The 144,179-nt window shown below is 43.5% G+C and overlaps 3 protein-coding genes and 1 pseudogene across 3 annotated transcripts; 2 read left to right on the forward strand and 2 right to left on the reverse strand.

Annotated features, from left to right (window-relative positions):
- The first annotated feature begins 6,428 nt into the window (after positions 1 to 6,428).
- Positions 6,429 to 10,126, forward strand: LOC124509809 (microtubule-associated proteins 1A/1B light chain 3C-like). Its single transcript, XM_047076433.1, has 4 exons — positions 6,429 to 6,486; positions 6,597 to 6,662; positions 6,820 to 6,922; positions 9,919 to 10,126. Exons 1-4 carry the CDS (start codon positions 6,429 to 6,431, stop codon positions 10,124 to 10,126), a joined length of 435 nt encoding a protein of 144 aa, XP_046932389.1.
- A 2,005-nt stretch (positions 10,127 to 12,131) lies between these two features.
- On the reverse strand, positions 12,132 to 45,057 carry LOC124509879 (60S ribosomal protein L12-like; annotated as a pseudogene).
- Positions 45,058 to 49,741: 4,684 nt separating this feature from the next.
- On the forward strand, positions 49,742 to 51,043 carry BECN2 (beclin 2). The gene has a single exon (XM_047076489.1). It carries the CDS (start codon positions 49,742 to 49,744, stop codon positions 51,041 to 51,043), a length of 1,302 nt encoding a protein of 433 aa, XP_046932445.1.
- A 44,122-nt stretch (positions 51,044 to 95,165) lies between these two features.
- MAP1LC3C (microtubule associated protein 1 light chain 3 gamma) lies at positions 95,166 to 97,974 on the reverse strand. Its single transcript, XM_047076427.1, has 4 exons — positions 97,917 to 97,974; positions 97,760 to 97,815; positions 97,471 to 97,577; positions 95,166 to 95,370 (listed from the first exon to the last, which is right to left on the reverse strand). The coding sequence occupies exons 1-4, from the start codon at positions 97,972 to 97,974 to the stop codon at positions 95,166 to 95,168; spliced, it is 426 nt and encodes a 141-aa protein (XP_046932383.1).
- Between the last annotated feature and the right edge of the window lie 46,205 nt (positions 97,975 to 144,179).

Consider the following 144,179-nt stretch of genomic DNA (forward strand, 5'->3'; position numbering starts at 1 on the left):
AGATGAAGGAGGGAAGGAAAACTTTTTAGTGTTCCAATAATGAAAAAGAAGTGAGATCATAATCACCACTTTACAGCCCCTGGTGGATTAATGGATTTACACGTTGAGCGTCAGCTGCAGTTAAAACCCCAAAAGAGACAGCTGGACACATTATACCTCTTAGTGAAAGAACTCAGCATCCTCTTAACAGTCTTGCCAAGGGATGGGAGGGGAGTCTGGTCATGCCTCTAGGTGCAGCTGCCAAAATGTAGGAACAAGGAGCACAGAGGAACGTGTGGAACTGTATCTTAAATGTGCAGTTAGCACAGTCCAGAATGGGAAGCCACAGATTTAATACGCTGGGATTTTCAACAGGCAAGCTAAGGAAAGGGATAAGGAGGGGAAGTCCATATTTTTTTTGAAAGCTGGATAAAAACTGAAATAGATTGTTTAGGGATGCACACTGTTGATAAAGCAATAAAGATACAAGGCAGTGATAACTAAAATTCAGGCGAGTGTTTACTCCAGGGAGGAGGAGGGCATTGATGTTAGGAAAAAGCACATGGAGGGGATCCTGGGAGTGGCTGGCAGTTTTATAATAACTTAAGCTATTTAGCTCTTTTGTGTAGTTTTCTGTTTTATGATATTTTTAAATAGTAATTCATCATATTGAAGATGTAATTGATTGTAAGGGGCACCATTATTTTATTTTTACCACTGAAAGAAGAAAATCTGTTATACTGACACCACCAACTTTAAGACACACTATTTTCAAAAATGTTACAATGTGTACCTTAGAATAGATGAAATGCAGCACTTAGACATCACAGGTCTTGTCCCTCATACACAAAATCCAGCAGCTATCCTCACTTCCCAACGACTCGAAGTTTACTCTGGACAGTCAGCACCAGACAGCTGCTGAACTTTAAAGACCAAGAGCATAGTGGAGGGACAGGTGGGGTGTTGCTGTTGGCAAGAAGGAATGATGAGAGCTAAGCTGACAGTGTGATCCCCAGTCCCATCTCTGCTCAGCCTCCCATTCTCACTTTTGCTGCTGGGATCTCAGTTACACTGTGTCACACTTTCAAAATTGTCCCATACTCTTAATGCTGTTATGTCTACCTTCTACTCTGTTTTTCTGTTTTCAGTTTAGGTCATTTCTACAGATCCATTTTCAAGTTTACCAGTTCTTTACTTGGCTCTTTATCTCTATTGCTGTGTTTTTGGTTTTTATTTCTAGCGTTTCTATTTTACCGTTTGTTTTAAGTTTGTTTAATCTTTATTTTTAAGAGAGAGACAGAGTGTGAGCAGAGGAAGGGCAGAGAGAAGAGGGAAACACAGAATCTGAAGCAGGCTCTGAGCTGTCAGCACAGAGCCCGACGCAGGGCTCGAACCCATGAAAGAGAGCTCATGACCTGAGCTGAAGTCAGATGCTCAACTGACTGAGCCACCCAGGCGCCTCTCTATTTTACTCTTACAGTGTCCATCTCTAGTGATATCCCCCATCTGTTCATGCCTATTACCTACTTTTCCTGCTGGAACACATAGTCACCATAGTTATTATAAATTATTTGTCTGATATTTCCAACATCTGGCTCATCTCTGAGTCTGGTTCTGTATCTTGTGTGTTTGACAGTTTCTTTTGCCCTATTTATTTTTGTGTTTGTGTCATTGTTTTTGGTTGAATGCCATCTATGCCGATATAGAACTATAGAGACTGAAATAATGTCTATGCCCAGAAGTGGGCATGCCTCTTCTATTCATCAGAGCGGGGCATTGGGAAAGCTAGTCAGGAGTTTAATGGAGTTGGATTTGTTGTTACTACAATCATCGTAAGGGCACCACTGCCTTCATGTTCCTCTAGCGTTGCCTGTGGTTGGGTGGGGCTCTGGTGCCAGGGTTGTATTGTTTTCATCAGTGTTCCTGCAGTACCCTCAGTGTCAGCCTTCCTCATGCACCTGTGGCCCAGAAGGGGTCTCTCTCCACGCCCTTGCCCCTTCCCAGCAGTAGGCGGCTGTTCCTTATTTGGTGCTTGTTTATTGATGAGGTACAGCCTTGAGGTTACCCTATTATTAAATGCTATTATTAAATGTGTCAATTATATTAGATTTTGCAATCTGCTACATAATAAAAGCATTATCCTCCTTTGCTTCTCAACTCCCAGCAAGATCCTGGCAAAAGGGCCAGGGTTCCTCATTCCTCTTATTGACGTCTAGCTACCAAGTGCTGAACATTATACCGCACCTTGTGTCTTTCAAAACACATTTTGGTGTTTAACACTTGTTGACTTATGATTTAGGGGAGGCAGAAGAATCATTGAAGAATTCCAGATAGTAATCTATCTGCCTAAAATAAGTGACTTTGGGTTAACCACAGAAGCTGTGTTGTCTTCTTTTTTCTCGTGGGACAAACATGAGGGGTTGACATGGAACTCAGAAGTTTACGACTCCAAGATTCGGTGAATAAAACACAGTGAATGGATTTCTGAGTAACCATTTAAAGACTGTTCCACAAGATCCACAAGAGGGCAGCCCCTCCACATTGCTTGATATCTGAAGGGCAAGTACAAGCACCTGTAAGTCTATTTTAAAAATCCTCTTGTACGATGCTTTATTTTTATTTCTTTTAATTATACAAATAGAGCACAAATATAGTCTCACTTACAAAAATTCTAGCATTACACACCAGCTTCAAGTCTCTTTTGATTAGTACCCCAATCCTAACCCCCTCCCCCTATTATCAGGTTGATGGAAAATTATGAAGTTTTATTTTATGTGATTTTTTAAAACACGATTTCTGCAGCTAACTTTTTAAAATCTACATGCGACTTGAATATCTTTTCCTGTTAATATACATAGATTAACTTGTTTTTAATTCTTCTCCATAACACGTGTCATGGTTTACTTAATTGTCTCTCAATTAATGACTTTTAGATTTTTTTTTCAGTATTCAAACACTTCCTCAAATATTTCAGTACTGCATTTTGAAAAAAAATGAAGAGCCTCACAAGATTTCATAGTAAGTAAGATTTTAAAGCTAATTTATTAACCAAAGTAGGAATATTTTTAAAATTTTACTAGCCACAAATATATTAAGTCAATTTATAGAAAAGGGACTAAAAGGGAAAAGCACTTGGCAGCCTTCCTTGGAAGCATTAGATTCACTCCATTCCCTGATGTAAATCATCCTGGATGCCATGCCTGTTAGGGCATTTTACAAGTGTATTTTTGTCCTAGACTGGATTAGACCCAAGCAACAAATGGCCTTGTTGATGCAGAGGACAAAGACAAGAAAGGAGTGACCAAGTGTGGTCATCCCAGTGTGGGTCAGAGCTGTGTCTTAGTTATCTCTGTATCCTCTGCAATGTTAAGGAAATATTTGCTGGAAATGAGCCAGAGTTATTCGTATCTCATGTACACAAGAGAAGCTAAATATAAATATGTCTGACAATGTAAAATGAGTTGTACCTACAGCAAATATTTCTAGGGTAAAGGATAGGCCCCTCTTTGGGACTTTTTAGGATTTACAACCTGATGGAGCTTGAATGGGATGTATGTGATGGAGATAGATAAGAGGCAGTGGGGTGGGGAGTGCATTCTGCACAGTGACTTTGGGTGAGCAAAGCTTAGAGAAGGAGATGCACAGAGTGTTAGCACAGAAGAGACCAGCTGAGCCAGATCAGGGGGTTTGCACCAGGGGAGCAAGACGGGGGTTGGAAGTTCAGGAAGGGGCTCAGACTGCTAAGGTCTTAACTGGAGTTTGGACTTGAACTCTGGGCAGTTCCAGTGAGCAGTTATTGGGTGTGAGTGGGTAGGAAAGGGAAGGGACGGGTAGGCCAAGAATTAGTCACTGAAATATAGTTCCACTCAGAATGCCCACTGGCAACCCCCAGGTAATTGTCCTCACTTGAGATCCTACTTTTATTTGTGTATTTGTTGTTATTGTCTACTCCGCAGTAAGCTGTAAGCTCAATGAAGATGGAAAGATAGTAACTATGTAACTGTAATGACTGCTCTCCTTAGCACTTACCACAGTGCCTGTGACAGGGTAGGTATCTAAGGACTTTTTTTTTTTTTTTCTGAGTAGGTAAATGGATGAATAAAAGTATGTTGCTGTGGAGTTAAAATAATTATTTCCATTATTATAGAAGAGGAAACAGGAGCTCATAGAAAATATCTCCTATGGTAGCCAGTCTCATGATGGCCCCTGATGAACCCTGCCTCCTAGTATTCACATTCTTAGGTGACCCACAAGTTCCAAATCAGTTAGGAACAAGCTATCGTATAAATCAATCAAGAAATCAATTTAACCAACAAGAAAGAAAGAAAGAAGAAAGAAAGAAAGAAAGAAAGAAAGAAAGAAAGAAAGAAGAAAGAGAGAGAGAGAAAGAGAAAGAAAGAAAGAAAGAAAGAGAAAGAAAGAGAGAAAGAGAAAGAGAAAAGAAAGAAGAGAGAAAGAGAAAGAAAGAAAGAAAGAAAGAAAGAGAAAGAGAGAAAGAGAAAGAGAAAGAAAGAAAGAAGAGAGAAAGAGAGAAAAAGAAAGAAAGAAAGAAGAGAGAAAGAGAAAGAAAAGAAAGAAAGAAAGAAAGAAAGAAAGAGAAAAAAGAGAAAAGAAGAGGAGAGGGAAAAAAGAATTTGCTTAGAAAAAGCAAATTAGTTTTCTCCTCTGAACATGTGTAAGCAAAGGATTTTGAGAAGACACAATTGCAAGTGTAAAGTCACACGGGCACCTGAATTTCTTCTGGAAGAGAGCCAAACAGGAAAGCCTCCCACGTGAGGTGCGCTGTGATGTGGGAAGAATCAAGCTTTTGTTATGTTTCACTAATGGATGTGGCGTGTATTTTTTATTGCACAGCCTGTTCTAACTACAAAGTCATTAAATGTCAGTAATGATCCTTTTTTCCAAGTAAAATATAGATAACCGTGGAAAGAAATCTTGTGAAGTTGATATGGAATATATAGAATTCTTTCTTCTTGAACATTAAGAAACAATTTGAAAGCCCACAGCTCAAGGGATTGGTTGAATGATATGCATGGAGACAGGGAAGAAAGAGACATGAGGCTAAGGCAAGAATGAGAAAGAGGTCCCAAGGCAGTTGTGTCTCTATGGAAGATATGTCAGAGCCAGGAACTGGACTCTGGCACCTCCAGTCTCTGCCCTGACTTCCCCCACTGGGCCGAGACAGGCAGGGAATGATGTTGTCCATGGAGAAGGAGCCCTTGTATTGAAACCACTGAGAAACGCTCTACCTACTAAGTCCACATTCCCTTTCCTCTCTGTGGACTCAAAGACTCAGAGTGAGCTCAGCAATCATTGTCCCAGCCTTCTAGGCAGGAGGAAAGGCAAAATTAAAATAAATAAAATAAAATAAAAGAGATTTTAAAAAATTATATAAAATACTACCTTTCCTTCTGCCCCTCAACAACCTGGAGAATGTTTGGTCACTTTCCTCTACATCATTATCATTTGACAGAAGACTCTTCAAATGTCAGGTATCTCTGCATGGAATGGTGCCGGGGACACCCTCTGAAGATCACGGTGTCTCCATTCGCTATAGAGGAGATGCAAAGGGTCCTGTTTATTCTCAGGACAGGGATAGGTCTGAATAAGACAGAGGGATGTGAGGTGAGGAGGCAGCTGACCTCAGTAGCAATGCTGTGTTCCTGAAGGGGAAGCAGTCACTAAAGCCACACTGGTGCATAAGACAAGCACAGTGGGTGGAACATCGTGGCCCAGAAAGGAGAACGGATCTGCCTGTCTACTGGGTCTTAGTCCACTGAGTTCGTTTCTGTGGATCCCAGTTCTATCACTTTCTAAATACAAGACCTTGCGCATGAGCATAACTGTCCGACCCACATTCCTAGAACTGCAAAAATATGACAAAACGTGTTGGAAAACTGCAGAGTAAAATGCTACTTTCATACATACCCGGGTTTTATCCCGTTTCACCTCTTTTTATCTGGGCAAATCACTCAACCTTTCTGGAGTATCTATTTCTTACGTGAACAATAGCAGTGTGTTTCGGGGTAAGGTGAAATCGATCTTCAACCTGCTCCATAACTATATTCAGTGTCCTCACGAAGCTGTTTCTACCCAGGGGTCCTAAGCTTAGGCCCATCGGTAAGCATTAGTGTGAGGACCAATGCACTACATTGTAAATCTTAATTTCTTCAACAAAAACAAATTCCTTACCGGTTGTGAGCAAAGCGGCCTTCTCAGACCAGCAAGCAGGTGGCTGTTCCAGGTCCTTCCTCAGGACTGACCTCCTCCTGCCCAGGGAGGGGCAGGGGAAGGCGGGTTGGAGACGCCTGATGTCACACAGCCCTACCTAAGGGCCTCCTTTAGGCTCCTGCAGGTGTTTTGGAAGCAGCTGGAGGAATGAATTAGGTCCTGGTTGTGGGATTTTTTTTTTTTTTTTAAGTCAGACACAGACACAGCTGTTGAGCAAAATGCAGCCTCCACAGAAAACCCAAAGCCTCAGACCCTTCAAGGAGAGGAAGAGTTTAGGTAAAGTTCTCAGAGTAGCTGTCTGGGTTCTGGCCCTTGAGACAGGGAGGAAAGGAGATACAGACTTCTATTACATGCCGATGTATTAATTTGAACTTACATGTTCACAGCAACCAGAAGAGAGGAAGTCGCTAGAATCCAGGCGAAGTTCCCCAGCAAGATCCTGGTAAGACTCCGTTGTGCTTCCTGAGTGGTGCCTGCAATATCCTGTTCTTTGAAAAACCAAAACTCACCCAATGACCTTCTCTCTGTTCCAAGTTCCTAAGACACAGAACTGAGCACATTCTTGGACACTTGCTTCCAAAGAGATTCACGCAGAGACTCTTAACAGAGCAGTAGTGGAACACTACCCCAGGGAGAGGTTCCTGCCCCCGCTGGACAAGACTCGGTTCCTGGTCCTGCAGGCACTGACTATGACCCTCTTCCTCAGTGTCATCTGGGAGGTGACAGAGCGCACATTGGCACGTGTGCTGTGTATGCCCAGGATTCTTAGAACAATAGGATCTAGCAGAGGGAGGCAGGGAAGTAGTCCTGCTTGGCCCTTTTCCCTTCAATTGTGCCTTTGAAAAGGATGGTCTTGGGGTGCCTGAGTGGCTCAGTCAGTTGAGTGTCCAACTTTGGCTTAGCTCATGATCTCTCAGTTCACGAGTTCAAGCCCTGCGTCAGGCTCTGTGCTGACAGCTCAGAGCCCGGAGCCTGCATCAGATTCTGTGTCTCCCTGTCTCTCTGCCTCTCCCCCACTCACACACGCTCTCTCTCTCTCTCTCTCTGTCTCTCATAAACATTTCAAAAAATTTTTTTAAGAAAAAAATAAAAAATAAAAAGGATGGTCTCATGAATAACCAGTCATTAAAAGGTTGCAAGGACCTTACAACTCTAAAGAAAGTGGGGGCTCTCAATTTGACAGAAGAGCTGTTTTCTCTTTTATTTTTCAAAATTTTGCTGGTACTGTGTTCTAATTTCTGGCTTCAAATTTCTCTGAGAATCTTCCAAAGGAACTTTGGAAACGAGTCCAAAGAACCGTCCAGTGTCAGGTGTTTTAAATGTCCAATGACGGCATTTTGCCTCTAAGGAATTTTTGGTAGAGCAATGGTCTGCCCACCTGCTGGAGTCACTGAGCAGAGGAGCCAGACCTTCCCCATATCCAGCTTCCTCCCACTCAGAACAAGGAAGAGCGAAGTCAGACAAGTGTTGCTGGCTTTAAAAATAAAGCTTAAGCGATGGAAGTTGTCACCTGCCAGCTGGCCTCAATAAAAAAATGACATGAAACTAAAAGTAGCTGACTGGGGCTCAGTAAATATGGCTGGTGTGAGTCTCCCTGTGCTGGAAACCACCTCCCAAAGGTTTTGGCTGATGCTGACAGTTTCTTCACAGTGTTTATTATGATTTTTTTTATGAGCCCTTTTAGAACACTCCTCATTCTCCTCTGACCTGCTAAGGGTTAGGTTGATCCAGTGGAAAGTGGGGGCAACTGAAAGAAAACCAAAGTCAGCCTTAGATCCCAACTCCGGTCAGACTCCAGATGCTGGGGGACAATGGGTGGCTTTACTGGACAGTGAGTTTTGACCCCATTTCCCCCTTTTTTCCATATAGATCTGCCTCCAATTTTCAGGCACTCCCCATTCTCCATCCCAATAACTTTGAATCTCCACATTAGTGCATTTAAACATATTGATATTAAGCACCCATTGTGTATCGAGCTCTGCAGGAAGAACACCGAACAAAACAGATGAAAATCCCTGCCCTGAACATCTTCCGAACCACAGCGTTCACTCTTGGAGACCCCTCAACCTTAACAAAAGGACCGCCTGGTGGAAAAATGAAGGTGAAGGTGCAATTTTGAGGTGCGAGGTTGCAACAGCCCCTCCCCCCAGCCTTACCCTTTCCCAGAAGGCAGAGTGGCCATTTGCTCCCTGAGGGAGAGCAGTGCAGTGGTCAGGGTTTGGTCTTCAGGTTATCCACCTTTTGGTAACCAGGATCCGAAACTATTTCCCCTCCCACCCACCACATAAATGTAGCCCTCATCACTGTATCCCAGGAGCGCCCTGGCTGTGCCCCGAATGTTTGGGCGAGGGGGAGTAGACAGGGCTAACCATCACCAACAGACCCATCCAGCCGTGCACTCCAACCAAATGGAGCTGTTTCTCTACAGCATTAACCCGAGGGGAGGAATTTCAGACCTTAGGGCAGTAATTCCTTTCCAAATGTTACCCCAGAGCTGCTTAAATGATGTCAGAATCCCCAGCTTGCCATATTCTCTTGTCACCACACAGGAAATTCTTTGCTTTAAACTCATAGCAAACAGAGACCTATTTGCTTAGCATTTTGGTGCTGTGAATAGTTTTTCTAGCTAGTGATGGGGTGGCCTTGCATGTTGAGCCCGTCAGAGGGTCCCAGGGCATTTTTAATCCCCAGGGAAGGGAACAGTCTTTCTGCAGGATTCCAACAACTCCCTTGTCACCCCAGAGATACTGCAGAGAGCTGTTCTTCCCTTTCTTTTATTTTTAATCATGATAAAAATGCATCTTAACTATTTCTAAGTGAACAGTTCGGTGGCATTAAGTACATTCCCACAGTTGTACAACCATCACCACTGTTGAGCTCCAGAACTTCTTCATCTTTCCAGATGGAAACTTTGTATTCATGAAAGCTAACTCCCCACTGTGTCCCCCGCCCCCCCCCCCCAAGCCCCTGGCCACCACCAGTCTACACTGTTTCTCCGATTTTGCTACCCTGGGAACAGCATGCAAGAGGAATCATACAGTGTCTTTTCCTGGCTAGTTTATTTCACTTAGCATAAGTTCTTAAAGTTCATCTATGCTGTAACAATTTCTTGTCAGAATTTCCTTCTTTATAAGGCTAATGCTCCATTGTGTGTACAAACCACTTTGGTTTATCCATTGGCCTGTTGATGGACAGTTGGTTCCCTCCATCCAACCCTTTAACTTCTGTGCTTTGGTTTCTTTATCTGTTATTAGGAAATCAAATGGGACAAGAGATGAAGTTTTGTATAAAAAGTTGAGTAATGACACATATAAATTATTGTTTCAGCAGTGACCGGTAGAGGCAGGGAAATGTATCTGACGCTTTGAAAGCCTCCAGGCAGCAGCAAGGGAAGCAGGTGGAAGGACTGTGCTTCTCGAACAATCTTTCTCAAAGTCAGGTGTGCCTCCCTTACAATCCTGCAGATTCCCAGGCTGCTTCCTGGATCTACTAAACCCAAATCTGGAGTGGGGCCCAGGAATCCGCATTTTCAACAGGCACTCCTGGGTCATTGTCAAGTTTGAGGACCTCGCACCAAACTGGGGAGGTGGGCTCCTTGGGTAGACATGTTTGCAGTGAACAAACAGAGGTAAGTCAGGCCTTGGGTCAGGAGCCCATGCCCTGCCCAGTTTAAGTTTCCCTTTCCTGTCTCCCCCACCCTACCCTGCCCAGGAGCCGCCTGGTCCTGGGGGCCTCTGAAGCCTTTTACTTGCTGGTGAACAATAAGAGCCTGGTCAGCATGAGTGTGACCATGGCAGAGGTCTACAGGGACTACCAGGATGAGGACGGCCTCGTGTACGTGACCCACTCCTCCCAGGAGATGTTCGACTGCCTGGGCTCCAGGAAGACCCTGCCGTCCTCTGCAGAGCATGTCTAGAGCCTGGTGTCACCCCATGTGGGTGGACTCCATGTAGGCTCGGTCACTGGGAACCTCAGCCTGGGGACAGGTCTCTGGGGAATCCCCGTGTGGGGCCTTATGAACCCACTCATTGGGGGGCAGGGGTCCTTATCTGTGCCATTCCCGAGATGACTGTTGTATTTCCAGTCTTCACTCCCACTTGGCTTATTTCCTCTCGGATTCTGTTTCATCTGTTTATGCCACACGGATTTATGCCAAAGATGCAACTACTCAGTTCCAAATAATTTGGATGAGCAGTTTTCCTTAGAATAGAATTTTTTTTAAATAATGGCTTTCATTTAAATCTTCATTATGGACTAGACTTTGTTCAAAGTAGTCTATAGGTATTAACTCCTCATAATCGTCCTACATGTTAAGTACTTTTATTCCCATTTTAAAGATAAGGAAATTGGGTCAGAGAAAGGTCAAGAAACTCCCCAAAGTTCCCACAGCTGCCAAGCAGCAAAACCAGGTTTTGAAATCAGTCTGGTGTAGAACCCAGGCTCATAACACAGAAACTTCCTCACTTGGTGACAACCTGCTCGTCTTGAATTGAAGCTGAATTCCACTTGTTCACCTGTCCACACAGGAGACAAAGAGGCAGACACATGCCCGCAGAGGACCTTGGTCAGGTAAGAACAGTTAAATACTAGTTACAGGGCAGCCCAAAGGCAGGACGCTTGGTCACAGAGGGCGTCCCAGGTTGTGAACTTTGACCTAGGTTTGGAGACTGAAAAGCCTTTTTTTAGGAAGGAATTTTTTTTTCTTGTGTTTAATTCACTTATGGCGAATAAACATCAAATAGGCATGTCTTGTGTGCCAAACGCTTCTAACAGTGGGAGCGGCAACGGTGAGTGAGACAGGTAAGCGACCAGCCTTGTGTTGCTCTGTCTAGTGAGGGAAGAAAGAAAATACAGAGAAGCATTCTAAGTGGTAGGAAGACCGATGAAATGGGGTCAGGGATAGGGCTGGTGTGGGGACACCTTACCTCAGTGGTCGGGGAGGTGACATGTGCACTCAGTCCGTCCAGTACAAAGGAGCCAGTCCCACGTGGATCTGGGAGCAGAGCCTGTACGTTTTGCAGGATGGCGGTGGGCAGAGCCTGTGCAGGGTGGTGGTGAGCAGAGGTGGTATTTTGGTTTCTGGTTCGCGTTGTTTTGTTTTGTCTCATTGTTGCTACTGCTTCCCTACATGCTTTGGCTTCTCTGTCGGTTGGATCGGGTTATTTTCGGTGGCTTTATCTACAACGGGCACACAGGGCAAGTTCAGCAAATATTTACTGGCATCTTCCTTCATTTGGTCATTTTTCCAGACGCTGGGTCTCCAATGAGCCCTCCTTTCTCTGTCCTCATTCTTCGTTTTACTCCATTTGACCGTTTCTTTGCCACCCCTGCAAAAACAATAGTGATGTGGGCCAGTTTTTGTTAACAACGAACACTTACATTGAACCAAATTAAACTAAGCCATTATTCTAAGCGATGGCATTACATTCAGTTAAGCTATTACACATGAAACAACAACAGTGAAGAGTATCCCCCCCCCCCCCCCGCCCCGGGGCGCAGAGGCGGGGTCGGGATTTGGAACAGAAGGGGCAGGCCGGGCAGATGCGGGAAGATACAAAAGAGCATCCCCCCAGGACCTGTTTTGTCTCCTCTGCTCTAAGCCCCATTTGACGTTCCAGTTGGGTTCTGACTCTTCCTTTTTCCTTCAAGCCTTTCACCCTGGGCGGGGGGGGGATGGGCCGGGGGGTGGGGGGTGGGGGTGGGAATTAGGAAACAAAACAAACCACACCCCAGGTTTTGTTAACTGCTGTTGCATAACAAATCACCTTAAACTTTAGTGACGTAAAAGGAGGATTCAGTCTTCCCCTTGGAAACCGTGGGAATTCCATGATGCTGTGGGAAGGGGGGAAGTTCCTCCCAAACCGGCGCGGGCAGGTGGGCCTAGCTGTGGGCTGGCGGGCTTGGACCACCCGCATTGCCTCTCAGCCTCCAGTGGGCGGGGCCGGCTCCCGAGAGCACGCTTTCGGGGCTGCATTCCAAGGACGCAAAAGGGCAAGCTGCAAGTGTTCTTGTGGCCCGGCCCTGGTACCTGCCCGGTGTTCGTTCTGCCACATCCTCTGGTCAAACCTGTGTTTAAGGTGTGGGGAAATCAACACCTCTTTTTTTAATATTTATTTGAGAGAGAGAGAGAGAGAGAGAGAGAGCGCACATCCAAACGCACACACACAAGTGGGGGAGGGGCAAAGACAGAGGCGGAGATCCCAAACAGGGTCAGCGCTGTCAGCGAAGAGCCTGGCGAGGGGCTCGGTCTCACGAAGCATGAGATGGTGACCTGAACCGAAATCAAGAGACTTAACCGACTGAACCACCCAGGCGCCCCCAACAGCACCTCTTAATGGAAATATCCAAGAATTGGTGACCTTATTTCATTTACCATACACTTCCAACAAGCACACACAACCTATTCCTCCACCAGCCACACCCTATACTTCCTGTAATTTATAGCCACAAAGAGTGGCGCCTGGGTGGCTCAGTCAGTTAAGCATCTGACTTGGGCACAGGTCAGGATCTCACAGTTGGGCTCTGTGCTGACAGCTCAGAGCCTGGAGCCTGCTTTGGATTGTGTCTCCCTCTCTCTCTGCTCCTTCCCGCTGGTGCTCTATCTCTCAAAAGCAAATAAACGTTAAAAAATTTTTTTTTAATTTATATCCATGAATAAATGCATATTCCCTCACTATTCACCTTTCATGTACTGTCTTCCTCCAGTCCTCTGCATTCCTGAGCCACCTAACACATGTATTAGTTACTTTTAAAAGTGCTATCATGCTGTTGTTAGTTAGAAAGTAGCATACCATAGGTTCATAGTGAAATACATATTTTCAAACTGTATTTCCTTCACTAAACAGATCCCTACTGTATGCTCACAATGGTTAGCACTTTACAGTGCAGTGTGGTAAGGGGTGCAGTGTTCTAGATAAGCACTTACAGAGTCTAGCTCAAATCTGGAGTCTGGCAATAACCCCTGGAGGAAGTGACGTCAGAGCAGATAGATGATGAGAAAGAATTAGGCAGACCAAGAAGACGAGGAAAAATATTGTGGTCACAGAAAATGGGATGGACTGTCTGAAGAGCACAGATCATTTCAATGAGGCTGGACCTTTGAGAAGTGAGTGGAGTGAACAGGAGCAGGGCGCTAGGGGGCAGTAGAGGGGTAAGGACCTTAATAAAGGATAGATAAAAAGAGTGAACTTTCTCCTGAGAAGACCGGAAGGGATGGTTAGTGCTTTTAAAGACTGCAGTGCCGTGGTCCAGGTCTCCTGTTAGAAAGATCACTCTGCCTAAGAAAGAAAGCCATTGGAAGCTTTCAGTTTTCTTTTTAGATAGGCCACTGTCCGGAAGTTACGAAGGCTATTATTTTAAAATATGCTAATAGGCCATTGAAAGATTTTTAAGGAAAAGAATGACGGAATTTGATGACTATTTTAGGGGTATGATGTTCTGGAGGAAGTTTCAGGGCATAAAAAGACGAGGCACTGAGGAGGTGGAGAAGGTTCGGGAGGGAGGGACGCGTGGGCGTCAGGAGCGCCGTGTGCGTCACTGGGAGGCAGGATGAAAACCAGTCCCCAAAACTGGACAGGCTCCCGGAGACGCTGGCCTCAGGCTCACCCAGGACGCCGCAGTTCCCGTTGTCCACCACAGCTCAGATTGAGGCCCCAGAGGGAGGCAGGTGCTCTCTGGCCACAGGACAGAGTCCCTTCCAGACCCTTCCCCAACAGTTGGAACAACACTCACAAAATGTCCCCCAAGTTCTATCCCGATTGAGATTTGTTTCAGGAAAAACTCAAGATCACTGGGGAGTTTTCCCCTCAATCCAAAGAGACCTGACTCTCCCACTGTGTGAGGAGACCAGCAGGGCCCCTCCGTGGGCTGGACTCTTCTCTCCCGGACAGAAGAGGGGCAGGGGTGGAGCAGAACTGCAAACCCAGTCTGGGGACGCAGGAGCTGAGGGGTGACAATGAAAGGAAGTGCCAGGTGGAGCTGGGGGCTAAGGCAGGGAGAGGGTCATGAAGCAGCACCAAAACAGAGCTGCTCTGGGTATTACAAGCAGAGATGTTTAATGGAAGAAACTTGCCATGAGATGTTTAAAAGCAGGAAGAGAAAAATGGAGAAGAAGAAAAAAATGGAGAGACCTCAGGCGGGCACCTGCTGCTGCTCTTAGGCTCTGGGCCTCCCTGGGGCCCAAAGCAGGAAGGGAGTGAGTCCCCCCTGCGGCCCCCCCCCCCCCGGGGGCCTCAGTGGCTGGAGGGACATGGAAGAGAGAGATGCCAGGGGCAGAGGGTTGCAGAGATGGAGATGTGGTTCCCCAGCTCCCCCAGGGCTTCAGGCGCAGAGAAAACAACGGGTAAATGACCTGTACCTGCCCACTTCCTCGGACTTGTATTTTTGTTGTCCAACAAAATATTTTTTTAAATTTATTTTATGTTTTATTTTTTAAAGTTTACATCCAAATTAGCATATAGTGAAACAATGATTTCAGGAGTAGATTCCTTAATGCCCCTGACCCATTTAGCCCATCCCCCCCTCCCTCAACCCCTCCAGGAACCCTCAGTTTGTTCTCCATATTTATGAGTTTCATCTGTTTTGCCCCCTCCCTGTTTTTATATTATTTTTGTCTCCCTTCCCTTGTGTTCATCTGTTCTGTGTCTGAAAGTCCTCATATGAGTGAAGGCATGTGATTTTTGTCTTTCTCTGACTAATTTCACTTAGCATAATACCCTCCAGTTCCATCCACGTAGTTGTAAATGGCAAGATTTCATTCTTTTTGATTGCCGAGTAATACTCCATTGTGTGTGTGTGTATATATATATATATATATATATATATATATATATACCACATCTTTATCCATTAATCCATCTATGGACATTCAGACTCTTTCCATACTTTGGCTATTGTTGATAGTGCTGCTCTAAACATGGGGGTGCATGTGTCCCTTCAAAGCACACCTGTATGGATAAATGCCTAGTAGTGCAATTGCTGGGTTGTAGGGTAGTTCTATTTTTAGTTTTTTGAGGAACCTCCGTACTGTTTTCCAGAGTTGTCCAACACTATTTATGGCCATTTAGATGTACCAATTTTAAGTTTAGTGGCTTTCAGTGCATTCACATTTCCTATGCAACCATCACCCCGTGTCCTGGGTGAGCCATCTTCGCAAGCTGAAGCTCTGTACCCTCCACTCTCCCCTCCCCAGCCCTTGAAAATCACCATTACACTTTCTTTAAGGATTTTTTTAAGCCCCATCAGGCATTAATTGTGCCATAAGTTTGCCACTTCCTTTATCATTTCATTTATTGAGGTTTGCTGGTGATAAGCCCTCTTCTTTTTTAAAAAATTTATTTTTAACTTTTGTTATAAAAATTTTCAACCACATATAAAAGTAGAATTGTAGGGGTGCCTGGGTGGCTCAGTCGGTTGAGCGTCCGACTTCGGCTCAGGTCATGATCTCACAGTTTGTGGGTTCGAGCCCTGCATTAGGCTCTGTGCTGACGGCTCAGATCCTGGAGCCTGCTTCAGATTCTGTGTCTCCCTCTCTCTCTGCCCCCGGCCCCCACTCACACTCTGTCTCTCTCTTCTTCAAAAATAAATAAACATTAACAAAATTTTTTTAAAAAGTAGAATTGTATGATGAAATGAATCTGAATGGCTCATTATTCAGTTTCAACAATTATCCAATATTCTGCAAATTATTTTTATTATTTTAATCCAAGTTAACATATAGTATAATAATGATTTCAGGAATAGAATTTAGCAATTCATCACTTATGTATAACACTCAGTGCCCATCCCAACAAATGCCCTCCTTAATGCCCATCCCCCCAAACCCTCTTTTTGTTGACCTAAAAATTAAAAATGTTTTTGTTTTATCTTCATCCTTATACATGTTTTCATTCAGTATAGAATTTTGGGTTTTCAATTCTTTTGTTTGAATGCATTAATGAAGTCCTTGTATATTCTTTTGGTTTCTCTCTTTGCTAATGAGAAGTTAGCTATCAAATTAACTATGGCTGCTTTGACGGTAATTCATTCTCTCTGTCTCTGTCGGTCTCTCTCTCCCTTCCTTCCTCCCTCCATGTTTTTAAAATATTTTCATTGATTTTGATTATCTGCAGTTTTACTGTGGTGTGTTTAGGTATGACTTTCTTTTTATTTGTCTTTCTCGGAGTTCATTAGGCTTCTTGAATTTGTATTTTGGTATGGTTAACATTTCTGGAGAATTTGCAGGCATAACCAATAGAGCCTCTGCCAGTGCTCTCTCTCTTTCTGGAAGCTTCTTACTCTTCCCTGAAGTTCTCTCACCCTCTCCTCCTAGTTTCTATCTTTCTCTCTCTTATTCCGTATAATACCTTCTGCCCTATCTTTCGGGTATGTCATTTTCTGTGTTCAACCTGCTTTAAATACCATTTTACTGAAACATTAATTTGGTTTTTTTTTTCATGTAAAAAGGTTTATTTGTTTTTGTTGTTGTTGTTGCCGTTGTTTTTACAAATTTGTTATTTCACTTGTTATAGTTTCCTATTTCCTGAGGATATTTTTCAGTCTCATATTTTTGAAACATAATTATCATTAAAAATAATCTGTTGCTGGACACCTGGCTGGCTCAGTCAGTAGAGCATGTGACTCTTGATCTCAGGGTCATGCGCTCAACTCCCATGTTGGGCGTGGAGCCTACTTAATAAAAAAAAATATATCTGTTGCTAATAATTCTAGCATTTGAAATCTTTGGAGGCTAGTTTATGCCAGTTTTTCTGTTAGTTCCTGTTTATTGCACCTTATTTCCTTGTTGTACTCATTTCTTTAATTTTGTCCTACTTTCTTCCCTTGAAAATTTATCTGTGAGATTTTCCAGAGACCCAGGATGAACATTTCTTCAACCAGAGAGAGGTTTTGCATTTGCAACTCCAAGCACCTGGGTACTAGGAACTGTAACCATTTAAAAGTAAACATGTCTCATAGCCAAAATATGGAAAGAGCCCAAATGTCCATTGATGGGTGGATGAATGGATGAATGGTATATATACACAATGGAGTATTACTTGGCAATCAAAAAGAATGAAATATTGCCATTTACAACAACGTGGATGGAACTAGAGGGTATTATGTTAAGTGAAATTAGTCAGTGAGTCAAAGATAAATATCATATGAATTCACTCATATGAGGAATTCAAGATACAAAGCAGATGAACATAAGGGAAGGGAAGCAAAAATAATATAAAAACAGGGAGGGGGACAAAACATAAGAGACTCTTAAATACAGAGAAAAAACAGGGTTGCTGGAGGGGTTGTAGGAGGGGGGATGGGCTAAATGGGTAAGGAACATTAAGGAAGACACTTGTTGGGATGAGCACTGGGTGTTATACATGGGGGATGAATCACTGGATTCTACTCCTGAAATCATCATTGCACTATATGTTAACTAACTTGAATGTAAATTTAAAAATAAATTTAAAAAAATTAATATGTCTTCATGCCTGATATTGTTAATTTTGGCTGCAAGTGTTCATAGAGTCAACATTGGCCTTTTAAACTCAGGGGCAGGTCTTTTTCTCCACCTGATCCCACTTGAGAGGCAGTAGGAAAGGGATCCAGCCGCACTCTGGTCAGTCTGTCTTTTTAAGGCAGCTCTATTTCAGCTCACTTTCTCAGCTGTTTCCAGCCAAATCTGCAAATACCTCCAGAGCCAGAGTGAACCATAGCTCACCAGCAATCTCTTGTTTCTTGACTTCCAAATTTTGAACTATCTTCTCTAGAACTTTTAAGAAGCTATCTTTTCAATAACTTCTAAGAAGTTTTTTCTGATTCTATCATTTTAAGTCATTTTCAGTAGGAATGTGGTCCAAATAACAAAGCCTGCTGTTATAGAAAATGGAAGCCCCCTAATTATCATTCTACCTATTTTCTCATTTCTATCAAGTTTCTGCACAGTCCAATGTTAGCCATAGGGCTTCCTCAACTCTAATATGGGGTTAATCATTTTTTCCCAGCCCACAGAGTCAGTGTGAAGGTCAAATAAGGTACTGTAAGTGGAAGTTCCTATAAACCTATGTGTCATCCAGAGGGAACAATTAGGAGGGACGTGAGCACAGTGATTTGATCACTTGTGTGTTCTTCTCAGCTCTAAAATTCCAAGAGTCTATATTTCGGATGAATATGTCTCATCTCCACTTACATATATAAATCTTTAGACCTTTCTCTGCCCATTTGTAATACCAAGTACCATTTTTTTTTTCCCTCTGTGACTCTACCTTTCCTTAAAAATTCATGCACGTATACCTTCTACAGAAGGGGTCCTCATGATGCCTACAAGAATCCAGATGTGTGGTTGCCAGTTAGACCAACTTAATCAGAATCTCTGGTTGGGGTGTGGTCCAAATGAAGCTATTGTATGGCCAAGGTTAATAATCATGTTTTATATAAAACCTTTCATGCCTTCTGAATCTGATCTTTTATTGACTTTATCATTAATTGGGACAGAGCCCCCAGTGCCTCATGAGTTAGTTATCTTGTTGAATTTGTAAATGTCTAATCTTTCAAAATAGAATACAGATTCGTTTATGGATAATCTAGCTTTACCTCCCATATTGCATTTGCTTCCCATATCCCTTGTGAATAATAAAGCACCTAAATGTGTTTCCGTAAATGATTGTTATCAGGTGTAGGAAAATGACCTGTTTGTCCTAGGTAATATACTGATGCCAGTTTCTAAAATAAAAAAAAAACAAAAAAAAAAAACTTCAATCAGTTACATTTCTATACACCAATAATGAAGCAACAGAAAGAGACATCAAGGGATCAATACCATTTACAATTCCACAAAACCCATAAAATATCTAGGAATAAACCTAAGCAAAGAGGTGAAAAATCTATACACTGAAAAGTATAGAAAGCTTATGAAAGAAATTGAAGAAGACATAAAAAATGGAAAACATTCCATGCTCATGGATTGGAAGAACAGATATTGTTAAAATGTTGATACTACCCAAAGCAATTTACATATTCAATGCAATCCCTATAAAAATAACACTGGCATTCTTCACAGAGCCAGAATAGACAATCCTAAAACTGGTATGGAACCAGAAAAGACCCCAAATAGCCAAAGCAATCCTGAAAAAGAAAACCAAGCTGGAGGTATCACAATTCCAGACTTCAAGATGTACTACAAAGCTGTAATCATCAAGACAGTATGGCACTGGCACAAAAATGGACACATAGATCAGTGGAACAGAATAAAGAACCTAGAAATGGACCCTCAAACGTATGGCTAACTAATCTTTGACAAAACAGGAAAGAGTATCCGATGGAATAAAGACAGTCTCTTCAACAAATGGTGTTGGGAAACTGGACAGCAACATGCAGAAGAATGAACCTGGACCACTGTCCTACACCACATACAAAAATAAACTCAAAATGGATTAAAGACCTAAATGTAAGACAAGAAGCCATCAAAATTCTAGAGGAGAAAACAGGCAACAACCTCTTTGACCTTGGTCATAGCAACTTCTTACTTGACATGTCTCCAGAGGCAAGGGAAACAAAAGCAAAAATGAACTATTGGGACCTCATCAAGATAAAAACCTTCTACACAATGAAGGAAATTATCAGCAAAACTAAAAGACAAACGATGGAATGGGACAAGATATTTGCAAATGACATATCAGATAAAGATTAGTATCCAGAATCTGTAAAGAACTTGTCAAACTCAACACCCAAAAAAACAAATGACCCAGTGAAGAAATGGGCAAAAGAAATGAATAGACATTTTTTCAAAGAAGACATCCAGATGGCTAACAGACACATGAAAAGATGCCCAACATCACTCATCATCAGGGAAATAGAAATCAAAACCACAATGAGATACCACCTCACACCTGTCAGAATGACTAACATTAACAACCCAAGCAACAGTAGATGTTGGCGAGAATGCAGAGAAAGAGGGTCTCTTTTGCACTGCTGGGAATGCAAACTGGTGTAGCCACTCTGGAAAACAGTGTGGAGGTTCCTCAAAAAATTAAAAATAGAACTACCCTATGACCTAGGAATTTAACTACTAGGTATTGATCCAAAGTATACAACAGTGCTGATTCGAAGGGACACATGCACCCCAATGTGTATAGCAGCACTATCAACAATAGCTAAAGTATGGAAAGAGCCCAAATGTCCATTGACAGGTGAATGGATAAAGAAGATGTGAGATATATCTATCTATCTCTCTATCTCTATCTCTATCTCTATCTCTATCTCTATCTCTATATAATGGAATATGACTTGGTGATCAAAAAGAATGAACTCTTGCCATTTGCAACAACATGGATAGAACTACAGTGTATTATGCTAAGTGAAATAAGTTAGACAAAGACAAATATCATATGACTTCACTCATATGTGGAATTTAAGAACAAAAAAAGATGAGCATAAGGAAAGGGAAGCAAAAATAATCTAAAAACAGACAGGGAGACAAACCATAAGAGACTCTTGCGTACAGAGAGCAAACAGGTTTGCTGGTGGGATATTGGGTTGGGGGATGGGCTAAATGGGTGATGGGCATTAAGGAGGGCAGTTGTTGGGATGGGCACTGGGTGTTATATGTAAGTGATGAATCACTAAATTCTATTACTGAAATCATTATAACACTGTATGTTAATTAACTTGAATTTAAATTAAAATAATCAATTAAAATTAAAATTAAAAAAATAAAAATAAAAAAACAACTTCAAAACATTAGAGAATTGGTTGAATAAATTATGTGTTAACCCTATGGTGGAATACATTATATCTATCACAAAATATGTTGGAGAAGACTATTGAATGGTAAAATGACTTTGGTACATTACACAACAAGCCATAAATTACAAACAGTATGCAATTTTCAAAATTTAGGGAAGAATTTATGGACAAGTGGTATTCTTGAACTTTTTTTAATTCTTTTTTTTTTTATTTTTTAGAGAGAGAAGTTTGGGAAGAGAGGCAGAGAAAGAGAGAGAGAAGCTAAAACAGTCTCCTCTCTCAGCATGGAGCCCAACACAGTTTTTGATCTCGTGACCCTGGGATCATAACCTGAAGCACCATCAAGAATCAGAGCTCAGTCGACTGAGCCACCCAGGTTCTCCTTGAACATTTTATATTCAAAAAGCAAAATAAAAACAAAAGCAGCATTGTTTTCCTAAGATGCCTTGCGCAAGTGGGGGAAGGGCAGAGAGAGAGAGAAACAGAATCCCAGGCAGGTTCCAAAGCTGTCAGCACAGAGTCCAATGTGGGGCTCAAACTCAGGAACAGTCAGATCATGACCTGAGCTAAAGTCAGATGCTTAACCAACTGAGCCACCCAGGCGCCCCTCACCACTGCCTTTTAAACAGTACCTCTCTTTTCTAGATTTCCATCCAAGATCATTGTCATCCTGGGAAATGATTTATCTGGCACAAACAGAGGCACCACCTCTCACGGTTTTGCTGTCACCCTGTTGCCAACATCTGCTGTTTCCCTCCATCTAATACAAGATATATGGGCTGTGGACATAGCCTACAGGTTTGAGTGTAAGTATGATTGGTCACCTGGCTAAATCCTGGTTATTAAGTATTTGGATTCACTAAAGTTCTAAAAGCATGAAACTAGAATATAAAAGGAAGCTATAACAAGGTTCAGCTTTTTATAACATTGGGTGGGGTCAGCGATGTGAGTGATGTGGAAAAGAGTGTGATGAAAACAGTAGATCACTTTTTTACTTGGAGAATAAAATAGTTTTACAAAGAAACTAAAGTAAAACTGTGTGCCAAAAGAGCCCAAGATATTAAAAAAAAAAAAGAAGAAGGAGGAGAGGGAGGGGAAGGAGGGGGAGATGTGGGGAAGGAGGAGGAGGAGGAGAAGAGGAAGAAGTAGGAGGAGACGGAGAAGGAGGAGAAGAAGAAGGAGGAGAAGGAGGAGAAGAAGAAGGAGGAGAAGGAGGAGAAGGAGGAGGAGGGGGGAGGGGGAGGGAAGGGGAAGGGGAAGGGAAAAGAAAAATCCTACAAGAGAATATATCAAAATGTCACCTGCCATCAGAACTCATCCATTTCTGGCTGGAATGTTATTTGGTACAAACACCATTGAAAACAGTTTGGCAATAGCTATCAAAATTACAAATTCACATATCTTTTGAAGCAGCAATTCCACTTGTAAAGGTAATTTATGATATGCTCACACATTTGCAAGATAATATATGTGCGCCCTTAACTAATGCAGCATAGTGTGGAAAAGCTTGAAAATAAAACATCCATCAGAAGGAACTTGTTAAATAATTATATATGACTGAAGTTTACGCAACTGTAAGATTAAAAGATAAAAACACTTTATGAACTCATACAGAATAATCTCCATACACAATTTAAATAAGAGAGGGGAGAAGTAATATGCATACTTTTCAATGTAGTATGTATATAAAATTTGGTTGCCTTTAGGGAGAGAAAATGTGTGGAGACAAGGAATTTTTTTTTTTTAAAGACTTAATTTTTCAGAGCAGGTTTAGGTTTACAACAAGATTGAGAGGAAGGTACCAAGATTTCTTGTATAGTTTTTGCCCCCACATGCATTGCCTCCTCCGTTAACAACATCAGTCGCCCAGAGGTACATTTTTTCTGAGGATGAACTAACATTGACACATCGTAATCTCTAAACGTTCACAGTTTACCTTAGGGTTCACTCTTGGTGTTGTACATTGTATGGATTTGGAAAAATCTATAATGACATATATCCATCATCATAATATCATACAAAATATTTTCATTACCCTAAAAAGGAATGTTTTCATTGTGCACTCTTTTGTAGCTCTTGAATTTGAGCCATGTAAATGAATTGTCTAGTTAAAAAAAAAAAATTAATTAATTATTTAAAGTAGTTTTAAAAATAATGTAAAATATTGCCAACCTGCTGGAGTGTAAGCTTCCTGGAGGGGGAAGGACTATGTCTACCTTGTATGTAGTCCTGTGCCAGCACAGTGCCAGCATAGAGTAGCTGAATAGTAGCTGATCAATAAATGAATGATTAATATTTAGTATTGGGTTTTAAGAGGTTTTTTTTGTAATTTGTAAATATTCTAGAACATAGAGATATTGATTTTTTTAGTGATCAGAAATAGAATTTTTAAGTGGAAAGGAAAACTCAGATACATTATAACTTTTAGACCCAAGCAAATGGCTCCCCTGCTCTGGGTCAGCCTTGTGCCTCACGTAGCCCTGTTCACTGGAGCATCTTCCTCAAAGTTTTCTTGTTGGACGGGACCAGCTGAGCCTGTAGTGCCATTGAACAGGATGCTACAGGTGTGGACCAGATCCCAAGGTGCTCTCCAATCCTCGCCCACTGTCCCCCTGCCAGGGGTGACCAGATGCCCCAAGCAACTCCAGGATTTGTGTCCATGCATTATCCCTGCCTGGCCCTGTGGCTGGGTCCTGCTTCCAGGAGGGTGACCAGAGAACAGATAGCTTTCATTGGCTGGTGTGATATTTCTTCTGTGGAATTGTGTGGCATGGGCCACCAGCTGGTTCTGATACCCTAATTTTGAGTGACTGTCACTCAAGTCAGACGCAGTGTAGTGGGTAAGTTCGGGGCTTGACCACTGAGGGTTTACCCCTAAGCCTTGGGCTTGCATCCTCATAAATCACGTTCACTGGTCAGTTCTCACTTATCCATGTTCTGACATGTCACCAAGTTGTTTACAGAAGCCAGGACACCAAAAAAAAAAAAAAAAAAAAATTTGCTGGGACTCACACACCCCAAGGGTGGCCCTGTTTCTAATACAATCATTTGTATTATTTGAAAGATTTCAGTGGCAGCAAATGGAAGTGTTAACATTCTGACAAATCAAAGCAGACATTTTGTTCTAGAATAGAATAAAGGAAATAAAATGGAATAGAATAATGTTGGTAGGTGAGGGAAGAGACCTAAACCACTGGAGTCAGAGTCCCTACCCACGAAATCCGGAATCAGAAGAGCCCAGTGAGTTATACAGTGGGCTGTTTTCACAGCTGAAGTCAGTAGTTATACAGTGACTTAAAAAATTATATGTATGAATACATAAGCTTCAACCCCCTTGCCCATTCTTGGCAAGTTCAGAAGAGGTCAAGCCCTATGACTCCAGCACAGCAGCTCTGGACCCCCTGCCGCATGAGGCTATGGCCCACAAGGTCCACCTCATCTTGCATGGTCATCTCCCTGCACACCCCAATACACTCTTCCAAAGAAATTGAACTTTAGAGAGAGCGGAGGGTCAGAGAGAGATCAGCTCGAGAAGAGGCCACGTTAGGGAGACAGTCAACTTCTTTCTCCTAAAATCAGAGACTGAAACCCTCTTAGTTTTCTGCTCTTCACCTGTAGCATGTATCTCTGAGCTGAATCAGGCAACTCTGTACGATCCAAAAAAAGCTCCTTGTCGCTGACTAAAAACCCCTCGGTCCTTCCCTACTCTAGACCAGTCCTTTCTGCTCCCTCCAGGAAGCTCCAGACTCTAAGTCAGACCAGAAGCTGTGGAGAGACCCTCGCTGAGGCCCACCAGCTCCTTCCCTGATGTCCTAGGAGGCCACAAAGGCAGCAAAGCTGTGACCCATGACTTACATTAGGCCAACATGCTGTTGCGCTAAGAAATCCAGCAGGGTCTCTTTTTCATTTTCATGGATGTACCTGTATGTTGCATGTGAGGAGACGTGTATGCTGGTGCAGGCAGAGAAGGAAGGGGTGACACGGATAGAGCACTTGTCACTGAAGGCTGGATCCCGCTGGGTACCGTGGACACACACACCACTTACGGGGCTGTGTGTCATGGGCCTGAGGATTTGTTTGGCTCCTGTCTCCCCAGCATTGCTCACCACGCCATCAACATCTTGATTCTGCCTAATCCACAGAATCTGAGAACCTTGTGCAGCTCCTTGTCCCTCACCCTCTGCCCCAAATTGAGGGAGAGCCCATGCAACCAGACAGGGAGGCCTGATTTATTCTGGAAAAGAGTCACAAGTACCCTGGGTCAGAATGTGAATATCTAGTAGTTTATGAGTGGAAGTCAGGGAAGTAGATATGTTCAAGCAGCCAGTTTTCGACTGTCTGCTGATGCTTGGGACTGAACATGTAGGTGTCAGCAATAGACAAAGCCGGGTGGAAGGCAGGCTAGTAAACATGGGAGGAAGCACCCAAAAAGTACTGTTAGTGGATCGCTTGCTGCTGATGCCCATTCATGCATTTATTAAAAAATACATTTTAAGCACCTACTATGGGTCACTGCAGCAGAAGACTCAGCTCAAGTATCTGTGCCTGCATCAGGGGCAGTGGGGGACAACATACATCTAAACAGATAAATGCAATAGAGTATTCCTGATCTGATGATGGAGAGGTTCTGACATGGAGCAGTGGGGGCCCGAAGCACAGAGCAGCCCCTTGTACCTTGCAGGTAGGGTGAAGGGACAGATGCATTTTCATGCACAACATGGAACTTCAAAGGTGAGGAGGTAACTGTAGGCAGTGATGAGTCTAGACATGAACTCTCGGTAGAGGGAGGAAATGGCACAAAGGGGGCACATAAAGGAAGAGAAAGGGATGCCGGGAGTGGTTTCACTAGTGGACTTGGCCTGTGTTTTGGGATGGAAATGGGAGAACAGAGAGCTGGGGTGGGGAAGTGGTCAAGGGCTGTAGGTTTAGACTTATCTCATGGGTGATGCTTGGGAGGGACCACAAATCATGGCTTTGCATTTTATTGTATTTCAATTTTTTGATATTAAGAAATCCATATTCTAGTTAGGTTGAAATACATGATACAAAATCATTCTGTTGTATCAAAAACAATAGCAAATGTTTTGTATTATCCCTAGATAAGCATCTGCAAATATTCCCATTTATGGAAGCAAGTTCATTACTATAAATCAAAACAAGGCAATAGATATAGCCGTGGAGAAACCTGTGCCTTGGACTTTTAAAAAGTCACAGTGGGACACCTGGGTGGCTCAAGTGATTAAGCACCTGACTCTTGGTTTCAGCTCAGACCATGATCTCAAGGTTCGTGAGTTCCATTCTCGGTTTTGGCTCGGGTTGTAATCTCATGGTTCATGGGTTTGAGCCCTGCATCAGGTTACAGCGTGGAGCCTGCTTGGGATTCTCTCTCTCCCTCTCTCTGCCTCTCCCCTGCTGACCCTGTCTTTCTCTCTCTCAAAATAAATAAATAAACATTTTAAAAAAATAAAAACACAAGAATTTAAAAACCACAGCCAAAGCAATTGAGGGGATGGGTTGTTGAGCACCAATGCTTTCAGAATAGGCCAAGTAGAAGGGCCGCAGGGAGGGAAATGAGTGGTCTTGGTCAGCGAGTTGGCCAAAGACCCTAGGGGAGCTGGAGGGGACAATAGGAAGCTGCAGAGTTGGGGAGGAGAGTGTTCAGAGGGTAGATGTCAAGGGAATGCAATCAGAACAATTTGGCAAGTAGGAGATCATGGGCTATTTCGTCCAAGAATGTTCACTGGAGTGCTGGGGTAGGAGCCCAAAGACAGCAGCAAGCAGAAGAAGGAGATGGAATGAGGAGGGGAGCCAGTGAGGGTGCAGGCTAGTCTTCAGGATCCTGGCTCTTGCTGGATGGAAGGAGGTAGCTTCCCAGTAAGTGAAGCAGTGAAGGACCTGAGTGCTATTGAAGCTGAGAGAAGGGAAAGGTTAGTAGGAGAAGGAGAAGGCTAAATAATAGTAGGGGTAGGGGGAAGCCAAGCCAGGGGATATGACCTGGCAGCACCAGAGAGAGAACCAGAGAGATCTCTGGAAATGTAGGGGTCATTCCAGAGCAGGAGGAAAGACTAGGGCCTAGAGGAAGGCCCTAGTTTGGAGCAGGGGACAGGAGGCAGGGTGACTTAGTATCATTCTCACCACCATCCTGAAAGTTTAAAATGATTTCCGAATAAACAGTTTTGAAGATTGTGAGGCATTTGTAAGTTATATTTATATTTATTTTTTTTAATGTTTATTTTTGAGAGAGACAGAGACAGAGTTTGAGTGGGGGAGGGACAGAGAGAGGGGGAGACACAGAATCTGAAGCAGGCTCCAGTCTCTGAGCTGACAGCCCAGAGCCAGACGCGGGGCTTGAACTCACAAACCATGAGATCGTGACCTGAGCCAAAGTTGGACGCTTAACTGACTGAGCCACCCAGGAGCCCCAAATTTGTGATTTATATTTTTAAACAAAAATGGAATCATAACAACTATTTTGAGATCTTGCTTTTTTTTTTTTTTCAATGTATCTTGTTGATAAGATAATAAGACATAGCATAGACAAATCTCCATCATTCTGCTCTGTGGCTGGGCACGATTGCTTTGTCTGGATGAAGCATAATTTATCCCATCTACCTCTTGGTAATGAACTTGGATCTGTCCACAGTTTTTGCCTTTGCAAATGACATGTGACCATATTTTTGAGCAAACACTGAACAAGATTTGCTTCTCACAAATACCATGAGTTTAAGCATATATTTCTGTTCTCAGCCTCAGTTCTATCATTTGTAGAATGAACGCTAAAAATACTACGTTGATTTAGTGGTTGCAAGAATTTAATAATAAAGTACTGTGCATAGAACCTGACATACAGGAGGCCCGACTCTTATAACAACAGCACCTATTATGAACGCCTTCTCTGGACATCTCTCTGCACGTGCACGCACGTGCATGTGTGTGTGTGTGTGTGTGTGTGTGTGTGTGTGTTGTTCTCCCTATATAATGTTTCTGGCAGTGGAATTCCTGGCTCAAGTCTATGGATATTTCACACCGTGGTAATTATCACTGACTTTCTCTCTACAAAGTTGTCCCACTGCTATCAAAAGTGACTGCCCCCCACTTGATCATTATACTGGAAATAGAAATCTTTAAAAAATATTTACCAGTCTGAGGTGGAAAATTGCCCAGAGCTGCTTTATTTTATGTCTGTTTTTCAACACCTGTCAAATGTTTATGGCAGTTGGTACTTTCTCTTTAACAAATTCTGCGTATTTGGGGGTGGGAGGGAGCTCACCAATTTTCTACTCTTTTGTAAGCCTCTTTGCACATTAGAGAAATGTGTCTGCCACGTGTGCTGCAAAACGGTGTCTTTTCATTTTGTTTATGGTCGGCTTTTCTTTTCTTATAGAACTTCTAACTTTTTTATGAGATCCAGTTTTTGGCTCTTCTCCTTTGTGGCTTAATTGTTCCACGATTATAAAACATGGCACAAATGCTTTGCGTTGTTTCTAATACTGTTAAGATTTTGTTTACTTTACATGTAAATTCTGATCCATCTGGGATTTATATTAGTGTAATAAAGGAAGGAAGGATTCAACTCCCCCTCTTCCCAGATGCTTAACGACTGTTCCAACCCATCTATTGAAGAATTTGTCTTCTGGCCCCGACACCAGCTTGGCTCTGCTGTGATTGCTGTGTGTGACCTCGCTGAGCTCTTCAAGGGCCAGGGACACAGGGTTTTCTCCTCTCTGACCCCCAGGGCCCCTAGCAGAGCGCTGAGCACATAAGGGCAGCTCCCGGGCTGAGAAGGCAAACTGGGGAGCCCATCTGGAGTCTCAGCAAGGGACCATGGCTGTGCTAGAATGAAGTCTGGTCCCTCTTTGCCCTTGGCGGTGACCTGTGACCTCCCTACAGATGGAGCCAGCATTTCCTTCCTTCAGGACCTTACCCAGCTCAGTGGCTCTTTCGGAGGCCCCTCAGCAGGAAGGGCAGGTAACAAGTAACGGTTACCTGAAACTGGGCTTGCCTCTTGGTGCGTGTTGAGCCCAGACACAACGAAGCCAAGGAATAGGAGAAGGAAAGGTTTTATTTGCAAGAAGTAAATGAGAACATCATCGGGGATCTTTTCCAAAGCACTGTCTCCCTGGGCAAGTTTGAAGCTAAGGATACATTCATCTTCACGGAGGGTTTGCACAATGAGGAATTCATCACAGAGTTGGGGTAGAAGTGGGGCATCTGGGTGGCCCAGTTGGCTGAGCATCCGACTTCAGCCAAGGGCAAGATCATGAGTTCCAGCCCCACATCGGACTCTGCTGTCAGCACGGAGCCTGCTTCGGATCCCCTGGCTCGCCCTCTCTCTGTCCCCCCCCCCCCGCCCCCGTCCCTCCCTGCTCATGCTCTCTCTCTCAAAAATGAATAAACATTAAAAAAAAAAACATTAAAAAAATTGGGGAGAAGTCATCTTAAGGTGATAGAGTCCAGGTCTTAGTAGATGGAAGTCATGAGGCCTGCAAGGGTCGGCACCATGGATGTTCTGGCTCAAGTCGGTCAGGTACCCAGCGCTCACAGGGGCTCAGATCCTACAAAGATAACTCGAATACTCTCCAGGTCAGTCTCTACTTTTGAATCAGCACTGGGAGTTTCACCACTGATTTATCATCCCTGAAATAATTAGGCTACCTCCTGGCCTGACAGCTCTTACTTTTTTCGTTCCCTTAAAATTATTAAGGACTGAGGTCTATTTTTTCTGCAATTTCAACATCCCAGGAAGTCCTGCAAGAAACGTGTTTGGGGCCGGTAGGGCTGGTCAGACAGAGATCACAGGATGGCTGGGGGCCGACAATAACTTTTCTTGTGTCTATGTCTCATCTTTCTTTTTCCAGGGACTCCTGACTCCTTCTGCTTACACAACCATTAACAAAGGGGAGAAAGGGTCCTCTGTTGTCATCTGTTCACCAGAATATTACAGAGCTGCAAAAAAGTGACAGGAACAACAAGTACCTGAATACCTGGGAATGTGTTTATAGTATATTAAATGGAAATAAAATTATATAAGGGAATATATAGATAGTCCTGTTTCTGTAATAAACAATTCATGTAAACATTGGAAAGATCTGGAAACACACAACCAAGTATTCTGCATGGTTGTAGCAAGAGGGTCAGAGAGCTGAGTAGTGGTCCAGAAACGGAAGAGATGCCACAGGCCCCTGGGCCTCCAATGGCCAAGTGAACTCAGGGTTCACTTCGGTATTCACATTCTCTCCAGACTAGAACGGGAGGTGCTAATCACATAATTTTCAAGAACCTTCTGGTTATAAAGAGGTTTCCCATGCAAATAGGCCTTTAGGGAGAGAATGTCCAGACTACATTGATGATATAATCACCTTTAGTCAGTACATTGTGTTGTGTTTTGGTTTTTACCTTTACCTGTATGAGCCCAGAAAACACAAGTCCACTAACGAGTGCTGGATCAGTGTGCCCTGATCAGCGATCAGGGTGCACTGACTCTTAGTTCACAGGACACTTGCCAAGGACAGACCCAGGAGTAGCCTGCCACCCACCCCTCCCAAGCTCCCTGGCAGCCTGCAGGGCATCCTGAGACCCTTTCAATGCAGCACCCACCCCGTTAGGCTAATGTCGAGCTTAGATAAAGTGTCCCATGTGAGCCAGGGTGCCTGGAAAACAGTGCTCAGCGAAGCTATTGCTGTCTCTCCCTCCTCTCCTGTTCATCAAAGGATTCTGCTTTTATGGAGGGGATTTGTTTGCTGGCTGTCCTGTTTCCCCTCCCCTGGGATTCGTTGATCTTTTAGAATTCCAATTTAAATTGCATAATTGACTCTTAGCTATACTTCCTTGGCATTATTATTATTATTTAGTGGCTCCTAAGTTATTGAACTATACATTGTTAGCCTTTCAGAGAGTTAACAGTGCGCCGCTTCACATAAAATATAAGATCCCTGCACCCATGCAAGGCCATTCCCTGCACAATGCAAAGCTACAAATCTTTGCTTAAACATTCCTATGCATTTTAAAGGAATCAAGAGAAAAAAGTAGTCTTTAATGCTTACCCACATCCTTATTATTTCCAGTGCTTCTGCAAGGGACTTATGCACTTTGAGGGCAAGGACAGAGGTATGGTGTGAGCAAGAAGAGTTAGGGGCTCCCGCAGTTTTCAAGACACCAGAGAAGTCTTTCAGGCCCTCCGCTTTTTTCCATGATCCCTACTTGCCCAAGCACACTTCTTGCAGAACTTCCTAGGAGGTGTCAGAATTTCAAAGAAATGGGAAAACCTCAGCAGTTAAGGATTTTAAGGAACAAAGAAAATGCAAGAACAGTCTCTACCAGGCCAGGAAATAGTCCAACCATATCAGAGACAATGAATCAATGGTAACCCACACCCCTCCCTGCTCAGTGCTGACCCAAAAGAAAGCAAGGCCCTGCATTCCTTATGTCAGACAAGGAGCCCAGGACCCCATCCAGTTTATATGAACTCTCAGAGCAGGTCCAAAATCCCTTCTCCTTATCCAACAGTTACCTCTGCTTCATTACAATATTCATGTCTCCGAAGGAGGAGCAAAAGCTTCATTAACATAAGATGCATGTACAGTCTTGTTTTCTAAGTACACCTGCACAGTCTTATGCCCACATTTACATGTGATGACAAAGCTCCCCTTTCTCCCCTTCCTTAAACACTGAATAAAAAGAGCCCTCCCATCCCTGCTCCGGGAGTCATGGCCTTGGAAATTATTCCCCATCATCTCCTTATTTGCTACGAATAAAGTTTCCTTTGAGTGACAACTGCCTGTGGTGTAGTCTCCATCTGTACCTCATCGAGGAGCAAACTCCCATTAGTTTGGTTACAATGGAAGCCAGAGAATAATCCAAGACAACATACAAATATTGTAGAATTTATAGGTCATGGAAAGAGTCCCAAAGAGTTGATGGAATTACCTGGGTGATTCAGGTACTGACCTTTGTCAGGGACGAAGAATTTCCTCTGCCTTTCAAGGTCCTTCTAGCTGGACTTAGAAAGAAACTGACATGAGACAGATCAACAGGAGAAAGTCAAATTTAATAGCGTACATATGGGGAATCCACACAAACACGGACATTCCAAAGACAGACATGATGCTTATATGAGCAAGGAGAGGGACAGGATCTGAGGACACAAAAGGGAGAAAGACCATTAGCAGGAAGGTCAAAGGACTTGATATTTGGAAAGCAAAGTTTGCCCTGTTACATAGAAAAATTTCTTAGGTAAAGAGGAATCTCTGGTAATAGCTCTCTTCCTGGTAAAGTGGGCAGTTGAATGGGTGGTAAAGAGTTTTTCCTGAATCTGCTGGGTTTTGATTGCTTTTAACTGAAAATAACGCTCATGCCAAAGTAACCCGTCTTGGGGTGCCCTTCCTTCGGTCCCTACACCTTCACTTTTCAGGGATTGGATTTATTTCTCTGATCAAATATCTCAAGACATGTGGAATTTTCTTTTTCCTTTTCTGCTTTTATGAGTTCAGATCTAATAAATTCACTTGTACTCTCTGTCCTCAAACATTTTGGTTCTGCTTGATGATTGCATTTTAGAGGAAGAGTAGGGTCTTTGTTCCATCAGTGGAAACACTGCAATTGCTTCTCTTAAACCTTCCTGGAGGGTCCGTGTGGCTCAGATAAATGCATCCTTTTGCTCTCCTTTAGGGAGACCATTTGCAGGAGGGACACAGCAGATTGGCCCTCCCAGCCCTCAACCCCTTCAGCCTTTCCTGCTGATCCCCGTAGGCCCAGGAGCACACAGCCTTTTTTCTGAAGACTGTCAGAAAGGAGTTTGGATCAGGAAGTATGGAGAGAAGCAAGTAGAGAGGTAGGCAGGGGAGAGATCAGGCAGCACCTTTATGATGTCAAGAATTTATTCTAAATGCAGTGAGAAGTTATTACAGAGTTACAAGCTCAGGGGTGAACATGGGATATATAAATAAAGACATTTCATTTCATGGGAATTGGCCCTAGTGCTAAATATTTGCAAACTCATTTGAGCCCCCAAAAGTAAACCTCCTGCTTTATCAAACTTATCTCTAACCTCATAAGTAAAAATGTACGGTTAAAGGAAAATTACTTACTTCTCAACAACCACAGTGATTGTGCAAAATAAAAAAAAAATTAAATTAAAACTGAGGAATTATAATGAGGAAATTGTGCAGACCTGCTTTTAACCAAGGGGGAGGGATGAAGGCAGGTCACTAGCAGGGATGAGCATGTCATTCTATTCCAGAGACAAAATCACAACGTTTCTTGGAAAGCTTACAAATAACTGAAATTACCCTCCTGACAATTCCCCTTTGCTCCTTTACTCAGTTCTTAGCCTGAGACAGAGGACTAGTCCCTGAGCCAGGAGCCTGCCTGGCCCATGGGGTCAGCCCATGGGGTCTCCAGTGGGCATAAACAGTTTCACAGAATGAAAACACCTCGTGACAGAGATAGATCAGACAAACCAAAGCCAATCCCTAATCATGTGTGAACACAGACAAAAGCAGGAACTGTCATCCAAACCACAAAACTGACCAGACATCTTATCCTGGCTAATGAGTGATGGCTGATTCTTTTTTTTTCCTTTCATTTTTTTTTTAAGTTTATTTATTTTGAGAGAGAGAGAGAAAGCCCAAGCAGAGGAAGGGTAGAAGAAGGAGACAGAATCCCAAGCAGGCTCTGCACCATCAATAGAGAGCTGGATGCAAAGCTTGAACTCACAAACTGCAAGATCATGACCTGAGCCGAGATCAAGAATCAGATGCTTAACCAACTGTGCCACCCAGGTGCCCCATGATGGCTGATTCTTGATCAGATATAGCATTAGCCACCATCTGTTCTCTCCACCTTCTAGGTATGAATTATCTAAATATCATAGAATTAGCCCTACTGCTAATCTGTAGCAAAGCCTTGTGTCCTAAACATTCACCAAATCCTTCACATAACCCCAAATCCTGTGAGTTTTTCTACCCCTTTTACTGGGACACACCATGGTGTGAATTGTGAAGAGTTAATAAACTCAACTTTGTTCAACTACAGCTGTGTTCCTGGAAAGTACTGACAGGCCAATTAATTTACATAAGGAGGGTGAGGGTCACATTCCATAGACAACAAATTTGCTTTTATAAACCCTGCCTTGCTTTTGTTTATAGACTAATCTGGTGATCTAAACATTTTATCATAATGATACATCTCCCTTTATCCCATAGAATGCTTTTTACCTTAAGGTCAATTTAGTCTGATATTAATATAGCTACTTAGATTTGGGGGGAATTAGTATTTGCATGGTATTTTTTACTCTCAGTCTATATGTAGGTTTAAATGTATCTCTTTTTATTGGATAATAAATTATAATAAAATTTCCTTGAACTATTGGCCATTTACATTTAGTGTAAAAATGTGATACATTTGGGTTCTGTTGTACCATAAAACCTATGATTTTTGTTTTCCTGTTTTTTTTTTTTCCTGGTCTCTATTCTTTATTTAACATCTATTATTTTTTATTAATCTACTTTTCCCCACTTTACTAATTTAGAAGTGTTAAAAAAAAAAAAAAAGAAAGAAAGAAAAGAAAACCTCAGGCCCAAAATAATATCACTTAGACCAGGTTCCCAAATCAGGGATTAATATCCAATCTAATTGCAGTTTCAATGTCCCCCAGAAATATGGCTTTAACTGATCAGTCAGGAATTTTCTTGTCAGCACCAATAAGTTAATTTGTCATTGGGCCCTCTCCATTCCCCAAATGAAGATAAATCATCTGAATGGTAAGATTCCATTTCCCTTTCCCCTAAAAGAAAGTGACCTTGCCTGGGACAATCTTTTCTTTTCTTTTGCTAATAACTTCCTTGCCCCACCCTCTTTCCTGTAAAACCTTTGATTTTGTAGAACTTAGAGTCCCTCTCCACTTGCCAGGTGAGGTGCTGCCTGATTCTTGAATGATTTAATAAAGCCAATTTCTTCAAATTTACTTGCTTGAACTTTTAAAAACAGATTTTATGTATTTCTGTTCTTGCGGTGGTCAAGAAGTTACAATGTGCTTTATTAATTTATTAACGTCTAAATTCAACTTATGTCATCCTTGATAATAAAAGCAATTTAAAACACTTTACCTCCATTAACCACTCCAACTTATTTCTTTGTTTCATGTCTTTCAATTTTATCTTGTTTTTTAATTTACTTTCTTAATTTTTTTATGTTTATTTATTGAGAGAGAGGAGAGAGAGAGACAGAGCACAAGTGGGGGAGGGGGAGAGAGAGAGACGGAGACACAGAATCTTAAGCAGGCTCCAGGCTCTGAGCTGTCAGCACAGAGCCTGATGCAGGGCTCAAACCCACAAACCTCGAGATCATGACCTGAGCTGAAGTCAGCCGCTCAACCGACTGAGCTACCCAGGCGCCCCTATCCTGGTTTTTTTTTTTTTTTTTAAACTGTATATGTTATTATTTTTCTGTTTGATGAAATCAAAATCTGTGTAGATATTTCCCATATTTACCACTTCCTTTAGAACTTTCTTCAGATGAGAGTCTACAGGTGAAGAACTCTCCTAATGTTTACTTGTTCTGAAAATACCTTTATTTTACTCATGTGCTTAATAGATAATTCATTCAACATAGATTCCAGGCTGACAGTTTTTCTCCAGCCAAGGGATGGCCTTATTTCACTGTATCTTAATGCAGCTAGAAGTCAGCATCCAGTTTCATCTCTGCTCCTTTGAAAAGAATCTATTATTTTTTTCATTGACTGCTTTTAAGATATTTCCATTATCTTCTACTTTCTTCAGTCTTACTATGATATACTAGGTATGTCTTTTGAAATATTTATTCCACTGGGGCACCTAGGTGGCTCAGTTAATTGTCTGACTCTTGATTGAGGCTCAGATCATGATCTCAAAGTTTGTGGGTTCCAGCCCTGTGTTGGGCTCTGTGCTGACAGCACGGAGTCTGCTTGGGATTCTCTGTCTCCCTTTCCCTTAACCCCTCCCCTGCTTGTGTTCTCTCTGTCTTAAATAAATAAATAAATAAATAAACATTAAAAAAATATATCCATAGGCCTTAACCTAACTGACCAATGGGCCACTTACAACCAAGCATAGTTACCAAAAAAGGGAAATTTCTATACATCCCTATGCCTCCTCACCTTCCTGCTTTAATTTTTTTTTTAATTTTTTTTAACCTTTATTTTTGAGACACAGAGAGACAGAGCATGAACGGGGGAGGGTCAGAGAGAGGGAGACACAGAATCTGAAATAGGCTCCAGTCTCTGAGCTGTCAGCACAGAGCCTGACGCGGGGCTCGAACTCACAGACCGCGAGATCATGACCTGAGCCGAAGTCGGCCACTTAACCCACTGAGCCACCCTGGCGCCCCATGCTTTAATTTTTTTAAATATTTATGTATTTATTTGAGAGAGGGAGACCAGGGTGTGAGCAGGGGAATGGCAGAGAGCGATGGAGGCACAGAACCTGAAGCAGGCTTGAGGCTCTGAGCTGGCAGCACAGACCTGATGCAGGGCTCAAACCCATGAACCCTGAGATTATGACCTGAGTCAAAGTCAGAAACTTAACTGAACCACCCAGACACCCCCTCGCCTTCCTGCTTTAAATAATCCCTCCCCCACTGCCTGGTTGCAGAGAGTCTCTCCTCTGCCGTCCTGCCCACCCTTCCCTTGCAGTGTTTTCAATAAAGTTATATTTCCTTTGTTCTGCTTTGGATGAATTCTTTTACTGCCTGAGTCACTGACTTCCATCAATTGTTGCCCCACATTTGGGGATTCCCATCTGATGGAGACAGACACCACAGCGGGTACACTTGTAATGCCCCCCATTTCGAATCCGAGAGACCACCAAGGATACCGATGCAAACGCACGAGGAATTATTTGCAAGCTCGAGCTTGCGCCCAAGTATACCCGACACAGCGGAGCAGGGACTTGGACCCCTAGGTTAAGAGGGGTAGCAGTTTTATAGGGGCCAGTGGCCAATGAGATTGTAACACACACAGAAAGTTGCATAGTCATGTCAGTCCACACGCAGGTGGCCAATTGAATTACAATTTACCCTATAGTAACTGTTCGAACTAGCCTATCACTCTGGTCAGAATTGGCGCGCAAGTTTGGCAGGCAAAAGGCGGGGTTTACATTCTTTGGCGGTTAGGGGTTCCTCATTCCTATAGGAGCCGATTTCCAGTAAGGGTGTGCTCAGCGGCTTGACTAGGGTGGGGGAGTGTCTTAAGCAATAAGCAGGTCATGTGGGGGTTCTACATGAGACGGTGGGTGTAGCACAAAATGGAGTTAGTCTTGCTCTGCTTGTCCAGGGGTAGGGGATTTTGGTTAAATTCCTTGGGTCCCACACACTCTAGTCATTGTTAAAAATAAAAACTCATTTACATGAAAGTAAACCTCTATGTACACAGATACGTAAATTATATAAATTTTTTTTTTCAACGTTTATTTATTTTTGGGACAGAGAGAGACAGAGCATGAAGGGGGGAGGGGCAGAGAGAGCCTGAGACACAGAATCGGAAACAGGCTCCAGGCTCTGAGCCATCAGCCCAGAGCCCGACGCGGGGCTCGAACTCACGGACCGCGAGATCGTGACCTGGCTGAAGTCGGACGCTTAACCGATTGAGCCACCCAGGCGCCCCTCATTCATTTTTGAGACAGAGAGAGACAGAGCATGAACGGGGGAGGGGCAGAGAGAGAGGGAGACACAGAATCGGAAACAGGCTCCAGGCTCTGAGCCATCAGCCCAGAGCCTGACGCGGGGCTCGAACTCACGGATCGCGAGATCGTGACCTGGCTGAAGTCGGACGCTTAACCGACTGCGCCACCCAGGCGCCCCCAGATACGTAAATTATAGAAAGGACAAGTTAGTGAAGTTTCTGCAGCCAATTCCAATGTTTGTGTCAGAGGGGAGGGACATTTTCCACACCGACAAGCAATTCTCCAACACCAGCTGTGTGTCCTACATTCAACTCAATTCTGACACGATCTACCTGCATGTAACCTCAGATCCTACAGGTTAAAAGCTCAGTCCTCCAAGTCTGTCCCTACCCCCGAGTTCAGACACCAATCATAATCTAGATTATCACCTGGGCTTCTGACTGACTGGCTGTAGACTGGAGGTTCTTACACCCCCATTTGGGTTTGGTTAATTTACTAGCGTGGTTCACAGAACTTAGAGCAACATTTTGCTTCCTAGATCACTGGGTTATTATAAAAGGGTAATACAAGTCAGGAACAGCCAGATGGAAAAGTTGCATGGAGCAAGGTATGGGGAAGGAGTATAGAGTTTCCATGATCTCTATGGGCACACCACTCCCCCTAAATATCATGCGTTTACCAACCTGGAAGCTTTTCCAACCCTGTCCTTTTGAAATGTTATGGAGGCCTCATTACGTGTGCATGGTTGATGATGCATCGTGCATTAGTGATTGATGAACCCCTCTACGCAGCTTAGAGGTCTGGGGTGTCTGGACTGAAAGTTCCATTGCTCTAATCACATAGTTGGCTCAGCTGGCACCCAGCTCCCATCCTTTGGCAGAGTCCAAAGGTTGCCTCATTAACATAGCAAAAGACACTTTGATCACTCTCCTCACTTAGGAATTCCAAGGGTTTTAGGAGGTCTGTGCCAGGAAGGGGGTCAAAGACCAGATATATATTCATTATAAATCACAATATCAGTTAGACAAAAGGGAATAAAAACTTGCAAAGTTTACTTGGCAGAAGGGGAGAGTTCAGAGGTAGAGAAGAGAGAAAGGGGGACTTATTCTTTCTACCATTGCCTTAGAAGTACAGTAAAACCTTGGTTTGTGAGCACAATTCATTCCTGAAGCATGCTTGTAATCCAAAGCACTTGTTTAATTTCCCCATAAGAAATAATGGAAACTCAGACGATTCATTCCACAACCCAAAAATATTCGTATAAAAATGATTACAATACTGTAATATAATACAAAATAATAAAGAAAATACAAAATGTAAAGAAAAATAAACAAATTAATCTGCACTTCCTTTGAAAACCTTCGTGGCTGGTATGAGAGAGATAAGATAGAGGAGGGTTATTATTATTTTTTTTAATTTTTTTTTAATGTTTATTTTTGAGAGAGAGAGAGACAGAGTGTGAACAGGGGAGTGGCAGAGACAGAGAGAGACACAGAATCCGAAGCAGGCTCCAGGCTCTGAGCTGTCAGCACAGAGCCCAATGCGGGGCTCAAACTCACAGACTGTGAGATCACGACCTGAGCCGAAGTCGGACGCTTAACCGACTGAGCCATCCAGGCGCCCCGAGAGAGATGGGTTATTATGTAAGATGACTTTCACTATCACTAACAGAATCACTGCTATCTATTGGCTCAATGGAATCTTTTTCTTTTCATGCAAATTTAACAAGGAATCTATCTAATGATCCAAAATGAAGCAAAACTTACTCTAAATGGAAAAGCAAAGGACTGTCCATACATGCTTCGAAGTGACAAAAATTATACTAGTGCCAGTTGTGGGCATGTTTTCACATTCTGAAAAATCACTGATTCTGCCAAACATGGCAGCCTGAGGCCAAACATCCAAGCATGGGAGAAAATCACCCACAGTCCCACAGAGAGAGAAAGAGAGGGAAGAACCATTGGCTCTGTTGTGATCATGTGACATTCGATGTCACGTACTCCTTGCATTGCAAGACACTGCTTGTTTATCAAGTTAAAATTTATTAGAAATGTTTGCTCCTCTCGGGAAAGACTCACAGAACAAATTACTCACAATCCAAGGTTTTACAGTATTTGAAATCTCTATAGCAGTAAGTCTTCATATATTACTTAGGTGATACAATTAAGCAACATTTTTTTTTTTTTTTAAATCGGGACAGGGGCACATAGGTGGCTCAGTTGGTTAAGTGGTCAACTTTGGCTCAGGTCATGATCTTGCAGTTCATGGGTTCGAGCCCAGCATCAGGCTCTGTGCTGACAGCTCAGAGCCTGGAGCCTGTTTCAGATTCTGTGTCTCCCTCTATCTCTGCCCCTCCCCTGCTCATGTTCTGTCCCTCTCTCTCTCTCAAAGAGAAATAAACAGTAAAAAATTTTTAAAAAGAAAAATTGGGGCAGAATTCAACAGTTAATAGCAAAATGATAGTTACCTTCCAGAGTTGATATGACAGTGCAATCAGTCACTCATGCATTTAGTCACGTCACTGAGTGAGCTCCTGAGGGGCCGGGAACTAGCAAGCCAGGCGGTCCCTAACACGACAAAGCTCTCATCATGTTGGGAAAGACATGATAAACAGCTAAACCACAAGTCACTAGTTGTGGATGGAATTAAGTTTGGTAAAGGTGCTCTAAGGGAGGGTGTCTGGGGAGCCCCACTGTACAGAATGGCCTCCTTGGGAGGTGAAGCCTAAACTGAGGCCCCAAGAGTGATGAGCTGCCCCCTTCCTGGGAAAAGGAAGGAGCAGACTCAGGGGGAGGGCTCAGCATGTTCCAGAGAGAAGAAGAAACTTTCCAGTACTGCATAACTGGGAACAAACGGTCTTCCAGAGCTGGTGAGGTTTTCAGGCTGAATAAATTCCCAGACACCAGAGAAACAGGATGGGCGGGGTTGAATACTGTCAGAGGAGTTTCTTGATAGGCCACACCACCATGTTCAGCTGCCTTCAGGGCCAGTCTGACCCTAAATGCAGTAACTTTGGAAAACATTTCTGGCTAACTGCGTGAAGGCCTGCCGTCCTTTCCTAGCCGGTTTCCAAACTGCCTTTCTATCCCATGTTCCATGTTTTCCACTTTCCTACTTTCCAGTGGTAAGGGATTAATTAGTAAGCCCCGCCATGCGTCTTTATGCTAGAGCATCATTTTTCATCCCAAGGGTTGCAAACACCTGCAAGGATGACTCAGGAGAGGAGAGGAGCCAGGGTTTTCTGGCAGAGGAATGTGGGAGCTGAGAAACAGGGCCACATTGTTTCCACTCTTCCTGACGGTACTGGGGCCGTCTGATTGTATTTCCTCTTGATTCTGATCTGTGTCTCTTCCTGACTGTACTGTGTACTTACACAGGGGTGAAGGAGAGAGAGAAGGGGCTCTCAGCAGTGGCCATTTGCATCCTTAAGGCATCTGAGGCTGCTTTACTGATGCAGAACCCCCATCAGGACATCCATTCCTGGGAGGATCTGGGGCTCTTGTACCCAGGGCTCTGAAGGAATACTCAGTTGGCATTTTCTCGAAGTCCACTTTTCTATTCTAAGTCAATTATTGCTCTATTCATCGAAGACCAGAGTCATCATGTTTTAATGGAAAGCATGGTTTTTGATCAGGTGTCAAATACGCCTGGGCCCAAAGCCCAGCACCTGAGGGATTCTGACCCTCACCTGAGATCCTGTTGCTTGTTTCAGAAACATTAACATGCGGAAATAGATGTAAGGTAATTAACACTCTCTCGATTACTCAGCTTGTGCTGTGATAATAACTGCAAGTTTCAGGGGTTTACAACCCAAGCATACATTGCTCACTCCAAGTCTTGCAGGTTGGCTGGCCTGGGTTCCAGATGCCTTCTCACTTGGGAATGGAGGGGAAAGGAGTAGCTCCTCCATGGGATATGCTGTTCTCACGGTGGAAGACAGGAGCACAGGGGCGGTGGGGGAAACTTGGGCTTGGAACTAGCACACTGTCACTTCAGCCCACAGTCCACAGTCCAAAATAATTCCCATGTGGAGGGAGAGAAAGATGAATATTTGCTTAACAATAATACAATTGCCACACTAAACCAGGAACATGTCAGGTCCTCCAAAGTTGTCAGCCTCCACCCCTCCTCCCATGCCTACAGTAGGATTCAATGAATGCATGGCCGGAATGATAAGCCAGCCCTGTTGCCAGCCCAACTTTGAATGTCAAGCCAGCTGGCCAGTGTCCATTCTGGCCCCACAACCTTGACCTTCATCCTAGTCTTAGTGCCCTGAGCATCCCACCTGCCTCAGCTTCCTCATCCTTTCCAGACCCTCACCTCACTCTACTGTGTCGCATACCACGTAATCCTGTGTCCTGACAGCTGGTGGTGGCCCCCACTTTCTACCTTCTCCATGATCCCAACAGGCCACGGTCCATGTAGTTTCCTGCCATTCCAGGCCATTGTGGGCTCTGATTGCTAGGCCCATTGTGAGTGCGTAGACAAGAATATGACATCAATCACCAACTTTGTCATTGAAAAAGACCGCTGAGCCTAAGGTAGCAAAATAGGTGAAAACATAGTCTGTGGTCATATGGTTATATCACATGGCTATCTTTAAGAATAAGCCTATGTCTTTTAACAAATTCTGGTCCTCAAATTACTTCTCAGTGATATTATTGTGGGGGTTAGGAGAGAGTGTGGGGTAAGCACAAGAATTAGTTGGCAACCTGGCCTAATAAGAGGTGGAAAATGTATAATAAGTGAGGTTGTGAGGACTTTGAATATCACTTTTTCCAAGTCCCTTATTTTATAAATAAGAAAACTGAGAGAGGTACAGAGAAGAACTTTCTATAGTAAATTATGAAAAGAAACCAAGCCCCTTGAGTCCTGGGCCAAATCTCTTCCCACTGCATCAGAACAAAATGGAAAAAATCTTTAGGCCATCAAATGTCCTGAACCCCAGAATAGGCTATAAGAGGGAGGCTATGTTAATTTAGTCTTCGATTGAGAAGATGTTAAATGGGGCCAATGGCATGGACAAAGGCATCAGAAGCAGTAGGCGTTGTCCAGGGGTGGGGAGACTTTGGGCTTCAGCCGGTTTGGCCTTAGGTATAAAATACAATCCTGCCTGGGAGCATTCAGGATCTTGAAGGGACTGTTTCAAGACATCAAGACTTTGGCTGCTTTCTGAGGACTTTCCTTTCCTTGCTAGTGCTTATGAGGACGATAAAAACAAAGGTCTGAGCCTAGATATTGATGGTGGTGCTTTCCTTGTTCATATAGCAAAAGTCTTGGGGAATGAGTGATCTTCACAGTCTTCTGAGGGAATGACATGTCATCATCAGGAATTTCTAAAGGCATTCCTTGTGACAACGGAGAGTAATTCAGTACATGTGATAAATTGCTACTCCTAGATTTTCAGTCTAATTATCAAATCATTATGATTAGCAGGAAGTTCTCTGAAAAGAAAATTACCTGTATATTTTAGTAGAATGAGCTGTCCCCTGGAGGGAATTATTTCAGTCAGAGTCATGGTGTCTAGAAGCCCTTCCATAGGAATGAAAACAAAAAGAAAGAAGAAAACAAGGAGCAAAATGGATGAATGGGTGCTAAGGATACAAGATAGATTTCAACAATATTGTCAAGAGACATTTAGTGCATTGGAAGGGCAGATATGGCACACGTCAACCACCAAGACCAATGGATGCATGTGCCAGTGCATAGGTGAGAAGTTTCAGTACCCACAGGCGGATTGACTTGGAACGTTCTGCCCTTCAACTGGCATTGACTGCCAACATTTTAATATCGATTATAAAGAGTTAATGTTCTGTAATGCCCAGTAGCCAGAAGTCTATTTGTAGAAATTCTGTGAATCTTTTTGCAAAGAATATTTGTTTTATGCAAACACGTTAGCTCTGCATAAATCTATATTTTATTTTTCTGGCATGGCGTTAGATGGGGATTAGTGGGGAGTGGCAGGAGGGGGGAGCTCCAGTCTCTCAGGCGGAGCACTTCCATGCATTAGTAATGCATGCAGAATCTAGCAACAGTTTACTGAACATTTACGTGACACTACATGCTGTGAAGAGCACAGAAGGAGTATGGTGTAGATGCCTTTGCCCACAACAGCTATTGTGAGCAATGGCTCATTGCTAGCGTTGCATCCGTTTCACAGAATTTAACTAAGCAGACTGTGAAGTTAAGTGGCTTCCTAAATCAGCATCTGACCTGGGACAGAAAGCCAGAGCCTTGGCTCTTTTGATGGTTTGAATCTTAAAAACTATCCCCACTGCAGCTTATTGTGATTAACTTCTGTGGAGTCTCACCAGCAAGGAGGATGTTGGCTAGTCTGACGCAAAGCAAAATGAATTAAAGCTTAAAATTTCTTTTAGAAATTTCTTATGTGAACCAAAAATCTGGGCTCCCCTGTAACGATGAGCATTGCCTTCCCATCCTGTGTGAGTCACTTCTGGGCCCGCAGGTGTCTGGCCTCTGCAGCCACAAGAGTCCTTCCTCAGACGCTTACATCGCCACACTGGTGTTTGTGAGGCCACAAAGTATGTGGAGGTTTACAAAGGAGACAGGGGACATCTGAGGCCCATAAGCCAGTGCAACCTTGAGGTTTTTAAACCATGGTAAGACACATCACACAAAATTTTTTCGCTTTAATCATAGCAAACAGAGGCATATTTGCTTAGCATTTTTGAGCTGTGGCTATTTTTTTCTAGTTAATATGGGTCTTGCTCTTTGAGCCCATCTGAGAGTCCTGGGGCATTTTAAATCTCCAGGAAAGTTTCTAATAGCTATCTTATCACCCCAGGGACACTGCAGAGAGATAGAGAGAGGCTTTAGAGAGGTCCTTTGATTTCTTTTTCATTTTTATTTATTTAGTTAGTCCTTATTTAGTTAGTTAGTTAGTCCTTTGTATTTCTCACCTGGCTGAGCATTCCACTGCATCACTATTGATGTTATGAGGGTGGCAGCCATCAACATTGCAGCCCACAGACTGGGCGGTTCCGAAAATCTCTTTAATGGTTCCAGAGAGTTCTCTGGATCAGTGCCACATCTGTTGGGCAATGTTGATGATCTCATCAAAAGTGATATTTCTACTGTGCTTAATGTTTTTCCGCTTCTTTCTGTCTCTTGGAGGTTCCTTGAGGGCTTCGATAATCAGGGCAGAGACAGAAGGTGCCATTTCTATCTGGGCCTGTCTGTTCTGAATGGTCAGTTTCACTGTAATCCTCACACCCTTTCAATCGCCTGTTACCTTGGCGATGTCATCACCAACATTTTTTGGAGACAGAGCCTGCAGGCTGATTTTTGGGGCCAGGGCAGACGTGACACCGACTTCACCACCGGTGCACCTCAGGTATATGACTTTGCCCTCATTGGGGTCGAACTTAGGCAGCATGGTGGAGGTAGTTGGTGTTGGATGAACCTGGATTAGGGACAACCAAAGACAGTTGCAGCATGGCCTCCTCTGAGCCGAAAGTCAAAAGCTGTTTTTTTAAGCTTATTTATTAATTTTGAGACAGAGAGAGAGAGAGCATGAGCAGGGGAGGGGCAGAGAGAGAGAGAATCCCAAGCAGGGCTCTTAACCTCCTGAGCCACCCAGGTACCCCATCTAAGAGAATTTAGAGGACCTGTTCCAGGAAGGGAGCTATCACCATAGATAACTATAGTATAATATGAACGAGAAGAAGCAGATAGGGACAAATTTTCTTTTTACATTTTTTAAAATGTTAATTTATTTTTTGAGAGAGAAAGACAGAGCATGAGTGGGAGAGGGGCAGAGAGAGGGAAACACAGAATCTGAAGCAGGACCAGGCTCTGAGATGTCAGCACAGAGCCCCCACACGGGGCTCAAAATCACGAACTGTGAGATTATAACCTGAGCTGAAGCTGGTCGCTTAACAGACTGAGCCATCCAAGCACCCTACACAGGGAAGAATTTTTAACAAGGTCTATTTGTTAAAATTCCTCTCTGTGTTCCATTGTTTCTGAATAGTCTAGCAAACACTTGTTTACCAAACATTTACCCTTTTTCATCTTCCTGTGCATTGTTTTCCTTCCCTTAAAAATCCCAGATCCCAAACCCCTTTTCCTTAGTTCAGGATGACTTATACACCTCATTTTTGCCTATCTTTGGAATTTAATGTTTCTGTGGATTCCCCATATGTACGAAATTAAATGTTACTGTCTCATGTCAATTTTTTAATTCATTTTTTAAAATCTTTATTTATTTTTAAGAGAGAGATAGAATGCAAGCAGGGGAGGAACAGAGAAAAAGGGAGGCACAGAATCTGAAGCAGACTCCAGGCTCTGAACTGTCAGCACAGAGCCCAATGCAGGGCCTGAACCCACAAACCATGAGAGCATGACCTGAGTTGAGGTCGAATGCTTAGCCAACTAAGCCACCTGGGTGCCCCTGTCTTATCTCAATTTAATTCTTAGGCATACTAGAAGAACCTTGAAGGGCAGATAAAGTTTTTCCTCCCCACATGTGCAACCATCACCACCATTCATCTCCAGAACTTCCCAGATTAAAACTCTGTACCCATTAAACACTAACACTAGAATATTCTGACACTAACTAGCATTCTGCTCCCAATTCCAGTGTGTGGGTATTTTCCTCACATCAAACAATTCTGACATCAAATGATTCCCTTGACCCCTCCTCAGATTTTATTAATTTCCTAGAAGAGCTCACAGAACTCAGGAAAACATTTACCTACTAGATTACCAGTTTATTATAAAAGAATATAACTCAGGAACAGCCAGATGAAAGAGATGCATATAGCCATGTATGTGGGAAGCATGTGAGCCTTTCATGCCCTCTCCAGGCTCACCACTCTCCCCAAATTGCCACGTGTTCACCAACCCAGAACTTCCCTGAACCCACTCCTTTTTGTGTTTTCATGGAGGCTTCATTACATAAGCACAGGTGATTAAATCAATGGCCATTGGTGATCCATTTAACCTCCAGCCTCACACCCCTCTGGAGGTCAGGGGAATGGAACTAAATGTTCCAACCCTCCAATCACATGGTTGGTTCTCCTAACAACAGGCCCCATCCTTAGGTGCTTTCTGATAGTCACTTCATTAACATAACAAACGGCACCTTGATTGTTTTCATTGCTTAAGACACTCCAAGGGTTTAGGAGCTCTGTGGCATGAACAGAGAAGATCATGTATATATTTCTTATGTAAAGTATAACATCACAGTGATTTATAGAGAGAACCCTTCTTCCCTCAGCCCCTGGCAACCACCGTTCTGCTTTCTGTCTCTATGAATTGTATTTGATTACTCTAGGTACTTCATTTAAATGGAATCATATAATATTTGTCCTTTTGTGATTGGCTTATTTCATTTAGCATAATGTCTTCAAGTTTGATCCAGGTTGTTGCATGAGTCAAAATTTCCTCCCTTTTTAAGGCCATACTTCATTGTATGTATATATCACATTTTGTTTAGCCATTTATTCACCAATGGGCATGTGGGTTGCTTCTACCTTTTGACTATGGTGAATGAGGCTTCTATGACCATGGGTGTACAAAGCCTTGAATTTTTAAAGGAGATTTTTATTCACACTTTGCAAGCTTCAGAAAAATTTAGTTGTCTATCTCAAAGACAGATTTTTATTTTTTAAAATTCAGATCTCTTGAGTGGCTCAGTGGGTTAAGCATCTATCTCTTGATTTTGGTTCAGGTCACGATCTCACAGTTCATGGTTCATGAGTTTGAGCTCCCTCCTATTGGGCTCTGTGCTAACAGCATGGAGACTGCTTGGGATCTCTCTCTGCCCCTCTACTACTTTATTTCTCTCTCTCAAAATAAATAAATAAAAAAATTCAGAATCTCTTGGTGGGACAAGGCTCAGCAGGGTGGAAAAGGAAGATCAGAGATCCAGGAGAATCAGAGACAACAATCCTCTGGAATCCAAATAAGTACTTTGTTTTCCTCTTTCCACAAGGAAAGGATAGCAATCACTTCGAATGTTAAACAATGAGTCCCAATTTGGAAGAGAACAGAAAAGATGTTTTGAGATGTGCTATTTAAGAATACACTGCTAATCTTAGCAAGAACGATTTTATTCCGTTAATTATGGAGACAGATGCCAGATTGCAAAGGTTGAAAGAGGTCTGATGAGCATATGGAAACAGTGAGGGGTAGTTAACTTCTCTTTTGAGAAGTTCAAGCTTCACAAGGAGAAGGAGAAAGCCAGACTATGGCCACATAGGAGACTGGTGATGAGAGGAAACTAATGTCAGTTTGAGGTTCTAAACATCATCTTGTTTAATCATCAAAGCAATTCTCTTAGGATGGCTTCTGTTTAATTCATTTTCAGATGAAAACTCTGAGCACAAAGACGTTTAAGCAACTTGTTAAGTTAAGCAAAATTAGAACCCAAGACCGACTCCAGAATACTGCGTCACATGCCAGGAGGTTGTTTGTTTCAGGATGTATAGTGGAAAGATGACTATAGATCATGGGGAGCAAGTCCTCTGTTGTGTCTATTTCATGCACACCCTTCGACTACCTCTTGTGTTTACTCCTCTGGTCTGATATCCTGACTGCTATCCTCCTTCAACCTCTGAGAACAGAAACACATCAGCTCTCCCACCTTTTTGCTGTGTCTCCCTCCCACGCCCACCCTTCCTTACCAGTATGCGTTGAAGTCAACCTTCCTAACCACTTCCCTGCTGGCACCTTCTCTCCTGCCTCCCTGGTTTAGTCTTGCTTGCTTGACAACACCCATTCAGGTGAGGGACTGACATGTATACCTGATATGTACACATGACAGCCAGTCTCATGTGGACCTTTACAGATGAAGAGCAATCACACCACTTCTCTCCTCTATTCAATCTCCTACTCACTGAGGTAACTCTCACACACATCTCTTCCCCATCTTCACTTTTTGCTGAAGAACTTGCTTCTTATTCCACTGAGATTAAATTTAGCAACACAGATAACATTTGTGACCTTGTTATGAGGACTTTCTATAGAGCGCTGAAATTAAAGTTGAATTATGGTGGCTTTAAGAGAGAACAGAAGAAGAACTGGAGACAATAGGTACAGACAAGTCTTTCCTAGAGGTTTATGACAAAGCCCAAGAAAAGGAACAAAGTTTGGACAGGGAAGAGGGGACAAGGCAATTTATCTCAGTGCTGATGATACAGTAGTACATAAAACCCCTGTTCCCAATCCTTAGAATCCTCTTCACTCTTGGGCTTCTCAAGCCCTCCCAAAGGAGACCCCAGAATGAGGACATAAGAATTGGAGGGAAGGTCTCCAGAAATCAGGGATTTCCTTCCTAGCTGAAAATGACACTCCAGTTCCATTCATTCCTTCACTAAAGGAAAGCTCCAACAGACTGATTCTGGATTATCCAGGAGGCATCATTCAGTTGTTAGATAAACCACAGTCTGAAACAATCTCTATTCCCCTTCAGCTATGTTTCCTTAGCTTGTCTCTCTGGGCTGAATCGAACCCAAAGCCAGGTATGGCTTGAATTTGGTTTTGTTGGGTGGGTAATTAAAATGAAGTTCAGCCATGAGCAATGAATATGCTTTGCCATTCTACTCCCAAGGATGAATCAGGACTCAGAATTGACCATGACATTGGAAGCAATTCCAAACTTATTCTGCTGTTCCCCAACTCTTTGGGGAGAGGTATCAGGGTGAGGAAAGGCATAATTTGTGTAGTAGATCCTTTGCAATCATTACTCCAGGCATCATGGAGAAGCCATGGGTAAAGGTAGCAGGAAATTGGGAGAGAAGCTGGGAAAATGGGCAGAGGCCCTGGTGTCAGGTTAAGGTGATGGGATTTTATTTTAAGGTAAGACAAGAACATTAAACCATTTTAAGGAGGGAAGGGCCACGATCAGGACTTAGTTTAGAAGTACTCTTAAGATATGCCTTGGAAATGTTAAAAGACAAAGTGAGATGATCAGATTTGCCTTCTAGAAAGAATTACTTGTCTAAAAGGAGCTAAAGGAACCCTAGAGTATCTAAGGAGGGCACCAAAATAAGGTGTTAAGAAGAGCAACAAGATGAGATATGCATTTTGAAGGAATTACTCCTCTAAAGAAGTTTAAAAAGGTATAAATGGACAAGTAAGTGGGGAGCCAGAGGAAACTTAGAATCCAAGTAAGAGCCAAGGCCTCCACCATGTTCCCCATCCGCTTCATTTGCCAGTGCTGCAAGCAGCCACTAAAGCTGAATCAGTCCATGGAGACCTCAGGTCTTGAGACCACCCAAGAACCTCCAGCTTCCACACTCTCAGCTCAGTGGGAGCCAGGAGAAACCCTGGAAAGAGGCCCTGCCTCCAAGGCAGAGACAGATACTGAGAAGCTGCAGGATAGTACCTCCTGCTCCACCCTCCCTGGAGATGATGGCAAGATGTCCAGGGACAGTTCTAGCAACTTCATCTTACTTGGAGAGTTTGCCCCTACAAGTATGCTCAGTAACGCCCAGAAGACTGCTGGGGACATTTTTGACATCCTGACTGGTGAAAGAGATGTGGACCACGCCCTGTGTGAGGACTGCACTGACAAACTTTTAGAGGAGCTGGACACCCAACTCATTCTCACAGAAACAGAGAACCAGAACTACAAACATTGGAGGAAGAGAATACATGACGGGGAGCTGGAGACACTGCAGGAGGAGCTGGAGGGCCTGGAGCTGGAGGAAGCAAGGCTGGCTCAAGAGCTGGAGGAGGTGGAGAAGAACCAAAAAAGAGTAGCAGAGGATCTTGAGGCTGCCAGAGCAGAGACTCAAGTGCTGGACCAGCAGGATGAACAGCACTGGAGGGACTACAGTAACTTACAATGGCAGCAACTGGAACTGCAGGATGAGCTGACCAGCAGGAGAAACCTGCTGGTACATGCCCAGATCCAGTGGGACTGGCTGAAGAAGACCAATGTCTTCAGTGCCACCTTTGAGATCAGGGATGATGGCCCTGTGGGCATCATCAATGGCTTCAGATTGGGCTGCCTCCCCACTGTCCCCGTGAGCTGGAATGAGATCAACATGGCCTGGGGACAGACAGCCTTGCTACTGCATGCCCTGTCCAACAAGATTGGGCTGGAGTTTCAGAGGTATCAACTCTTCCCCTGTGGAAACCGGTCCTATCTGAAGTCTTTAACAGATGACGCCATTGAGCTGCCATTGTTCTGCATCACGGGGCAGATTACTTGCTTGGATATCAAATTTGACCTCGCAATGATGGCTTTTTTGGACTGCATGCAGCAGTTCAAGGAAGAGGCTGAGAAAGGCAAGTGGGGTCTCTGCCTGCCCTGCAAGATTCAAGTGGAAAATGGCCTGATGGAAGACTCTGGAAGCACTGGTGAGTTCTATTCCATCAGAACCCGCCTGAACACGGAGGAGCAGTGGACAAAGGCACTCAAGCTCATGCTTATAAATTTTAAGTGTAGTCTTGCTTGGCTGTCTTTAAAATATTGTCAAAAATAACTTTCTATGAGGGAGAGGGAGATTTTTTTTTGCTTTAAACTATTTGTGACCATATCACAATTGTAAAATTGGAAGAGATAACATGCTTATAACTTTAAAAAGTTAATGGCAACAGGGGCACCTGGGTGGCTCAGTTGGTTGGGTGGCCACCTACAGCTCAGGTCATGATCTTGCGGTCTGTGGGCTCTGGCTGGCCACTCGGAGCCTGGATCCTGCTTCCAATTCTGTGTGTATGTCTTCTCTCTCTGTCCCTCCCCAGCTTTCACTCTGTCTCTCAATAAATTAACATTTAAAAAAAGGGATCAAGAGATGCAGAGGGAAAGCACTGGGGTGGGGCTGGAGGAAGGTGGGGGGGAGGAGAAGGAGAAAGCTGGAATCTTCATAAAGTGTCTGGGTCACTAATGTATGTAGCAGGACTTTATGGGGAGGGTGAATATTCAAAGATTAAGTTTTTGCTGCGATATATAGTGTAAACCCCTCCTTCGTCCCTGAGAAACTTTCAATAAACTTCTATACATTCTTCAATGATTTAAAGTGAGAAGTGTGTCCTATTGGGCTGTGCCATTATGTGGAGACCAACCTGGTGGGGTTGTGTGGCCAAAGAGGATGGTAACATCTTGGCTGACAAGTCAATCCAATCATCAGTTAAGAGTCATCAGATGAATTCTTACAGAGACCTAAAGATTTAAAAGGAGTCAGAGAACTTTTTTAAAAATGCAAGTTGCAGGGCACCTGGGTGGCTCAGTTGGTTAAGCATCCGTCTCTTGGTTTCGGCTCAGGTCATGATCTCAAGGTTGGTGAGTTCGAGCCCTGAATCAGGATCTGTGCTGACAGCTCAGAGCCTGCCTTGGATTTTCTGTCTCTTTCTCTCTGTCCCTCCCTGTGTGTCTCTCTCCCTCAAACATTTAAAAAAGATGCATCATTCAACTGTTGTTCCATTGCTCTCAAGACAAAATTCAACCCTGGGTCTCCCTGTGTCTCTCCAGCCTCACCTCACACTTCTTCCAGCACCCTCTTATTCCAATACATGCTAAGTCCAAACTTCCTCTGCCTTTTGCCTAAGCTGTTGCTTATGTGCAAGATCTTTTAACCAAACAACTCCCTGAGAGCTATGTTAGCTTTGTAGTCCATAGATAGTGCCTGTAATAGATAGCTACGGCTGCATACATACTATCTATAAATAGGAGTCATTGTGGAAAATGAGAAAAGGAAGATGCTTAAATATTTTTTAAGTTTATTTTTGAGAGAGCACGTGGGAGTGGGGAAGGGGCAGTGAGAGAGAGAGAATCTGAGGCTGACTCTGCTGATAGCAGAGAGCCCAATGTGGGCTCAAACTCAGGAACCGTGAGATCATAATCTGAGCCAAAATCCAACATTTAACTGACTGAGTCATCCAGGTGCCCTGGAAAGTGAATAACTTGTCACACATTAAGAGACTAGGAGATTGGTTACATAAATTAAGGTCTAAGCCTATGATGGAATATCATGTAGGTGTTAGGATGTTAAGAGGAATATTTAATTAACATAACATTTGATGACAATACTTGTATAAATATATTCACTAAAAAGATTAAGTTATAAAACATAATATGAAAACTCAGAAAAGTAGGAAAAAATTTTTTTAAAAATGTATTCCTTGAATATAAAGGTACTGCCATAAGTTTTGGGTTTTAAAAAACTCTCCATTTGAGATTAGGAAAGAGACAGGATACTGGTTACTGGCTATCAGCATTTCTATTTAACATGTGTTGATGCTAGCCAGTAGAATATATAAAAAAATTAAAGGGATAGAGACTAAAAGGGAAAAAATAAAATTGTTGGGGTGCCTGGGTGGTTTAATCGGTTAAACGTCCGATTTCGCCTCAGGTCATGATCTTGTGGTTTCCTGAGTTCGAGCCCCATGTCAGGCTCTGTGCTGACAGCTCGGAGCCTGGATCCCACTTCGGATTCTGTGTCTCCCTCTCTCTCTGTTCCTCCCCCACTCACACTCTGTCTCGCTGTCTCTCTCTCAAAAATAAAAAATAAATTTTAATAAAAAAATTATTTTCATATGAAATAACTATGACAATATCTAAATAAAACAACAGATAAATCATTAGAATTAATAAGTGAATTAAGAATTCAGTGACTACAAAGTCAATACAAAAATAAAATGTATTTTTATATAAAGGCAACAATTAGAAAAAGAATTTTGAAATAGTTCAAATTGTCAAATACCTAAGAATAACCTGACAAGGTCCTTAGCATAGGAAACATGTTATCAATTGCCTGTAGAGCAAGAGTTGGAAATTTTTTTTCTTTAAAAGGCCAAATAGTAAATATTTTAGGATTTTTGGTCCATGTGCTCCCTGTTGCAACTACTCAGTTGTAGCAACTACTCAATTGTGCTATTAAAGAGTAAAACCAGCCACAGAAAATACACAAATGAATGGGCATAGCTGTGTTCTAGCGAAACTATATTCATCAAAACAGAAGGCTCGGTTTGGCCCTTGGGCCATGGTTTGCTGCCCCTTCACCTAGATGATAGCTTTCATGGAGTCATGGGTTATGTCCATCTCATTTACACTGTGTCCCTAACTGCACAATGCCCACCACTAGTCAACGCTCAATGCATAATTGAATGAATAAATCACCAAATTATACTGAGTGATGGGATTATGGGAAATTTTATTTTCTTCTTCATGGCTTATAAATATTCTCTGGTCTATATGTATTTGTCTTAGGATAAAAGAAATTAAGGGATGTGACTAGACATCAAGTTAACCTGCTGTTACATCATTCTGTCCCATTTTGTGATGATCCATCTCCTTCCCTTCTCCCATCCCCCACTTCCCACCAAATTTCTCATACAGGCAAATATTTTCCAGTGAAATAATTTGAATGGCATAAACTAGTAGACGAAGAGATTTTAGGCACCTGCAATAAAAGGTAAATCAGTTTTTAGGTTTTCCTTTTACGTGTGTGTGGTAAGCACACAATATGAGTTTTCCCCTCTTATTGGATTTTAAGTGTGCATTATAACAGTGTTAACTATAGACACAGTGTTGTCGTGCTAATCACTAGAACGTAATCACCTTGCACAATTGAAACTATACCCATCGAATAGCAACTCCCCATCTCCCTGCTAGTCCCTGGCAACCACCATTCTATTCTGTTTGTATGTGTCTGACTTAGACACCTCATAAAGGTGGAGTCATAACTATGGAATTATGAGGCAGTATTTGTCCTTCTGTGACTGACTTAGATAACTCACATTTATTATTTATTTATTTATTTATTTTATTTGTTTATTTTGAGAGACAGAGACAGTGTGAGTGGGGAAGGTGCAGAAAGAGGGAGAAAGAGAATCCCAAGCAGGCTCCATGCTGCCAGCACAGAGCCTGATGTGGGTCTTGAACTCACAGAACTGTGAGATCATGACCTGAGCCAAAACCAAGAGTCCGACTCTTAACCTACTGAGCCACCCAGGCGCTCCTATTTTTTTTTTTTTAGTTTATTTATTTATTTTGAGAGAGAGCGCATGCAAGCACAGGAGGGACAAAGGGAGAGGGAGAGAGGGAGAATCCCAAGCAGGCTCCTTACTGTCAGCACAGAACCTGATGCGCTGGAATTCAGGAACCATGGGATCATGACCTGAACTGAAACCAAGAGTCAATACTCAACTGATTGAGCCACCCAGGTGTCCTGATAAATCACTTTTAGAAGAGAGACATTCTGGGGTAACTGGGTGGCTTAGTTGGTTAAGCATGTGGCTCTTGATTTCTGCTCAGGTCATGATCTCATGGTTCATGGGATCGAGCCCCACATCAGGCTCCATGCTGACAGTGCAGAGCCTGCTTGGGATTCTCTCTCTCCCTCTCTCTCTGCTCCTCCCCTGCTTATGTCTCTCTCTCTCCAAATAAATGAATAAAACTTAAAAAAAGAAAAGAGACATTCTGGTCTCCTCAAAGTGATATCTGGAATAGCTGCACAGCATCACCTATGAACATGTAAGAAATGCAAACTTTAAGGCCCATCCCAGATTTACTTAGTCATAATCTTTATTTTAGTAGAGACAGATGAAGATAGAAAGGCACAGTCATGGAACAGCCAGGAGCTCAGTGTGTACAGGGGGTTGGGGGCAGGGGTTGCTGTTGAGAGAAGATAGAAAGATAGGAAAGAGCACTGTCTTGGAGGGCCATCGATGTGATGCCAAGGAGTTTAAATTTCTAGTCAGTGGAGCACCACCCATCCCCACCCACCTTGGCCATGGTACACAAGCCCCCAGAAGTCACAGATTCACTTTTGGAAGCAGTGTAGATTATAGAGGATTGAACACTGGTCAAGTTTGCAAGTGGGGAGTGGGGTATCCTCAAAAACACCAGCCCTACCCACGAAATGGCAGGTGACTGTTAGAAGATTAAGCAAACGACCAGAAGTGAGAAAGAGAAAAGGGGAAGAGGTTTCCAAACAGGCAAGAGAAGAAAGAAAGTGCCTAATGGCACTTAAGAGGTTTTTGCTGGTTTTGATGCGAGGATTCTCAGAGCAGTAAGGCCGAGATCCAGCTGGCAATAGATGGGAGAGTGAAAGGAAAAGAATTAGAGACAATGAATACAGACAATTCTTTGAGACCTTTGACAAGGACATAGATGAAGCAGAAGCTTTGAAATGAGGACAAATCTGAGAATTTTTATAGTATAAGAGGACAGTTGTAGGGAAAGAATACAAATACAGCATGTGCATGACATAAATTGATAATGCGAGACAAGAAAGTAGAAGTCAAACCATGAAGGAGGTTGGGAGGACTGCTCTTGGACAGGAGGAAATATGTCCCTCAGATGAGGTGGGAGGGAGTGAAGATACAGATCATTTGTGGTAGGAGTGTGGGTTAACAGGAAGCAGCTCAGGCGGCTTTGAGGAGGTTGGTGGAGGGATGGTGCACATGGTGGGTGAACAGGGATTGTGAAGGAAACTGTAAACCAAGGTCCAAAGCCTGCAGTAAATGAGGGGGAGTGTGGGCCATGGATGACAGGTGGAAGAAGGTAGGAAGTTTATTATGGAGCAGGGACCATAAAGAGGACTGCACTGAGACTCAAGACCAGAAGGAAGAATCTGAATAAAACAGTGGAGGGAAGTGAGTGGTTATGGTATGTGAGAGGAGAGCTCTCAGAAGTGCTGGTGTTGGACCTGTGGCCAAGGACGACAGACAGGAGGCCTGCCTGGCCTGCCTGCCCTCATGTTTATGACCAGTAGAGACTGAGGTTTCCACTGATGTTGGGACTGGCAGTTGCGCTCACACCTTCTTTGCTCCATTGCTCCAATAGGAAGGTGCTAAGAAGGTGGTCTGGGACCTTTGATTTGAGCTCACTAGAGAGTGAGGAGGGTTATTTGGGTCCTGGACATTTAGCACCCACAGTTGATCCCTAGAGAGCTCTGGGGGGTTGTAGAGAAGAGTCAAAGAGGTCTGATGCCCTAGAGAGAAAAAATAACCCTTAACTAGAGTTTCCTTCAAGCACTTGAGAGGAGGTTGGTTGAATCCCAGATGGTTGCCTCCTGATGGAATCTCAGTGGCTCCCAGTGACCACTAAGTAGTTCTATCCACAGATAGAACTCTCTTATGTAGGAGAAAATGGTCTAGCTTCTAGACAATGTCTTGGAGCAGAGCTTGCTACAGGGAGCTAGACAGGGGTTGAAGTCCATTGACATGGCTAAAAAACCATGGATAGTCTACAGATATGAACAGCAAAGTGGAAACAAGTCTTGAGGAGAGTTCTTCTCAGTCTGGGTCATCTCAGGAGAGACATTTAAACTCAGAACTGCACACTCAAATGTCCTTAGCTAGCGCCAAGATGGTAACAATGTCTGACTTGGCACGTGTCCTACCTAAAGGGGTCACAGGTTTTGCAGCTCCAACCAGTTTCAACCTGCAGTCCAGGTCCCTGTATCAAATCTTCCAACTTTTCTGGAGAACCTAGATATCTGGATTTAAATAAGAAATCCCGGGGGTACCTGGGTGGCTCAGTCGGTAAAGCATCTGACTTTGGCTCAGGTCATGATCTCGCAGTCCGTGAGTTTGAGCCCCGCGTCGGGCTCTGTGCTGACAGCTCAGAGCCTGGAGCCTGCTTCAGATTCTGTGTTTCCCTCTCTCTCTGCCCCTCCCCCGCTCACACTTTGTCTCTCTCTCTTTCTCAAGAAAAATAAAACACTAAAAATTTTTTTATATAAATAAGAAATCCCTTGGTTTCTAAATCACAACACCTAATGAAAATATTGGAAAACATTTTGAATCAAATAAAACAGTTATGGGACCACATGTGACCCTATGGCCATTAATTTGTAACCGATGGCTTATTTCACATGGTTGGCCTGAGAAGTAACGATATACAGTTTATGAAAGACTTTTGTCAGTGAAAAAAAATCCTATAAGAACAAGTTATTTTTTCTTGACAAGGTTAACTGGAATAAGGAGAAGAGATCTCTGCTTCTTAGAGGTAGAGAACTGGGGCATTGGATCTTTTATATAATGTTTGGGCATCAATCAGCAACTTGCAGCAAGTAAGACACAACACAAATTCCAGATCTTTGAAGATTTCTTGTAAAGAAGAGATTAGTAGTATCAGGCATCCAATACAGGGGATCAAGTTTATCATATTTTTTTTAATGTTTATTTATTTTTTAGAGAGACACACACACACACACACACACACACACACACACACACACACATACAGAATGTGAGCGGGGGAGGGGCAGAGAGGAAAATACAGAATCTGAAGCAGGCTTCAGGCTCTGAGCTGGCAGCACAGAACCCTACAGAGGGCTTGAACTCATGGAGTACGAGATCATGACCTGAGCCGAAGTCAGATGCTTAACCAACTGAGCCACCCAGGTGCCCCTATAATTTTAAATAAAATAATTTAAATAATAAGGTATACTGGCAAATAAATTTATCAATATTTGAACTGGAAATACTAGTATGAATTCTTGTGTGTGTTGTGTGTTTCTGGAAGCAATGATAAGCTGGCTGCTGTAAGTGCCCCACGAATCAGATCTTGGTTTCCCATTCTCCACGGAAAGGACACTTCTTAGAGAAAAAGTGCTTTATCATTTCCCACCTTCCGCCCCGCTTCCGTCTCCCCCCTCCCCCCCCCCCAACAACCCGATGTTGAATTTTAGCTGTATCAGTATCCTCAGATCATGATAAATGAGTGTTTTTCTCTTCCATTCTGGAATCATTCTCCTTCCATTTCTGGTATCACTAAGAATTCATGGATCCTTTTTTGGGAGAAACTGCAGTTCACCCCCAGATGATAAGGGAACATTATTTTAGAAAAATGACACTTTATAAATGTAGAAGGAACAGTTGAATAGAAAATAACCATTTTGCAATACCTGAGGAAATAATTGAGTCAGGTAAGGATGATCAGAGACCCTGAAGAAGGGCCCTGGGGAGGAGGATATTTGTGGAGTACCAATATTATCCCATGGGCTTCCTGATGTATGTTTATAGTTGAGAAGTTTACTGCCACATTTTACTCAGGTTGTGAAACAACATCACTAGTCAGGAGATGATCTAATGTTATGAATCTCCTCACAAGATGTATTAACCTCATGGCATCACCTGTAAAAGCTTTTATGCAGAAAGTTTAATTTAAGTCTTATCAAGCCCTTAGACCTATTTTCCAATTTACAGGAACAAACTAAATGCTATCACAAAGAAGTAATCAGATTAATCCAGAATGTAAGATTTTCTACAAGACAATTGGACTAGGTTTCAAAAAGTTATGGTTTTTTTATTTTAAAAAAAAAAAGGTTTTTTAAATGTTTGTTTGTTTATTTTTGAGAGAGAGACAGAGTGTGAGCAAGGGAGGGGCAGAGAGGGAGACACAGAATCCGAAGCAGGCTCCAGGTTCTGAGTTGTCAGCACAGAGCCCGATGTGGGGCTTGAACCCATGAACCGTGAGATCATGACCTGAGCAGAAGTCAGACATTCAACCGACTGAACCACCCAGGCGTCCCTGTTGTTGTTGTTTAATGTTTTTATTTTTGAGAAAGAGAGACAGAGAGAGATACAGAGTTTGAAGAGGGAGGGGCAGAGAGAAAGGAGACACAGAATCCGAAGCAGGCTCCAGGCTCTGAGCTGTCAGCACAGAGCCCGACGCGGGGCTCCAACCCACAAACCATGACAACATGGCCTGAGCCGAAGTCAGACGCCCATCTGACTGAGCTACCCAGGCACCCCATGATTTTTTAAAAAGTAGGAAGGATTTGTTAGGTTAACAGACACAAACAAGCTGTAACAACCCAATATGATGTGAACAACTACTGGAGTGGGCCTGCCACTAACAACTAGGCCCTGGATTTCTCAAACTGAACATAAACAACTTCACAGAACACCAAAAATCAGGTCACTCTGCGACCAGGATAGAGCAAGACAAAAACCAGACCACTCTGTAATCGTAAGGACAGACAAAAACAAGAACATCGTCCAAACCACAAAAATGGCCAAACATCTCCCGTCCCTGCTTTGTTCTGCCTGATCCAGAAAAAAATTAAGAAAATCATAGAATTGCCTTTGCTTTTCGACAGCACCCAATCCAGAACAAAACCACCCCCTGACCCCTTGCCAAGAATCATCTTCAGCCCTCCGCCGGGCTCTTCCCTGCCCCACCCCCGTTGCAAAGAGCCAGTAAATCCAGCTTTGTTCAAGGTATGTTCCCACGGAATCGGGCAAGCAGGGTGTCAATAACTCAGACTAGATCCTGGTTTAGAAACAATAGAAGACAACTGTAAGACATGTGGGGGACGAATTATGGAAATCTGAATATAGTTTGGTATTATGTGATCTGCAGCAAATCGTGAATTTTCTTAGGTGTGATAATGGTATCATTATGTTGGAGAATAGAATTTTGTTGTATATGTTTAGGCTTAAGATGTTGTGTCTTCAGTGGACCCTGAAATGATTCAGCAAATTAGGAAAATGTATTCATAAAGTCATTGTGGTAAAATGTTGAAACTTGGTGGTGAATAGTTTTGTGTTTATCATGCAATGTCTTCAACTTATTTTTTCATTGTGCACTTTTCTGAGATAATTGATGTACAACATTGTATGAGTTTAAGGTGGACAATGAAAGGGCGGGCCTACGCCGGCCGACTCCATCTTGTTCTGTGTCCTCCGCCTTGAGTGACTATGTCCCCGACATGCCCCCTTTCCGGGAAAATCGCAGAAACCTCAGACCACGCCTCCTCCCCTTGAGTAACCTCCCGCTCACCCGTTCAAACTTCCTGATCAAAACACGCCCAGTGACCTGCATAACAGGACTCCGACCCTTCCCCAGCCAATCAGCTGAGGCCACAGCCATTACCTCACCAACTGCCCCTAGACCCCTATAAAACCTTTGTGCTTTTGAAACTCGCTCTCTCTCCCTGGTATCTCACCACTGCGTTGGTGCAGGTAGGGGATTGAGCTCCAGCTAGGTCAAATAAAGGCTCTTTGCTTTTCATCAGACTCGGCTCCCTGGTGGTCTTTGGGGATCACGAATTCTGGGCATAACAGACAACATAATGATTTCATGTATGGGTCTATTGCAAAATGATCACTACAGTAAGTGCAGTTATATCCGTCACCACACAGTTAAACAATTTTTTCTTGGGATGAGAACTTTTAAGGTTTATTCTATTAGCAACTTTCAAATATACAGTACAGTGCCATTAACTGTAGTCACCATGCTGTACATTATATCCCTAAAACTTCTTTATCTTATAACTGGAAATTTGTATCATTGACCCCCTTCACTGCTTCCCACCCCCTTCCTCATGAATCTGTTCTCTGTATCTGAGTTTGGGTTTTTTTAGATTCGACATATAAGTGAAATCATAGAGTATTTATCTTTCCCTGTCTCACTTGCTCTGTAACTTTTTAAAAGAAATAGTACAAAAGACACACTTTTAGCATTTTTAAAATTTTGAAATACGCCATAATTAGATGTTAAAAAAAAATCCCTACTCCCTGGCTCTGCCATTTATAAGCAAAATGAATGGCAATTAGGTGTTCTCTTTAAAACAATTTATTTATTTATTTTTTTATTTATTTTTGACAGAGAGAGCATGAACAGGGGAGGAGCAGAGAGAGAGGGAGACACAGAATCCGAAGCAGGTTCCAGGCTCCGAGCTGTCAGCACAGAGCCTGACGCGGGGCTCGAATTCACAAACCTCAAGATCATGACCTAAGGCGAGTGCGACCCTTAACTGACGGAGCCACCCAGGAGCCCCAAAAATGTTTATTTATTTTGAGACAGAGAGAGAGCAAGTGGGGGAGGGGCAGAGAGAGAGGGAGACACAGAATCCGAAGCAGGCTCCAGGCTCTGAGCTGTCAGCACAGAACCCGACGCGGGCCTCGAACCCACGGCCCGTGAGATCATGAACCCAGCCGAAGTAGGACCCCCAAACGACTGAGCCACCCAGGAGCCCCGAGGTGCTCTCTTTAAACTTCAATTTTCTTTTCTATGAAGCAGAGATAATAGTATTAATCTCATAATTGTGGGGATTCAGTGGTAATATTTAAAGTGCTCAGCAAAGTGCTTGGCATGTTTTATTACTTGTATTATTATTATAATTATGAAGATGTTAACAACTTTGTACTTAAAATTTGTGGGTACTTATATGACTTGTATTTCTACATCGGAAGTTTCTGGGCAGGGAATTTCTGGGTGAACAAATATGAATATTTTTTTAAATTTTAAGTTTTTATCAAATATTGTTCCACATGATTACACCCAGAACTATCCTAACATTTGTGGAGCCCAGAACAGAAGTATAAGTGAAGATGTGCATATAACATGTGCGTAAGTACTTAAATCAAGCTACACACTGCTCAGTAAAATATGTTCTATCCTCCTTCCTTGACAAATACATCTTCATCATTAGAAGTCCAGTTTCAAATGTAGAATTCTCAGACTCCTTGAAGTTGTAGGCTGGGATGTTCTGAGCGTGTCCACAGCCCATGGACCATCTTCTCTTCTCCTCCCACCCCTGGTTTGACTCTACAAGGCAGAGTTTCTTGTGCCTCATGTGAACACAGCTTCAAGCTTCATACCCAAGCTTTATCCATGGCCCTGAAATCAGCCATCTGTTGGGTATGCCTCCCAGCCAGAGAGGCACACACCAGCAGCACCGTCTGCCTTTGAGGCACCAACTCCTGAAAGAAGAGTCCTGTGTAGGTCCTGACATGGACATTGTGCCACTTTCACAGAGAAGTGCAGTGCTCTAGATGTCTGGAGAAAGATCTAGAAGGGGTGTGTGTGGGGGAGGGTGGGCTCTAGGTGAGTCTGTGGTCTTAATGCTATAGTCTTCCTCACAATGGGGAGGTCTGCAGTAGATCAGGGTCTGAATGGGGTCTTCTGAATTACAAAGAGGACTGTGCAGGTTTTGCCAGTTTATATTCCCACTGAAGGTGCCAATTCCATCACAGCATAATTAACACTGGATAATATCAAGCTTTAAAGAAATGTTTACTAATCTATTACATGAAAAGAAATCTCAGTATTATTTCAACTTGAATTTCTACAATCATTGTTAAATATTTTGGTGTCTACAGGCCTTTTGGATTTCCTCTCTTGCAACTAAGACTCATTTAATTTTTAATTTTTCTATTAAGTTGCAAGATCTTTTGTTTATTAGAGAAATCAGCAGTTGACCATAGGTGTTACAAATATTTTTCTCCTCAGTTCTCCCTTTGATTATAATTATAGTGTTGGTTATCTAGAAATTTTTATTTTCATTTTTTATGTGGTCAAGATTGGTAGTCTTTTCCTTTATGACCTCTGGGGTTTGTGTCGTGCTGAGAAAAATGGTCTCCATGCCAAGGCTGTCAAATTATACACCCACGATTTGTTTTCTTCTAGTATATTATGGTTTCATTGTTTTTACATTAAAATATTTGATACATCTGGAATTTATTTTAATTAATTAATTTATTTATTTATTTTCAAAAGGCTGAGAAGTGATGGAATTTATTTCAATGTAAGATTTGGTTTAGGGCCCATTCTTCCCTTTTATTCCAAATGGCAAGCTCCATGTCTCAATTGCATTTATTAAACAATCCATCCTTTGGCACAGATAGTCTGACTTGCACGTGGTATGATCATATTTTAATCCTTAACAACACTCTATGGTCCTCAAGGACAAAGACTACCTTTCTTTTCCTGGGGCCTCATGTCAATGGGCAGATCTCAGGTGTTCAACAAATACTTGGGAAAATGGGAGAACTTGCTGCCATCTAGAGAGTGGTTATTGCAAAGATGAAATGAAATAATACTTATGAAGTTCTTAGAATAATAGCACTGCCACATTTTAAGGTACTATTGCTATTCTTTTGTTTGGGTTTTTTAAAAAAATTATATCTAATGTTATATTTAGATATTGGTATTAACAATATATTAAAGAGAAGAATGATTGTTGCCCTTTTAGTCAGGACTTTTATTCCTTGCTGGCTTTAGTGCATGAGTCACTCCTCCCTGCCCCCCCCCCCCGCCCCATTTTCCATCCCCTTAAAATCACACAGGGGCTAATAACTCAAATAGCTCTACATATTCCCAGTTGACCTCAGGTTTTGTTGTTGCTTTTGTTTTTGTTTTTAATACACATGGCTTACCATCAAGATCGAAATCTTATGGGGGAAGAGGAAGTAAAACACAATAGTAAAGGGGTTTTGCTTGTTTGTTTTGCTTTTGTTATAATAATGAAGAAAAAATCTTTTTCAAAACCTATGTTGATTTCATATTTACGAATATGTAATCCTCGCTGTGTCAGTCCCCCCAGGTCTGTCTCAGCCTGTTTTGTCTCTGTGTGCTGGTCCCAAAGCCTGCAATGAGATTCTAAGTGGGTAGTGTCACTTCACTAGAAACTGCTTCCTGTCTGTTTCCCACCAAACTTCCCCAAGGTCAGAGCTTCTCAAGGCACATTGATCAAGTCACAAGAGCCCAGGTCTAGTGTCTGGACAGTGCTGGGCAGTATGACCACTCTGTTTCTCTTCCACCCATTGGGGAAGTGCCCTGATTTCAGTGGATCTGTGTCCATTGTGTTTCAGCTCTGGTAAAACCAATTCAACAGCATGTTTTGAGCAAAGACCTTGGCCAATCATGGTCCTGATGGCTGAAGGGCCTTGGAAAGAGCCTGGGCTTTATAATCAGATTGAGTTTCAAAAGATGTTTCTGGCACTGTGGGCCTGAGAGAGTTACTTAATCTCTTTTTTTGGGTTTCCTCATCTGTAAAACCTGATCATGTGATTTGGAAAGATCCACATGCAAATAGGCAAGACCGGTTTTCTGTAGCAAAGTAATCCGGAAATGGGAAGGTCCAGAGAGAGTCCCCAACAATAAAGACCACATGGTGAGGTCACTGGCAAGGCTGCCCCTCTGCAGTGTGCTCTTGTCACCGGAACTCTACCTCTTTCTCACCTGTGAGATGGGGACAACATTGCACCTGCATCAAAGGGTTTACTGAGAGGATTAAATGAGGTGACAGGTAAAGCACTTAGAATCACTCTGGCCTCTCGTAAGGAACTAGCTATCCCATCATCATGTCTTCTGAATTTTTGTTTTGTTTTGTTTTGTTTTTAATTTTAATTTTTATTTTTACATCTTTAGATAGTGGAATTAACATGTCTAAAAATGTTAAAAGACAAATAGTTAATTAACCTTTTGGTTCAGAGACTCCTTTATGAATGTGAGAGTGTGGAACAAGCAAGTCACAAATGACAAAGGATTAATAATCATCACCATACTGTACCCGTGAAACTAATACAACATTGTATATTAATTCACTAGAATTAAAATAAAAACTTAAAAAGATTAATAATCAATATACTTTAAAGTTATTTACCTTACTCTTAACTACAGAGAACAAACTGATGGTTACCAGAGGGAAGGTGGGTGGGGGGATGGGTGAAATAGGTGCTGGGGATTAAGGGGTACACTTGTGATGAGCACCGGCTGTTGCATATAAGTGCTGGGTCACTAAATTGTACACCTTGAAACTAGTATTACACTGTGTGTTAACTAACAGGAATTTAAATAAAAACTTAAAAGAAAATAAAGTTATTTACCTTACTCAAGCCTAAAGACATGCAAATTTAAAAGAAAAATAAACATTTTCCTCTTACTGGAAGAGAAATGTAATAGGATATCAAATACATGTGAAATTGGCTGGGGGGAAAGGTTGAGATATTTACTGTCAGGATGGATATGTGGGAAAAAGCTCATACACTTTAAAACAGTATAAATTCATGTAACATTTTAGGAGGATAATTTGGCATCTGTCCAAATTTTGAATGAACATTCTTATACACAAATTATCCCTGTTCTAAGAGCCCTGGGATATTTGTATGAGTGTGCAAATCAGACAAGCATGCATTCAACAGATACTTTGTGAGCATCAGCTCTGGACTAGGGTCACTTCTAGGCACAAAGGGAGGGGAAGTTGTTTTCAAGAACTAAGAACCAAGACAGAGAAGAAGCATAGATAACTACTATAATTTCAGGTTTCTTTAAGAAGTGACAAAGAAAGTGACCCTATGAAGAGAAAGCAAGTCAGGGAGAACGGGGTGAGGGATGGGCGACTGATGCCAGGATGGGCTTCCCTGAGGGAACCAAGGGCAGGAAGGCACTGACCAGGGGAAGGTGTTGGGCAAGAGTGTTTGGCTCTTTGGGGAAACAATGTAATTCACCATAAACAGAGGCATAAGTAAATAAAAACAAATAAAGATAAATCAGTTTTATGATATATCGTGCAGTTGCTAGGAAGAATGTTAAAAACACGTCTGAGATATATACAGTTTGGGAAAAAGAAAGTACTGAACAATATACTGTATGTAACTTTGAAAATATAAATATACATATGAGTGAATATTTTTCTTTGGTATGAAATTCTTTGAAATATTAGAATCGGTTACAATAGATTTAGATTATATTACTAATTTTTAAAAATTGTATACGTATACATAATATTATTCAAGATTCAATGAATTGGGGCAACTGGGTGGCTCGGTTGGTTAAACGTCCGACTTTGGCTCAGGTCATGATCTCATGGTCCATGAGTTTGAGTCCCACATGAGGTTCTGTGCTGACAGCTTAGAGTCTGAGCCTGTTTTGAATTCTCCCTCTCTCTCTGCCCCTCCCTCCTCTCTCTCTCTCTCTCAAAAATAAACATTAAAAAATTTTTTTAATTAAAATAAAATTCAATGAATTGTATGAACTCTTTCTCAAGGACATGGGAAATATGGACAAATTTTTCATACCCTTTTTGGTGGTTCCTGTATCAGATTAAGAATTCGTGATGCAGGGGCTCAGTCGGTTGAGCATCCAACTCTTGATTTCAGCTCAGGTTATGATCCCAGGGTCGTGGGATCAAGTGTAGAGCCTGCTTAAGATTCTCTCTGTCTCTCCCTCTGCCCCTTTGCTCCCTCCCCAACTTGCATTCTCTCTCTCCCTCTCTCTAAAATAAATAAGTAGGTAAATAAGTAAGTAAATAGAATTCCTGATGAAAAGTTTAGGTAAAGGAGAAAGAAGAAGGAGTCATGTGAGATCAGCATTGTTTCTGAGCTGTTTGGAGGGCAAACCACACTGTATGTTGGGGATTTAAACTCTTGGGAAGAATTCTTGAGGCTGTTAGCTCTGGAGCTTAATAATCACATAATTTGTCTTGTTTTGTCTCCATATTCATCAAGCAACTGTCTGACTATAAGTTGGCCTCTCGTGTGAATTAGTTTCTAGGGAGGAAATATGCTGATTACATTGGTCAGTTGATGGTGCTTCTTTTAAAAGTTGTTCATGATCATTGGGGTTTCTCATTGATCTTAAGTTTAGTGGACATGAAATTGTCAGTGAGAGGTAGCCATCCACTGGGTCACGGACAGGTAGAGGCCAGGACCATGAAGCCTAGGAGGCTTGCTGTGAAGACACAGCAAGAACATGGATGTCTATGAGCCAAGGAGAACACTCTCATCAGAGACCAAGTGCCCGTGTGCCCACAATATCGCCCCAACCGCACCCAGTTGCTCAGGTGGATGTGAAGATTAAATAAAATACTAGATGCAAAGTGCGTGGCTTGCTTGGTGCCTGGACAGACAAGGTGCCCAGTGGTGTTAATTTTGTCTACCACTCCTTGATTATACATCAAAGATAACTGCTCTCAGAGTTTATAATATTTTCTGAGAGAATGGATTATTTAAAGGAAACTGGAGAAAAATATACTACAGTACAAGGTTAGAAAAATAATATAAAAATAGGCAGAACTTGTAAAGAGCTCAGGAAGTCACAAAGGGCTGATGGAATTATCTGGATAAGTCACATTTTAAACTTGACTTTCCCTCAATTTGATTGCATTTCCTTGGTTAAAAATCTTATAAATTGTGTGGATTTGTTTTCTTTTGCCTATTACAGGAAGGCCTGACCTAATAAAATGGGGTCACTTGCCTGTCTTTAAAAGGTTTATAGCAATTTGGTTGGACTGTGCAATACCTTTCCAGGGCAAGAAGTATAAGAGCCTTCTGTCTCTGTCTCATTTACCAGGACATGGACACTTTGGCCTGGAGACTCCTTTATGGTTTTGAAAAGGGAACTTGTTTAGTCTTCCAAACAGACAGCAGTTCACAGAAAAGGGGCAGCAAGATTTTGGTCCTTGCTGCCAGATGGCCCTGGGTTTGTATCCTGACTCATACAATTTCCTGTGTGACCTTGGGCAAGGCATTTAAACTTCTTTGCTTCCATTTCTTTTCATTGGTAAAATGGGGGTGATAATAGTACTTTCTTCACAGAATAGTTGTGGGAAGTAAAAAGAAGGTAGAGGTTCTTAGGAAATCACAGGGTCCATTGTAAACCCCCAGGATATAGTACTATCGAGAGAGAGAGAGAGAGAGAGAGAGAGAGAGAGAGAGAGAGGAGTTTGAGAGAAAGAGAGAGACAGAGAGGCTTAGAGATGCCCTAACTCAAGAGTTCTCAAACTTTAGAATCATTTGGAATACACGTTAGCAATGCAGATTCTTATGGACAGATTGCTAGGGTGAGATTGACCTTCCCGTTTCTGCAGTATTCTCAGACTTTTTGAGCTTAAAATATTTAATAAGCCAAGTTACCATATTGGGGGGTAGCATGTCCTGAACCCCATCGAGCCTATGGTGTGATTAGGTTTAGTTGAAGTCATGAGGGTGGGGTCCCCATGATGGGATTAGCACTTTTACAAGACACCAGAGGGCCTGCTCTGCCTGAAAGGGCGGGCCTACGCCAGCCGACTCCATCTTGTTCTGTGTCCTCCACCTTGAGTGACTATGTCCCCGACATGACCCCTTTTCCGGGAAAATCGCAGAAACCTCAGACCATGCCTCCTCCCCTTGAGTAACCTCCCGCTCACCGGTTCAAACTTCCGGATCAAAACACACCCAGCGACCTGCGTAATAGGACTCCGACCCTTCCCCAGCCAATTGGCAGAGGCCACGACCCTTCCCCAGCCAATCGGCAGAGGCCACGACCCTTCCCCAGCCAATCGGCTGAGGCCACAGCCATTACCTCACCAACTGCCCCTAGACCCCTATAAAACCTTTGTGCTTTTGAAACTCGCTCTCTCTCCCCGGTATCTCACCGCTATGTCGGTGCAGGTAGGGTACTGAGCTCGAGCTAGCTCGAATAAAGGCTCTTTTGCTTTTGCATCGGACTCGGCTCCCTGGTGGTCTTTGGGGATCACGAATTCTGGGCATAACATGCCTGCCTCCAGCCGCCCCACGTGAGGGCACAGCAAGAACATGGATGTCTATAAGACAAGAAGAAAACTCACACTAGAAACCAGGTTGACTGGTACTCATATCATGGGATTTCATGGCTCCAGAACTGTTAGAAATACATTTCTGTTACTTAAGCCCCCCAACCTGTGGTATTTTGTTAAAGTAGTCCGAACAGACTAAGACACCTGTTGTTGCCACCACCCCTGGTCCCTTTCGATTTGTAGGTCTAGTTGGGGCCTGGAATCTGCCGTTTGAATGGCAGGATCTGTCTGATACTCATGCAGACCTGAAGAAGGGCACAAGATGGTCTCTTCACTCTCTGAGAACTTGGTGTCCTTCCTGCTTTATATCTGTCCTGTCACTTTCTATCATATGCCCTCCTGCCTCCTGACAACTCTGCTGTTTCATAGTCTCTTGGGAATTTTTCTTTCTTTCTTTCTTCTTTATTTCTTTCTTTATTTCTTCTTTCTTTCTTCTTTCTTTCTTCTTTCTTTCTTTTTTTTTTGTTTTTTTTTCATTTTTATTATTTTTTTCAATATCTGAAGTTTATTGTCAAATTGGTTTCCATACAACACCCAGTGCTCACCCCAAAAGTTTCTTCTTTCTTTCAAGTTTATTTATTTTGAGAGAGAGAGAGCAAGCACACACAAGCAGAGAAGGGACAGAGAGAGGGAGCGAGAGAGAATCCCAAGCAGGCTCTGCACTGTCAGCATGGAGCCTGATGTGGGGCTCAAACTCACAAACCCGTGAGATCGTGACCTGAGCTGAAACCAAAAGTTGGATGCTTAATCAACTAAGCCACCCAGGTGCCCCTTGGGGGCTTCTTTTTTTTTTTTTTTCAACGTTTTTTATTTATTTTTGGGACAGAGAGAGACAGAGCATGAACGGGGGAGGGGCAGAGAGAGAGGGAGACACAGAATCGGAAACAGGCTCCAGGCTCCGAGCCATCAGCCCAGAGCCTGACGCGGGGCTCGAACTCACGGACCGCGAGATCGTGACCTGGCTGAAGTCGGACGCTTAACCGACTGCGCCACCCAGGCGCCCCTTGGGGGCTTCTTAAATAAAACCACCACCAATTCCTCTAAAAGGTCAAGGAAAAAGTTATTTTCGGATCTTAATATTTGTAACTCTTCAGAAAGGCAAAGGATGTGATCATTATAAAGGTTTAAAATACATTACGGAAAATTAAGAGGAAAATAATATGGTTGAGATAAACAGGATAGAATTATTACCGAGGCCTTATTAACATTTCAAAACGGAATTAAAAACATATAGACGCTCAGCCAAACGATATTGGCTCCACTCTGTAAAATGGAACGAAGCTCTGGTCACAGCTTGCTATTTTTGGCTTGCATTTCCACCACCAACTTATACCAACTCTTTTCTCCTTGGTAGATGCCTCTCTAGCTTACCTTTTCAGTTTGCAAAGATCAGCTTTTCTCACTGCCACCTCACATTTCCTCTTATTTATCCATTAATCCAAAGAATATGAGAAGGCAAAGGTGAACAACCCATAAATGGTGTGTGTCTTCAAGAATCTTCCATTTTGGGGAGCAAAAATAATATAAAAACAGGGAGGGGGACAAAACATAAGAGACTCTTAAATATGGAGAACAGAGGGTTGCTGGAGGGGTTGTGGGAGGGGGGATGGGCTAAATGGGTCAGGGGCACTAAGGAATCTACTCCTGAAATCATTGTTGCACTATATGCTAACTTGGATGTAAATTTAAAAAATAAATTAAATGGGGGGGAAAAAGAATATTCCCTTTCATTGGGAAGATATATGAAGACCAAGACAATCTAAAATTGTTGGGGCGCCTGGGTGGCTCAGTCGGTTGGGCGTCCGACTTCGGCTCAGGTCATGATCTCGCGGTCCGTGAGTTCGAGCCCCGCATCGGGCTCTGTGCTGACAGCTCAGAGCCTGGAGCCTGTTTCAGATTCTGTGTCTCCCTCTCTCTCTGACCTTCCCCCATTCATGCTCTGTCTCTCTCTGTCTCAAAAAACTGAATAAACGTTAAAAAAAAAATTTAAAATTGTGATGAGGTCAGAGGTGTCTGGGTGGCTCAGTTGGCTGAGCGATCGTCTTTGGCTCAGGTCATGATCTCACAGTTCGTTCAAGCCCCACATTAGGCTAGCTGCTGTGCAAGCTGCTGTCTGTGCAGAGCCTGCTTCAGATTCTCTGTCCCTTCCCCCTCTCTGCCCCTCCCCTGCTCACATGTTCACACTCTCTCTCTCAAAAATAATCATTAAAATCGTGACAAGGTCAATAAAGAAAACAAATATAACAAACAAACGGGTTGGAGCGGGATGAGGAGAATAGAATCTATTTTGTAACTTTGTATTATGGATATTTCCAATGCATGCAAAGATGTGATGAATATCCATCACACAGTGTCAATAGTCTTCTAGACACGGCTAATCTTGTTTTATCTGTGCCTCACTCATTTACTCCACTTCCAACTACTTGGAAGCAAATCTGAGACATTATATCACTTCATTCATAAATATTCTTGTATATTTCTTCTAAACCACAGCCATAAAACCATTACCACACCTGAAGAAAAATGAACTCTTCTTTTTCTGTCTACTCAGTGATGGACTACTACTCCTACTCTTACTCCTACTTTGGAGAAATTGGTCCAAAAAGGCTTCTTTAAGATTAGATTGGAGACCCAGCGCAATGTTGCCTAAATTATCTATGGTCAAGAACCAGTTTTTCTGCTTTGTGTTTTTTTGGTTTCATTTCTGATTGGATGAGCACTCTTGTGAACTACAATGAAAATAAGTTGCCTCCTCAGCAAAATTTGAAAAGATTACATAGAACAGGTGCTGGGAGATTGGCCTTCTGCCAAATCAGGTCCGCACCCTGTTTGTCTATGGCTCATAAGCTAAGAGTGTTTCTTTACATCTTTAAATAGTTGGGAAAAGTAAAAAGAATATTTCATGACATGTAAAAAGTATGTGAAATGCAGCTTTCAGTGCCCACAAGAAAGGTGTGTGGAAGACAGCCCCTTTCAATCATTTATGTACATTTTCATATGCTTTTGGGTACACTCTCATACGGCTTTATGCTGCAGTGGAAGAGTTGAGTAGTTATGACGGAGTTGCTCTGAGGTGGGCAGCAGAGGAAGGAGCCTTGCAGGAGAAGCATCCCAGACAATGATTAGTGCAAACTCAGTCACAGGAAAGAGCATGGCCTGGCCTAGGTTGATGAGCTGATGGTCATGGGCAACATTCCCATATGGTATCTTTTGGTCCACACAGGGTTTTAAAACAAATTAGAATTCTGTACCAGAGGTTTTGCATGGAGTGATTTATTTTCTTTCTTTCTTTTTTAAATGTTTATTTATTTATTTTGAAAGAGAGAGAGAAAGAGAGAGAGAGAGAGGGAGAGAACGAGCGAGCAGGGGACAAGCAGAGAAAAAGGGAGAGAGAGAATCCCAAGCAGGCTCTGTGCTGACGGCATGGGGCTTGATCTCACAAACCATGAGATCATGACCTGAACTGAAATAAAGAGTCAGATGCTCAACCAACTGAGCCACCCAGGTACCCCTAGAGTGATTTCTTTTAAAAACCTGGATTTCTGAGTTCTTTTGAGAAACTCTGAAAATGTGGCAATCATGGACCCACATAGGGATTTAATAACTCTAGGGTAGAGAAGCATCTTCTTGCTGGAAGGGGATGTGTGGGTTCAGTTCAGGCATCTGAGCCTGTGACCCCTATTTCACTAGGTCAGGGGTCTGAGGCAAAGTGAACAAGGGGAAGGTGGGTGGGAACTGTTTGGAAAGGCAGGTGGGGACCAGACCTGTCAGGACTGATGGGTGCTGGAAAAGAGATTAGATGTGAAGAATTCCAAGTAAGGGTGTGAGTTTGGACATTAAGGGCAATCTTAAGACATACTGTTAACAGACTGAGGTAAGAGTGACAGGACAATGGCTGGGAAGCTGTGGCTGAAGTCAGGGGAGAGCTGGCAGACTGGACTGGGAATTGGGCAGAGGAACTGGGGAATTCAATACATATTTTGTAGGAAAAATCAGTAGGACTTGTTTGCACATTTGAGGTGGGGTTGGGAAAAGAGAGAGAGCCAAGGTGGAGGATGACATCCAGGTTTCTGACTGGATCCACTGGAGGGCCAGTGTGGCTATTTGTGACAGGGGAAGACTTGCAGAGGAAGGAGACGGGGAGATAGTGTTCAGGAAGAACGCCCAGAGCGCCATCTTGGACGCTGTGTGAGCCGGCTGTGAAATTCAGAAATGAAGCTGCAGGTGGCAATTGGCAAGAAAAACATGAAGACGGCATACGGGCCGTCTTCGAGAAATAAACCCAGCCCCTCTGAAGATCACCACCCTCTGCTCCACACTGTCCCACCTTCACTCTCATCCCCAACATCCAGGCAGCAAGGGCAGGAATCACTCATTGAAGATCCTTCTATGAGGCAGTCTCTTAGGAAGTACAAAAGTTGTAAAAATCCCTACCCTTATAAAGATCACGGTCTGCGGGGAAAATAGTTTTACTCTGAGCTTTGCAGCTCGGCTAACCGCATCACACTTCGTGGAAGCTGTGGTCTGGGAGGGTGGGAACTTGTGTCGGGGGGTGAAGAGGTGGGTGTGTAGGGAGGTGGAGGATGTGGGGGGAGGTCGGCTCAATGCCAGCTGGTGGAATCCCAAGAAGATGAACGAGATAAGGGGGCCAAGCCTGGGAGGGGAGTCCACCAATGACAGGGAGAATGGTGATGGAAGGACGGCCCCAGCACGGTCCTTGAATGGATGAACCTTGTAACTCCAGGCACATCAATCTCCTTCTCTGGCTTTAGTCTCTTCTCATCAATGCAGGGCTTTAGACTAAACAGATGGTAGGGAAATGGTTGCTTTGTGATCCATCATGGGCATTGCCTCACTGTTTCCTAATTTTATGAAGTACTAAATGATGCAAATCATTTCTGCTGTATATTGAAATGAACTGAGTTTATTCTTCAGTGGGAGAGCAGGGTGGAATTATGCTAAGTGTGGATCCTACATGTGTCCAACATTACCATAAATATCTTGATGAAGGAGAAGTTTGCAAAACCTTCAGACTAGACCGTTTGAAACCTTCTTCCAGCTGTAATCCGTGGTTTTGAAGTGCTTTGTATGCAAAGCTAGAAGAGACTCGGTATCTTTCAGAATCACAGCAAATTATTTCTGAATTAAGCTAGGATATAAATAAGAAAGTAACACATGAGATTACAATATTTTAAATTCCCATCGTTATTTTTTAAGTTTTGGAATTCCTGTGTGAGAAAGAGAAAAGCCCATCCTCTCGCACCAGGGAGCTGACCTGGTGCTCAGTCGCACACTGTCCTCCCGAGGAACATAACCAATTTCATAGAGCATTGACCCCAGACAAGGCCGTCCTGAGACTTAGTCCAGGACAGATCAAGAGAAACACAAGACCTCTCCATGATCATGTCTGAACACAGACAAAAATATGAGCATTGCCCATGCCACAAAAATGACCAAAGAACCCCCTCCAGGCTGATATGAGTGACTGCTGCTTCTTTACCAACTACAGCTTTAGTCTTGTTGCCTTCTTCTTCCCATAGAGATTGTGTTGATTAAGGTACTTAATTACAGAATTTCCCCCACTTCCTGACAGCATCCACTCGAGAGCAATGCCTTCTTCCTTAAACCCGCCCCAAATCACCTAACACAAGCCAAAACCACCAACACCTTTCTGTCATCTCTTAGTGAGACACCCTGTGGATGCCCATGGTATACATTCTCCATCACCGTAATGGGGAATGAACCCAACTTGTTTAACGGTAGGTATGTTTCTGGTGGCTTTGGCTGGAAAGCATGAACACATTCCAAGCTAAACTATTCCGAAGAAACTGAACCAAAATGACCAAGTGTAAATGTTTGTTGTCTCTCACCAAGAAGCCCGGGGCCTTCTCAAAGCAGGATATAGTTGACATTTTCTGGATTTGTAGAGCATGTTACTCAGCGCCTTAGGGTTTAGAAATACCCAAGCAGTAGTTGGCCATACACATCAAAAGGCCGAAGAGATTTTAACAACCATAAACAGGTGAGTGTGAATTGTCTGAAACCACCTCAGTTAGTTGGGGGGTGAGGGTAGGGTTGGATAAGGCAGCAGCATACGGCCTGCAGATGAGTGGACCACACAACTCTGGGGGCCTCCACTTCCACTGACTGCAGTGAGAACAGAAGCCCCCGGCATTGCGTGGCCCGTCAGTCCTGGGTGAGATACCGTGTTAGGTGAAAGGTAGCTAGGGATGTGAAAAGAGTTTCATTTGACTTGAATATTAACCGAAGGGCGCCTGAATTGTCAATCAGCTGAGAATGCCTCCCTGCTGACATGAGGAATGCACAAAAAATCCTCATAAAGGAAAACACAACCTCCGAAGCTCTCACGCTGCCATGACAACAGGAGCTCACAAATGATGCAACTGTACAGGCAGCTGAGGGTGTGCATGTGACCGTCGGCAGCAGGGGGGACACAGGAGATGAGGGCAAGGTCCCACCATGAGGGAAATGGAAACCAGGCAAGGGAAAATGTAAGCTAATCCTGGTAACAAAAATAAAATCAGTCACAGCTGTTAGCTGTAAGAGAGGGAAAGGGGAATAAGTATATTTTACTTTTGCACGGTGTCTTTCATCAGAGGTTATTAAAACACACTTCACTATCATTAACTCATTCCTTGGGCACCACGCTGAGTGGGCAGGCGCCCATTTTATGGGCAACACGGTTAGCTCAGTGAATCATGTTTTGGGACAAAAATGAATAAAACATTCCACAGCAAATGGCTGTGGCACTAAATACTGCAAACTTGTCTAAACTCCCAAATTCTCCTTTACCAAAATGTATTTAACTTTACTTAATAAAGTTTAACATTAAAAAAATAATGTCTCTCAAAATGGGTAAAATGAGATCAATTGGCTAATCTTGTTAAAGGTTATTGTGTAATTTTTGTAATTTAGATATACATTTGAAATCTATCAAAATACAAAGTTACAACAAAATAATTAGAGCCTCTGTGCCTGGTGCTTTACGAGGGCAGGGCTTTCTGACTGTTGTGTCCATTGCTATGCCCAGTGCCAAGTCCAGAGCTCAATCAATGCTCATTGAGTGGATAGTAGGCGTTCAGTGAACCGTAACAACTGTTAGTAAATGTAGCTTGCCAATGCCTTCTCACCAACCAAGCAGTTCCCACAAGTTCTGTACTGTGGGACATTTTGTGATGACTTCCTTGGCCACTGATATTCTTTTATTTATTCTACACATATTTCCCATGTCTTCGGGGTGCTAGGAACTGTGTCAGATGTTGGATATTCAGAGTTGATGAATATCGAGCATGTGCACTGGTTAAATTTAATCTGGTGAGGGAGACAGACATGAAACACACAACTCACAAATGGGAATTGACCCCCAGTGGTGTCAAAGGCTAGAAAGAGAAGGTACAGGATGCCCAGAGTGGCTGGGGCAGGGAAAGAGGAGAGACTAGGAAGAATGAGACACATGTAATGAGCAAAGAAGGGAATGATATACGACCAGCCTGGAAAAGTGGATGGAGACAGATGTGGGGGAAAGGGGAATGAATTTTCCTCCACTATTCTTTTTTTTTATTTTTTATTTTTTTATTAAAAAAATTTTTTTTTAACGTTTATTTATTTTTGAGACAGAGAGACAGAGCATGAACAGGGGAGGGGCAGAGAAAGAGGGAGACACAGAATCAGAAGCAGGCTCCAGGCTCTGAGCCATCAGCCCAGAGCCCGACGCGGGGCTCGAACTCACGGACCGCGGGATCGTGACCTGAGCTGAAGTCGGACGCTTAACCGACTGCGCCACCCAGGCGCCCCTTTCCTCCACTATTCTGAGTTCTTGACTGAGATCCCTGTAATAAAAGACAGATTCAAAAGAAAAGAACAAGAAGTTCAGTAACATCGTAGGGGCTGAGAATATGTCATCCCAAATATGCCATCCTAGACTCGCACCTTTTAGAGATCCTTCAAGCTATTGTCAGAATTAGAAGTCCTTTCCACTGAGTCTTAACTGCCAGGCCTTTTGAAGGGAGAAGGTGCAATTTCTAAAATCTAACAGAAAATAAAGCCTCCATCCTGGCATATTAATTTAAAGGTACTTGAGAATCAGCCAATGCAAAAAAAAAAAAGATACTCTGACCCTGCCTTGTCCCCCTGGTAGCAGGAGACAGATCTCCCATGGGAAACATAGCCTCCCTGCTCCAGGGGAGTAGAAGGCATACTTATCACCAGGGATGAGGAATTCAGAGCCAAGGCCATATAAAAACACATGTTAATATTTCACCAATTTTTCTACTCCAAGCCCAAACCGTTTTGCCTTGCCAAGCCCTCACAAATTAATTGTTTCTTTTTCTAAAAGATTTGAAGGCTTCCTACCCTGGCCACTTCTTTGAGTCCCCTATTTTTATGGGGCTCCTGTATGTATGTACTAAAATTAAATTTGTTTTTCTCCTGTTAATCTGTCTTACGTCAATTTAATCACTAGACCAGTGGAAGATCCTAGAAGGGAAGAAGGAAAACTTTTGCCCCTCCAGCATATGTCATGTACACATGGGAGCTACCTACGGAAAAATGAGTAATTCCCTGAGATAGCTTAGAATTCAGACTTAAATGCAGTCTTAATAGAGAAAGGGGAGAAGGGTGTAGGTTTCTTCGGGGAGAGTGAATGATTTTTAGGGATGGTGACTGCTCCCTCAGAAGGATGGATGCCGGGTCTGATAGTCTGTGACTAAGCTTTTCTGGGTGTGGTGAGAACTTCTAGCGTCCTCTGCTGTGATTAGAGGACTCAATCCTCCCGGGATGATGAAACTCCCAGGGAGTTGATCCCTTTTGGAGCATCTGTCCTTAGGCAGATGAGGGGAGTTCAGAGAAAGCCTTTCCATGCCTTTGCTGTTTTTCAAGTGCCTGCGGCTCAAAACCATCCATATGCCTAAGTGGCTATTCTGCAGCAGCATATTCTGCTACCCACCACGGGCCATGCCAGGCATCGTAGCCAAAGCCCGGGGCTGAGCTTTTATGTCAGAGCAATGGGAACCCCGGAGGATGTCAGCTGGAGAAGGAGCCTGACGACTCGCACCTTTTAAAGATCCTTCAAGCTGTTGTCAGAGTCCGAAGTCCTTTCCACGGAGTCTCACTGCCAGGCTTTTTGAAGGGAGAAGGCGCAATGTCTAAAATTTACCAGAAAATAAAGCCTCCCATGGCAACAGCTCCATGAGGCAGTCAAGTGCACGGACGCTCCGCAAGCCAACTTCCTGAGAGTCGTAGCTAATGCTTAGCTAGTGTTTAATCTTTGTCCGGCATTATTTCAAGCTCATTATACACGTTAGCTCATTAAATCTCCATTAAGATTGTGAGGTAGCTGCTGTTTTTACCTGCAGTTTTACAGATGAGTTCTCTGAGGCTCAGAGAATTTTAAGTAACTTTAGTAAAGTCACAGAGCAAGTAGGGGAAAGTATCCTCATTCCAGCAGGCTGGATGGTGGTTTAAGGGGATCTGAATGTGCCAGCCCAAATATGCCACTCTGGTGTAAGGATTACATGGAGCTGAAGGCAACTGAGAATCGAGAGATGCAAGAATAATTCTCTGCCCTCCCCCTTATCTGCCTAAAAGCAGGGCATAGCTTTCCCTTTGTAAAGTTGTCCTCTGTACCAGGAGGAGAAGAACAACTCTTACCACTGGAGATGAGAGGATTGTCATGAATAAACCTTACTGAAATAACCCCTGTCTTCCACTAGTTTCCCCCTATATTTCCTAGTCACTGTGCTAATTTATCATTCCCAGAGGCCCAAACCCTTTTCTTTGGTAGATAAAACCGCGACTCTAACCACATCTTCTTTTATGTGAACTCTCCTGCACATAGATATGAATGATCCGTCTTTCGTTAGCTTAATTTGCAGGCCCTCAGGAACTGAACAAAAAAGAGTAGACGAAAAGTTTTTCTCCCCTTGCAGTAGTAATGGGAATCTAGATCACAGAGGGATGGGACAGGTCACACAATCCTGGGGCTGCCCTGAGATTCAGACCCTTAGCTCCCTGGATCCCAGACCACTGTGAAAGCACTTTGGTGACAGAAAACATCCACAAAGTAAAACATACATCAAACACAACTGAAAAACAATAACTCCCGAAACCCCTTGGATTTTTGTTTCACAGCCCTGGTTTCTCCTGTCACTGGTGGAGAACATTTCCACAAACATCAAAGGGAGTTCAGCCCCAGCCCTGCACCCTCCAAAACCCCTTCCTTCCTGTTGGGGCTGGGGCTTCTGGAAGTCAACACCCAGGACTCAAGCCCACACCACGTTTAGGGGGTCCCTTCTCTGGCCCTTCTGGGGCCTCAGGCTGTCCCAGAATTGGCATTTTACTGTGTTCTTTGCCTGCTGCCTGGCCTGGATATGAATTCCGTTTGTCTTGCTTCCCTCTTGCCCCAAGGCATCTCTGATGGATGGTTGACCAATGTTCTGGACCACAGTCACTGCTGGTTCAGGATGCAGGTGATGCCTATAAGTTATTACACAACAGTGACTCACTGCCAGCAGGGCTGAAACTCTCAGGTTCTTGAATAAATGTGACAGTGGCCATTCTAGAGTTCTGGGCCAGGGGTTTCAAAGTGTGTGGTTTCCAGACACTGTTGCCAGCAACAGATCACCTGGGAACCTGTTAGAAAACTTCAGGCTCCTCTCTAGATCTTCTGAATCAGAAACACAGGTGAGGCCTTCCAGTCTTGTTTAAAAAGTCCTTCAAGGGAGGTTGATTAATGCTGTGGCAGAGCCACGAACCCAGGTCAGGCTCAGCAAACTGTGGCCCGTGGGCTCAATGCAGCCCACCACCTGTTTTTGTAGAACTTGCCCGCTAAAACTGGCTTTTACATTTTCAAACCCTTGGGGGGTAAAATCCAAGGAAGAATGACATTTTCAAGACATGTGAGAAATTATTTTAGTTTTTGAAAAATTATTTTACATTCACCTTTTAGTGTCCATGAATAAAGTTTTATTGGAACACAGCCACACCCATTCATTGACATTCACATATTGCCTCTGGCTGCTTCTGAGCTATGACGGCAGAACTGTGGCAGAGACCACAAAGCGGAACATATTTACTATGTGGCCCTTTGGAGAAAAGTTTGGTGACCCTGCTCTAGGCTAAACTGTTTTGAAATCAGCAGTGTTTGGCGAAGTGTGACAGCTGTCAGCTGCACCCCACACGGGCTAGTCGCAGAGGGGAAGTGGTGATCCCAGACTTTGCCGCGTAGAATCCATTTCTGTGCCACGCAGTTAAATGAGTTTGTCTCTAAAAGATGCTAAAAACGGCACTGGGATTTAGAAAAGTTCCCAAAGGCCCAGCCAGTCCCGGATCCAAATAAATAAATCTGATTTTCACACCCCAAAATTCTGCTTCCACTCTTGGAAATTTTGCCAGATATGCCCAGCTGGTGTTTATCTATGCCTCTGTAGGGCAAATCTAGGCAAGGAGTTTGATGGTCTTGGGCTAATTCAAAGTGCCCTTGGAAGAAGACTAACGAGGATAGGAATCCTGAGGTCAGAAGTCTGAAGGTTAAGCTTAGCTTGAGCTAGGACTCGGCCACACTCCGCTGACAGAGCGAGTCACATGCAGAAGCTGCATTCACTGGCCTCACCTGAGGAGGGTCTGAGGAAGGTCTACAAAACGTCAACCAAATCTGTCTGTGGCTTCTGGTATAGGAAGCAGAGTCCTGGGGCGCCTGGGTGGCTCGCCAGTCAAGCATCCCACTTCAGCTCAAGTCATGATCTTGTGGTTTGTGAGTTCAAGCCCTGCAACTGGGCTGTCTGTTGTCAGCACAGAGCCTCCTTCGGATCTTCTGTCTCCCTCTCTGTCTGTCCCTCCCCCACTCACGATCTCTCTCCAAAATAAACATTAAAAAAAAGAAAAAAGCAGAGTCTCGAGAAATGAGTCTAGATAGGTGATTAGATCTTTGGGGAGCTTGTATAACACTTCGTGGAGGCTGGGGTTTGTCCAGCATATGTAACTAAGGATCATGGTCTGTTTTAAAAAGGGGGGAGTCACATCTCCTTAAAGCCAGGTTGTATTAGGTTCTAGGGATATAAAACAATGCTCTTGCCCATAAAGAAAGCATGGTCTAGTGGGAGAAACATAGGTAAAGAAAAATTTTTAACACATTAAATTTTGGACTAATGTTAGGCTTTTGGAAATTTGTGAATCCAAGAACAAGACACCTTAACTATGGGCATGCGGCTTCCCAAATACCCCCAACCTCCCACAGAGGCGTGGACTCAGGAGGACTGGGTGGGTCTGCCATCCAGGATGGCTGAGGTTGGGGTGGGGGCATCCTCATGGAGGGCGGCACTGGCGCAGGCAGTGAAAGAATTCACCTAAGGCAGAGCGAAAGAGATAGAAGTTTATTGAATACACCTCAAGGGTGCAGCGGGCAGGACAGCAAAGCAGAGACGATCTGCAAGGAGGGAGTGGTGAGGGGCTATAGTTACAGGGTGGAGTGAGGCTGTATGGGAACATATGGAATTTTCCCTTGTTTGGTAATCTTAGGAACCGTGTATCATGAGCACGCTGTGAAAGCGCACACACGAGTTGTGTCTTTCCACGCAGCTTCATTCAGTCTTCAAGCAAAGTGCACCACAATTATGAAGCAGGTTCAGCATTCCAAACTCAGTGACATTTCACCATGTGATTAAGCGTGGCTTCTTACACGGCACATGGGACGGAACATAGGACAAGCCACACAGCCAACAGGATATGGGAAGGTGTAGGGAGCTGGTGAACCAAACGGGAAGGCCGTGGGCGGGAGCACAGTTGACAGGAGGTCGGGTCCAGGTCAGCCCCCAGCACTCACTGCTTATTATGTTCAAGCAGGGAAGGATCTCGGTTCTGTTGACAGATCAGTCAGGCAGAGCCCTCAGCGGCAGCTGCTTTTTTTTAAGTGGTCAGACGTAGAGGGGTCACGTCTGACAGTTTGCTGCAAAAACCCTCCCCTTTTTAAAGGGATTTAACTCATCTTGGGCCCCTGCAGACTTCCCCTGCTTCTGGGGTGTGAGCTGATGCTGGTCCCTCCGTATCTTGTAGCTGCAGCACCTTTAAGTGCTTGCGTCTCTGACACGGGCTTTTCTCTTGACATGAGAGACTCCATTTTGCTCTCTACACGGTGCCTGGTTGTAATTGGTCAGTTAGGGCCTTTGGCTATTTTGAGGTGGGTCGCTTAGGAAGTCTGTTTGCAACATCTGGGTGGTCGCTGGGGGCCCTTGTGCCCTGCTCATTTTTTCCACTGCTCAAGCCTGTTGCCTAAAAGTGGCCTCTGCATGAGGCAGGGAGTCCCGACCACCACAGGGGCAACTCAGAGGGTCAGCTGGTAACAAGGCAGTGGGCAGGAGGGGCTGTGTCTGTTTGGGGAAGGCCAAGGTGTTCAGTGTGCCTGGGATTGAAGACCCCCGCAGGTGACGAGCGGGTCGCTGCTTGTAACGAAGACCAGGCTCCCATCTGGCTAGACAGAGTTCAACCCCCAGCTTTTCTCTTACCGGCCAGGTGGTCTTTCTTTATCCTGCTGCCTCTCAGTGTCCTCAAGGCTAAAATGAGTTGTGCTTACTTTGTAAGAATTTTGAGAGGCTTAAACGAAACCTTTCATAGAAAACAGGTTAGCACAATTGCTCATTGCTGTCAGTAAATGTTCCCTATTTGTTAACAAAAATTTAGCTGAGTAAATTTGAAGATCTAATTGGCTTTACATGATTCATGAATTAGGCAAAAACCCATCAGGCAAATAGAGGGGGAGCTCTCAGGAGTGGTAGAAAAGGAAAGGTTTTTATAGGAAGGAAGGTGGGGCAAGGAAGTTATTAGCAAAAGAAAAGGATTATTTCAGGCAAGGTCACTTTCCCTCAGGGGGAAGAACAGGAATTCTTATGCAGACGACTTCACTATTGTTGACTGGGGAGGCTGAAACTACAATTAGGTTAGGTACTTAGTCCCTTGCCAAAAGTGACTCCATTTCAAACCTGTTCCTTTTTAACATTAAGACTTAAGGGGCACCTGGGTAGTTCAGTCGTTAAGCATCCAACTTCGGCTCAGGTCGTGACATGATCTCGAGGTTCGTGAGTTCGAGCCCCGCGTCGGGCTCTGTGCTGACAGCTCGGACAGGAGCCTGGAGCCTGCTTCGGATTCTGTGTCTCCCTCCCTCTGCCCCTCCCTTGCTCGCTCTCTGTCTCTCTCTCAAAATAAATAAATATTAAAAAAAAAAGATTTTACATTATTGGGGTAGGTGGGTGGCTCAGTCGGTTAAGTGTCCAACTCTTGATTTCAGCTCAGGTCATGATCTCAGGGTTCCCCGTGTCCGTCTCTGTGTTGACAGCTCTCTCTCTCTCTCTTTCTCTCTCACTTTTTCTCTCTCAAAATAAAAAAAAAACTTTTAAAAAAGTTTAAAAAAAAATGTTACATTATTATTGCTTATGAGTTCCAAACAGTTAAGCCGGAAACACATCAAGCCTTAACATAATCTGCTACCTTAACCCTGTTTGTTTGCAAGAGGGACTTTGCGGGGTGAGCACAAAGGAGGATGGGGGTCAAGAGGTACAGACTTCCAGGTACAAGATAAATAAGTTCTGGGGGTATCATGTACATATGGCAACTACAGTTAACAATACTGTATTATATACTCACATTGCTGAGAGAGTAAATCTTAGAAGTTCTCATCACAAGAAAAAATAGTTGTAACTGTGTGAGGTGGTGGATGGTAACTAAACTTATTGTGGTCCATTTGCAATATATACATAATATCAGATCATTACACTGTATACCTTAAACTAATACAAGCTCCTATGTCAATGATATCTCAATAAAATTGGAATAAAATCCCAAACAGGCCAAGGTCAGGAATGACCTCACTCACTGCTTTCTGAGTACATACCTCGTATGTACCTTTTTCTAAATTCTTTTTTCTTTACTTAGGTCATCAGTGATGAGAGAGCTTGAAGCAGGCTGAGGGCAAAACACAAGCTAGCACCCCCCTCCCAGGTGGGGCATGTGTGATGTTCTTTGGACACTCCCAGCTACCCCAAAAACCAGGAAAGGACAAAAAAACCAAATGGTTAAATTGATAAGAGTCTCCACCAATCTACCAGAAAAAGGCAATCCCATCAATGGCCTAAAGTCTAGGAACTCCCTACTGTCACTGTTAATGCTTTGCTAGAGGTAAAAACAACCTTAGCTGGACAACGGCTGGGCCTCCAGAAAGTCTTTAGCAAGTGAAAGTCTTTTTGGAAACTCCCTTCTGACTTTATCTCCCTGGACTCCTTAAAACAGTCACCTCCCACACTCACATTGCACTTCTTCCTGCCCATAGATCCTGTCCCCATACTTTGATAAAATTCACCTTTTTGCACCAAAGAATTGTCTTCAAGAATTTTCTTGGCCATTGGCTCCGGACCCCAAGAACCCCCCCCATCACCCCAAAACTTCATCAATCAGAATCACTTAGCACATTCACCATGACATGGTCAATATTGAAGCCAAGACTTGCTCCTTTCACTAAACATTAATAAAAGACGTTCCCTAGGCTTCAATAGTGGCTTCACAGAGGCCACTGTGGGAGATGTGGGGGTCTGTGGGGGAGAGAGGTTGGGGGGGGGGAGTCAACCACCAGGGGAATTTGCACGGTTTCACATTAAATGCTGGTTTCAAGTTTCATTTCAGTTTGCTTTTCTTTTTAACGGTTTTTTTTTTTTTCATTTTTTCCGAGAGACAGAGAGTGCAAGTGGAGGAGGGGAAGGGGGTGGGAGTCAGAGGATCTGAAGTAGGCTCCATGCTGACAGTAGAGAGCCCAACATGGGGCTTGAGCTCACAAACAGAGAGATCATGACCTGAGCCGAAGTCAAGAGCCAGACGCTTGCTTAACTGACTGAGCCAGCCAGGCGCCCTATTTTGCTTACTAAAAAGTCCTACTTTTACTAAAAAGACTACAGACAAGTTAGTTTGATCAAGAGGGAATGAGAACATTTTCTTGAAGCAGCCATTGTAAGGGTTAAATTGTAGTCTAGGGCTAACCGCTAGCTTGAAAATAACAACTTTGTTCTGACACTGAAGGTCAAAAGATAACAGCCTTGCTTTTCCTCTTGTACATCAAGCTTCATACTCTTGTAAATCAGGCTTTACCAATGAAGGAAACAAAAGCTCAAAGAAAAGAGCATCAGAGACAAGGTCAAGGAGATCCACTGGTTGCAACTCAGCGGCAGAAAGTCTAAAATAATCACCTCATTCGATAACTGTTTCTAACTCATCTGGGAACTGTTTCTCTGTTCTGTTCCCAAATAATGATAAAACGATGTGATCGGCTTTAAAAACTCCGAACCCCGGCTGTTCGGGGCCGCCCTCTTATCAAGAGTGTTGGTCCCGATTGGTCGGCCTTGCCTCTCATTGTAATAAACTTTGTTGTGACTGTCACTGGTGCCCGTAGCATTCTGTTTCAGGAGTCGTGTGGATGCAACACCATGATTCTGGTTCCCGGTCTGCTTTCCACTTTCATTTCTTCTGCTTTATTTCAGGATCACACAGTAAGGGCTAAATTTCTGTATATCCCTCAGTCCTCTACCCTCAAGGACTACAGTCTCCATTTAAAAAGTAAACCGATTAGAAAATGAAAAGAAGACAAACAAGCAAAAGTGTTGGGATTGTCCTCAAACTAGAAAAGGAAACTTCTGTATAGAGTGGAATAAGTACTGCTCAGGACTGTCACTGTGGGGTCCACACCCCTCGCCTCCTGGGCTCCCCATCACCCATCACACACACACTGGCGACTGCCCTGACTGGGCAGGACAGGACAAAGGCATCCCCTACCCCAGCCCCAGGCCAGCTTCTGCCTGACTCCTGGAGGTTTTACAGAAATCCTCTGTTTTCCCCGGAACGGGCCTCCCATGTTACTTGTGGACACTGGTGCACGATCAGAGTCCCGAGTCCCTTGCCTGCCTTCTGCCACTTAGTCCACTGGTCCCAGCTGAGTGACGCTCCAGGCTGGTTCACAGCCCTGTCAGTAGCCAGCTTGTCTGGTGCACGCCTCCCTGGTTCTTGTAGTCGAGTCACTTGTACACTCTGCACGGGACCAAAATGATGGGACCTATCCTAAGGCTGCATGTCAGTAAAGCAAGACTGAATACCTCACCTAAAGGCAGTTTCAACCTCTCCTGGACGGGAACCTGTAATCAGCCAAGACTGGAATTCTTAGGTCAACTGTAGGAGGCAATCCCCTGGGATTTCATCATTTCATTATGCCAGCTACAATTTTATTTATTTCAACGGGTCTAAGGATTACTTGACTCCCAGTCCCCTGGGCAGTTTTTAGCTGTGTCAAATACCTGCTGGTATAAAAAGATGTCAAACTGGCTGAAACTAAGTTAAACTAAATCAGTTTGTCTAAGAGCCAAGTAAGATGGCAGAAAGTGTTTAAAACGGTCCTGAGACACAGGAAATGCTCCCAAATTATATTCGAGAACATTCGGTCCCCCCAGCTGCCTTGTTTCCCAGTGGAAACAAAGGACCAACTCGAGGTTTTCACCACTTCTGGGGGCCCTCGGCTCTGGCTGGTTGGGGCTTCTCTGTGGCTCTGAGTGTTGAGCAGATCCCGGGATCTCAGTGACTCAGGAGAACGACTGGGAGACCCAGACTAAGAGATGTCCACACTGATTTGGGGGCAGTGGTAGTTTTTCAGAAGTTGAGAGTAAGCCATAGGTTTAACCTCAAAGTCATTTAAGGAATGATCGTCCCAGCTTGAATCAGGACTTAAAAGGGCCCTGAGATCTATAGCTGGAGACAGAGAACTTCCTATTTTTAAAAAAAGTTTATTTATTTATTTTGAGAGAGAGTGAGCGAGCAGAGGTGGGGCAGAGAGAGACGGAGAGAGAAAGAATTCCAAGCAGGCTCTGCACTGTCAGCACAGAGCCTGATGTGGGGCTTAAACCCACAAACCGTGAGATCATGACCTGAGCCAAATCAAGAGCTCAATGCTTAACCGACTGAGCCACGCTGGTGCCCTGAGAACTTTCTATTTAAGTCACTTAAATAGATATCCACACTGCACCTTGAAGTCAGTCTCCCCCAGAATAGGTCACTACAAGGCCACTCAGAAAATGTCTTCATGGCTGTGCAAAAGTACTACACCCTAAGATTTGGCTTCTCTTACAGAAGGGACTTGGAATTTCCAAATCTAATTTAGAAAACAATTTCGGTGGGGCGCCCGGGTGGCTCAGTCGATTGAGCATCTGACTCTTGGTTTCAGCTCAGGTCATGATCTCATCATTTTGTGAGTTTGAGCCCCGTGTCAGTCTCTGTGCTGGCCGTGTGCAGCCTATTTGGGATTCTCTCTTCCTCCCTCTCTTTCTCTGCCCCTCCCCTACTCGCGGTGTCTTTCTCTCAAAAAAATACATAGAACTTAAAAAAAAATTTTTTTAATGTGTCAGTCCTGAAGATTAAAGAAAGGGGCAGCTCTAGTCTCTTTTCTACCCCCACCCCCCCTCCATCCTTACACACAGAGCCAGCCCTCTCCCCTCTCCACACTCCACACTCACCTGGGTAATTTCTTTAGGTTTCAAGGTGAAAAATCACGTTTTCTGAGCAGTCTTCAGTACGATCACAAAAAATATTGTAGTTATTCATTACTTTTCCCTTCGCTTGATCTGATTTTGAGAGGCCTGAGAAAGTTGAAACTTAAAAGCTTAAGTTACGGGAAACTGAAACCTAACCAAGCTTAACCAGCTTGTTCCGCCTCTGTACAATTGCTTGGCGCGCCCATGTATTCCTGATCAATCATTATTGCCTGGCACGTCCGTATATTCTTGATCAACCATTGTTACTTGGCACATCCGTGTACTCCTGATCAACCATTGTGATACCCGTACCCCCGGTTGTGGTCTGACCTAAAGGCAGGAACCAATCGAATACTGTTAAGTGTCCAACTTTAAACACCAACCAATCGCAGCTCTGTAACTGTGGAAAATTCCTGATTTCCCCATGACTTCTTTGTACCTGTCTATAAAAGGGGTGTAAAAACCTCTCTCAGGGCCTCTTGGCGTCACCGGCAACGGGGGCGCAGAGGTCCAGGTTCGAACCAGCAATAAGTGACCCTTGCTGCTTAGCTTTGACTCTGGACTCTGGTGGTTCGTTTTTGGGGGTCTCTTAGACTCTGGGCATTTCAATTTCATGATTTAAGTATCTGAGTTTTGTTAGTCATTTCTCTGAACATACTATGGACTCCAAAATCTGGGTCTTTTCGTTAAGACATCTTCATGGAAGACATTCCAGGGTCTTAACTCATGTTTCTGTATTTTAGCAACCACCCTGTTATCCCCAAATGGATAGGAGTCTATTTGAAAAGTAAATACAAAGAAGTTGAGAATATGTTCATTATCTTCATGACGGTTTATTCAGTCATTCATGTATTTAATTCACACATGCAATCTTAGTTTATGTTGATTCTCCTAGGCAAGGTACTAATCATAATAATTGAGACATTGTAGAAAAAGCAATAATAAATGTAGGCACAAGGTATGTGTGCAGGAAGGGCAGGGGGAATAGCCATCCATACCTGGGGTGGTAGAAGCCAGTTGACTTTGGTTTTAAAGATTAAGCTGGCATTTTCCAGTGAATCAAAGTGGGGAATACCCCATGGAAAGTTTGAGACCCAGAAGGTGGGTGTAGTTCTATTTGTTCAAAATTTACTGTGTAACATAGAGTCTTAAGGTGCAAGGCTATCCACAGCCCATACTAGAGCCACACATGGGGTTGCCTGATTTAGAAAATAAAAAATGCTGGACACACAGTTAAATTTCAATTTCAGATAAACAAAATTTCTTTTTTTTTTAAATTTTTAATGTTTATTTTTTAATTTTGAGAGAGAAACAGAGCATGAGCAGGGGAGGGGCAGAGAGAGAGAGAGAGACACAGAATCCAAAGTAGGCTTCAGGCTCTGAGCTGTCAGCACAGAGCCCCATGCGGGGCCGGAACTCACAAACCATGAGATCACAACCTGAGCCAAAGTTGGACGCTTAACCGACTGAGCCACCCAGGCGCCCCACCCCCTCTTTTTTTAAGGGTAAGTATGTCCCATGCAATGTTTGAAACACAGGATGATACAAATGTGAGTTCGATCTGTAGGCTTATTGGCTCTGTGCCTTTAGGAATTTTATTTGACTTTTCTTGACCTGGGTTTCTTCATCCTTAATGGGAATAATAACAATAATAAGTATCTTTCAAGATCTTAGTGAATATTGACTATGAATTGTAGGGTCATTATAACTCCCAAATAAATAAGACTCATCGATGAAATGGAAGGAGCACAGAACCAAGTCAAGAAGCTGCCTTGGATCTTGAAGGACAAGCAGGAAAATGTCATCCCTAGAGGGAGGGACACTCCAGACACGAAAGAACGTGAACAATGACCCTGAAATGCTTAAAAGATAATAAAAATAGAGCACAAGCAAGAAAGGGTGAACCAGTACATGAAACGTTTGGCAAGAGGTGACAAAGACACAGAATGAGGAGACAAGGCAATGTCTTTGAGGGCCAAATCGAAGGTTGCTGCCAAAATGATGTGGCACTAGAGGGAACCATGATACTTAAGTTCACAAGATACTGTCCATTTTGTTTTATCATTGGGGCTGGTCGTTTTCAGTGACTGAAAATCCTTTGTTCCCCATTTGGAGCACCCCTTTCTTCCAAAGTATCACAGACGCTGAATCTAGTCGAGGAAATTCTTGCCCACTGACCCCACCCACCCCCAACTCAGATTCTGGTCTCCTGTTGACTTAGAGGTTCTACACGGTTGATCTGCAGGTATTAATCTAATCTTAGGAACTGAAAAGCTATTCTAATACCATAACTCAGTGCCTAGGATGCCTGGGTGTGGCTGAGCTCTCTGAACTAGGTGCTGGAGGAGGACTAATATTCATGAAGCATGTATCTTCTGATAAAAGGCATCAAATAAAGGTAAAATGACATTTGGGACTTGTTTTATTTCTGCTACTACGAATTCTCTACTGTTAGCCCTCTCTTGACTTCCTTTCCCACATGGTGGCCCATGGTCCTCACTCTCCAACCCTGCTCCCAGAATCCATCTGGGCCATTTGTGTCTTTATGATGGTTCTGGTTTCCATGGCAGCACCAGGATTTCGGAGGACCCTGCTTTCCTTCCTGATGTTTTGTAGCGTTAACGTCTGAGCAGTTCTTTCCCGTGGGCTGGTTAGCATTCACGTCAAGGAGACACATATAATGTTCTGTGTACTCTTCCCCAACATTTATGTCTGATTTCCTCTTTGGCTAGAGCTAGCCTTTTCAGAGTTAATGGGGAGTTACCCCATTAGTGACTTTAAAATTGGGGGGATTTAGCTTTATTGGCAGCAAACTGCTTGGCAATTTCTAAACCTAATGAAGTGGTGTTGGCGCCACCTGGTGGCACTTGTCGGCTCTGACATAAATGTCAACGGAGACCCTTGAGTTCTGAACTAGTGAGTTCATAGGCTAGAGGAAGCCGCTCCGGGGTATGGTCTTGCTAGGGGGAACCTTGCTGCCTTTGTGACTTCATCACTTGTGAGAAACGTTCATATGTGATTTAAAAACTTTGATACCGAAAGTGTGCTGATCTTTCGTCAATAACCTGCTCAGAAGGCCTACGAGTTCTGAAACACAAACGAGAGATTTTTCGGATGAGGGCACTGATGTCGATTAAATAATCCCCCAGACACACAGGGGCAGACTCTTCTTTTGAACCTAGGTTTGTCAGATGACAAAGTTCCGGCTCGTCCCAGGACACCACAGTGTATGTGCCAAATTGTGTGCTCACAAAGTTGAGAGAGGAGGGTGTAGGTGGAGCACTTTCTGAAGAGGGGGAGAAAGCCTCAGGGCTGTTACTACCCATAATGTCTGGGCTCGTGCTTCTCAAACTCTAAAGTGCCTGGGGGATCTTGACAGATTGTAGGTTCTGACTCAGTGGGTCTGGAGACAGCCCTGAACTTCTGCATTTTTAACAAACTCTTAGGTCAGGCTGACCTGCTTGTCTACAGACCACACTTCTGGTCTAGAGTGAACTTGAACTGTGGTTTTGAGCAGGGAGCAATTTCACCCCCTAGAAGACATTTGACAATGGCTGGAGATTTTTTGGTGTCGCTACTGGGGTGAGGGGACAGTGCTACCGGCTTCGGTAAACAGAAGCTAGGGGTGCTGTTAGTCTCCTGTGATACCACGGCAGCCTCCACAACAGAGAATTACTTACCCAAATTCCAGTTGTGCACAGGTTGGAAAGCCCTGCCCTGGATTTAGTCTTGTGTGATGGGCTTGTTTGCTGTGAGCAGCTGAGGTCTCCTAACCCAAAGGGAGTTGGCTGGGAAATGGGTATGAACTGGTTTCTTTTGTTCCCAAAAGGAAACAGTTCACACTAGAAATCCCCCATCCATATTTCAGAGGCAAATGAAGGGTGAGTGGGCCTGGAGGAGACTGGTGAATATGAACCATGATTAGGAGTACCTTTTGGCCGGTGGAGAACTGTATGTGTCTACATTCGGCGCCTCCAGTCAAGGACTTAGCAACACAAAATCAATGAATCCAGCGACTGGGAAATTTCCTTCTCATCTTATATAGGACCAAAACAACAACAATGAAAAGAAAGTTCTTAATGTGATTTATCCCCCAGGACATCTTGATGATAAAATTATACTGTAAACTTGGACTAAGGGATCAGCAAACTTCCTCTGTGAAGGGTCAGACAGTAAACATTTTTGGCTTTGCAGGTTATACGGTCTATGTCACAAATACTCAACTCTGTCATTGTCGCACAGTAGCAGCCAGAGCCCATGGTAAAGAAATGGCATGACTGTATTCCAGAAGTACTGTACTTACAAAAGTAGCCCATGTCAGATGGCTGGAGGCAGTAGGCTACTGTTTGCTTATCTCTGGTCTAGGCAGTCAAGTGCATCAGATCAGCTGTAGATTCTGTGATAGCTGTGACATAAGCAGATGCATTTTTATCTGATCCTCTTTGGTTTTATGGGAGAGGATGGTTCCTGCACAGAAACAGGCACTAAAACCAAAATGGTTTCCTGGCTGAGCTGATCATTGTAAAAACAAGCAATGGCACAATCCCATCATTCTAGTATCTCCCTCTGAAGTGGACAGCTCGGGTTCTCTAATCTGTCACCAAGCATTGATTAGCCAAATGTGTTTAGCATTACCAAAAGCCACGCGGAATCCAAAAAAGGAAGGCCACAGCCCATTGTTCTTAAGCATTCTTTTGTTATTATGGTACTAAGACAAAACCGCATAACCCCAGCGAATTCAAATACCCATGGACAACTTATTAAAAGTGCTGGTAACACTCGGTTAAGCATTGAAACTGCGTACTTTCTTTTGTTACCAAAATAAATTCCACTTCATTCAAATACTTAAATGTGAACAAAATGGAAACATAGTGCTAGAAGTAAACACAGGATGGGTATATACTTTTTATAATCGCGGAGTTAGGAGAAACTTTCTATTGAGAACATGAACTCAGAATCCACAAGGAAAAGATCACAGAAGAATAAAAAGGAGTTATGTAAGACAGTCTGCCATAAACAAGACCAAAGGAACTGGGTAATTATTTTTAATACATATGGTATACAAAGAGGGAATCGCTCAACTTTGTGAGCTCGTAAAAATCAATAGACAATGATGAATACTGTAACAGAGAAGTAGTCATAATTTACAGAAGTACACATTGCCATTTAATCTTATGCATCTGAGTAGATGCTAAGAAAATAAAGGAAAAAAAAACCCGGACCAAGATCAATTGGACTTCATCACCTAGGGACAGGTCAGCTGTGGTCTTGGTTCTTCGGATCACATGCCCTTCCACTTCTCCTTCTGAGTATGGCCATCCCGGAACCCACACTGGGAGAGGCACATGGAGCTCCTCTTGTCTCAGCTGGGCCTGGCCTTGAGTCATCCTAGCCCAGGAGTCAGACATGAGACCAAAGAAGCCTCTAGATGATCCCAGCTCCCAGCCGTTCAAGTCACTCCCAGCCCTCGGGTCTCCCAGCTGAGTCCCCAGACAGCAGGGAGCTGTTGCCTCTGTGCACTTTCTGGAATCTTTACTCACAGACTCCATAAGTGCAAAAAAGCCGTGATGGTTTCGTGCACTGAACTTGGGCTGGTTGGTTATACAGCAGGAAACTGGACACTGTCCACCACAAACGAGGCAGCCTGAGGTCGATGCGGGAGGGAAGACATATCGGGAAGGGTCTTGGAGACAAAACAGAGCACAGCAGCTCACCCAGCTACAATCCAGAGTGATGATAATCTTAGATGCTGGCTTCAAGAACAGCCGCAGGGATGGGTAAGACTGGGAGCAAGAGCACCAGCCCCGGGCGCGGCCAGTTATGTGGATGCCCCGGGCCAACCAGCTCTCAAAGTCAAAGTCGATCTCGGGAAATGGACTCATTTAGGAAGAATATTCACTGCTCAAGGTGAAGCAAAGGATACATCTGGAGAACAAATCTGGGAGGTGCTGTTTCACTCAGCAGATAGCAGAGAGGACTTGATGGATGGGTGTTGGAGGAAGTGAGTAGAGCAGGAGACCAGGCAAGCTGGGCGTGGGAAGGACAGCCACGGGCAGGAGAGTGGGCTGGCTGGTGCCTGGGAGCAGGACGATGGATCCACAGATCCACGGACCCAGGAGTGAGCAGAGGGCAAAGGCCAGCTCAGGGCCACTGGGGGATGTTAGGGAGATCACACCTTCAATGAGTCTCTCTCTCTGCCTCTGTCTCTGTCTCTGTCTCTGTCTCTCTCTCCAGTTAGAATGCTTCTCCTTTCCCACTTACCAGCCTTAAAATAAAACCCTAACACCTTAGCAAAGTCGACCCTGTAGGACTGGCCCCTGCCTAGCTTCTCTCCCCTTCCCTGGCTGCAACCACGCTGGAACCCTTTCCGTTTGTAAAGCTCTCAAACCTTTGGACCTCACAGCCACCCTTCCCCCTGGCGTGCTTAGCCTCCACCACTGGCTCCTTGTCATCATTCGGGTCCAAGTGAAAGTTCTTCCCTCCCAGAAGCTCTCTCTGACCCTCCTACATAAAGGATTAAATCTGCTAATTACCTTCTGTTTTGTTTTGTTTTTCTTTATTGTACTTATAAGCATGGAAACTCATCTTGAATACTGTCCTTCTTCCCTTCCTAGAATCAACTGTGGCCCCTGAGGTCTGGGACCTTACCTGTCTTGGTCAGTGTTGTCTTTCCAGCACCTAGAATAGGACTTCCCTTTCAGTAAGTGCTCAATAAATGTATGTTGAATATAAATAAATAAAATTCCTTTCTAGACAAACTCTCATCCGTGCTTCAAAACCCAGCTCAAGTGGAACACCCTACAAAGCCTTCCCTGACGAATACCCTCCAAGCACAGTTGGAGTGCTCATACTTGGTGCTGCAGCTGCTAACCCAAACACCCACTGTCACTCGTTCCACGAGTTCCGAGCTCCGCTACACTCCCCAGGTTGCAAGTCTCCCTGGTGGGCTAAGCTGATGAAAGTGGGCTCTGTGGCTCAAGCAGCCAGTCGGAACTCGCAGAGTAACCTCATCAGATGGAGGGCCTCGCAGAGGGCTAGGAGTGTGGCTTCCAAAGCCAGACTCTCTGGGCTCGAGTCCCAGCAGATCGTGTTGTGTGAATTTGGAAAATATGTTTTATCTCTCTGGGCCTCAGTTTCCTCATTGTGAAATGGTGATAACGATAATTAACCAGAGAGAGTTGTGATGAAACACTAAGACACGTGACCTGCTTACGTAGCTGGCACAGAGCAAACACGTACGAGTTAAGTGACTTTATACTGAACAGTTGTATCTTTGGCATAAATCCATATGGTATAAACAGATAAAACAGAATCTGAGAGAAAAGAAGGTGGAGTGAAGGCTGTGAAAATACAATAATTGTCTCCGGAACGACACAGATAAGGACCCCTGCCCCCTGAAGAACGCGGGGGTTCCCCTGAGACCCGTCCTCAGGCCGAAGTTCCCAATGACCGAGCGCACACAGGACTCCTGCCCACACGGGGTGACACCAGACTCCCCAAGAGCCTGCCGGCCTCCACCACAGAAGACACTTAGATCCTTCTCCGGCTCATCGTCGGAGAACCATAAAGATCTACTTAGAAAGGACTTAACTATTTACACGATTCCCAAGAGCCAGCATGCCATCTTACATGGAACACATGGGAGCCTGGAGCCTCACAAAGGGGACAGGGGTGGCCAGGTGTCCCTGTGATGGCTGGTGCTGATCACTGGCTGCCGCACACACTGGGGCTGGTCCGTGTCTCCGCAGGTTTGAGAACAGGTTCTAGACATGCTCTGCAGAGGACGGCAGGGTCTTCCCGGAGCCCAGGCAGCCGAACATCTCCTGGGAGGCGTAGGTCACGTACACGAAGCCGTCCTCATCCTGGTAGTCCCTGTAGACCTCTGCCATGGTCACACTCATGCTGACCAGGCTCTTATTGTTCACCAGCAAGTAAAAGGCTTCAGAGGCCCCCAGGACCAGGCGGCTCCTGGGCAGGGTGGGGTGGGGGAGACAGGAAAGGGAAACTTAAACTGGGCAGGGCATGGGCTCCTGACCCAAGGCCTGACTTATCTGTTTGTTCACTGCAAACATGTCTACCCAAGGAGCCCACCTCCCCAGTTTGGTGCGAGGTCCTCAAACTTGACAATGACCCAGGAGTGCCTGCTGAAAATACAGATTCCTACACTCCACACTTAGAGATTCTAATTCAGTTTGCCTGGGAAGCATCCCAGAGGGTTGCAGGATCATGACACTCAGGAAGATAGAATTGCTCCCTACTCCTTTCCTGCAGCTTTAAAATACCATAAGTCCTCCCAGTTGGGCCAAAAGGGTGAGGCGATCCTATCGTTTACTAGGGGACATACCAACACCAAAATGCTAAGCAAATAAGCTCTTTGCTCTTAAACCAAAGGTCTGCACATCCCCAGACATACAAAGGTGATTACAATATCTTCCAGCATCTCACTGTTAAACAGCCTTGGGATGACATTTTAGAAGGTTGCTGCCTCCAAGTGTGCCCTTCCCCCAAACCCACCTGCCCCTGGCCATCTCTCCCCCACCTCAGGGAAATGGAGAAACAGCAAAGTTCAATTGGGCATGCTGTAAATGTCAAGGTCAGTCTGAAGCCTGGCTCATCCTGGAGTGGAGGACGATGTGATGACGTAGACACCCAGGTAAGGGCTCTGCACCCCCTGCGGCACATTTCCATGTGCTCTGCTTGGAGAGGCAGCCCAACCTGCCCACTCTGGCCTCAAAGCTTTGACCCTTCAGGCCCATGTGGCTTTGGGACACAGGTGGCTGGAAGCTGATTAATTTTACAACTAGATAACCCTTCCTAAGATGACCCCAGAGATTCTGGCTTTGACAACTGCATGGCTGTCTTTGGGTAAAAAAGAAGTGTTCTGCGATGGGTACGGGTGGAGCTGGGAACGAGCACATTGTTCCCTTCAGCTCTGCAGGGAACTCTGCTCCTAGAGTCTACACCCCCATCTCCTGTCCTTGGCCATGCTCTCTTTCCACGGGGGTTGTGGCATTCCTTGGAGGAGGAGGCTGTGGACAAGGACTTTTGTCTATTCTTTCACTGCTGTAAAGACAGAGCCCAGAAAGAACCCAGAACATAACTGATGCTCAACACACATCCTGGAGCATCAAAAGTTGGGATGGAGAGTGGGTCAGGGCTGGTGGAAAGGAGATGACCCTTGTCTGGGACGGAGAAAAAGAATAGCTCTGGGAACTCAAAGGGTTGTTTCTGAGGGAGGTGGGGGAGGGGAGGTCACACTATGTTACATCAACATGTTGGGACATAATCCGAACTTTCATGCTCCCTTAGCCACCTCTGTTCACACTGGGCCAACGTAAGCTTCCCTGAGGAGAGGAAATCAGGACGCTCTTAAAGAACTCATCAAGACAAACAAAACCGAGAGCAACACACATTCATAATGAATTCTCCAAGCAACAAGCATCTAGGCAGCTTGCAAGGGCTGGCCTCACCGGACTTTTCAACCCTGTGAAGAATTACCTCCCGGGTTGGTATTCACATTACTCCCAAGTCATTTTTATTGAGTCCATGTGTCGGGTGACACTACTTAACCCTCTGAAACTTTAAAAATTGCTCCATTTTCTTCACTGTGCCTTAACCCAAGGAAGGGGCATGTGTGGGTACTCCTTCCCTGTTCTGCCACCCAGGGTCTAAGCAGTGCAGGGAGTATTTGCCTTTTGAAGAGGTCCCCAATCCCCTGGTGCGCACACCCTTTAAAGGTGCTGTGTCTCTCCTGGGAAAATGCAGACTGGGCTTTAAACAGCACGTAGAGGAAAGGCACTTTCGGTCTAGTTTCGGAGCCAAGACTACCTCTGAAACATTTGAGAAAAGTTACTCTCTTTAGATTTGTTATCTGTGGGGTTCCCCCACCTGTTTAAATTGGATTAGTTCTCAGAGCATCTTTCCTGGGCACTACAGATGCTAAAAGGTGAGTCACAGAGAAAATTTTTTCCCTCTCTTCCAGAATGCTCCCATCCTCAAAACCGAACCAACTAACAAAGCAAACAGAAAAAGCCCAGCACATGCCGCCACATGTACTTTGTCACCTACCGGATGATGCTGAGGAACTGGGTCATGGTCAGCTCTTGAGGGACCAGGAACTTGGTCTTGTCCAGCGGAGGCAGGAACTTTTCCCTGGGATAGCGCTCCACTATCACCTGTCAAGAGGGTCAACCCCTAACAATGTGACAGAGCTCTCACTGCCTTAGAAACTTAGAACAGGGAGAGCCAGTGGAGATTTTTTTTTTTTTGTTCTTCTTGCTATATTTGGGGTTTTGTTTTTGTTTTTGTTTCAAGACACAAGGCATATTCCTTTTCAAAAAGCACAATGGAGTCTTACCGGGATCTTGTTTGGGAACTTTGCCCGGATTCCAGCAACTTCCTCTTGTCTGGTTGCTGTGAATATTTTAAAGACAAAAGAACAAGTAAACAGTAAGAGAAGCCTGTATCCTGTTCCCTCTCTCTGGCAACCCAGACAGCGACTCTGAGAACTTTACCTAAACTCTTCCTCTGCTTGAAGGGTCTGAGGCTTTGGGTTTTCTGTGGAGGCTGCATTTTGCTCAACAGCTGTGTCTGTGTCTGACTTAAAAAAAAAAAAAAATCCCACAACCAGGACCTAATTCATTCCTCCAGCTGCTTCCAAACCACCCGCAGGAGCCTAAAGGAGGCCCTTATGTAGGGCTGTGTGACATCAGGCGTCTCCAACCCGCCTTCCCCTGCCCCTCCCTGGGCAGGAGGAGGTCAGTCCTGAGGAAGGACCTGGAACAGCCACCTGCTTGCTGGTCTGAGAAGGCCGCTTTGCTCATGATCACTTCAAGATATTTCTTTGCTGGAGAAATTAGGGTTCGCAGCAAAATCAGGGGCTGTGTAATCAAGCAGACTAGGTCTGCACTGAGGACTCTGGAGAGGTCAAAGAGCTGTGTGCTAAGGACATTCTTGTGCTTCCATAATGAGCTATCTTGAAGGTGGCCAGGATGGGGCCACCCAATGCTGAAGTAGGCTGCTTAATTCTCACAACAGACCTTGTCATTTTTCACAGAAAGAAACCTTTGATCAGAAAGGGAAAGGCATTTGCCCAAAGTCACACAGCTAGTAAGAGAGGCCGTTGAGGTTAAAACTCGGAGTTGGTACAAGGTAGGGCTACACTCTAGTATATGCTGACATTTTGTCTTCTCTGCAGTAAAGGAGAGAAGGAAGCCCAGTGACCCCAGAGATCTCCCTTTAAGAGATAAGAAACAGGGGCGCCTGCGTGGCTCAGTCGGTTAGGAGTGGCTTTTGATGTCGGCTCAGGTCATGATCTCCGGCTCTGCATCAGGCTCTGTGCTGAACATGGAGCCTGCTTGGGATTCTGTCGGTCTGTCTGTCTGTCTGTCTCTCTCTCCCCCTCTGCACCTCTACCCTGCTCATCCTCTCTCTTTCTCCAAAAGAGAGAGAGAGAGAGATAGGAAACAAAGGCGCATGAAGGTTAACTGATTTGCCTGGGATCCAATGGCTGGTAAGAGGCGAGACACAGATCTTCTAGGTCCCGGCGTCCAGGGCTTGCCTCCAGACATGCACGCCCATCCTCCGGGCAGACCTCTGGACTCTGAATGCACAGACGGTTTACATTCCCTGTACTTATTTCCTGGAAGAGTCACTCAACAGTGAAGAGTTTTTGAATGAACAGAGAGTGATAGGCAGGTGATGGTACACCCTGCACGTTTACTTCGTGAATCAAAGAGTGGGAATCTCAGTGCTTTGCTTAATCATCAGGAATGGACATCGAGTGGTGAAATGATGGCCTCACTGACAAGTGGCCTCATCCTCTCTCTTTCCCCCTGATGCCCTTTAGAAAGGGCGCAGGCCCTGCACGTCTGTAGTCAAGCAACTTTCAAATGCACGATCTCACTTAAACCTCAGTCGCCTTGTGGGTGGGAAGGGCCACCTGGCGAGGTGCACCAAGGTGGAGTCCCCTCCAGACCGTCCAGTTCCAAGAGTGGTCCTCACACCCAGGACCAGCAAAGCTGGCTCTGGGCCTGGCCCTCTAAGTACCACCTCAATTTCTGATTTAGATCAATCACTTCACTTTACTGATATGGTTTTCCTTGTTGAGAACCGGTTATTTTTACCTGATTAAAATGGTTTTTTTTACCTCATGCAGAGTGGAAGCGAGATTTGAATGAACTCATTTCTGTGCAGGTGCCTGCACAGGGCCTGGCACCAAATCTCCCCACACTGGGCCTCCCCAACCCCCCAACAGGCTGGGAACGTGCACAGAGGTTTGAAGGCTGAAGGAAATAGCTCTGGGTTGGGGCCAGGGGAAAATAAGTCCCAGCTGCAGTGTTTGGTTATTAGGGCTTTGAGATGTTTCCTAACTGAGCTGCATTTGGCTTTCTCAGCTGACACCTGGGATTATTATTTTAGCCAGGCCTACCTCTCCGGATGGAATGGGAGTGAAGGGGGGGAGTAGAATAAGGGAATTGGGAAGAAAACAAAATGTGGCAATATTCATAGAGTGTATTGTCATTCAGGAAGAGAGTGGGCTAGATCATTTTTCTTTTGTGGAAAAGCTTCTTTTTTTGAGGGGAGCAGTGTGTCCGTGGGGGCTGTGTAGCCCCATCATGCTCCTGGGGCTGAGGGGCAGGACTCGGCCAGAAGGTGACCAAAGCCACATAATGTCGATGCTACAAGGACTGTGGGGAAGGAGATAGGAATAACACGTGGTAAATGGCTGAAGCAAGAGTGCAGGCTTGATCTGGAGTCCTGGCTATTGATGTTTAAATAAACAAAATCCAGCTTTGTTCTTCTTAGAGCTCTACCTGTCTCGCAGACAAGGCATATGAAAGATGAGATGGCTGAGGTCGTTCTGATTCACCCACCCCACTCTCCTCTGATCTGGGGCCTGGACAGAGCTCCTGGGAGGAGAGAGAGCAGGTGAGAGGAGATGTAGGGCGCTTGCAGTGGGATTAGGAAGACTTATTTCTCCCCACCGCCTTAAAATAGCAACCAATCTTCCCATGACTCTACCAGACATGTAACTGTCATGGAAAGGACAGCTTTGAAAACAGACTTGGGTCCCAGTTACTTCTTTGAGCCTCATGTTATTCATTAGTGACACGAATATGCTTTTTTGCTCATCTCGTGGGTTTGTGTGATGATGAAATGTGGGGGGCTCTGGGGTGTCCATGTATACGTGGCATGGCACAGTGGGGCTCGGGAAACACAAGTTCTTTCACTACCCAAGTCCCATAGCCTGTAGCCTGGTCCGCTCTGCTCATGCTTCCGGAACCTTCCGCAAGAGTTGTCGGAGCTCACTCTTTCCACTGAGCTCACTGCCTGTCCCCTTCTTCAGCTGCGGTCTGGAGTCTGTCCCAACATCAATGTGTACCCTTGGGAGGTCAGCAGTAACACATACAAACCCCTCTTTTTAATCCTCGTTTCATTTGGTCTTTGATCTGTCAGCATCTTCTCCTTCTGAAAAGTCTCATCCTTTGGATTCCAGGATCCCCCTTCGCCCTTTTGTCCCCACTTCTGAAGCTGCGAGTTCTCTTTAAGTCTCCTAAGGAGAGAAGTGTACTCTCCATTGGTCTGGATTAAATTCACATTTATCTATGTGAATAAAAGCATTCACAAAACATCTCTGCATTTCTTGACCTGTGGCCATCTGCGGATTGCATCGAATGCCTGGAAGCCTGTGGAAGTGCAGCGTCCCCCTGGGATCAGCGTGCTTCCAAACCCCCACTATGGGGCGGGGGGTGCTGCCCTAAGCCCCTGCTATGTACAAAGTTTAGAGCCACCAGGCTCTTGATCTTGCCACCACCCCACTCCTCACCTTGCTTCATATGCTTTCCTGGGATGATTTTAACTATTCCTGAGGAGTGAGGTGACTCGGTTTCTCCAGTGTGATTAAAACCAGGCAAATGTAGATGTTTGGGGCTTACAGAGGGACTAAGACAGATCCACTTTGCTTTCCCATCCTATCCTAGTGTGGCCACTCTTATTCATCCTTCCTGGCGACAAGCATTTATTCTTAGGAAACAGGTGTGGAAAGTTACCGCCATATGGAAGTGATTTGCGTGTACATCTCCGAGAAGTGGCCGCTGCAGGTTGGAGGGCTTGAGTAGAAGGAAGTCTCCATCACTGTGTCCATTTCAGACAGGACAGGTTCTGGAGGTGGCCGCAGAAGGCCATCTGACTCCTCCGGGGAAACTTGCCTGGACTTTGTGGCTTCACAGAGGCACCAGGGGAGCCAGACGGGAGATGAGTGGCAAAGGGGACCTCTCTGCTGCAGAGATGCCCGAAACTTCCCACCCTAGATAAGACTCACTCCAGGTGGGAAGGCGATGTTCACATCCACAAGGTAGAAAGCTGAAATTCCAATTCACTTCATTCCATCTTGTTTTCTTCATCAAGTGCCCTTTAAGATGCTGCTTACCAGCAAGACTTGTTTATCTGATCAACATCGATGAAAATACTTTGAGTCAGATTGTCAAAGAGAATAGAAGTTTCTGGTGCCCAGTCCCAAATTAGCCACTGAACGATGAAGTCACTTGAGCTCAGAATTTGCTTAGTTAGCCCATGAAATCATTTCAGTGCTGGTACTTTGCTATCATGTCCCAAGGACAAAAGTAATCCACAATAGCTATTCAACGACTGAGGGTAAGACCCTGTCTGTCTGTGCAGCCCCAGCACCTAGCACAGAGCTGGACATACAGTTCATGCTCTATAAAGTTAAATGGATTTATCTGCATGCAAATGTCTAACACAGAGAAGTGCCCACATGGTGGTGTTGCCTGAAGCCCTGCATGCAGGAAAGACAAACTCCTATCCAGACTATGTGTTGGTTACATTCAGATCATTTGCAGCATCTTCTAGCAGTAAAATGAGGCTGATGGCATCTGTCGCCTTTGGGTAACTGGTTGACTTCCTTGAGGACTTCATGCTCTCAGGGCTCTGGCATCAGTCTCCATTGGGTGATTCGACATGTGGCAACAGTGCAGTGGTAGCTAGATCTGGTGAGTTGGGATTCATGCTGCCGGGCCCGTGCCTAGCCTCCATCCCGTGGAATTGCCACCACGGGTATTCCTTTACACAGTCATTGTTCCAATGCTGGGAAAAGTGGGTATTAGTGCCCGAAACCAACTGGATGACTGGCCACATCATTCTGTGTCCTCGGTTGTTTAATGCCTTCTTGGTGGTAGATCTCTGTTGGCATCCATGTGTGTTATAAAGACCTCCACACTTCACACCTATGCCCACAGGTGTGTCTTCATACCTCTTTCTTAGATGTCCCTGTCCCCATTCTTCAGGTGTTCTTCTCATAGCTCCTGACCAATCAGCCAGGACCTCTGCCGCTGCCCAGGAATCTGTATTTGCCCCAAGTGAATGACTGGGTGCATTGCCCGAAGCTCTGCCCGGGGGCAGGACTGCCTCTCACCGCTGACTCCAGGGCATAGGAATGGGGCTGGCGCGTCCTGCACCTTGCACATATACTGAGCCTACACACCTGTGAATTCAGGGCAGCCTTTTCCTTCCTCTGTCAGTGGATTGTAAGCGACCCTCCCCAACAACAACCAGAGTGAAGGAAGGAAGCACATGGGCACAACAGTGGCGAATCACACAGGGGTCTGGGCTACCCGCAAATGCGGTGTTCTGTGCTCTTGGCTCTGTGTATCTAATCCTACCCCTTCAGCTTTATGACGGACTGTTGCTGGGTCTGACAAAATCTGTCTCATAGTGGCCAGGTCTTAATGTCCATGATCAGCTAATGTTAAATGATGAATCATTCTCTGTTGCAGGTGACATGGCTATGCTTTGGAGCCCTAGGGGTCTAAACTGTGACTCTTTTATTGGGACTGATCATAAACCCAACACAACATCTTTTTTCATCACAGATACCATGAGGTCTACATGGTCATATGGCCCAAGAGACATGGCTACTTGCTACGGAGTTCTTTCTTGCTGTGGCCACACTCAAAGCTGGCAACATGTCTTCTAGTATATTCTCAAGTGCAGAATATGCTGTCTTTGGAACCCAGAAAAGGCAATCAAGCATTGCATTTCTTTCTTTGTAGTGGGAGGTGTGCTATACAAGAATTTGTTCTTGACTATTGAAAGGATGTCCCAACATACCCAGACCACAGACTCCCTAAAAGCTTGATAGCTTAGGCAGGCCCCTGAGTCACTGAAAGATTTATATCCCACCTCTGGAAAGCATAAATGTGCCTCAAAGAGGCTTCCAATGTACTTGCTACTTCGTGTTCATTTGAATGGATCAACATCATATCATTGATATATTGGACCGATGCCATATTACTTGAGATGTCTGGAGAATCTATTTCCCTCCAGACTATCGTATGACAGAGGGTAGGTGAACTAACATAGCCTTACATTAGCTGCTCCAAGTAAATGCAAAATGTTTTTAGTTCTTTTCGATAGGGATGGAAAAGAATGCCCTTGCAAGATCATGGGCCGTATACCACGTATCTGAGGCTATGTTCGTATCTTACATCTGGCAGAGCAGCTACAGTGGGGCTTCTGTTTTGGTTGAGCTTCCGAGAGCCAACCTAAAACATCATGGAAGTGGCATCATCTTCCATGTTCCTTGCCGGGATATCAAATCCTTGCAACAGGGAAATGCTCTCACGTCAGTAACCTCTCCCTTATCTAACTTCATGTTTCATGTCTGCCCACCACATGTACCTCTCATCCAGCACATTTAGAATCAAGACCTATATGTTCTCTCCTGGCTCCGGGGGTACTCTTTGTTAAGTCCTACAGCTCCTCTGAGAGGAAGATACACCCCACCTCTCCTACTGGCCATTTGATGCTAATGACCAGGTTTAGGTCACAATTTACCCAGCTGCTTATGTCAAACTAAACCTATTTATTAGCATAATGGCCAGTGGGAAAGGTGTGATAGTTGCTAATCAGGGACGCATGTTCCCCTGTAAGGTGACTGTCTCTGCGTGATCTTCAGGGGAGGGAGAAAAACTAGCTTTTACCTGGAAAGAGCAGACCAGATCTTTCAAGGGCACATAGGGGCTCAAGAGTTTCGAATTAATTGAACCACGTGTATGTACCTCAAATCTCAGGCTCCAGTCATTCCCAACCAGGACACTGACCTCAGAATAGCAGACATGCCTACACTGAGAATTCATCCTTCTCTGCAGTTCTATTCCTCTTGTGATCATGCTGTCGCCCTGAAACGCAGTTCCTCTGTCCTCCAGCTGAAAGAGATGGGAGTCTCTTTCAAGGAGGCCCTCTGGATTTTATACTGTGCCTTTAATTGATAGCTAATCAATTTCAGTCTTTCTCTTACTTTCTGGACAGCATCATAGCCCCCAGCAATAGTTATGGGGCCCCATCATCCCTATAATTATCCTTGGTTTTTTAGTTCTCGAATGCTTGATACACTATGTCTCTAGCACACGCCCCTTCCACTGCTTACCACCCCACCTCCTGAACACCCCTGCAGCTGGGGAGTGAGTGCTCCAGCCCTGGCCAGGGGACTTGGTCAGTGTCACTCAGCATGTTCCCCAGGCTTTATTCAGGTTTGCCACTGTTACCTTCACTCATGGAATCATACCATGCATGTCCTTAGGCTGGGGGTGGACGCTAACATTACCTATACATGACAGGTTAATCCATTTTCTCACTTAATCCTTCTGAAAAGAGATAAAAAGACACCTGAAGGTCGGAAAGTTTAAGTAATTTGCTCGAGAATCCCTCAGCTGGTGACATTTGAGCCTATGACTATATTCCACCAAAACCCATTATGATATAATGTTTTTCATTCTAGAATTTTACAAGTTAGCTTAAAATAGAGCCATTGCTATCAGGGAAAACACTTCCTGAAACGTTTCCCTAGCAGCTCCAAGCTTAGGTCTTCACATGGACAGAACCTCTATCCCTTCAGCAAGGGATCCCCACATTTTATTATTATTATTATTTCTTTTTTTTAATTTTTTTAATGTTTATTTTTGAGACAGAGAGAGAGACAGAGACAGAGCATGAGCGGGGGAGGGGTAGAGAGAGAGGGAGACACAGAATCCGAAGCAGGCTCCAGGCTCCCAGCTGTCAGCACAGAACCTGACGCGGGGCTTGAACTCACAGACCGTGAGATCATGACCTGAGCTCAACCGACTGAGCCACCCAGGAGCCCCATCATCATTATTATTATTATTATTGAGGTATAATCGACATATAACATTGCATTAGTCTCAGGAGGACAATGTAACAATTTGAGATTTGTATATATCGCGAAACGATCACCGGAGTAAGTCTAGTTACCACCCATCACCTCGTAGACTTAAATTATTTTTTACTTGTGACTCATCACTTTCAAGATCTACTCTTTTGGCAACTTTCAAATATATAGTAATGTTAACTATAGTCACTATGTTCTATATCACAGCCTCAGGACTTACTTATTTTATAACCAGAGGTTTGTACCTTCAGACTCCCTTTACGCTTTTCACCCACTCCTCAACTCCCACCTCCGGCAACACCAACCTGTTCTCTGTAGCTATGAGTTTGGGTTTTTTGTTTGTTTGTTTGTTTGTTTTGAGAGTCCACCTATAAGTGAAATCACACAATATTTGTCTCCCTTGGACTTATTCCACTTAGCATAGTGCTCTCTAGGTAAGGAGCCTCCGAGTTTCGATTAAGGACAGCTAGTGTGCTAGAGCTCTCTCCACAAGACAGACAGTCCGGGTGTCCACCACTGCCCACGCTGTGCAGCCACATGAAGACCGAGCGGCTCACACAGCGGCCCAGCAGGCTGTTTGCAGACGCTGTGGTGCCAGAGGGAAGAGCTGTGGCCCCACCTGACGGGCTCCCAGGCCCTGCCGGTGGTTCCTCCTCCCTGACTCAACCTACAGGTGCTAATGTTCCACCTGGGAGGGGAGAAGATTCTCTGGTGCAGGCATTCCAGGGCTTGCCAATCCCTTAGCCACAGGAGAGTAGAAAGAGAAAGGAAGTCTAATGTGGAAGAGGAGAGAGCCCTGCAACGGGAGGGGAAGGACTGCAGGAAGGAGCGGGAGCTCGGGTTTGTAAGAGCCAGAGGCATTTCTTGTTCTTGGCACCTGTTGCACTCAGGGTTGACCTGTCCAACTGGGCAGCAGTCCTGGTGTCTGGGAGAAGCCCCACTTCGGGCATCTTCAGAAGCTGGGGGAGCTTGTACATGGCCTTCCAGGAAGGTCTGAAGCCCTGAGGCCCCAGAGTTCACTCAGCCTGAACCCATCACACAGAGTCACCCGAGTCAGCCGAATCCTAGCACCCTGATTCTGGAAGCTTCCTTCTTGTCACTGAGCTTCAGATTCTATCTTTAGAATGGAGACAATTATTGTGGCTTCACGATATAATATATTCATGTTTTTCACTCCAAAAATATTTATTGGATACCTACCACATGATAGGCACCCATCCCTGGTCCTAGGGATGTGCCAGGGAAGTAAAAACAAACAAGGTCTCTTAGTGCAGGCCACGTACAGCGTAGTGGGGAGGCACGTAATGACAGAACACGCAACTGTGGTGCATGCAGTGAAGGGGGGCCATTGTGCTTGGGGAGGACCTGCGAGGGGGTTTGGGCTAGTGGATGCAGAGGCAGGTGGGGAAAGGCTTCCTGAAGAAGCCATATTTGAGCACATATTTCCAGAATGGATAGGCACGAACCAGGCAAAGTGAGGCAGTGGCAGAATTGAGGGTGGGGGCTAGGGAAGTGTTTGAGGCAGAGGGAAGAGGGTGACTAACAACAGGGTATGGCGTGGTGGGAGAAGTGCTGGCTTCAGTATTGAAAGCCAGGAGGGAAGGGGTGCGGAATGGAGCTGCAGAGCCTTGGAGCCCATGGGCCCTGCAGCGTGATTTTTTATCACAAAGGCAACATGAAAGGGCCCAAGCAGAGCATAATGGATTACATCTTCAATCTGAAAAAACGGTTCAGATAGGAGTGTGGAGAATGGCCTGGAAGCAGAGCTCTTGTAGTGATTTAAGGGAGCAAAGAGGGAAGGTTGGTTCCAAGTGGTCGCGGTGCAGATTTACAAACTGGGCACTTTGGGAATGTTATTTGGGAAGGAAAATGGAGGAAACTTGGTAACTGATTATACATTACAAGTTGATGCATTACGGTTCCTAGATGTATGGCTGAAGTAACCAGATGGCTTGTATTGTCATCAACTGAAATGGAAGACCTGTCTCAGGGCCAGGTTGACTTTGGGCTTTGGGGCATGTTGAGATTGGGGTGCCTCTGAGATGTCCAACAGGAGCTGGAAAGGGGAGTGTTGCTATGTGGGCAGAGTTCTAGATGCGTGAGTTAATGATGAAGAATGTTTAAGCTAAATGTGCAGCTGAAATGGCTGGGGAGGAAACAGAGAGGGCCAAAAGAGAACCCTGGGACCAAACCTGGAGCAATTCTAGGGACCAAAGATGCATAGAGGGGGGTGAGCCTTCCAGAGAGACAGAGGTGAGCCAGTGAGGGACGGGTGAAGCCAGGCTGGTGTGATGAGAGTGAGGTGTGCTCTCCAGGGGAGTCCTGCACTCCAGGAGAGGGACATGCCCTTGGATGCTGCTTAGGTGAAGAATGAACAATGGGAAAGTACTTCTTGCTTTGGCCACTTGCGCGATTGGAGTCCGTTGTGGAGTGACTTTTTTGGAGATTGAATGGAATAGGCCTGGGTTCCTATTCCTCCTCGTCCTCCTCGTCCTCCTCGTCCTCCTTCTCCTTCTTCCTCTTCCTCCTCTTATTCTTCCTCCTCCTCCCCTTCTCCTCCTTCTCCTCCTTCTCCTTTCTCTCTTCTTCCTCTTCTTCCTCCCTCCTCCTTTCTCCTCCTCCCTCCTCCTCCTCCTTTCTCCTTCTTCTTCTTCTTCTTCTTCCTCTTCCCTTCCTCCTCCTCCTCCTCCTTCTTCTTCTTCCTCTTCCCCTCCTCCCCCTCCTCCCTTCTCCTCCTCCCTTCTTCTTCTTCTTCTTCTTCCTCTTCCCCTCCTCCCCCTCCTCCCTTCTCCTCCTCCCTCCTCCTCCTCCTCCTCCTCCTCCTCCTCCTCCTCTTCCTTCTTCAAGTTTATTTATTTATTTTGAGAGAGAAAGAGAACGTGTGATCAGGGGAGGGGCAGAGGCGGGGGGAGAGAATCCTAAGCTGGTTCCACACTGTCAGCACAGAGCCCTACTCAGGGCTCCATCTCATGAATGGTGACATTGTGACCTGAGCTGAGATCAAGAGTTGGACACTTAACCAACTGAGTCACCCAGGTGTCCCTAGACCTGGCTTTTAAAACCCAATATATCACCTTGAGGATATCTTCAATAGCCCCATAATACTATTATTTACTTCATACTTTTTTAAAGTGACTAAATGTTTAAAAACATAGATGCACGTATTTTGAAACAAAAGCTTATATCATTGATGGAACCAATATAATTCACTATAAATGGTATATTTTTAACAAGGCAATGCTAGACACATTAGTTATGATAGCCTTACCCCAGGAGACAAGGATCTGTGTGACCTGACCCCTAAGTCTCTTCTGTTCCATGTACCCTTCCTTACAATGACAAGGTGGCCACGATGGAGGGAATGAAAGACAGCCCTGGAATGGAGAGAAGAGGGGAGACAGCAGAGGTTGCAGAGAAGGGTTTTCCTTTCAACTGTTGACAACATCTAACGTCATTTGGCGTTAGATCTGTCTGGTCTACTAGGAGCCTCCCAGATTCTCTGACAGGAAGGAGTTGAATATAAGGAAGAATTGAGTGATTTAGAAATATTCTCATTCTTGAAACATATGCTATTTACTCAGCCTTGACCATCCCTGTGGCCATCCCTGCATATGCCTTGCCACCTGTGACACAGTGACTGCCCCCGGAATTTTAAAAGCCCTGAATAAGACTTCTCAGGCCTCGACTCAAGTGCAAACCTCAGTCAGGACCCTTCGTCGCCTGAGCCCAGCGTTTCCAACACCAGGACTCATGCTTCCCAGCAAACCTTCTGGTCCAGCTCCTCTCTACCCCTATGGCACCCACTTCAATTTTCTTCCCCAGGTTTTGGATTTTCATCCCCATATTTTGAATGCTTTCAGTAGATTTCCTTCCAATCTTGCACAAACCTTGTTCAAGGGAATATTTTTTTTTTCTCCTAAAACATTTCCTGTAATTACGATGTTGCCAAGGACATTTATATTTAACTTTGAATGTGTTCGTGGCTCAGTAAGTGTGAATGGATTTGGTTTATTCTCAACCAACCATTAGTGAAAATTATGGGAGATACAAAGATGTATTCAGTACAATATCTTCCCTCATTGGGAAGGTAAGAGTGGACCATTTCTTCTTTGCTTGTGTTCTCAAATGTGCACCAACTGGGCTGTTTGTGTCCAAATCTCAGGAACACTGTTTAAGCCAAGAACATGGCTGGAAATGTATCCTTACATGTTCCTCTAGTGGGTGGAGAGCATGAAGGAATGATTCAGGTCATGGAACAGGGTGAACTCAGAGTTCCTTATTTTATCTTTCTAAAGCCCTAGCATTGATTTCTATATTTTTTTATCACATAAAATTACCAAAACAATCCACTTAGAAGTGATAGCTAAGACTAGAAATTTGAATTATCTTGAAACTTGATGGTGGCATTCACTTATTACTGAAATATGTGAATGCTAAACCGTCCTTACACGTGCTCACACCCAGTCAAGTGTGGCCACACTGGGGACATTGAGCTCTTTGTCACCCTCTGCTGTTCCTCACGTTGTCCACATTATGTTACCTCAAGTCAGTCTGTGAGTCAATTCTTCAAATTTAGCAAATGACAAATCTCCACAGTGACCACATTTCCTGACTGGCTTTAACACAATTTTAAAACTGTGGTTTTAACAGCATTGACACAAATGTTCAATTTTTAGTTACTGAAAATGAAATTGTGAATAGTAACTAAAGTAGTTAGCACACCTAAAACTGCTGAAAAAAATTGGTGAAAATGCTGAGCAGAAATCAGTATGAAATTGTACATTCCCAGGACATTTTCCAACCTAAAATTTGGCACTCAATGTGGTGATATTAATTCTAGACATTTGGAATTTTTAAGATGTTATTTCTATTTCTGTCCAGAACACAATTTTAATATTATTTTGCCTATTTCTCAAATGGTATTTAAACAAACACCAAGCTTAAAGTAAAAGAAAATAATTACATAATAATAATAATATATTCAAATGAAAATTCAAAATATATTACTAAATAAAATATTTAAGTACACTTTATTTATTTGTAATTACATTTAGCTTAAATGAGTTAAATTTAAATTTTTATTCAAAAGCATCCAAAGGAAATCAGAATTTAAAATTAAATTGAATTTAAATTTCAATTCAGTTACAAAGTTAAATTCAAAATTATCAGTCAAGGGGTGCCTGAGAGGCTCAGTCAGTTCAGTGTCAGACTTCGGCTCAGGTCGTGGTCTCATGGCTCATGAGTTTGACCCCTGCATGGGGCTCTGTGCTGACAGCTCAGAGTCTGGAGGCTGCTTCGGATTCTGTCTCCATCTCTCTCTGCCCCTCCCCTGCTCGTGCTCTGTCTTTCTCTCTCAAAAATAAAGAAACATTAAAACAATTGTCAGTAAAAAATTAGAAGTTGCCTAAACTCTCTCACTAGTTATGCAATGTTGAAATTTGATTTTGAACAGGAAGCACGTGAAATAGTCGAGCCTGGTCAGCTTACTCAAAGATTTTAACGAATCGGTAAAAGCATTCAAAGAAGCAGAAAAGGAAAGGATTATAATAATAAATCAGTGAGTCCTAACTCAGATTTGAAAAACAATAGCTCTACGCATAAAATTGTGACATCAACCCGAACGTTAAGAGATTCAGCCTGAAACACGCAACCTGCCCAAATATTGGCAAAGCAGAAATTAACATAAATAAAATAAACTGAGAAGTTTCCATCTGGAATACTGAGCTTAGAAAATATAACAAAAATTCAGGAAGAAACACCTGTCATTACCTGTAACCACGACTGACAACGGGTGAATACGTTTTGGTAGGAGGACACGTTTGGTGAACTGGCCCTGGTGATCTTTCTGTGCAGCCTCATTACCTGGGGTTATGATTGTAGGTGTTTCAGTATCTCCTTTGGACAATGTGCCTCCTGGCTGCTCACTTCATACAGATACTTGTAATGAGTGTGATGTTTTAGGGGTTAAAATCTCTTTCCTACACGTTATCTCAGTGGATCTGCACAGAATTTTCATGAGGTGTTTTTTAATCTTGTTTTACAATTGGGCAGGCATCGCACAGAAGATGAGCAATTTCTCTAAAAGCGCCCAATTGACAGTCATGTTAGGAACACCCGCTGCTTACATTTCAGCCCTAATCAAATGTGTTTTTGCCAGCATCTGTGATTCAGCGATTCATCATTTTATCCCGTCCAGGAACTGCCATCCAGTGGGAGCTGGGACTTTCCTGGTTCTCCTCTTGCTATCACGGCATTTGGCAGTTTTGATTAAATGCTAATTAATAGTAGCAAATATTTGTGGAGCAGCTTCTCTGTGCCTGTCTTAGGGCTACGTGCTCCTGATGATGACCACATTCTAGCCTCAACAATCACCTGTTCACTGATGGAGCCCAAATCTGTCCACAGCTGGGGGCCTTGCCCGTTTCCATCTGGTTGCGAACACCTGCTTGAAAATGGAATAGTTGGAGCGCCTGGGTGGCTCAGTCAGTCAAGTGTCTGACTTCGGCTCAGGTCATGATCTCACAGCTTGAGGGTTCGAGCCCCTGCGTCGGGCTCTGTGCTGACAGCTCGGAGCCTGGCACCTGCTTCAGATTCTGTGTCTCCCTCTCTCTCTGCCCCTCCCCTGCTCACATGCACATGCTCTCTCTCTCTCTCTCTCTCTCTCTCAAAAATAAACAATAAAAGACTTAAACAAAAAAAGAAATTGAGATAGTTACACACATTGAGAGATCCAGTATTAGAATATTTCATACTTGTCTCTCCCCCATATGCCATAATTGAGCCCGCAGCTCAAAGGAGAGCAGAGGTGACACCTTTTCATCCCCTTCAGTTTTTAGTTTCGCCTTTTTCACATACTAGTTGCTCTGTGTTTATTGGCTTCAGTGTACATTTTATCACTAGGGTGCCTGAATCAAGCCAAGAAGAAAGAAAAGGAAATTGGTAACTTTGGCCACTAGATGTCACAGCACATTTAATGGTTAGCCGAACATTCCCAACCTGATACTCCAAATCTTCCTTAGATTTTAGTGCGAGAGCAAATCGTGTGTTACCGTTGCCTCTAATCTCAACCATTTAAAACCAAGTATTGGGCAGGGTTGGTACTGGCATCACCCTTTAATCACTCATTTATATGGGAGGAGAGGATGTGTGGGGATAATGCATGAATAATTTGAATTGACTTTGGAATGTAACATGGAACATCTTGTCAGCTTTTTGTCTTTTTGACTGTACCTGGTTAATATGCATTTGTGCTTCCGAGTGCAATAAAATAGCCCCCATACTAATCCGAGATTAAGCAACATTCTTGTATTGTATTCAGCAGTATTCTAATGATGCCACCTTCAGAGTTAAGCCCTCCAGTGGTCTCCCATTGCCTCTAGAAGGATCAGGATGTTGCAGGCTGCCTAGCGCCTGCTGAGCTCCTCCACCTCCTCTCTTCTTGCTGCTCTAACCTTGTCTGCCAGGTCTGTTTGGACTCCTCCTTCTGTTACCCAGGCGGTCTCTGTGTTCCTTCAGGTCTCAGTCACGAGCCACTGCCCGATGGAAGATTTTCAGGACCTCCAACGGCATTAGTTTCTTATTGCTACTGTAACAAGTTACCCCAAATGGCCATAAATTAGTGGCTTAAAGCAACACACATCTATGCACACAGATTCTGGAGGTCAGCAGTCCAAAGTGGGTCCGACTGGGCTAAAATCAAGAGGGACTGCATTCCTTTTGGAGGCTCTAGGAGAGAGTCCATTTACCTGTTTTCTTAACTTTTCCAGCTGCTAGAAGCTGCCTGCATTTCTTGGCTTATGTCCTGCCAAGGACCTGGCCCTCTTTGAGGCCAACGGCCCCATCACTCACACCTGTGACCTCTGCTTTCAAGGACACATCTTCCCTGACTGTTAGGACTTTTCCCCACTTAAGGCCCTTATCATTACATTGGGGCCACCCAGATAATCCAGGATCATCTCCTTATTTTAAAGTGAGCTGCTTGGCACTCTGAATTCTACCTAAACCCTCAATGCCCCCTAGCCATGTAACAACATATTCCCAGGTTTAGGGATTAGGATCTGAATGTCTTTGGGGGCCATTATTCTGCTTTCCACAGACAAGTGAGTTAAACACTCAGTTTTGAGCTCTGATATCACTTGTTACAGTTAATTATATACATATATATATATTCGAATCACAGCACTGTTATTTTTTTATGTTCGAATAATGGCACTGTTCCCTCCTAGCCCATGTGCTCCATGAAGCTATGGATACCATTCCACACAGCACTGTGTCCTCACGTTCCAGCCAAAACATGCCAAATACAGGCCAGGGAGGCATGGTGTTTGTGATAGCATTTTCTAAAATAAATAAATTCAGCTTATTCCCCTTGACTCCCCGAAGCTCTATTCCCCAGTTTAGTGAACTCCTAAAAATCCCCAAGATCTTGGGAACCTTGCCTTGCCAACGTCTGGCTGGGTTCCTCACACTGTCCTCTAGCGTCATACATCAATGTCAGGCAGTCCTGGCTGTGACCACGGCTCCTCACTCACATCTATGTAACCGTGAGAGGTAACTTGATCTTTGCGAGCTTTGGTATTCTCTTCCATGATCTGGGGAAAAGGACACCTAACAGTATCATGATGAGGACCAAATGAGTGTTTAGGAGGTAAACTGTGTAAGACCATGCCAGGCACGTAACAAATACTAGGGTATGTTACTAAATGTAATGTCCTTCCCCTAGATAATCTCCAACTCGTGTTTTTTTTTTTTCCCCACTTAGGCTCTAGAGTGTTCACATGTAGATAGGGTCTAGAAGTATTGATTTGCATTATAGAAGTCTCCATAGTTGGGATCATCTAGGAATTTAAGAGTTAAGTGTGAAAATGAGGAAGCAGTTAAGACCAGCTCTATGCATAGGGCTCTGGGTCCCTAGGCATGAGGAAAGGCATGTCACAGGGCACTGGGAGGTGTTTGTTACCCTGCACGAGTGTGTGAGTCACCCACGTCACCTGGGAACGCCCACACTCTCAAATAATAGGGAGCTTGAGTTCCTCTGCCTGTGTCCATTTCTTAAGGTTGGTCTTGCCAAGCTCTCCAGTACCGAAGCTCAGGCTTTCAGAGCCCATTAACAGGAGATGCCCAGGGTGCCTTTCATTTCAGGCTGAAAGAAAGCACTTTTCCATTGTGGGAGCTAAGCTGGGTTACCACTCAGGTGGCTTCTGTCCTAAAGCAGGTGCACAGGCTCTCTCTTTCTGGCCCAGATTTTCCCCAGGTAGCGCAGCATTTTCTGTCGTGAACTAACAGATCAAAGCCCACACAGTACATTCCTGGGCTGTGAAGTGCAAGAAGTCACCGATGTTTCGTCAGCTCTTTCCTCCACCATGTGGTTTGGGGAGTTCGCAGGATGCCGCTGATTCCTTCAGCGAAGAAGGCTAATTTCACCTGTCACCTACTAGATGTTAAAGAATGCTCTCATTTCATGTAGCCAACACTTAAAAATAACCCCTGTGACTTTTTTCTTTACAAGAGCAATATATATTTAACATAAAAAACTTTAGAAATAACCTCTAAAACGATTAGCATGCTCATGAATTAACACTATCAGTGTTAGCATTTTCCCCAGACTTATGGAGAGACAATTGACAAAAATGGTATATATTTAAGCCATAAAAAATGTGTTTTGATATGCACATGCACTGTGAAATGATTGCCACAATCAAATCATTACCATATATAATCTCACATGGTTATGATCGTGTGGGTATGCACATGTAGTGAGAACACTGAAGATCAACTCTAAGCAGATTTCACGTGCACAGTAGAGTATTTTGAACAATAGTTAGCATGATCTCTGGAGATTATTGATTCTGCATGACTGCAATCCTGTACCCTTGGACCAACATCTCCCCATTTTTCCTACCCCTGAATAGATAAGATTGGTAAAATATTTTTTTTAAATAGAAAGATCCACAAGACTGCCATGAACTGCATTTCTGGAGCTAGATTTTTGTTTTGATTCTTTAAAACTTGAGAATATCATCTCACTGTTGTTTTCAGAAAGAGGAGACTTCAGCCACTTATATATTAGACCAAATCTCCTGAAACATATGGACTCACAGGCATATTATAATAATGATAAGCAGCCTTTAAAGAGTTTAATTTATGGGTTACTGCCTACCAGGAATCTCTGCGTTCACCCTCTGGCACTAGGAGGAGGTATTTTCTGGCACCTACCATGGCCGTTATGGTCCTTGCCATAATCTTAGCTCTGGATTTTACATTGGCTTATATCACTCCTAGGTGTTTCATGTGTGTAAGTCTTGACTGTTTTAGGAAAACTAAAACTCGTGAGGGTTTCTCTGATAACCACGTAAATTGGCAATCTAAAATAACTGTTGATTTCTTATTGCTTTAACCTGAGACATGAATGATTTCTAAGATTTTATTTGTGCAAAACATTGTACATAAACCACAAAATGAAAAAAAAAATGCCACAAATTTTGATAGCCTTAATATATAAATATTTATATTTATTTAAATATACATATACATATTATGTTAAATATATTAAATATGTTAAATATGTTAACATAAATATGTTAAAATATACATATTTATAAGAAAGATACCATGGGGGTGCCTTGGTGGCTCAGTCGGTTAAGCGTCTGACTCTTGATTTTGGCTCAGGTCATGGTCTCATGCTTTGTGATTTTGAGCCCCATGTCAGGCTCTCTGCTGACAGCGTGGAGCCTGCTTGGGATTCTCTCCCTGTCGCTTTGCCCCTCCCCTGCTCATACTCTCTCTCTCTCAAAATCAATAAACAAACAAACAAAGATACTATAACTCCATAGAAATGATAAGCACATGAAAAACTTATTCACAAATGAGGGAATCAAGTGATTAACATAAAAGACCATATTTAAAACTTTATTAATAATAATGTTTATTTTTGAGACAGAGAGAAAGCCCAAATGCACAAACAGAGGAGGGGCAGAGAGAGGGAGACACAGAATCTGAAGCAGGCTCCAGGCTCTGAGCTGTCAGCACAGAGCCCAAAGCGGGGCTCGAACCCACGAACCGCAAGATCATGACCTGAGCCGAAGTCTGACGCTTAACTGACTGAGCCACCCAAGCACCTCTGAAACTTTATTAATAATAAATAAATGCAAAATTTAAAAATAAGTATTCAATTTCTGACAAATTGATGAAAAATTTTAAGGTTTTTTGAAAATGAGGAGTAGCACGCGAAGGCAGTTTAAATATGGAAGACTCACTGAGGACCTGTACCTGGCTATAAAACATTTTCCCTAAATCCTCCTCTAGTGAGCCGTGTGGTGTCTCCCAAGAGATATATCCACTCAGCACCTCAGAATGGGGCCTTATTTGGAATAAGGGCCTTTGCAGATGTAATTAAGCACGGATCTTGAGATAAGATCACCCTGGATTAGGAAGGTCCTAAATCAGTGACGGGTGTCTTCACTAGAGAAAGGACAGGGAGATGTAAAACACAGAGATATGAGGGTGGGAGGCAACGTGAAGACAGAGGAAGTGGTTGGGGGATGCATTCAGAAGGCAAGATGAGCTTAGGATTGCTGACAACCTCCAAAAACTAGGAGAGAGGCACGGAAGAGATTTTCCCTCAGAGCCTCCGGAAGGAACCTACCATGCCAACACCTTGATTTTGGGTTTCTGGTGGCACCCAATTTGTGTATTTTGTTATAGCATCACTAGGAAATTAATACACCCGCACTCTATTTGCTTGGCTGAGCAGAGACGGCTTTTAACAAGGGTGTCACATGACCAGACTGAATTTAACAACTATAAACTGCACACCTATTACGTGGCACATCTTGGACCCGGAGGGTCAGGAGGTTTGTGATGGAGTATGGGAAGGAACCAAATACATTTGATGGGAAGGGAATGGATTGGGGAGCAAAGAGACAGGAGAAGTTGTGGAGGATAGGTCCTGAATGGTTTTCAGGGGCGTAGAACTAGTTTAAAATTTGTCCCCAGACCAGCATATGGTTCCATCTAAAGTTTTAAGCAGAGGAGTAACATAGAGTTGTATTTTGGGATGATCATTCTGGCTACAGTATGGAGAACCAATCAATTAATCCAAAGGGGCAAGACTTGGGACAGGGGAACAGGTAAAAAGTTGCTGGAATGGTCTTGGTGAGGGATACTGAGAACAATAGTATGGTTGTGGACATAGGGGAAAAGAGAAGTTAGCAGATCAGAGAGATACTGAGGACGCTACATCAATAAGACTCGGTGATTGAGTAACAGTTTGGGGGAGAAGAAGGACCAAGGGGCTGAGGAAGGAGGGCACATTTCTGGCCCAGGGAGGGAGCACACCCTGAGGGAGGGGAATTCACTTTTGGAGGCTTGAGGGGAAGATGAAGCCTCCAAGTGTTAGTGTCCAGTAGGAAGTGGAACATGGGGGTCTGGAAATACCGTGGAAGCCAGGGGAGCATAAAAAATTGCCTAGAAAGAGTGGGTGAAGTGAAGACAGCAGGGCGAAGAGAGAGCCCAGGGAAGAACAAGGAGAGGCACCAAATCCTAGTTACCTAGAGTAAGTGCAGCTTGCAAAGAAGCCTGAAACAAAGTAGCCACATACTTAGGACAAAACCTAGGAGCCTGTAGTGTGGTGGAAACCAAAGAAAACCAAGATGTTTTCTTTCTTAAAGAGAGAGAGAGAGAGTGAGAGAGAGAGAAAGACTTCTTTTTAAGATTTGATTTGATTTTTAAGTAATCTCTCCACCCAACGTGGGGCTCAAACTTATAAGTACAAGATCAAGAGGTATGTGCTGTACTGACTGAGCCAGCCAGGCGCCCCAAGGACAAAATGTTTCAAATGAGAAAGAGTGTTGGCTTTTGTCAAATGTTACCGATAATTTAAGCAAGATAAAGCCTTACAAAGGGGAGGTGTTTGGGGGCGCCTGGGTGGCTCAGTCAGTTAAGCATCTGACTCTTGGTTTTGGCTCAGGTCATGATCTCATGGTTAGTAAGTTCAAGCCCCGAGTCAGGCTCTGCACTGACAGCAAGGAGCCTGCTTGGGATTCTTTCTCTCTCCTTCTCTCTCTATCCACCCCCCTCCTGCTCTGTCTCTCTCTCTCTCTTTCTCTCAAAATACATAAACTTAACAAAAAGGGACATTTGATGAAATGGGTGCCTGCCGTATCAGTGGAGTGGTGGATTCCAAAGGCATGTTCTGGCGGGTTGCAGAGCACGCAGAAGGCAAAGAGCGTGTTTGGAAACTTGGCTGTGAAATGAAGAAGAGTGGGATCACCTGTGCGCACATCCCTGCTGAAGGAGGAACAGATGGAGAGGACGAGGCTGGAGACAGAGGCGGCAGGAGAGGACAGCGTCCAGAGCTCAGGAGGGGGCCTGGCCTCAGCTAGAGGGAGACAAAGAGGCAGGCTGAAGTCTAGGAGAGCAGGACGGCGTGAGAGGGTCACTGTGGACGCTGGGGGAATCCGCTGAGGCTGTTCCTACCCAACGTTGAAAGTACGCAGCTACTTTGCACTAAGCCTTATTTGGGGTCCACATTTTTCCTGGCTCTGGTATTTTCTTGATTTTGTTCAGTTCCTCTCATGGTCTTTCCGAGGGAGCAGCTGGAGAGAGGAGGCTGTGATTACCCAGGGGTCTCCTTCTATCACTTTACCTTGCCCCCACAGTGCGCCTCCAGACTCCCGGGCACTCCCGGAGGGGGGCTTATACCCTCACGGCCACCTCTGGCTTTAGACACAGGCTTTTGCTGAATTTCATTGTGTCAGCACATTCACATGTGAGTGTGGATGATTTACTGAACGCTGGGGGCAGCAGAGAGATTTATATCAGCAGCACACAATTGAAAATGCAGTGTTAGCAATTCGTCTTTAAAGATCCCTCAGTCATTTCTGAAACTGTGGCTCTTGCCAATTTCTGCATGGTTCGGCCCTGCTGTCTGCTCAGAGATCCTTCTCTCGAAAATTCCCACTCATATCTGAGGTGCAGGGGTTTAGCGCTCTCTTTTGTTGCCTTGACCTCTACTGTGTCATTAGAGTTTCACCTTTTACCCCCCAGCTACTTATGAAGGCATTTTCTTATACAACAATGGTTTCCTCTTTGAGAGAGATCCTAGTTCCAGTTGCTAATCTAATATGTTTTTCATCCCAATGCGTAATTTTGTGTGTGTTATTTTTTAATATTTACTTATTTATTTTGAGAGTGAGAAAGAGAGAGTGTGAGCAGGGGAGGGGCAGAGAGAGAATCCCAAGCAGGCTCCACACTGTCAACACAGAGCCCGTTCCAGGGCTCAAACTCATGAACCGTGAGATTATGACCTGAGCTGAAACCAAGAGTCTGACACTTAGCTGACTGAGCCACTCAGGTTCCGCCCCAACGCATAATTTTGAAAAAGACTAAATACTTCTCCCTGCTGACTCAGTATCAATATAGGCTCTGGCCACATCCACCTGAAGGCATGATAAAAAGTAAAACTCACATCTACCGTCTGAATGGAGAAGGCAACTCCTCACTCTCCTGGGCCCTGTATGAAAATGGGTGCCTTTTTTCAGTGTAATGGTAAATAATATTTGTGTAGAGTTTTCAAATGGATCCCCTCACTTGATTTGCACAAGAAGTCAATGCCAAGCAATGCAGGCACCCATCCCTCTCTGCAAGTGAAGTAACCCACTTACCAGTGGGCACCCAGCTGATAAAGCAAGGCCAAGGGCAACTTCTAAGGAGAGTCCGGAGCTCCAGGGCCCCTCCTCTTTTCACTGCAACATGAGGCCAGGCTGGTTTCAGCGCCTCCATTCACAATTACAAGTCTTTTTCAATACGGCTGCTTACTTCTGATGCTTTAATGGGATCCTTCCCTTCACAACCACACTGTGCTGCTGTGGAATTTCCTGCCTGCAGCAGACTAACACTTGACTTCATGAGCTCTTTGGTTTGACGTTTTGGGTTTTCTGGATATCCCACCTAAAATTCACAAAAACCTCACCAATCCTGCAGGCCCCGCTCTAAGTTTTTGAGTGGTAATCATGGGGGAAGGAAGTAGGAGGGTCTTCGCCTCAGTTCCCACTTCCCGAATAACGGGTTTTCAAGGACAGCATCGATCAGTATTGGCAAAGTTCAGAATTGATTTCACCCAGCATGGGATTCCTTTGCTGACTCACAGGATGAGACACACAGGCCTATACCATGATTTGCAGAGCAGAGACTCCGAGGACAGAAGCCAAGTGCATTTAAACACTTGTCTGCCAGCCCTAATGTATCAGCCCTTGCCTCATCCATCTCTGTTAGTGATCAGGCAAGACATCATACATTGTTTCTTCTCTATGTTTTTTTTTTCTCTAAATAATGTAATGAATATTGATGTAGCCAAGAGTTCAGTGAGTGGGTGGGATGGATGCTTATTAGGAAGAAAAAAAAAAAATCTACGCGGCATAACCTGAGGGCTCAACTTGAATTCCACTTTGGAAGTCTGTTTTGCGGTTTGGAAAGAAATGATTTCCATACCAGCTGTTTGTGTCTTGACAAGAAACTGTGATCTGACAGTTCTATTCAGAGGATGAACTTTCCGACAATGGGGGGTGGGTGGGAACTGTGACATCTCCCTGAAGCCAGGAGTGGAGATGTGACAGTGTTTGGGACAGATGTTTCTCCCACAAAGCCAGGTTCTCCTGTAGCAAAGGGGATTCATGGCCAGGAGCTGGGCCGTAGGGAACAAAACGTGGGCTCAGAAGTGGGTTCGAATCCAGCACTGACGATTGCAACCATGGGCACAGCACTGAAGCTTCCTTTCTTTATCTCTAAGTGGGGTCACAGTGCCTCCTTTATAGGTGATGAGTAACAATAAGGCACGGGCAGTGTCTGCATAGACACGTGCTTAATGGAGAGTAGCAATTATTCTTATCCTTCATATCAGGGGATTATTTTGTAGAGAAATAAATTATAAGACTTTTGTTGTTTCACAAATGAATATTTTTGCATACGATTTATTCAAGAGCAAATGGTGATATTAAAAAATCCCCCTGTTCTTCCTCTAATTGTTCTAGTTGACCTCTCTGAGATCTCTGGTCTCAATCTACAAAATTTTAATGATAATGCTAATAATCATATCTGTATTTAAATATATACCATCAATTCCTGGGAGAGCAACTGAGAAACAGTATGCAAAACCACTATGCAAGATTCAAAATGTGTTGCAATTTTTTGGCTTCTTTTCCCCTGAATCAAATATTAGCGCCCTCAGGAGACTCAGCCTCCTGGAAGACTTCAAACAAAGCACAGGTGCCTCTGTCTGCATGTGCGCAGTGCAGCAGACCCCAAGTGGCAGAGGTGATGGCCAGGAGAAAGGATTTCTTGTAGGAATTTGTCACATCTGACAACTGGGCCATCTCCCCTCATTTGTCTCATATTGACTCTGTTATAAGTAAACAGCTGTTAGACACCATTGGGCGGTGGAGATAAAAATCTTCCATCAGAAGAGCTGTTAATAATTTGCATTGCTGGTGATGATTAATGTAGACTGGTAAGCAAAAAGCTACAAGAGCATAGTGGGTGCTTCCTTCTGTTTCACCAGTATCTTATAGATTTGGGGGTTTTGTTTTTTATTTGGTATGGTAGTGCTGGGGATGGGTACCATTATGCACTGGTAATAAGCCAAGTAACACAAGGTGTACAAGACACAAGAAATGCTCTTCCCTTCTCTTTTTTAGTCCCAACCTTCAGAGATACACAATGTTGACACTTGGATGTGGGCTCTTCCAGATATGCATGAATTTTGCAGCCACAAACAGTAATGAAAGCTGTCAGTGGAGCAACTTTGAAGGCTGAGATAGGGAACCGATATCTGTGTCCTTGAGTAATAGAACCTCCCGCTATCAGGCTTTCCAGACAATCATGGGTCGGTTATCTGGGATATAAAGTCTTGGAAACTGTTTCTAAGAACACAAAAAAGACTGTTGTTAACACCACTGTATGGTATGTTTGAAACCTGTTAAGAAAGTAAACCCCGAAACTTTTCATCACAGGAAGAAAAATCCACTTTTTCTTTTTGGCCAGAAGGAAGGCAAATGTAGCCAGAGAACACAGAGGCATGGTCACAGTGACCTTCTGTACCCCTAGAAAACACTGCGGTTCTCCATCCTTAAGTCCTTGTAACCAACCTTTGAGATTTGCTACTGATACACAAGGCAGAGAACATGGGATGGAATTATAGAAAGAAGGCATTGTTTTTGCCATTTAAACTGTCAGATCTCATACGTAGCACAAAACAGTAATGATAGAAGGAACAATAACATCAAATGGCCCATCTGTAAATCCCTGTGACAAAAGGTTTTATAACTGTCTTACCACACGACTTGTCTAATGTAATATTAGTACTGGGGTTCCTTGGGTAAAGTGGAAGCGAGTCAGCTTTTGAATGGAGTAAAGGTACAAAACATCGTCCAAATTAGCCTTTCCAAACCTTCTCTGTAATGTTTTGGGATGTTAGTAGACAGACAAAGTGAGTTGAGGGCAAAGCCCTAGTTGGCTGTAGAGACATGAAGCTGAAGCATCTGCACTGAGACCAGCCCTCACCCTCCCATCTATAGCCGGGCCCAGGTTTAACACACAGCTAAGTCTTCCTAGGGCCTGGCTAGGGACAGAGGAGACACAATGACTGTGAGGACCTGCGGATTAATTCAGCACTGCTCAAATACTTATGCATCAAGCACTCCTCCAAGCTCTCAGGGTATAGGACAAATAGATCCGTAAAAATTAGTGCCCTCATGACCCTCATATTCAGGAGAGGAAGATAGATGATTTAAAAATTAAGCAAGTAAACCACAGAACATTATCAGATGATGGTGCCTGCTATGGTGAAGAATACAACAGTACAACAGGAAAAGGAGGTGGGGAATGAAGAATGAGGCACTGTTTTCCCAAATAGGGGAATGGCGAAGGCATTCAGAGGGAAGAACACGTGGAAAAGTCCTGAGACAGAAATATGCTTGAACTCTGAGAAACAGCAGTGAGCCCAGGAGGGGATGTGGAGGGAACAAGGAGGAAAGAGAAGTGGGGGTGGGGTGGGGGTGGGGGTGGGTGGCTGCACAAAAGGTAAAGCCATTTGACTTTTACTTCAAGGGAGATGATTGAAAGGAGAAAGTTAAAGCAGCTGGCCTTTACCTTTTTGATCTGTTTTCCTGAGTACCAGGGTGGGGTGGAGGATGCTCCCAGGGAAAGAAAGAAGGCAGGTCACCAGTTTAATCCCCTGGTAGACATGCTGTTAACTGGATCTCCTGGTAAGTAGATTCATGATATTCGTTCAGAGGGAAGTCTTTTCTGCAAGGCTCATAGCAGGATACCCCTGGTTTGGGGTTGCTTATGGTAAACAAACTTGGGATCATTGGGTTTACGAAGAGTCAGCTCTCTGGAAAATGTCAGAAGCCTTATGACGATCTGAGACTAAAGTAGAGAAATTTCACTACCTAAACACTTCCTACTCTGTGAGGTGATCCAGAAACCTTACTTTGACCCTTTATGTGTCACTCTGGGCCAGAGAGCATGTTTCTGATGTGGGAAGGAAGAAGCTGGGAGCCACGTGGTATCCCAGACGTCTCCCTGCTTTGCCTGTGTCTTTGAAATTATTAGTAAAGCTTGATACTGGATAAGATCTCTAATTTGTGCTAGTCTGATTGGGGATTCAATTTTTGGTGTTTGGGTTTTGTTTTGTTTTGTTTGGATACAGGTAGTTTATTTCAGAGATGATCCCAGGAAACACAGGTGAGGGGGCAGGGAAAATGAGACAGGGAAGGAAGAAAAGCCAATGACGGATGCAACAATGTGTGAATTACACTGTGAGACACTATGCATAATCCTTTTAGAGATGCTCTGAGAAACACTGTAATCGAATACACTGGATGAGGACCCAATGAAGAACTGAGTAGAATGTCATGTTCAAGCTGATATTTTAAAAGGATCACCATGACTATTGTTTTGAAAACAAACTCTATAGTGGCAAGAATACAAGCAAGGAGACCATTTGAAGGCAATTTCAGTAGCCCTGGTGAAGTTGATGATGATTTGGACTACTTGGGGGTGATGGAGATCAGAGTTTTTTATTTTTTTAATTTTTAAAAAAATTTTAAATGTTTATTTTTTTGAAAGAGAGACAGGGTGTGAGCAGGGGAAGGGCAGAGAGAGAGGAAGACACAGAGTCTGAAGCAGGCTCCAGGTTCTGAGCTGTCAGCACAGAGCCTGACGCAGGGCACAAACCCACAGACTGCAAGATCGTGACCTGAGTCGAAGTCAGATGCTTAACCAACCGAGCCACCCAGGAGTCCCCAGAGTTCACTTTAGACATGTTACCTTTAGATAACCTATCAGACATGTGAGTGTGTGTGCTACAAAAGCAGACCCATAGTTCAAAGAAGAGGTCTGGTTGGAAGGTACATGTTTGTTATCAGCACCATATTCATGCATACTGTAGAAGAGTGAATATAGAAAGAAAAGAGAAGAGGTCAAGGCCTAAGCTCTGGAGCTTTCTAAAAGGTAGAGGTTGATAAGATGAGAAGGCACCAGTAAAGGAGGAGGAAAACCAAGTGAGAGGAGTATAGAAAAGCCCAATGATGGTGGTGTTTGCAGGAGGAGCAAGTGGGGAACAGAAGCCAATGCTGCTTCAAGGTCATGAGAGATGTGTCTGAGAAAGGTGCATTGGCCCTAACAGTGTGCAAGTCACTGGGGGCCTTGGCAAGAGCTGTCTGGTTGGAGCAGTGAGGGTGAAGCCTTCATTGAGGTGAGCTCTAGGGACCAGAGGAGAGAAAGTAGGGATGCAAAAGAAAATTCTGTTGAGTTTTTGCACTTAAGGGCAGCTGAGATATGTGGGAGGTACTTGACAGAGGGTGTTGTTGTATTTTCCTATGATGGAAATATTACTAAATTTTTAATGCTGAAGGGAGTGTTATAGTCGAGGGGACTGATGAGGGAAGTGATGAGAGCAGGTCTTGGGGTGATGTTCCTGGGAGGGAGAGAGGGTGATTTTCCCACAGTGAAGGAGAGAATGCAGAACATACAGGAACAGAACAATTGGGTCGTGGGTAGATTTAGTGGTAACAGCAAGTAAAAAGTTTCTTTTGGTTGTTTCTATTTTTCTCGATGAAATAGAAAGCAATTGCCTAGTATCAAGCTCTTCCAAGTGTCGTCCACGGAAGGGTAAAAGCAGTGTCACACGGGAGTTATTGAAAATGTAGCAATCTTAAGCTTTACTTTAGACCTCCAGAATTACCCTCTTTTTAAAAATAGGAACCCTCAGGTGAGTCTTACACACATTAAAGTTTGAGAAGCACGGCTAGACTAGTGCCCCTCAAAGCATGGTCCACACACCACTGCTAGTATGCTAATAGTGTTTGCCACTAGTCTGCAATGAGATTTGTGGAGAAATTGAGAGTACTCTTTCAGTAACTTTTATAGAAATTTGACATTGCTCTGAGATCAAAGCACGTGATCACAGTACTCACCTCGTTGAACAAATGAGGAGCACTTTGGGTGGTGTGGAACTCAGGGGTAAATCACATGGGATGCAAGCTACGTTCTAGGTATGGGCAACAAGACCATGTTACAAAGTGTGGTCTTGAGAATTAATTTGCCAATTACCAAGGGCATGAAATGTTGAATCCATTTCTTTAATTGAAACACAATTTAAACTTAATAACAGGATTGTTATAGAATGAATTGTTTTTTTTTTTTTTAATTTTTTTTTTCAACGTTTTTTATTTATTTTTGGGACAGAGAGAGACAGAGCATGAACGGGGGAGGGGCAGAGAGAGAGGGAGACACAGAATCGGAAACAGGCTCCAGGCTCCGAGCCATCAGCCCAGAGCCTGACGCGGGGCTCGAACTCACAGACCGCGAGATCGTGACCTGGCTGAAGTCGGACGCTTAACCGACTGCGCCACCCAGGCGCCCCTAGAATGAATTGTTAAAACCAATGATGGATTGAAGATGAATTTTGAAACACATTCTAGCAGCAGAGGCACTGTGGTGTCTTCCTCTTAGGACCTGCAACTCTCTGCCTCCTCACTCCATGTTCCACGAAAGCCTCTTTCTTACTCTTTAGAGAAAAGAGGGGATCTCTGCGATTAGAGAGGGATACTTTAGTTACTGTATCAGATGTTAGTGTATGCATACATGCACTGAAATGAGTCTGATATTGATTCCTTGGATGGATGGATGTCATAAAGAATTTAGCTTTGGCCAAAGAGAGGCCAGGCCTCTGCTTTTGGCTTCTGGGAGGTAATCTAAGTCGTTTCTGACAGGAGTCCCTTTGTTTGGGTCAGAGGTTGGCCACACTGATGTTTTAGGGCAGAAACTGGCAATGCCATAATGACTGAACATGTGATTTGGGGGACACCCCCCCACCCCCAAATCACATGTTCAGTCATTAGGGCATGCGGTGTCAGTCTTCCTAGAAGTTAAATTCAAACACCTAAGAAATCAGTAACTCAATCAGTCATTCCTACGTAACAAAACCCCCATAAAATCTCTAGACACTGAAGTTCAGCTGAGCATCCCTGGACAGCAGCCCTCCAGACACATTGTCACACATCAGTACTGGGAGGGTAACGTGTCCCGAAAACAATGGAAATGCCATGATTGGAACCCTCCTAGACTCGGCCCCATATATCTCTTCCTTTGGTTGATTTTAAGTCATATCCTTTCCCGGTAATAAGCCATGTGCGTATAATAGATTTCAGTGAGCTTTGTGAGTCCTTCTAGCTAATTACTGAACCTGTGGGTGGTTTTTGGAACCTCTTAAACTTGTGGTTGGTATCAGAAGTGAGAATGGACTTGTGTGGACTCTTCTCTCTAATTTGTAGTTCACACTGTCTTAGTTTGCTCTGGCTGCCATAACAAATTACTATAGGTTGGGTGGCTTAGCCAACAGGAATTTATTTTCTCCATGTTTCGGAGCCTGGTGAGAGCTTACTTCCTTGTGAGGGCTCTCTGGCTTATAGACAGCCACCTTCTTTCTGTGCTCACATGGTGGAGAGAGATATCTCTGGCTTCTCTCCCTCTTTTATAAGGATGCCGCTTCTATCAGATCAGGGTCTCACTCTTATGACTTTATTTAACTTTAATCACCCCCTTAAAAGCCCAATCTCCAATACAGTCACATGGTGTGCATGGGGCTTGGTTAGGGTTTCAGCATATGAACTTGGTGTGGGTCACAATTCAGTCCATAGCAGACCCTAACTCCTGGCAGTGGGATCAGAAGTCCTGGACAGACTTGAAAGTCCACGGACTGTGCCCTTAACCTCATAGTTTGACTGCCTCTGGGTAGGAGAGAGAAGGTAGCAAGGGGTTACTTAAAAGTGCATGTGACACATTCTGTTAAGTGAAAATAAGCCAGACATAAAAGGACAGCAAACACTACACGATTTCACTTACGTGAGCTACCTGGAAGAGTCAAATTCCTAGAAAGAGAAAATACAATAGAAGGGGCTACGGGATGGAATGAATGGGGAGTTATCATTTAATGGTCAGAAAGTTTCAGTCTGGGGTAACAGAAATGGTCTGGAGACAGACGGTGGCTATGGTTGCACAGAAATGTGAATGTACTTAATGCCACTGAATGCCACTTAAAAAAGGTTAAAATGGCAAATTTCATGTTACGTATATTTTACCACAATTTTTATTTAAAAAAAAATTTTTTTTAGCGTTTATTTATTTTTGAGACAGAGAGAGACAGAGCATGAACGGGGGAGGGTCAGAGAGAGAGGGAGACACAGAATCGGAAGCAGGCTCCAGGCTCTGAGCCATCAGCCCAGAGCCGGACACGGGCTCGAACTCACGGACCGTGAGATCATGACCTGAGCCAAAGTCGGACGCTCAACCGACTGAGCCACCCAGGCGCCCCTTACCACAATTTTTAAAAGTACATGTGATTCATCAACCCATTATAATTTTTATCATCCCATGGAATTGGAATTCAACCGACAGACAGCTCTGATAGTCTGTGGCAGCGGAGGCAAGGCTGTGTCCCCCTTCTGAATCTAGTTCACCCCTTCTGAATTATTGGTGCATGTTCAGCCGTTCCTGCCACACATTGAAACAGAGGCTGCTCGCGTCCCCCAAAACTCACTCCATTTTCCTCCTGGGCATACAGTTAGCCTGGATTTTCAAGGTAGGAGAGGCTACACCACTGAGTTCTGACCCATCTCCCCTGAGAGTGAGCTTCTCTTTCTCTGTCTACCGTGACAAAGGAGAGGATCCCAAGGACCAGAGGAGGCTGGATTGTCGTTGGTCAAGAAATAAATTTATACTGTGTAAAAAGCCTGGGTTTTTCTGTTATGGGAGCTGAAGTTACTTTAACTTATGTACCCACTCTTTGGGACAGTTGCTTCTGATGGGATCTGTTGCAAGGAAAGAGCTAGATGACCAGGTACTTTTATTATAGAAGCGTCGCTGTGATAAGGAAATCTGTTCCCTCTCCAAGAAGCAAATAGAAATCTTTTTCTTGAAACACATTTCTAAAAAAATTGACATCGGAACATATCCAGTAATAGATTTTAGCAGATATTATATAGTAAGCTATTCAAATAAAGTGTGAGATACTGGCTTAGTTCCTGCTGGACACAAAAATAGTGTTATGGCTTGTCACACTGTAAAAAACATAGCATTCTTTAAAAGCCAAAGTTAAGGGAAAAAATACAGCATTTCAAAATCATATGAAGTTATGTGTACTGCCTCAGCATTTGTATAAAGCTTTGTCACAGTGAAATATTTCAAATATATAAGAAAAGCATGTGATTTTTGAATGACATATTTCAGTGTGTGAGAAAGCCCCAATTATAAATTAGGTATTAGAAATTAGATATGATGAAGCTGTTTTGTTTTTCTGCTCCCTATTTTGCACACTCTAGGTGTCCCTCCACAGTCTTCCAGTGAGCCTCTTTCACATGGGAAAAGTACCCATGGTTCCTGAGCATCTTGTATATCTCAGCATCTTCTGTGTCCCATTCCCAGTCTTCATTCTCAACCAGGCCTCGGGGGTGTGCACCCCAGGAGCTAGAGGGGATATTCTGGGAAAGCGGAAATGGTGTTTTTCTATACTCATCTCTTGCCAGAGGAGACCCTGCTCTAGGTCAACACTCTGGAGTAGCATTCTTTTTATTTATTTATTTATTTAAAAAATTTTAATGTTTATTTATTTTTGAGAGAGACAGAGCATGAGTGGGGAGAAACAGAGAGAGAGGGCAACACAGAATCTGAAGCAGGCTCCAGGCTCTGGCTGTCAGCACAGATCCTGGCGTGAGGCTTGAATTCATGAATCATGAGATCGTGACCTGAGCTGAAGTCAGATACTTAACTGACTGAGCCACCCAGGTGCCCCTGGAGTATCATTCTTCTAGATTAGGATGTTGTGAGCACTGGTAGACTGGGTCCAACATTTCCTGAGCCCAATTTCAGTGGCCTGTGAAGAGCAGAATTCCTAGTTTTCCTTAAATTTATTGGAATTGGACAGGAGTTAGAGGGAAGGGAGGGGGGCAGAAAAGGGGCTCTTCCAGAAAGGACTTTCTTGCCCCTTATTCCCCATACACTCCACTACCAGTGATGGTGACTCAGGTGTAGTCTCTGGAAAGTATGGCTGTGCCACAGCAGTGACACTGTGCCCTAAGAGCTTTTGGGAGCACAGACTGAATTTGGACAAAATTCAACTTAAAATGAATCCAATGCTGCCTGGTGAGGCCCAGGCACAGTGCTAATGCTCAGAAATATCCTGAGAGCTATCTCTTACGACGCCTTTGTTTCAGATGAGGAAATGAAGATTCAGAGACATTAAGATGCCCATGGTCACACAACTGAGAAGTCCCAACCCAATTTAAAACCTGTAGTTTTCTAATACCACAGTTTTGGAATACCTTCCAATGTAATTGACACGTTTATTTATTAATTTCCTCCACAAACATTTATTGAGCCCTGGGCAAGCAGGAATAATAAGATAGCATGGCTCTCGGGGCGCCTGGGTGGCGCAGTCGGTTAAGCGTCCGACTTCAGCCAGGTCACGATCTCGCGGTCCGTGAGTTCGAGCCCCGCGTCGGGCTCTGGGCTGATGGCTCAGAGCCTGGAGCCTGTTTCCCATTCTGTGTCTCCCTCTCTCTCTGGCCCTCCCCCGTTCATGCTCTGTCTCTCTCTCTGTCCCAAAAATAAATAAACGTTGAAAAAAAAAATTTTTAAAAAAAAGATAGCATGGCTCTCAAAGCCCCACAGTGTGCTGGGATCCACAAGAAACTGCTCATTCTGCTATGGTGAGGCATAGCAGTGATGATGGGTGTCTAAGGGGCATGACTGGTAAGCACCATGTTCAGCTTGCCAGAAGGAGGAGGTCAGGGAAGAGCAGAGGGTGCTTGGGACAAGTTATAAAGGAAAGTAGGAGCAGACACAGGAAAATGGAGATTTCAGTCCAGGAAACAACTTTGATGTGTAAGAAAGGATCATAAATCCAGGGAATGACCAGAAGCTGGGACGGGGGAGGGAAAGGATAGGAGGCCAACAGAGAAGTGCAGGGACAAATGTGAGGGGGCATGAGTCATATCTGAGCTGTTCACATGTCAGACTAAGAAAATAAGACTTCATCTGCAAAAAGTGGTGCACCAGCAAAATATCTTAAAAGTCATCAGTCTGTGGACACATTGGGAAGAGCCGCCCATCTGCCCTGGTTTCAGGTAATACCGGAGACTGGAGTATTGTTTCCCATGCTAGAAAGAAGATGGCGGGCAAGGAAGTTTGCTACAGGGGGGTTGAGGTTGTACAGAAAGAGTAGATTTGGACACAATGTAGGGGGAGGAGTTAAAATTGCTAGTTGCCTAACTGATGGTATGTAGGAGTGGGGGACAATAGAAACTCACAGATTTCAGATGCAGGTGATTATCAGGTTTGAATGGTGGTGCCCATCACTGTAGTACAATGTAGGATGGATGGAGATGGTGTGGTTACCTGAGGGTGTATGTGAGTATGTGTGATGGAGGAGGATTATTTTCTCTGGACACTGATACCTCCTGGAGTTCAGAAGAACAGCCTTGCTCAACTCAAAGACTAAAGCAGTCCTACCTGAAGAAAGGCAGTAGACATGAAAAGAGAAGTCCAACAAGCAAAATCTTATCAGTGTGTTTACACCACTATTCAGGAGTGACGGGTAATGCTTCAGTCAGCTCGCAGGATTGCTCCAGGTCCTTGGCAAGTGTGTCCCTATGTCCACATATGTCCCTTGACTTGGATTTTCATACTCACCAAACAAGCTTATGATTATAGCAGGCTCTCCAAATAGCCTTCCCTCAGGACAGAATATACACAGGTTGATATTAGAAGTCAGATTTCTCCAGGAATCTCTGGCTTATTATACATTGTTCCCTTGAGTTTGGTTATTCCGGATGAATCCTCAAATCCAATCACTTTAGGGTGTCCTGACAGATTGGATTTGAACCTTGGTGACAGCCCAGTTATAGCAGCCAGCTGGTCTTTCTAGTCCCCAAACCCAAGTGATTTCAACAACACTCACCGAGGCCAAGCCAGCACAGCCAGGAAGTTCTGCAGACACCACACGCTATTGTGGAAACCACCTGTATCCCACTGGACATTTCATCTAGAAGAGTGACTCCCGATGTTTACCAAGGCCTGATGAGTAGCACTGGTCTGGAGTTTCCAACCTCAGTTGATCAGGAATGTGTAGAATCTTGAAAATGAATACAGATGGCTGAGCCGAAAACACATCATGGCTTCAAAGGCAGCTTCTTTTATGAACAAATCACAAACAGAGGCATGTCCATTTATTATGCACATAAGAAAATGGTCTTGAAATCCACTTCATACATCCATTTACTCATTCATTCAACAGCTGCTTATTAGGTGTCTGCTATGAGCCTCCTGTGTGCTGAGTGCTGGGCTCACAGTGATCTGCAAGGCTGACATGGTCTCTGTGGTACCTAGGTTCACCGTAGGTAGGTCAGGGTTCCATCTGGCATGCTGCCCAGAAGGTGGCCCAGCACTCTACCCTGTAGCCAGCATGGAAGGGAAGGAAGGTGATGTTGTGGCATAGCTACTGATTCCTCTGAAGACTCTCAGTCTGCATCTATAGTTTACCCAGAAATCTGTCTTCCCGTTGAATGTCCTGGGAACCAGATGTTGATTTACAAGCTAGACTCATGGAGCTGTTTACTCCTCTTTGCATCTTCACTTTTAAAAACATCAGTTCAGGTTTAATTTAAGTGCAATCATGTCTATGTGAGTGTCACCGTGTAGCTACCCAGTTCAGCTGCTTAAAAGCATCAGGCACAAGAGAGGATGATCACTAGGTAAAAACAATCCTCCAAACCTGCTGTCTATCTTACATGCTGATTTTTTTTTTAATTTACGACCTTTTTCTTGAATACTATAAAAGAGTAAAAAAGAGATCCAGATAGAACATATATTTTTATTTAAACACCAGCACAGCTGGGCTGAACATTTGCTCAGTGCTCTGTGATGGAAACGTGACTCAGGTTTGGCTCAGCCATCCCTGTCTCCATTAGTTCACAGCCTCTTCCCCAGCTTGGACAGTCCTTCCCCATCTTCTTTTCAAAATGCTCCGTTTTCATTTCTCGCATCTTAGTCATGCATGTACTCTTTACAGTTTTGAGGTGTTAAAGTTTTTTTCCAGGCTGAATTCCTCACCTTAGTGTTTATGGAGAAGACCGTAATTCACTGTTCTTTAGGATCCCAACGGAATCAGTAAATATTCAAGACAGCCTCTCAGAAACTCATGGAAAACAAAGGAAAAAGATGCTTCAGTCATAAGTTATAATAACAGAAAACACCAGCAGCACAACAATTCTCTAGTAAACTGTAGAAGTTCTGATGTATTTAAGAATCAGCGTCATCTTTGGATGCCTGGGTGGCTTGGCCAGTTAAGTGTTTGATTCTTGATCTCAGCTCAGGACTTGATCTCAGGGTTGTTGGTTCAAGCCCCATATTGGACTCCATGCTGGATGTGAAGCCTACTTAAAAAACAAAAAGAAAAAAAGAATGCAAGTCCTCTTATCAAGAAAAAAGGAAAGGACTCAAATAAATAAAATCACAAATGAGAGAGGAGAAATTTAACAACCAACACCACGGGAATACAAACATTTATAAGAGAATATTATGGGGGCGCCTGGGTGGCTCAGTCAGTTAAGCATCCGACTTCAGCTCAGGTCACGATCTCGCGGTCCGTGAGTTCGAGCCCCGTGTCAGGCTCTGGGCTGATGGCTCAGAGCCTGGAGCCTGCTTCCGATTCTGTGTCTCCCTCTCTCTCTGCCCCTCCCCTCTTCATGCTCTGTCTCTCTCTGTCCCCAAAATAAATAAACTTTAAAAATAAATAAATAAAATAAAAGAATATTATGAAAAACTATATGTGAACCAATTAGATAACCTATAAAAATGGATAAATTCCTAGAAACATAACTTACCACAACTAAATCAGGAAGAAGTAATAAAATTTGAACATAACAATTACCAGCAAGGAGATTAAATCAGTAATCAATCAAAGAACTTCCAACAAACAAAATTGCAGAACCAGATGCCTTCATAGACAAATTCTACCAAACATTTAAAGAAGAGTTAATACCCATTCTTCTCAAACTATTCCAAAAAATAGAAAAGGAAGGAAAACTTCCAAATCCATTCTTTGAGACTGGCCTTACACTGATACCAAAACCGGATAAAGACTCCACTAAAAAAGAGAACTACAGGCCAATATCCCTGATGAATATAGACACAAAAATCCTCAACAAAATACTAATAAAGTTAATCCAACAATACATTAAAAAAAATGCTTCACCACAATAAAGTAGGATTTATTCCTGGGTTGCAAGAATGGCTCAATATTTACAAATCAATCAGTGTAATACACCACATCAATAAGAGAAAAAATAAGAACCACCTGATCATTTCAATAGATGCAGGAAAAGCATTTGACAAAGTACAACATCCATTCTTCATAAAAACCCTCAACTAAGTAGGGTTAGCAGGAACATACCTCAACACAGTAAAGGCCACATATGGAAAACCCACAGATGATATGCCTCAATGGGGAAGAACTGAGAGCTTCTCCCTTAAGGCCAGAAACAAGTCCAGGATGTTCACTCTCACCACTTTTATTCTACATAGTACTAGAAATCATAGCCACAGAAATCAGACAACAAAAAGAAATAAAAGGCATCCAAATTGGTAAGGAAGAAGTAAAATGCTCACTATTTGCAGATAAAATGATAGTCTGTCTAGAAAAAGGCTCTGCCAAAAAATTGCTAGAACTGATAAATAAATTCAGCAAAGTCACAGGATACAAAATCAATGTACAGAAATCTATTGCATTTCTATATACCAATAATGAAGTAGCAGACAGAGAAATTAAGAAAACAATCCCATTTACAATTGCACCCAAAATAGTAAGATGTCTAGGAATAAACCTAACCAAAGAGGTGAAAGACCTGTACTCTGAGAACTATAAAACACTAAGGAAAGAAAGTGAACACAACATAAAGAAATGGAAAAACATCCCATACTCATGGATTAGAAGAACAAATACTGTTAAAATGTCCCTACTACTCAAAGCAATCCACACATTCAATGCAATCCTGATTAAAATACCAACAACATTTTACAGCTAGAACAAACAATCATAAAATGTGTATGGAACCTCAAAAGACCTTAAATACCCAAAGAAATCTTGAAAAAGAAAAGCAAAGCTGGAGGCATCACAATTCTGGACTTCAAGTTATATTACAAAGTCATAGTAGGCAAAACGATATGATATTGGCATAAAAATAGACATATAGATCAACGGAACAGAATAGAAAATCCAGAAATAAACCCACAATTATATGGTAAATTAATCCTTACCAAAGCAGGAAAGAATATCCAATAGGGAGAAGACAACGTCTTCAACAGAGAAAACTGGACAGCTACTTGCAAAAGAATGAAGCCGGACCACTTTCTTATACCATACACATAAATAAATTCAAAATCGATTAAAAAACCTAAATGTGAGGAGCACCTGGGTGGTTCAGTTGGCTAAGTGCCTGATTCTTGGTTTTGGCCCAGGTCATGAGCTCACTGGTTCATGAGTTTGAGCCCTGTGTCAGGCTCTGTGTTGACAGTGTAGAGTCTGCCTGGGATTCTCTCTCCCTCTCTCTCTGCCTCTCCACTGCTGCTCATGCTTGGTCATTCTCTCTCTCTCTCTCTCTCTCTCTCTCTCTCAAGAATAAATAAATAAACTTTAAAAAAACATCTAAATATGAGACCTGAAATCACAATAATTTTAGAATAGAACACAGGCAATAATTTCTCTGACATCGGTCATAGCAACTTCTTTCTAGATATGCCTTGTGAAGCAAAAGAAATAAAAGCAAAAATAAGCTATTGGGACTACATCAAAACAATGAGTTTCTGCACAGTGAAGGAAACAATCAACAAAACTAAAGGCAACTCAAGGAATGGGAGAAGATATTTGCAAATGACATATCTGATAAAGGGTTAGTATCCAAAATCTATAAAGAATTTATAAAATGTAACACCCAAAAAAACAAATAATCCAATTAAAAAATGAGCAGAAGACATGAACAGATATTTCTCTGAAGAAGACATCCCTATGGCCAACAGACACATGAGAAGATGCTCACCCTCATTTATCAGGGAAACGCAAATCAAAACTACAATGAGATTTACCTCAAACCTGTCACAATGGCTAAAATAAGAAACACAAGAAACAAGTGTTGGTGAGGATGTGGGGAAAGGGAAACCCTCTTGAACTGTTGATGGGAATGCAAATTGGCGTAGCCACTGTGGAAAACAGTATGAGCGTTCCTCAGAAAGTTAAAAATAGAACTACCCTACCATCCAGGAATCACACTACTGAGTTTTTACCCAGAGAATACAAAAATGCTAAATCAAAGGGATACATGCACCCCTATGTTTATAGCAATATTTGTTTACATTAGCCAACCTATGGAAGCAGCCCAAGTGTCTGCTAATAGATAAATGGATATACATTGTATGTATATACAATGGAATAGTATTCAGCCACAAAAAGAATGAAATCTTGCCTTTTGCAACAACGTGGGTGGAGCTAGAGACTATTATGCTGAGCAAAATAAGTCAGTCAGATTTCATCCACATGTGGAGTTTAAGAAACAAAACAAATGAGAACAGGGGAAAAAAGAGAGAGAGATAGGCAAGCCAAGAAACAGACTCTTAACTATAGATGACATACTGATGGTCCCCAGAGGGAGGGGGTAGGAGGATGGGTGAAATAGGTGATGGGGATTAAGGAAGGCACTTGTCCTGATGAGTACCGGTTGATGTATGGAATTGCTGAATCACTAGATTGTATACCTGAAACTAATATAATACTATATGTTAACTAACTGGAATTAAAATTAAAGGAAAAAAAGAATCAGAGTCCTCCGCATGTGAGCCTGTTCTCCATGTAATTCCATGAGGCAAAAGGATAAACAGATCAAAATTCACTGAGCCTTGAACTTTGTAATTATGGTTCTTGCAATGAAAAAAAGGATTGGGGCAGCAGGAGGGCAGGAGGTGGAGACTTTGTATTATTTCAGCTGTGTACTCTATTAGTTATCTCTTACTGTGTCACAGATCAACCCAAAATGTAGTGGTTTAAAGCAACACACGTTTATTATGTCAAGGTCCTTATAGGTCAGGGATCCGAGCACAGTTGAGCGGAGCCCTCTGCTTCAGGGCATTTCACAGGGCTGCTATAGGTTGAGGCTGGGGGTCTCTCCCAGGCGAGACTGGGGAATAATCTGCTCATGTGTGAGGTTGTTGCTGGGGTTTAGTTGGACTGAGGGTATCAGCTCCTTGTTGACTGTTGGTTGAAGGGGCTGCCCTCAGCCCTCAAGTGCTTGCCATGTAGACCTGTCTGCTGACAGGACAGCTTGCCTCATTAAATGTACAAGTGTGAATACTGGGACATGAGATCATCTGCCATTTTAGAAGTCGGCCTGCCACTTGTATAAAGTAAGACTATATATATATATAAATTCAAATTCAAGTTAGTTAACATACAGTGTAGTCTTGGTGTCAGTAGAACCCAGTGATTCACCTCTTACATATAACACCCAGGACCCATCCTAAGTACTCTCCTTAATGCCCATCACCCATTTAATCCAACCCCCACTGCTCCCCTCCAGCAACCCTCAGTTTGTTCTCTGTATTTAAGAGTCTCTTAATGGTTCGCCTCCCTCTGTGTTTTTATCTTATTTTTCCTTCCCTTCCCCTATGTTCATCTGCATATGAGTTAAATTCCACATATGAGTGAAGTCATATGATATTTGTCTGTCTCTGACTGACTTACTTCACTTAGCATAATACACTCTAGTTCCATCCACGCAAGATTTCATTCTTTTTCATCACTGAGTAGTATTCCATTATATATATATATATATATATATATGTATATATATATCTTCTTTATCCACTCATCAGTTGATGGACATATGGTCTCTTTCTATAATTTGGTTGTTGATAAAGACTTTATATTTTATATCATACTTTTTCAAATTCACATAAAATAAATTAGCCTTCATTGGTTGAGAGAACCTAATGGTGCTTAGAGTTGACAAATGAGTATATTAAGAGGGTACTTGTGAATTATCCTATATTTATATATTAATTTAAGGCAAATATTTCGGGAACATTATTAGAATAAATTGGTGCCATGCTAGGCAGTGTTAGACCAGGTAGGTTCCTAAAACAAGAAAGTGCAAGTTGGGGAGACAGGAAACCTGACTTCAAATTCTGATCTGTCACACAACACCAGGTGGTCTGAGCCCCCTGGAACCCTCCCTCATGCTCTCTGGCTCACTACCCAACCAAAGGTGACCACCATCCTGACGACAGCAGGTTCTTTTTGCTGAGTTTTGAACTTCAGGTCAATGGGTACATAATATAAGTATTTTTTGCGTGTATTTCTGGCTTTTTTGGTCATCACTATGTGAGATTCAGCCATGGTGTTAATGTAGCTGTAGTTAGTTCATTCATTCTCATTACTTTTTAGTACTTCTATATATGAACACATCCAAATTTATCCATCCTACTGTGGATGGTTTTGTTTTTTGTTTTTGTTTTTGGGTTTTTTTTTTTTTTTGGCTATTATGAATAGTGTTGTTCTTTCAATTGTGTTCATATAGAACCATTGCTTTTACACCTAAGAATAACATTACTAGGTGACAGGAATGTGTGTGTTCAGCTTAAAAGATAAGGACAGTTTACCAGAGTGGTTGTAACAATTTACACTCTTCTTAGCAGTGTAGGAAAGTTCTGGGTGCTCCACAGTCTCACCAAAGCTAGTGTTGTCAGTTTTTTAAATTTTAGCCAGTTTGGTAGATGTCATATATTTAAATGTGGTTTTAATTTGCATTGTCCATTTATTAAAGAGATGAGCACCTTTTCATATATTTATTGGCTAATTGCATATCACTTTTTCTGATGCTTATTCTTTGTATATAGCTTTTCCCACTCTGTGGCTTGTTTTTTTTTTTTTATTCTCCCAATGGTGTAATTTGATAAATGGAATTTCTTAATTTTAGTGTCGCTCAATTTAACATGTAACTTCCTTCATATGGTTCCTTGAGTGGTTTATATGTTCTGTGCAAGAAATCTTTCCCCATTCTAAGTACATGAAGATGTCCTCCTATGTTATTTTCTAGAAACTTCATTGTTTTGCTTTTTACATTTAGATTCACCATGCACCTGTAATTGATTTTCCGTATACTGTGGGGTACGGGTCAATTTTCTTTCCTTCCTTTTTTGTTTTTTCTTAATATTGGCATCTTTTATTGAAAAGTAAATTTTTTCTTTGCAGTGCTTCCTTTGTTGTAAACCAATTGTGTATACATGCATGGGTCTCTTCCTTGATTTTTTTGTTGTGTTGCATTTGTCTATTCATTTTTTATTTGTTCATTCTTGCACCAATACCACTTTATCTTAACTTTGTAGCTTTATAATGTCTTGATATCTAGTATGGTGGATTCTCCCACCTTGTTCTTTAATTCATAGGGATACACACACCTCTATGATTATTGAAACCTTATTTACAATAGCCAAACTATGGAAGCAGCTCAAGTGTCCACTAATAAAGAAGGTGTGGTATATTATATTCCACAACATACAATGGAATATTATTTGGCCATAAAAAAGAATGAAATCTTGCCATTTGCAACAACATGGGTGGAGCTAGACAGTATAACGCTAACTGAAATAAGTTAGAGAAAGACCATATGATTTCACTCATATGTGGAGTTTAAGAAACAAAACAAATGAGCAAAGCAGGAAAAAAAGAGAGACTCAAACCAAGAAACAGACTCTTAACTGTAGAGAACAAACCGATGGTTACCAGAGAGAAGGTGGGTGTGGGGATGGGGGCGATAGGGGATAGCGATTAAAGAGGACACTTACCATGGTGAAAAAAAAATAAATAGGAAAAAAATTAAATTGAGGTCATTATGAGTAAATTTGGTTTAACATATCTTGTTATCACTTTCTGTTTGTCTGCACTCTGCTGTGTTCCTTTGTCTGTCTTCTTGCCTTCTAGTGAATTAATTATTTTTTAATCTGCCTCCCTCCCATTTACTAGCTTATTGGCCATATATCATTTGATTACTCATTTAATGATTACCCTATAGATTATAATGTACATTCTTGATTTACTAAGATCTGAAATAAATAAATGCCTTCATTCCTTCCTGGACAACGCAAGGCCCTTAGGACAGTTGAACTCTATTTACTTCTCACTTCCCCATGCTCACCAGGTTGTATTGCTATAAGAAATAAATATTTACTTACACAGTCCAATTGTTTGAATGTGTCCACATACCAACTCTTTCTGTTAATTTTCATTCTGTCTTGAATCTCAAGGCTTCCATCTTGGTTCATTGCCTTCTGAATGAGGAAGAACCTTTAGTGTTTCTTTTGGTGAGTGACAAAACCTTAAGTTTTCTTTGCTTGAAAATTAACTTCCTCATAATCTTTTGAGAATATTTTTTCCTGTGTAAAGAATTCAGGGTGGCGTTTATTTAAGCACTTTGAAGTTATTACTCACTCCACTGTCTTCTGGAATCCGTTGTTTGTTGAGAACTCAGCCATCATTCTTGTTACTTCTTTAAAGGTAATATGTATTTTTCAAAAAAATCTGTCTAATTTGTGTTGGTAGTTAGCTGTTTCACTAGGAGTGGTTTTCTTTGTATTCATTTTCCTTGGGACTCATGAGAATTTTTGAATCTATGGGTTCATATCTTTCATTGGTTTTGAAAATGTAAGTGGCTAAGCTGGAAGGAATAACAACACCAAACCATCTGACTTCAGAGATAGGGACCATTGGAAGTCTCCTGATAGGGCTGGTCTGTTTCCAGTTCATCTTTACTCCTTGTGTATTATCCTTCAGAATCCCAACTGTAAGACTGCAGCTTGTAAGAGCCCATCTTACTTGGTGAATCTTATTTCCAGTATTGTATTTCTAGTCCCTTGAGTCCATTGAAAACTCTGATCAGCATCCGTGCTTTTAGAATCAGCAGATTCCTCTGAAGAAAAGTGCCTGCAAATTCTTAACTCATATCTGTTGGTTTTCTCTCTCAGATTTTGATCATGCAGTTTTCCTCCCTGTCTTGGTGTATCTCTGATGCATTCAAACAAATGTAGTATTTAATCTTTTTCCAGCTTTTCTAGTTGTTTTCTGCAAATGGATTGATCAGTACTACCTATTCTCTCACGGTAGGAAGCAAAGTATTCTTTAAGTTTTAAATATAACATTTCAATTTTTTCTTTCTTTTTCCCCCTACACTCTGAGGTCCCAAGAGCAGAAACTATCTTATTCATCTTGGTATGGCTAGCACTCAACACAGAACTTGGAAACAATACAGGATTGTTAGATATTTGTTGAATAAATGAATAAACACAGATTTTACTTGGGATTGGTACAATTAATGCTCATTGTTTTTACCCTTTACCAGAAACTGAAAAAGAGCATCACCCATGAACAGTATTGTATATACCAAGAGCAGGGCAGTGGGAGCTGTCCCTTCTAGATGTAGTCACTTGGCTAAAATTTAGACCAACAAAAAAAATTTTTTTCCCGAACAGGAGTATTCTGTCATTGACATTGTTAAAAATTTCTAATAGCGATTATCATACTAAAAAGCAGATGATTTTAGGTATTCTCTGTTTTACATTTTCAATAAAAAAGGTTCCCTATTGTATACAATGTAAGGATGTAGGGTGGACTGCTCCCACCACATAACCCCTAGTGTGCCTTGGCTCATGACAGTGGAGGCAAGTGAGATAGTTGTGGGGCACATATAGCTGGGTTCATGGAAAGGAATGTGTCCATGTAAGTGAGTGGGTCAGCTTTGACACACTTATGTCCCCTCACTGTCCTATTCTTTCCTGGGTCTTTGGGAAAACATTCTGGATTGGATTATTTTTAACTACACTGTGGTAGGCAAATGTTAGAGAATTATTTGCTCCAACTGGAGGGATCCCATGTTTGGGTATGCTTTCCATATTGGATTATAAGTTCCTTTGAGGACAAGCACACTCATTGTTCTGTTATGAACTCATCTGTTCCATAGCACCAACTCCAGTACTGCAGAGAATTGGTGTTTCAGAAATGTTAGTTACATCGAATGGTTCTCCCATATGTGTTATTTCACACATAAAACGAATACATTTTGTTGCATTTTTATCTCTTAAAACCTGGATGAATTGGAATAAACTATAAGTTTCGTAGGCAATATATGACATCCTGATGAAAGGCCCTTTGCTTCCTGGGATATAATTTTAAGAGAATTGGTAATATATGTTTAGGATACATTATTTGTTTAAAAGAGGAGGGAAACACATATTTAAAAAATAGATGGTTTTATTTCATGAAGAAAATGAGACAAAGGTTTGTGAGCAGCCAACCTACACAGTAAAGGAAGCTGCCACACACACATCAACTGAGGATCCTTGTATCAGAAGACTTTGGAGACACTCACAAAGCTCAATTGAGAACATGCTTCTCTTTAGTTATGCTTTTATTTACCTGTTATCTTAGATGTTGACAATGAAGTTCACCTACATAGATATCTAGAAGCCATGACCACATAAAAGAAAGCAATTTGAATCCCTTACATCCAGGATTATTTTTGCCTTTGTGTAAGCATGAAGTCAGTTTGTTGACATCTCTGAGTAAAGTTTTCAGGGTCGATTTTTTTCTTTTAACATCACCAACACCAAAGGTTAAGGTATTCTGTTTTGTTTCCATTCATCCTTTCTTAGAGAGTCATTCTGATCCTAGAATTCTTGTATTCTTTATATTCTTAAATATTCCTTAATTTTCATTCCCATAAATTTGTCCTCAGTGTAAATGAGAAGCTCATTGATAAGTTGGTATGTTTCTAATTAACTATGTTAGTCATTAATACTATTCACTAAATATTTTGGACTCTCCGCCATTCCAGAAATACGATAGGATTGGACTTCTTAGCATTAGACTGGTTGAGATTACGTGACAAGTGTGGCCATTATATTGTGAGAAAAAGGGCATGTGTTACTTCCTGGCCAGAATTTAATTGCTTGCTGATGTAAGACCCTCCAGGGGTCTCCTTTCCCTCTGATACAGTGACCACCAATATTGGCTTTGTCAGCTTGGGTCCCTGAGTGGCCTAGGTCCATCTGTGTTGTTGCAAATGGCATGATCTCATCCTTTTTATGGCTGTGTAACATTCCATCATGTGTATACCACATTTTCCTTATTCATTCCTCTATTGATGGACACTTAGGTTGCTTCCACATCTTAGCTATTGTAAATAATGCTGTGATAAATATAGAAATGCACATATCTTTTTGAGTTAGTGTTTTTGTTTTCCCTGGATAAATATCCAATAGTGGAATTATGGGATCCTATGGCATTTCCATTTTTAATTTTTTGAGAAAACTTCATACTATTTTCCATACTGGCCGCACCAGTTTGCATTCTCAGCAATATGCAAGAGGGTTCCTTTATCTCCACATTCTCACCAACACTTGTTTCTTCTATTTCAGCTATTCTGACAGATGTGAGGTGATAGATGTAATGGGACAGATGGTAGCTATACCTGTGGTGAACACAGCATGACGTATAACCTTGTCAAATCACTAAGTTGTATACCTGAAACTAATGTAACCTTGTGTGTCAACTATACTCAAATAAAAAAAGTGTGCAAATAATAACAATAAAACCTCTGTGGTTTTAAGCCACTAAGATTTTGGGATTATCACCATGCTTATCAGTCTGAGTTCTGCCATAAAAATAGAACAAATAGGGTACACACTTATTAGGTGGGGTGGGGGAGAAAGAGAGAGAGAGAGAGAGATTGACTTATTGCAAAGGACTGGCCTATCTTTAGTGGGGCTGACTAGGCAAGGCTGAAATCCCCAGGGCAGGCTGTGGAACAGACTGCAGGAACTTGGGTAGGAGCTGGTGCTGCAGTGCACAGGTCGAATTTCTTCCCATTAGGACACCTTTAGTTCTGCTCTTGTGGCCTCTCTACCTGACTGAATCAGG

This window comes from Lynx rufus, unplaced genomic scaffold (genome assembly GCF_022079265.1).
Source record: "Lynx rufus isolate CCGP_SWC_20201006 ecotype Redwood Valley unplaced genomic scaffold, mLynRuf1.p SCAF_15, whole genome shotgun sequence".
NCBI classification, from domain to species: domain Eukaryota; kingdom Metazoa; phylum Chordata; class Mammalia; order Carnivora; family Felidae; genus Lynx; species Lynx rufus.

Bases quoted from the DNA above. Each gene is read 5' to 3' on its own strand.
- LOC124509809 (XM_047076433.1), top strand. From the start codon at position 6,429: ATGCAGCCTCCACAGAAAACCCAAAGCCTCAGACCCTTCAAGGAGAGG. The intron at 6,487-6,596 runs GTAAAGTTCTCA...ACATGTTCACAG, and splicing joins CAAGGAGAGGAAGAGTTTAG to CAACCAGAAGAGAGGAAGTC. The intron at 6,663-6,819 runs GTTGTGCTTCCT...CTCTTAACAGAG, and splicing joins CAAGATCCTGGTAAGACTCC to CAGTAGTGGAACACTACCCC.
- BECN2 (XM_047076489.1), top strand. From the start codon at position 49,742: ATGTTCCCCATCCGCTTCATTTGCCAGTGCTGCAAGCAGCCACTAAAG.
- MAP1LC3C (XM_047076427.1), bottom strand. From the start codon at position 97,974: ATGCAGCCTCCACAGAAAACCCAAAGCCTCAGACCCTTCAAGCAGAGG. The intron at 97,578-97,759 runs GTAAGACTCCAT...CCCTCTTGACAG, and splicing joins AGTTCCCAAACAAGATCCCG to GTGATAGTGGAGCGCTATCC. The intron at 95,371-97,470 runs GTAGGTGACAAA...CACCCTGCCCAG, and splicing joins CAGTTCCTCAGCATCATCCG to GAGCCGCCTGGTCCTGGGGG.